The sequence below is a fragment of the Ascaphus truei genome, chromosome 8 (genome assembly GCF_040206685.1).
Source record: "Ascaphus truei isolate aAscTru1 chromosome 8, aAscTru1.hap1, whole genome shotgun sequence".
Classification (NCBI taxonomy): domain Eukaryota; kingdom Metazoa; phylum Chordata; class Amphibia; order Anura; family Ascaphidae; genus Ascaphus; species Ascaphus truei.
Genome location: NC_134490.1, coordinates 9,627,315 through 9,760,001, shown reverse-complemented (window position 1 = coordinate 9,760,001; position 132,687 = coordinate 9,627,315). Strand labels below are relative to the sequence as shown.

At 43.2% G+C, this 132,687-nt stretch overlaps 4 protein-coding genes across 5 annotated transcripts in view; all 4 read right to left on the bottom strand.

Annotated features, from left to right (window-relative positions):
• Window positions 1-2,548, bottom strand: part of C8H10orf53 (chromosome 8 C10orf53 homolog) — a 13,919-nt gene extending 11,371 nt beyond the window's left edge. Inside the window, exons 1-2 of one of the 2 annotated variants that reach the window (XM_075610477.1) lie at window positions 2,429-2,548; window positions 2,221-2,336 (exon numbers count right to left, since the gene is read on the bottom strand). In XM_075610477.1, coding sequence (XP_075466592.1) covers window positions 2,221-2,317 — 97 coding nt within the window. In that variant the 5' untranslated portion in view covers window positions 2,318-2,336; window positions 2,429-2,548. The other variant, XM_075610476.1, reaches the window with a different exon arrangement.
• An 8,577-nt stretch (window positions 2,549-11,125) lies between these two features.
• On the bottom strand, window positions 11,126-72,332 carry CHAT (choline O-acetyltransferase). Its single transcript, XM_075610474.1, has 15 exons — window positions 71,779-72,332; window positions 64,380-64,503; window positions 59,482-59,673; window positions 53,555-53,673; window positions 51,352-51,405; window positions 49,385-49,565; window positions 46,722-46,899; window positions 34,924-35,093; window positions 32,094-32,194; window positions 28,745-28,873; window positions 26,590-26,712; window positions 25,787-25,928; window positions 22,783-22,845; window positions 20,048-20,185; window positions 11,126-15,296 (listed from the first exon to the last, which is right to left on the bottom strand). The coding sequence occupies exons 2-15, from the start codon at window positions 64,440-64,442 to the stop codon at window positions 15,033-15,035; spliced, it is 1,917 nt and encodes a 638-aa protein (XP_075466589.1). The 5' UTR covers window positions 64,443-64,503; window positions 71,779-72,332; the 3' UTR covers window positions 11,126-15,032.
• Window positions 72,333-74,481: 2,149 nt separating this feature from the next.
• On the bottom strand, window positions 74,482-77,607 carry SLC18A3 (solute carrier family 18 member A3). Its single transcript, XM_075610158.1, has 2 exons — window positions 77,378-77,607; window positions 74,482-76,682 (listed from the first exon to the last, which is right to left on the bottom strand). Exon 2 carries the CDS (start codon window positions 76,517-76,519, stop codon window positions 74,939-74,941), a length of 1,581 nt encoding a protein of 526 aa, XP_075466273.1. The 5' UTR covers window positions 76,520-76,682; window positions 77,378-77,607; the 3' UTR covers window positions 74,482-74,938.
• A 41,973-nt stretch (window positions 77,608-119,580) lies between these two features.
• The window catches only part of RGR (retinal G protein coupled receptor), a 17,237-nt gene continuing 4,130 nt past the window's right edge, over window positions 119,581-132,687 (bottom strand). The window contains exons 3-7 of the mRNA XM_075610473.1: window positions 132,013-132,134; window positions 129,179-129,332; window positions 128,518-128,635; window positions 127,728-127,841; window positions 119,581-121,427 (exon numbers count right to left, since the gene is read on the bottom strand). Of these exons, the coding sequence (XP_075466588.1) occupies window positions 121,284-121,427; window positions 127,728-127,841; window positions 128,518-128,635; window positions 129,179-129,332; window positions 132,013-132,134 (652 nt within the window). The 3' untranslated portion in view covers window positions 119,581-121,283. The remainder of the gene's footprint in view (window positions 121,428-127,727; window positions 127,842-128,517; window positions 128,636-129,178; window positions 129,333-132,012; window positions 132,135-132,687) is intronic.

The window sequence follows — 132,687 nt, the reverse complement described above, 5'->3', positions numbered from 1 at the left end:
TCTCCCACCCTCTCTCTCTCTCTCCCACCCTCTCCCCCACCCTCTCTCTCTCCCCCACCCCCTCTCTCTCCCACCCCCCCCCCCTCTCTCTCCCACCCCCCTTCTCTCTCCCACCCTCTCTCTCTCCCACCCTCTCCCACCCTCTCTCTCTCTCTCTCTCTCTCTCCCACCCTCTCTCTCTCTCCCACCCTCTCTCTCTCCCTCTCTCTCTCACCCTCTCTCTCTCTCTCTCTCTCTCCCACCCTCTGTCTGTCACCCTCACCCACTCTCTCTGTTTTATCTTAACTGCACTATACCTACACCAAAATAACCTATTCTGCTTTCTTCAGATCTGACTCAATTTTCACACGGGAGACATCGGAAGACAGGTAGGGAACACCTCCCCTCCAGTATAGTACCTTGAGGACTGCGGATCAGGTAAGATCCCAGGCAGCATTGCTGCTTTGGAAATGGTTAAGAGGGGGCATCCTGACACTGGTTAATGGGTTAAGAAGTCATTCACGTCTGGCTTTTTTTTGGGTTCGGTTAGTGAGGTCAACACACACACACACACACACACACACACACACACACACACACACACACACACACACACACACACGCACACGCACACGCACACGCACACACACACAGACAGTACTTTTCGAAATAAACCTACGTTTCTATGAAAATTTAAGTGTGTTTTTTTTTGCGGCCCACCTAGTCTTAAACCTTGTTTATTTGGCCCTTGTTAGCATTTGAGTTTGACATGCTTGGTCTAGGACATCTTGTCGCGGCTGTTTCGCCATAATCAAATGGCCAGCAACGCTTCGCCGCAACTCACCCCGCTGCAAGACGCTGCTGCCGGCCACTTCGCTGCTAAGGTAAGTGCCTAAAACACCTACCCTAAGCCCTTACCCTAAACCCCCTTAAATTAACCCCCTACCCAAAGCCCTTACCCTAAACCCTGTTAAATAACCCCCTACCCTAAGCGCTAAAAGCTCTTAAATTAACCCCTAACCTAACAGCTAAAACCTCTTACCCTAAACCGTAATTAAACTTACCTTAGAAGCGGCCGGCAGCGGGTATTCCGCCGGCGGATCGTCTGCGGCGGCGGGGTGAGTCACGGCGAAGTGCCGGAGGCATTTGGCCACGGCGAAAAGGCCGTGACCAAATGTCCCTTTCTGCCCAACAGACGTGGTAGGACGGGCAATATAATAAGTGAATTAAAAATTATTGGGATCGATAAGGATATCCTAAATGTTAGAGAAAGGCATGGCTCTGGGGTGTCACAGCAGACAGGGAAATGGGCCCAAGTGGTTCTGTTGTCAAATTCTATGTTTCTCTTCAATTCATTTAAAAATTAGACAAAAAAACGTACAATTTGTAGGATTTTATGCAACTACAGGAAAAGCATTAGCCAAGTTCAAACAATGTGCAAAAACCCGCTTTTATTAGCAAAGTGAGAAACACTGGTAAAACCTTATATTACATATATTTTCTATGGCAGCAGGGCGCAAGATTTTTTAGGGGGGCACGTTTTATAACTAGTTTTTCTTCCATTTTTAGAAAGTGAATTGTTACGTCATTTTTCAACTAAACACACAGAATAATAAGGCAAAAGGGATTCATGTCACTGGAGGTGAAAATACAAAAAGGGCTTTCATTTTTTGATGAGACCACAGATACTGTAAGTAAAAACAATCACTGTTAATGGAATTAGGGCTGATTTGAATCTTTGTGTCTTGTTACTTTTTACTTTACACTGAGCCACCAGCAGAAAAACACTGATTTCTCATTTTATGTATTTCAATATTGTAATTATTTATGAATGAATCATGTAATGAATAATTACCTGAGCTCTGCGAGACCCTTGGCACTTAAAAAATATATATATTATTTTGTTTACACTGTATATTTAAATGTAAATCTTTAGTAAGAAAGCCAAACAACCCTTAACCCTTTGTTAGCTGCGCACAGGCCCCTGTGGCAGCAGACGACTCCCCTCCTTGTCTGGCCCTGATGGTGCGGCTGTCCCGGGAGCACAGTGCGGCTGTCCCGGGGGCACAGTGCGGCTGTCCCGGGGGCACAGTGCCGCTGCCACTGTGCTTGTGACCAGCTCGGAACCGCCTGGCCCTCACTCACCTCGCAGGCCTGTGACCGGGGCGGGAGTTGGGAGCAGGCCTGTGACCGGGGCCCCGGGGTGGGAGTTGGGAGCAGGCCGGTGGGGCCCTCACTCACCTTGCAGGCCCTGCAGCCGGAACGTGCGGTGCTTCACCGGGCCGGAGCAGCACGAGTACGGGCCGTACCTCACAGTGACCCGGGCCTGCCCCGGCATTCTGATCCCGGGCCTGTCACTGCGGGGGACACAGTGTTAGGGTGACGGTGTCATGGCAACCGGCCCGCGCTGTTACCTAGGCAGCCCTGCACAGTGCTGTGTGATACTCACTAATACTGTGTAATACTCAGCGCCGCCGCCAGCGGGGGAAGCCAGGGCAGCTGTCCCGGGGACGCCAGCTCCGTGGGCAGGGAGAGGGTGGGGGAGACGTGATGTGCAGGGGGGGGGGGGGGGGGGGGGACGTGATGTGCAGGGAGAGGGGGGGGAGGAGGACGTGATGTGCAGGAAGAGGGAGGGGGGGGGGAAGGACGTGATGTGCAGGGAGAGGGGGGACACACGTGATGTGCAGGGAGAGGGGGGGGAGGACGTGATGTGCAGGGAGAGGGGGGGGGGAGGACGTGATGTGCAGGGAGAGGGGGGGGGGAGGACGTGATGTGCAGGGAGAGGGGGGGGGAGGACGTGATGTGCAGGGAGAGGGGGGGCGGGATGTGCAGGGAGAGGGGGGGGGTGCCGGGATGTGCAGGGAGAGGATGGGGGGACGCAATGTGCAGGGAGTGGGTGGCGGGGACAGGATGTGCAGGGATAGGGTGGGGGGACGCAATGTGCAGGGAGAGGGTGGAGGGGACGCAATGTGCAGGGAGATGGTGGGGGGGACGCAATGTGCAGGGAGAGGGTGGGGGGGACGCAATGTACAGGGAGAGGGTGGGGGGATGCGATGTGCAGGGAAAGGGGGGAACGTTATGTGTAGGGAGAGGGTGGGGGGGACGTGATGTGCAGGGAGAGTGGGGGCGCGATGTGCAGGGAGAGGGTGGGGGGGCGCAATGTGCAGGGAGAGGGTGGGGGGACGAGATGTGCAGGGAGAGGGTGGGAGATGAGATGTGCAGGGAGAGGGTGGGGGGACAGGACGAGATGTGCAGGGAGAGGGTGGGGGGGGCGCGATGTGCAGGTAGAGGGTGTGTGTGTGGGGGGGTGCGATGTGCAGGTAGAGGGTGTGGGGGGGGGGGCGCGATGTGCAGGGAGAGGGTGTGGGGTGTGACACGGTGAGGGGGTAAGCAGGCTTTGTAATACATTTTAAGCCCACTTGGTTGCCCCTGAACTGTGGTTTGGGGTCCTAGAGAGTCAGCTCTTGGGCCCATGTATTGTGCAGGCATTACTGTGACTGAGTGCAAATTATGCGACATTGAAGATTTTTCTGTTTTTTGCCTTTCCTTGGGTGCTTGGACCAGGAGATTCCCCGGCTGTAAGTTTCAGAGTGGGTTTGCCGGAGAAAGTCTTTACAGAATGTGGCTATGTATCAGGGTTTCAAAATTACAGGACACCCCAAAAGATGTATCCGAGAATCAAGTAAGATTCTTAGATATATCAAAGCACATTGCTCCGGGCAAACTCCTACCCTGAAAACGTTCTTGCAACTCACCACAAGGATGTCCTGCTGCAGCACAAAGTGGAAAGGTAAATGGGGCATGAAGGGGTTAATATATCCCTGCAACATGCGGATGGGTACAGGGTCCCTAGTATAATGAGGGGATGCCCAGTGTTTGCCCAGACCCCCTAAACCTAGTATAAAGGTTTGGGTGTTACTCTAGCCAGAGAGAAAGCGGTGAGAGTTTTAAAAGTAAAGTTAAAATGTTTTAAAAGTCTAGTTTGCTGTGTGTAAGGGATAAAGGCTAGTGTAAAGAGGACAGTTTAGTTTTACACTCTATCTCATACACCAAAGAACTGTAACACAGTTTAGCAGCAGAATGTATACAAGTATATTTTATTAAGCAGCAGTGTTTTAAAATATGTTTTAATTTATATATTAAACCAGGCAGGGTCTTTCATCTTGGGACAGGGGCAGGTGGAAGGGGGGGCTCCTGGCAACCTGGGCTTTGGTACCAGTGAGTCTAATCCCAGGTCCTCAGATCAAAGTCCTCTAGCTGCCAGGGGTGTGAAAACCATCTAAACAAGATAGCTGAGTTAAGTGTTCAAGTCCTGGGAGTATTGCAGGCCATCTGGGCAAGTAGTCACCTCCCTAGACTGAGAGGCACCCGGGCTCTGTATGACAAGTAGGCAAGATGGCGTTGTTTGCACATGCTCCTTTGCCATGCTGAAGCTCAGGTGCCAGGCTTCACAAGACTGGCAAGCATGTCAATAGCTAGCAGTAAAGTTCCCACGCTTGTGGGTTGGCAGTAATGCTGTGGGACTGACTTTGCAAATGTTATAAAAAAGTTAGTTGCCAGCCCAGAGAGCAGTTTTACCCAGAGATTCAGATTCCAGATTCCTAAGAGATTCCAAAGAGATTCTTAAGAGAATATGTGATTCCAAGGTCCAAAGTGTGTAACCTTCACGGAGGGGTCGGACTGACCCAAAGAAGCCTTGCGGACAGCAATGAAACAGCTACAGGACTTTAAGCAGAAAAGTTTCTAAGTCCCACTTTCAGTACCATTTGGAGTGGAAAGTGCGGGAGCAGCTGGAGGCTCAAGCCGATTTGAGCTCCAGAACTTTTCGGGCTAAGACGCGGTCAACCAACGGACTATTTCAAGACTTTGTTTCAATCAGGAAAGTTAGTTTGTTCAACCCCAAACACCCAGTAAATGTATTTTCTTCTGTCTATTGTAATCCAATGTGTGTTTGCCTGTTTCTACGAAATAAATCACAATTTATTTTACTTATTGGCTGTGCTCAGTGATATGATCCCGGTATAACTGTGTAAGTACCTGGTCTCCCGTGACAGGGGCCGCCATGTAAAACGTTGAAAGTTGAAACGCGTTGAGTGTGGCAAAGAACCAGGACACTACATGTAGTATCTCCTGCCCAATTGAGGTGACTCCACTCTGGCAGAATATTCGGGTATCCAACCCCGAAAGCGCGGAGGGAGGGGACGTGAGCCAAGCAGAGTTGGAGCAGAGGAAACAGTTTCCAGGCTTCAGCCGCTGGCGTCAGTTTGTTGACCGAAATGCCTTTTCAGATCTGACACAATGGGAGTGTGTTTTATATATGATTATTTTTTTTATAAACCTTTCTGTACCAGTCTGCACTATCTCCGATTTCTTGTATTACCATACCAAGGTTTTACCCGGTGAATCGTGTTACCTGTCTACTACTCCCTGGGGAACATCTGTGGTTTTACTACATAAAGATACCTTTATGGGATTTGCTAAAGAGTGAAGTTTGTAAATCCAAATTTCACTGGAATTGGGATTAAGACTGTTTCCTTAAATTATCAGACATATTGCATATTTGTGGTGTGTTTGCTTTTTTCTATATGTATGCGCTCCCCTCCAACCTGGAAAACTGAGAAAGGGGGTTGCGATGTCTATGGAGAGGGGGGGGGTCGCGATGTGCAGGGAGAGGGTGGGGGTGGCAATGCGCAGGGAGAGGGTGAGGGGGGCGTGATGTTTCAGGGAGGGGAGGGGCGCAATGTGCAGGGAGAGGGACGGGGGGGGGTGCGATGTGCAGCGAGAGGATTGGGGGCACGATGTGCAGGAAGTGGGGGCCCGATGTGCATGGAGAGGGGGGGCGCGTTGTGCAGGGAGAGGGTGGGTGGGGGGGTGCGATGTACAGCAAGAGGATGGGGGGCACGATGTACACGAGTGTGGGGGGGTGCGATGTGCATGGAGAGGGTGGGGGTGCGATGTGCAGGGAGAGGGTGGGAGGGGGTGCGATGTGCAGGGAGAGGGTCGCGATGTTCAGGGAGGGTGGGAGGGCGCGATGTTCAGGGAGGATGGGAGGGCGCGATGTATAGCAAGAGGGTGGGGGGGCGCGATGTACAGCGAGAGGGTGGGGGGGCGCGATGTGCAGGGAGAGGGTGGGGGCGCGATGTGCGGAGTGCAATGTGCAGGGAGAGGGTCGCGATGTTCAGGGAGGGTGGGAGGGCGCGATGTTCAGGGAGGATGGGAGGGCGCGATGTATAGCAAGAGGGTGGGGGGGCGCGATGTACAGCGAGAGGGTGGGGGGGCGCGATGTGCAGGGAGAGGGTGGGGGCGCGATGTGCGGAGTGCAATGTGCAGGGAGAGGGTGGGGGGCGCAAATTGCAGGGGGGGGAGGCATGATGTGCAGGGTGAAGGTGGGGGGAGGGTGCAGGGAGAGGTTGGGGGCGAGATGTGCAGGTGGAGGGCACAATGCGCAGGGAGAGGGTGGGGGTTGCAAAGTACAGCGAGAGGGTGGAGGCACGATGTACTGCGAGAGGGTGGGGGGGCGTGATGTACAGCGAGAGTGTGGGGGGTACGATGTGTAGGGAGAGGGTGGGGGGGCACAATTTGCAGGGGGGGGGTGCGCGATGTGCAGGAAATGGGGGGCGCAATGTACATGGAAATTGGGGGCGCGATGTGCAGGGAAAGGGGGGGCGCGATGTGCAGGGAGAGTGGGGGGCGCGATGTGCAGGGAAAGGGGGGCGCGATGTGCAGGGAGAGTGGGGGGCGCGATGTGTAGGAAAAGGGGGGCGCGATGTGCAGGGAAAGGGGGGGAACGATGTGCAGGGAGAGGGGGTGCGATGTGCAGGGAAAGGGGGGGAACGATGTGCAGGGAGAGGGGCGCAATGTGCAGGGAAAGGTGGGGACGCGATGTGCAGGGAGAGTCGGGGCGCGATGTACAGGGAAAGGGGGGCGCGATTTGCAGGGAGAGGGAGGCGAGATGTGCAGGGAGAGGTGGGGGCGCGATGTTTAGGGAGAGTGGGGGCGCGATGTGCAGGGGAGGAGGTGCGCAATGTTCAGTGAGAGGACAGGCAATGTGCAGTGAGAGGGGGGAGATGTGCAGGCTTGAGAGGGGGATGTGCAGAGGGGGGAGATGTGATGTGCAGGGGAGTTTTATGTGTGTATGTGTGTGAGGTGCAGGGGGAGTGAGATGTGATGTGCAGAGGAGTATTGTGTGTGTGTGTGTGGGGGATGATGTGTGTGATGTGCAGGGGGAGGGAGATGTGATGTGCAGGGGAGTATTGTGTGTGTGTGTGTGTGTGTGCGGATGTTCGGGGGATGATGTGTGTGATGTGCAGGGGGAGGGAGATGTGATGTGCAGGGGAGTATTGTGTGTGTGTGTGTGTGTGTGTGTGGATGTTCGGGGGGTGATGTGTGTGATGTGCAGGGGGGACGTGAGGCGCTGGGGGAGGAGGATGTGATGTGCAGGGGAGTAATTGTGTGTGTGATGTGCAGGAGGGAATGTGAGGTTCAGGGGGGAGGGAGATGTGATGTGCAGGGAGATGGGGATGTGATGTGCAGGGGAGTGTTATGTGTGTGATGTGAAGGGGGGGTGTGATGTGTAGGGGGAGTGTGTGTGATGTGCAGGAGGGAATGTGAGGTTCAGGGGGGAGGGAGATGTGATGTGCAGGGGGGTATTATGTGTGTGATGTGGAGGGGGGTATTATGTGTATGGGAGAGGTGGGGGTGTGAGAGATAGTGGGGGAATCTCGCAAAGGATGCCGACACTGGAGGGAGAGGGGGTGGTAGTGGTTCACCTGGGCCCCAGGAAAGCTGTCTGCGACCCTTGTAATACGGTATAGCACGGGTGCGCATACTGGGGAGCACGCCATTTTTCTGGGGAGACGCTCGCAGTTGCAGAGGCACACTCTCCCTGCACATCGCACTCCCCACTCTCCCTGCACATCGCAACCCCCACTCTCCCTGCACATCGCGACCCCCACTCTCCCTGCACATCGCGACCCCCACTCTCCCTGCACATCGCGACCCCACTCTGCCTGCACATCGCGACCCCCACTCTCCCTGCACATCGCAACCCCCACTCTCCCTGCACATCGCGACCCCCACTCTCCCTGCACATCGCGACCCCCACTCTCCCTGCACATTGCGACCCCCACTCTCCCTAGAAATGAAATGCCGGGGATCGTGTGAGGCCTCTGCAACTGAACTTACCGAGTTTCAGATGACTGGTGTGACGCATCGCTATGGCAACACAGCATCAAATGACGCAGCGGGGTCTTGTGGTGTCAAGTGATACCGCTGCGTCATTTGACTGTCGCCGTGGCATTGCGGCCTCAAATGACGCATGGGGCCATGTGACCTCAAGTCACATGACCCCGCAAAGTCATTTGACGCCAACCTAAGAGGTAAGGGGGGCGCGAGCAGTGAAGGGAGCCGGCAGGGGGGTGGCGCAGCTTCAAAAGTTTGGGCACCCCTGCTGTATAGTAATTCTGCACAACACCCTGCTGTGTAACACAATGGTGCACAACACCCTGCTGTGTAACACAATGGTGCACAACACCCTGCTGTGTAACACAATGGTGCACAACACCCTGCTGTGTAACACAATGGTGCACAACACTGCTGTGTAACACGAATGCACAACACACTGCTGTGTAACACGAATGCATAACACACTGCTGTGTAACACGAAGGCACAATAAACATCTGTATAATATGCAGGACACATTGCTGTGTAACAAAACACAGTTGTGTAACACAAGGCAAAACAGGTGCTGTATGACAATGCTTATGTGTAACACAATGCTGTATTATATCATTGATGCACAAATGCTGTGTAATAATAACACAATGCTGCAGTGTAACTGAGGCACAACATTTTACTGTGTAACAATGTTACTATATAACAACACTACAGTGCAACACAATGATTCATAAGTCAGTGTTGTATAACACAATGCTGTTTTATATCACAGTGACACAATGCTGTATGTGTAACCGTTGTAATTGATTGATTGCTTTGACTTCTTTGTGGTGCCTTTGTATCGTGTCAGAAAGACCTTCCACTCCTTCATAGGAAACATTTCTGAAAAGGTCCCCAGATCCAGAAATCTCCCCTCCGAACCCACACTGGGAATCTCCCCTCCGAACCCACACTGGGAATCTCCCCTCCGAACCCACTCTGGGAATCTCCCCTCCGAACCCACACTGGGAATCTCCCCTCCGAAACCACGATGGAAATCCACTCACAGGCTACAGAACAAATCTAATGGAAGGACAATGTTCTTCTATGCTTCATTAAGCAACTAATGATTGGGTGTGGATTGTTGGCTAACATAAAATGCTTTATTGCTAATTTTTTTCAACGTTGATACTTCTTTTCTTAACACCCTCAGTGCTGAACTGGCAAGCAATGTGAGCCATTCTGCCAGTGAATACATTAGAAACCCATATTTACTAAATAGTGCTATGCCATAAACCGCCTTTGGCAGTGGAAGACGCCACACAACCCATTAACTTTAATGGACCACAAGGTTTCCAGAAGGTGTCTCGTGGCATAACACCATTTATTAAATATAACCTTGAATGTTTCTCCATGATACCGCAGAATTTGTCATGGAAAGGGAACAATATACGAAACATATATGTAATATTCCGGAGACTAAAAAAAATGACAATCATAACAAACCAAACTTTGTAGATGACACAAATCTTTATTATATATACAGTACATGTAAGGGTCACAATATATATGTATATATAAAATCTCTGAAATGGGGAACACATATACATTAGGCATGAAACTAAACTATTTTATAAAAATATGACCAAAAAATACTGTATTTTAAATGCAATCACTTACTTTTAAACAAACAATAGATGGGTGAATTGCCTTTTAAACAGCAAACATGTTAACAAGTATCACCAGGTTGTTGCAAAGCCTGTGAAGTGTTTTCTTGTTCAGGGTTTTAACTACTAAGTGGATATTTTCTTTAGATAAATCAGAAGCCATAATATCGTACTTGTTACTGTAACTCTTGTTTATCAAGCCCTATTGTTTTTTTAACATGCTAACACAGAATATGACTACGGTTAATCTTTATCTTTTACCAAGGCCATATTATCTTTTGAAATCATTATTTGAAGGATGTACTTTAAGATACAATTAATTGGGTAATTATACAGCCACACAAACCCCTTTTAAAAAACAAGGCATGTTACATTTGCATTCACAGTTCATGTTTAACATACCGTATGGATATGTTTGGGAGGGAAGTCATTTCCAGTATTATTTTTGTTCTACAGTCGTTCCTTTAAAAAAAAGTGTTTTAGATGTCTTCAAGAAACTCCATATACTGTAGTGATTATGTAGTAACAGAGGAGGGAGAGGGAGTAGGGTGTATGAACCTTTTATCGGACCAACAAGTGGTTGATTAGTTGGTATGTTACTAGCTTTCCAACCTCTCCGGGTCCTTCATCGGGTCTGGCTCTGTCATAAAGCTTGTAACATATCTACTACTTGTTGGTCCAATAAAATGTATCATACCCCCTACTCCCTCTCCCTCCTATGTTACTACATGGAAGAAAGGACCAGCACGGCTACTCACCCTTCTCTGCTGTATAGTGATTATGAAATGATTAAGGATGGGACTGGAATACTAATTGGGCCGCATTTCTTTATTTAAAATTGAATTTTCTTTTGTAATTGTGCAATAAATGGATTTTACTTTTGCTTCGGGGTTGGGTACCCTTTTCTCTACAAAAACGCCTCTATCTGCAAATGTAGCAGAATAAGGGCAGCTGTTAGGAGTCTGCCCAGTTTGAAATCTTATACAAGAATAACCTCATTATGATGGATCTTTTCTGCACACCTACTCAATGCCTAATTATTAAAAATGCTAAATGATTTTATGTGATTGAAACATGTTTATCTGTTTAAAATTAAAGAACCCCGTTATAAGTTCCATTAGATACCTTGACATGTCTTCTACCATCTGTGCATAGAGAAAATACATATATTAACTTTACTTGCACAATAAAACAGTTCTTTATCATACTTTTATACAAATATACATATATATATATATATATATATATATATATATATATATATATATATATATATATATATATATATATATACATACACACATTGGCTTGCAGAAATATCCACCCCCTACCAATAATCTCACAAATTGTTGAATTACAAATAATGTATGCATATTTTTTCAAACTAACTATTTTTATTCAAAGCTACAGAGCTGTAACAGTTCACTTTTCAGCAGGACAATGGCCCGAAGCAGAAAGCCAAAGCCACACTGGAATGGTTGAACAAGAAGAGAGTGGCCCGGTCAAAGTTCTGACTTGAAACCAATGGAACATTTCTGGCGAGACTGGAAGATTGCCGTCTATCGACGATCCCCCAACAAACATCAGAACTGGCTCAATGTTCCCGTGAAAATGGACAAAAATGTCTCCATCCTATTGTGCAAAGCTACTGTAGTAAAAGACCGATCCAAAAAGACTCATAGCAGTAATTGCTGCAAAAGGTGATTATACCAAGTACTGACTCAAGGGGCTGAATACTTATACAAACAGTATTTCTCAATCTTTTTGTTTTTCCTTTGCTGACATTTAACCTCCTCATATAACATTGTTCAGTTTCACCACTTCAGCTTTATTGCTTTGAATAAAAATAGTTATTTTGAAAAAAATCTGCATACGTTATTTGTAATTCAACAATTTGTGAGATTATTGTTAGGGGGTGACTACTTCTGGAAACCAATGTAGATACAGTATATATACACATCCAGACTTTCCCTAATGTATACCACAGTACTTGAAAACGAGAGGTAACTCTCAATGCATTACTTCCTGGTAAAACATTTTTTATAAATACAAATAAATAAAATACAAAATAAATAAAAACATATGGTATTTATCCAAGTGATTTAAATGCAGACAGAATGAATTAACAAAATATTGCAATACTGTTATGGCACTGAAATCTGGAATCTAATAGACCAGGGAAGCAGTTGCAGTAACCATTACTTTGAGGGTGGAAACCAAGGCTCCTCCGAGCCAAATGCCACTATTTTCAACCCCCCCTGGTTCTCGAAATGCTCACTGGTGAAGTTACCGGGTTCGGATCTCCCTATGGCCTGATTTAACAGAGTTTAGTGTGTCTAGGCCACTGTTAGCAAATCCACACACATTGAATAACATGAGAATATCATAGAGCCCTCAGGTAATCTTTGCAAAGTGAACTTGCTCTGTATTTATTCACCACATTGGCAGTGAAGGTACATATAAGGTTTGGGGGGGGGGGGACAGCTCTTCCTCGGATATGCTCATCAATTGTCACATATTCTTCCCCCTGCCAAAGAAAATCAGCTCAATGTCAATATGTTTGTGAGATTTCTGTAATGAGCCTTACAGGAAATAATTATACAATGGAAGTAGAGGGCAGCAGAAATGTAAACACAAGCAAAAGTTAAAAGTCCAGCTTTGGTCAAAAAAGCAGTAATCTGCCAAATATTTATTAAAACATTTTTTTTTTCATAACCTGAAGCAAGGAGCCCCCAGGACGGCGATATCAGGAATTCTAATTACTGGTGAAAAAATGATACCAATAATGTAGTCACTGGGGCCAACCAATAGAAGGTCACAAGGTAATGTCACAATGACATTGCAGAGATGCCATTGGTTCGCCAGAGTGAGGCTGCCCCCCCAGACAAGAATGAGGGGAAATTCAGTGAGGAAATATCTCCAACATCTCCAGAGCTGTGGGGTTACCTGGCTCACATTATGTTGACATGGATTGATGCTTTAAAGGATGCTCATAAAATAGAGAAAAAAAACTTATCAGACCTTCCAAAACGGAGATTTGGCTTCTGTGCATGTTTGCTGGCGCTGCTGTTTTAAAGGAAGCAATATTGCTTCTGGTGTTTAAACCAAGAATAATATATAATATGATTTTAGAGGAAAAAGCCTAAACTGTTTAAGAGGAAGGAAATTCGCCTACCCCAGATATGTTTGGCTTCTGTTGTAATATTCGATGTTTAATTTGTACTTACATAAGAAATTGACTAATTGAATTGCCTCTAATTTGATTTATTAGGGAGAAGATTTTTTTTTAGGTATTGCTTATTATAAAATAATTGCTGTATGGTTCAGTTAATGAGGACCTTAGTAACGTTAATCAAATACTACATATATTTACATAATAATTACACAAGTGGCTCATTCGCTATAATATTATTTTACTGAAAATAATTGACTTTAGGCTCAAGAATAATGGAAAAATAATGACAGAAGATATTTTTGATTTACAATATATGTATATACACATTCTTATTGCCATCTGTGGTTGTGGAGATGCAGGAACCCATTTATTGCTAACACAAGGGGAAAGCACGATGGGAGGAGAGGAAGAAATTTCTCGTCAACAGTGTATATCACTTATAAACCACAGCACTGTCAAATGTGGTTGCTGTGCTGAGACCATAGCTTATTGTCACTCCTTTCGCAGCAAAGACCTGCTTAGCACACTGTTTTTCAACCAGGGTTCAACTCAACCCTTGTGTTCCCTGTGCAACCCTAATGGGTTCCTTGTAATTTTCAGGTAAAATTAAAAATTGTACCAAATACAGAAGAATTTACAATGCATCTGATCTCAGATGCGCTATTAAAGAGGATTCGGGTTCCTTGCAATGAATCTTATCTCAGGCACGCTATTAGAGAGGGTTGGGGCTCCTTAAAATGCATCTGATCTCAGACGCGCTATTAGAGAGGGTTGGCGTTCCTTACAATGCATCTGATCTAAGACTCTTTATTAGAGCGAGTTCCTTACACTGCATTTGATCTCAGACGTGCTATTAGAGAGGGTTGGGGATCTGGGGTTCCATACAATGCACCTGATCTCAGACGCGCTATTAAAGAGGGTCGGGGTTCCTTACAATAGATCTGTTCTCAGATGCGCTATTAGAGAGGGTTGGGGTTCTGCATAATTTCACAGTGTAATTATAGGGTTCCTTAACCAAAAAAAGGTTGAAAACCACTGGCTTAGAATCTCGCTGTTAATTAATAAACAATCCATTTGGTTAATTTGCCATGAACAAATTGGACATACAATTCTATTTTCAGAAATCCCAATATGTGATTCCTCCCTCCCGTTCCATAACCTACTGCACCGACACACTTTATTCGAGCAAATACCCGGTATGTACCTGGCAGATACCTGGAATGCGCCGCTCCTAACCTCTGACAAGCCCCGTTGCATTTGCCTTCCCAGCCTGGGTTCATGCCTGGCTGATGGGCGGCTGATCTGTTAAATGATAATGATTAGGATTTAATAGGCTGCAATGCTTCGCGTGTCTACCAGATGGCATAAATTCATGAATTGTAATGCAGTTTATATATATATACTGTGCAGTATTGCAGCCAGCGGGAATAAAATGCTTCAATCCCTGCTTGGAAAATAACTCAATGCACTCGGGCAGAAAACAGTCACAAACCTCAATACACCCGGGTATACCCGAATTCGTGGGACTAGCCAAGCTCGAATAAAGTGTGTCGCCAGTGTATTCACTGCCAGAATGGGCAGCCCCCTTCTGGCATCAAATTGGTTAATAAATCGCATGCTACTCCTTGTTTCCACCATTAACTTCTTCATTATTGAAGAATTCCTCCTTTTTCCAAAATAGCAAAAGGTATTTTAGAAATACTGGTTCAAATCTTCTACAAGTTCAATACCAGTCACTTTAATGAAATGACAAACAAATACTTTAGAAAATGTTCTGCCAGAAATGACATTTTTAGTTGACATTTTAGTGTTATAAATCAGAGAGCTGGTTGAACTGGGCAAAACGTCATGTGGTTTTCACTTAAGGAAGTCTATCTTTTCTCTCTCTGAATGTCACTTTCCTAGCTGCTAGGATCCCCTATTTATGTTCTTTTATCCCACCCCTCACATATTTTTGTTCTAAAATATAAAGTACTAACATTCCAAAAAATATGAGCTATATGGAAAATAAATATGTTGACCAGTTATCTTATTTTAACGTCGCCTAAAGAGAGTGCTAGCGCTTGTGTCCATTGTGTGACCCTGGCTTCTTCTCCTTTGCTGGTGTTTGGGGCTTGGCGTTACATTTCATGCATAGATCCCCCATGGCAATGAAACTTTCTTCCACCGCTTTGGCAAACTTTGCGGAGGATGTCTCTTTGCAGTCGCGAAAGCTTGAGATGCAGAATAGGATGTGTTCAGGCTGTGGATTATAACATGAGCCATATCCATTTGGGACCACTGGACCATAACAGCAGAACATCTCCATTGTGGTAGGAACCTGAAAAATAACAACAAGGCCGATTTGCACTAACCAGTAGAAATGTCAAGTGCTTTTCTATTGCCACAGCACACATTCCAATAGTTATTCCCCTGTATTTTCTCATGGTAATAAGTGGATTAAATAACAGGACCTGGAATATTTTCTAAAGCAAAAATGAAGCAATGGCACAATATGTTCTGGCAAAATGTCGTATTGTGCTAAAATAACACATTACAACCTATGGTTCCCCAGTTTCAGATTTCGAATCCCCATGTCTTCTGATATGATACTTGGCTTCTTAATGGTGTAGAACAAGCAATTGGTTCTGCTCAGGGAGGCAGCAGGTTCTCATATCAATTTGGTGTGTAACAGCTGTAAGACATAACGGAATTCAAAAGCAATTTTTTTTGCTTATGGATAGTTATCTACAAAGATTTTGATGTCCCAGTGTTGAGGTTGTATTTATTTTTCAGAGATGTGGTTACATCTGACTCTATGGCAAGTTGAGCAGCAGAGCCAATAACAGATCATATACAATGAATGGCCACTGCACCCTAACTACAGTATATTGTAGCTGGGCTATTATTGGTGGCTTTCCAGAACTACACGGCATATTGGCTGCAGTCCTGGCCTGGCCTGTAAATAAGACACAAGGCATGACAGCCTTGGGTTGCAGGCTTGTTCTATCTTTAAGCTTGTTTTTAAATTCCTGATCTTGTTGTTCCCTTTTGCTTCTTTGACAATGACAGAGTTATTACTTAATTCTGTATCTAATTTATGTTACAGAATCATTGCATTGGGGTAGACACTTCCAATGTCTCCAGAGATGGCTACTTGTGTCACCATATTTGGTTACCATCATAAAAAAAGAAAAGCTGTCAGTGGTAATGGGTGTGACATTTGTATTCAATATGTTTGTGGTTTTTCTAGCACAATGATAGTTGTTTTTTTTCAAACAGCTTTGTGTGGAAATTAATTTAATACAGGAATGGTTCACTCTACATGATGTCTAATGGAATCCTTTGAGTGTCTTGATGAATCAGACTTGTGGCTTTTAACGGTTTTCTAGACAAACACAAACACTTACTAGTTTGTTGAAAGAATCTTTTAGCCCTTAACATACTGTATACATGTCTTTTGTAACCACGCACTTCAAATTGTTCACTGCTAATATAATATAAGGCATCATCAAAAATCATATTTTTAATCGTTTTGGTAAATATTTTGAAGGTGTAGGTTTTACATGATGATCCTTCCTACTTATATGTAATCTTGTTTTTTTTTTTACTTTAAATGTCTTCTGTATATCCAAACATTACGCTAGGAGTCTAGTTTCCCCCTGTAATATTTTTTACTAACTAACCTATTCAATTCCAGGACGTGTCAACCTAACGTATAACAAAGGGTGAAGTAGCACTTCACACGGGAATGTCTTACATTACACACAAATAAATCATTGGGGAGAGAATACATTGATCGGGGTAGCGCAGGGCTGAATGAATCACTCGAGTTAAGAACTGGAGAGAAAACCAAAGCCAATTAAAACCTTAGAATTTCAACAGCCAAGTTACAAAAGCTGGACCCATCAAGCCTATGAGATAGCCTGGTGGATGCTGTGTCCCTTATCTGAATGTAATGTAGACCAATATGTGGTGTATTATCCAACACCTGTAAAACATGACAATATTGAGATTAACTACACAATGGGTATATTATAGCTTCCGTTTCTTTAACTATTCTCCAACAAAGGGCAAAGGCCAGGCAGCTTCTTTATAGAAGAATCACTTAAAGACTGTACTTGCCTGTGAGACTCTAGAAAATAATTGCCATAATGTTCCAGTGGGAGTTGCTATTATACAGTTGTAACCATGCTGTAAAATGGTTGCAGTCATCTCTCCTGCTGACAATAAGGCCTGGTAAGTTATGGGTATGTCAGCAGTAATTATGGAGGTTTGCCCTCAAACCCTGGTGAGGTGCCCTATGTATGGATGGGAGTGGTCACGTGCTCTGCATCCATGATTGGTGATGTCAGAGTTGTGCCAGCCCCCAGAGGATACATAAGGCACAGCACTGTTCAAAAGTTAGTTGTTAGAGGAGTAGAGTTCAGTAGGTTGGTGGTAGAAGGAACAAGTCTGAGTGCAGACTTTGAAGAATACCGCTTATGACTCTGTGACCAGGGACCTGGCACAGGGACTGTCTCCCTACGAGGAGATAGGTGATCCCCAATTAAGGAGAGGCTACCTTTCAAACGGAAGTGCGGTGAACATGAGCGGCTGAGTACAACTACTGTGAAGGGCAGCTGGCCCGCCGCAAGCAATAAAGATGATCTTGTTAATTCATACCCTCGTGTGTAAGAGTGGAGTGATTACACAGAGGAGTGCACCACAGAGGAGTTCCTCACCAGGACCATCCACAAGCGGACGCAGGGATCCTGATGAGGTGGAGGCGCTGCACTGGATATAGGTAGGACTCAAGTACACTACCTCAGCTGCCTGTCTGGGTTGGCAATCCCCACACAACATCATGCGGGAGACTCAGGAATCCTGTTGCCAACAGGTGCACCACCAGACAATACACTGTAATGGGGACTGGTTAGACCACAGGGGCCAATGTGAGATTGGGTGGTTCAGGCTAGGCCAGAAAATCCGTTACACAGTGATACTGACTATTTGCTTATGCCAATGTGAATATGCGCTTTATGCAGTATGCAGAATTCACTGCAATGCAGTAATTGATTATATATTGGCTGTAATGTGATTAATGTAATTGTGAATGCCTAATGCATTCACAAATTCCAATGTATTTATAAAAAGGAAACTTATTTTTTCTTAAGTGCTAAAGCCTATATAAATCTTAGGCTGAGTCCATGCTCCCTGCTTGCTCGCTGAGGCGCGCTGAGGCTCAGGGAAAGCGGGTGCTTTCCCTGGACTTGCGGTTGCTTACCGCACGCGCCGTCAGCGGGCCGTCAGGGGGCGGGCCGGGGGTGGGCGCGTCACTGGCCTGGGGCGGGCCAGTGACGTCACGGAGCTGGTTCGCCCTCATTGGGCGAACCGCTCATGTGACCGGCCTGTCGCGCCGGCAAGCGGGGGAATTTTAAATTCCCCTAAGACCTGCGCTTCCGCAAGCGCGCGGAAGCGCAGGTGAGCCCCTACTAAAGCCGCTCTAATTGCGACTGTAGGGGCTCAGTGCTGAGTAGGAGCGCGCCTCAGCACGCTTCCGCCAGCAAGCGGTTAACATGGCCGAGGCCTTAGTATGGATTAAGACATTCATCAGAGTTTACTGTGCACTCTTGTCTCACATGTACAGTATGTATTAAGTCGTGTATATAGCTATATACATATTTATATAATCATCTTCATCCCTTGATGGTCCATTGCTGAATGATCTTCCAACATATCTCACTCTCTCCTTCTCTCTCTCTCAGTCTCTCTCTCTCTTCCTCTTTCTCTCTCTTCCTCTTTCTCTCTCTCTCTCTCTCTCTCTCTCTCTCTCTCTCTCTCTCTCTCTCTCTCTCTCTCTCCCTCTTTCTCCCTCTTTCTCTCTTGCTCTCTCCCCGACTCTCTCTCTCTCTCTCTCTCTCTCTCTCTCCCTCTTTCTCTCTTGCTCTCTCTCTTGCTCTCTCTCTTGCTCTCTCTCTTGCTCTCTCTCTCTCTCTCTCTCTCTCTCTCTCTCTCTCTCTCTCTCTCTCTCTCTCTCTCCCCCTCTTTCTCTCTCCCCCACTCTCTCTCTCCCCCCATTTTACAGATAATGACACAATATAAGGAATTATTTTCAATGCAGTGATAAGTGCATTACAGAAAAATGTAACCCTAAGGCCCAGATCTATACAAGCTGGCTAAGCTTTAGCACACTTTTGCACAAATTACATAGATTGCCCATCTCTTGTTTATTTTAGTCTGAGCATAGAAGGCACTGGATGGCCAACGTGTATACTGTATATTGCCAAGCTAATATTTCTAGGGAACCTTCAACAGAAAACCTGTACTGTACATTCCAGGGGACTGGTGCGGGATATAATATATTTAGATAAGATTACTCAAGTTAAATGCTGTTTGAGGGATCAGTAGTAGTTCTAAAAAAAAGAGGTCTACTGCCAACTGGGTAACACCTAAAACACGCACAAACAGCTGTTATCTCTACATTTTATCCATCTTGCGGTATTTGTACAGTATTGTTAAAACACAGATTATTTGTAAAGACTTGATGCTAAATTTAACTCATTGTGAAAGTCAAACCCTGTTTTTTGTTCAATCATGGAGAAAGATATTAACAGTCACTTACTATTAAAGAAGGAGCGAAAGTGGAGACAAAGCGAGTGACTTTCTTAATGCGCTCAGACGTACATGATAAGAAGCCTTTTACATTTGTAATCACTACCTTGATTTCTGCTTGTGTGTTCAGTAACTTTATATACACAGCAGTATTACTGCCAGTCACTCCTGTATTCAGGATCTGAAGAGGGATAATACTGTACTTATATGGCACTTTTTCATTTGAATCTAAAGCTTCACACAATGTCCCCTCCTGTTTCACTCACATAGATCTTTGAACATTGGCTACGTTGGCTTCTGCCCCACGTTTATTAAGATAATAGCCTTCTGCATTAAAAAAATACAGGTCCAACAGCTTTTCTGTTCAATGCACTTCTATGAACGTTAAAGATGAACAATGGAATGGAATCAGTCTCCGCTATAACAGAGGAACTTTGGTTGACACTCTCTGTGCTTATAGGTTCCTTTAGCAGTAGGAGTTAAAATCTACGCACTTACCTGACTGGTAGAGAGGATGAATCGATTGCTGGCCAAATACATCTCATCTGTAAAGAGCTCATGCAACTCCGTGCAATGTTCCCGGGCTAACTCCCTCAGTGCTAGTAAGTGGTTGTCTATTGCCATCCCAGTAAGGGCCTGAAGAAAATGCAATAGTGAATAAGAACTAATGTAACTACATTGTGTTTTACATTTAGTGCAGCTGCCTATCTTCATCTCCAACTCAGGGACATTTGCTATGATTCCTGACCTTCCCAAAATTAGGTTGTATGTTGTGAAAGCATCTTTTAAAGGACCAATCAATGCAATATCCTACATCAGCGGTGCGCAAACTGGGGGGCGCAAGATTATTCAGGGGGGGCACGGAGGTTGCAGGTTGCTCTCTTCCCCCAAGGCATTTAAATTAATGCCGGGGGATCGCGTGAGACCTCTGCAATTTGACTTACCTTCTCTTTGGCGACATGCCATGGCAACGCGGTTCCAACGTGCCATGCCAACGTGACATCACGTGACCCCGCAACGTCATTTGACGCCGGAGAGGAGGCAAGGGAGGGGGGGGGGGGGGTGTGCGAGCAGGGAGGGAAAAAGGAGGGGGGCGCGAGCAGGAAAGATTGCGCACCGCTGTTCCTACATGTGTTTTATAAAATAAATCAGTTCTGTATTATTACATAATACTTACTAAAAATGTTTTCTAATTCAACACTTATTACCATTTCTAATGAGTTCTAATATAATGAGCATCCTTTGAATTCTATTGCAGTTTCTAGCACACTTCCCCAGCAGTGCAACACTTTCCTGTTTGTGATAATCTGTTGCCAATATTCCCAGCAGTTTGAGCTGCAAACTGTAACAATAGATAATGTTACTTTAGTAATTTAAGAATACATTGTAGCTGCTGAGTTACACTGACTGAAGGATTGATTGAAACTGAAAGGCAGCTATTAAAGCTGCAGTTCAGTCTTTTTTTTTTTTTTAATTTATTTTTTTACTTCAATAGTTTCATGTGTGCAATCTCTAATTACCTAAAGAACTGTTTAGCTGCAGGTCAATTCGTTCTCCATGTATTGATAGGTGAAATTTGGTGACATAATTAGTGAAGGGATCTGTTTTTCTTCTGCTTCTGTGTCTCAGTGGAAGCTCATGAATATTCATGAGCACTCCTGCACTGACATGTGCTAGAGGGAGGGCAGGGCTGACAAAGGGGTGTGCCAGGGCTTGTGACAGGAATTGAAGGGGCAGTGCCTTAGCAAATGGCTGTTAAAATAGAATACAAGAAAATTGGTCTTTCAAAGTTGTTTTTTTAAAAACAGAAAATGCTAAAAGTATTTTTTCTTACTACAGAACTGATTTATTAAAAAAAACACATGCAGGATATTGACTGAATTGCAGCTTTAAGTGAACCTTGGGAAGCAGGATCTTCACTTATCGGTTACAGAAGAATTAATTTATTGGCTACATAGGTAATTAGTTTTTCAATAAAGGTAATCAAAGGCTGCATATATGTATATATATATATATATATATATATATATATTTTTTTTTTAAAGTACCGCTTGGATTGCCTCTTTAAGTTTAATTCAAACATATTTTGTTTTACAGCCTGGGGTCATGCCCTCAAATGTACTATCTCTGAGCATCATTTTATATCCTGCTAGGGTTTTCCTCATGAATTTTCCATCTGCACTCCGCAGCCCGCCTCTCCCATGCTGCAAAGGTTAATTGGTGCAGTGTTTCATTAATAATTACATTCACATTGGGCTAACAAAAAATAAAAAGCACAATTGCAATATAGCAATTAAAACCTCGGCTCCACTCAGACGCCACCTTTCTTAAAAGCTTCACAAAGGATGGCCTGAGCTAACATTTATTGAGACAGAATATGGGATAAGATCTGTAAGACAAGAGAATTGGGAGAAGCAACAAGTGTTTGTACTGGTAGTTACTCACTTTGCTTTTCATCCAAACTCATCAAGGGAAATTGGCTTGAAGATTAAATGAAATGTCACGCTGCCGTGTAACATTTACCATTGTCATAACATTGACATTTTGCAACATTTATCACTGTCATGTCTAATGGGAAACTGAGGCTGGCTAATATAATAAACTCTGAGCCAACGCGCTGGATGAAACTGTTGGGGATAGAATTTCAGGAGAGCCGGTTTTTTTGCAAGCTGGCATAACTCATACATCCTATCAGGCAACACAACACAAGAGAATGTGGTGGGAGACAACACAGTCTTCGCTGAGTCACTGATTGAGCCACCTGTGCTGAAGCAGGGATATGCTGAAAACTTGACCTGTTGACGGCTCTTGAGGGCTGGAGTTGGCCACCCCTGGTACATCACATCAAAGAAGTTATACAGTTAGCGTCTGTCCCAATGGGTCTTCATAGTGTGATATGTCATGATGTATTGTGATACTTGATGGAAAATGTACATTGAGGCATATGTAAAATCTGTGATGTTGCACATTTTTTTGCAATTCCACATTTGTGTACACGTTTGAATCTATTTAAAAGTTTCTAGATGGGCTATTCTGGTGATAAACTGACATTAAAAGTCACCATACGTTCACACCAGTGTATCAAGATTTTGAGTTGAAAATGGCCAGAATGGCAACTTGGGGGCTCACATAGGATGAGACCCTTTATATAACAGGGTGAAATACACGTAGGAGATAGAATCCAGCATCATTTAAATACAAATACAGCCTAACAGAATGGGATTACTACTCACCAGAATAGTGTAATTCGTCTGAGCCATAATGGCATCTCGGAGGTATTTCATCTTCTCAACATCCTGTCATTTAAGTGAAAGAGAAAAGAATATGACAAAGGAATATATCATTTGTGTGAACATTTTACAATAGTTGGAAATATATTACGGCATTTTCTTTAATGGATAATTAATTATCTACCCAGGAACAACAAGTACTGTACGTAAAGATACTTTAGGATGCATTTCCATAAACTACTATATTTATTTTCATTAGAATACATTAACCTCTACAATATTTAAACATTGCAGTATGATGGGATTTTGAATATATGTCCCCTGAAGTAAATGTATCAAGACAGTGTAGTGGTAGGAGAGGAATTATATGACACACATTATAATGGGGGTTATCTTGTCCTTTTATTTCCATCAAAACTGACAGAGCCGAGAGGATATAAACCTCCTGAAAACCATCTAGTTCAGCATGATTTTGTTGCCTTATAATGCAGATCCCACTTGTGTGTTGGACACTGAAGTCCATGAATTGGTCCTCTCAGTATCCAGGAGGATTTGGGAAGAATCCTAGACTGAATGGTACCTTAAAAGTAATAGATTATTGGGAATGGTATTTTATTGCTGATGTAGTGTGAATCTCGGTTATGATGCATTTCACTCATTCATTTTCCCTGCATATTTTTAATTCATTATTTCACATTTTTGGGGCAAATAAAACACAACAAAGGCGAACTGCATTATACTGTGTTTTACTTATTGTCTCAGCTCAAGTGTGTTCAATGCAAGTAAAATAACAGCATTGGATGCTGCTACATTGTTCATTTCGAATACTGAATGTGTATCATGTGATATTTGAAGATTAGACTTGTTATTGGAAAATAGTACCAATAAAGGTGTTACCAAAACACAAGGTTGGCATCATTGAAATGTGGGATGTGAGGTGGGGATGAACAAATCATTTTGCATTTTCGCAAAAGGTCACAGTGCTCAAAGATGTTTGCCAGAATTGTACAAAATGGACAGTGTATAAAGGGTCTTTGACCTGAATTTAGGGTCATGCGACCCACCAACTGACATTTTATTGAAAAATTCATTGGCGCACGTTTACATTTTTGTGTGGAAAAAAAGGACAAATTTCACCTGGTTTTAAAACTTGAGCAAAATTTTGCACATCTCTCAGATCAAGGTTAGTTTTTCACACATTAATATTCACGTCATATAACCACACAAAGTGTATGTATTATGTTGTCTCGTTATAATGCAATAATACAAATTCTTTTGTATAATTTTTCGACTCATTGCCCAAGTTTTTCAGGGGTCACTAGAAATGTTATGAAGAGAGTGATTGAAAATCCTCCTTTAAATGTTTAAATAATAATCTTTCATTTCCAAAGAGACAAAGCCTAATCTATCCTGGCACCTCAAACATGCCCTGGAAGAGTTGTGGTCAGAGTGATGACCTTGTACACATCTGGTGGCTGTGCCCCCAAGATTCAGAAGAATTGGAAGCTAATACAAAGAATGATAGAGGAGGTAACAGGAATTAAAATACATTGGGACCCATTAATTATAGTTTTAGCCAATAGAGGATATCGATCACAACAATAAAAAAATTGATATCCCATATTCTTACTGCGGCAAGATGCTTGATCTCAGTATACTGGAAGAATCAGAATACTCCCCCTCAAAGTATGATCATGAGGAGAATAAACGAGGTTATGAGGATGGACAGGCTTGCGGCCCTGCTGCGCCATAGAATGAGATCCCCTTATAAGATATGGGAGCCCTGAACACATGTTTGAGGTTCTAGGATATAGATACGTTTCCTAAATAATCCCAATTAAAGTAGCCATGTAGAGGTTGTAAAAATGGGGTTCTCTAAAACCATTTATAATCTACTGCATATGTGAAGTGATTAATCAGTGATGTTAACTGGCAGATGTAGATTTTATGTATGTTATTTTTGCTCTAAAAAAAGCCAGTATATTGTAATTGTTTTGATGGTTCCCTTTTATGTTCCACCCTCCCTTTTTTTCTTTCTGTACCCCCTCCCAATTGAAAATTCAATAAAATTATTTGTATGAAAACCCTTCTTTACTTTTCTTCCTAACTAAGGTGTTTTCTATGTTTTCCCTTTTTTTATTGTGACTTTGTGTAGTGACTGTTTCCGTATTTCACCTCTAAACATTTCCAGACACAGAGTCAATGGCCCATATTCACTTCAAATAAATGGCGTTAAGACGTGCTACAGTTTAACACCCTTTGGTGAATATGGGCCAAATAGTTAAAGTCTTTTCACCAGAGTTTATCCCAGAACAGTATGATGTTCATGAAGAATCTTTCTGGAGAGGAAGGAAGAGAAGCATACTGTAATGATGCTAGTGGGGACTTCTGAGGGAGTTTTTTTGAAAAGGTTTTGCTTCATATACAGTAAGACCAAATTAACTAATTGTAGTGATATGTTTAGTTTGATAAAATTAGGCGATTGATACTTTAAAAATAAAATCTGTTTTAAAATACATTTTTAAACGTTAATCGTGACAATGTGGCTAAACATTGTAATAAAGGTTAGAGTTAATTATTTGCCCTGTTTCTTCCTTATCACGGTCACCTTTTCTAATTGGTTTTCATAGCAGAAGTTTAGCATCGTTATTAAACCTATCACTGCCATGACATTATTTTCTTCCCACTGGGACTTGTGTAGTGGGAGACATTTGTGAAAAATGAGCTTGTAGATTGTATACTCGTCTGGGCACGGCCTATGCCTGTAATAATTCCTATGTGCTGCGTACTGTAATTGTGACGTGTTCTGAGTCCCATTGGGAGCAAGTGCTACATGAAATAAAAATGTTATTTAAGTAAATAGAAGAACATGCATGAAGTACAAGTGGTTATTAGGATTTCATCCAGGCTGACTCCAAAATGGCAGGAATTAATATTTTATAAAAAATAATGTTACTTTGTTGGATTTTCCTTGTAAATACACATACACAATATAAGGTAAATGTACCGGTGTCGTAGTGTTTCCATCAGTCATTGCCTTTACGAATGCTAGCGCCTCCAGAGTCGATGACCTTATATTGTCTACCCTTCCCATTTGAAAGCGCCGTATGGAGGCGCTCTCGTAAGTCGGAACAAGCTTTCTGTGGCATCTAAAAGAGATATTAGTATTAAAGTAAATGAATGAACATGTTTAATTCCCAGTATTATCCATAGGGATGCAGGTTAATCCAAAATGTAGTTTTGGCGAGATGTTTTTCCGGCACGTGTAATACAGACATATCGCGCTCTTACCACAATGTTACCAATGCTATTTTGTTTTGGTGATGCAGTAATTGCTGCTCAGATCTCAAGTGGGATTCTAGTAGCAACACATTGATTGGGAGAAGGAGCAGCTCAGTGAGTAAAGACACTGGCTGGCACTGAGTTTGAAGCAGGCGAAACCTGGTTCAAATCCTGGAGTCAGCTCCTTGTGACATTGGGCAAGTCACTTTATCTCCCTGTGCCTGAGGCACCAAAAAGACCTGTGCCTGCAAAATGTCTTTGTACAGTGCTAAGTAAAAGTAGCAGCGCTACACAAGAACATGCTATTATTATTATTATTATTATTATCATATGCATCCAGGAGCTTTATAGAGACTTTTCCTTTCAATGAAAATTAAGCAATGTCATGCCATTAAATTCTGAATTTTTTTGTATTTTATTTTCATTTTGGCACTTTATTTTAGTTACAAATGTTATGAAACATTGTGATATGGACGCTGTTTAATATTATAATTGTGTAAATTCACATTTTCTTTTTCATTCCTTTACCTGTAAAACGCAAGCTGCAGAGCAAGTTGTATATATGCATCAGGACTCATTCTTTGTTTCTTAATAAACTCTTTCCCATACTCCTTAAACTTATAAACAGTGAAATCAAGATTATTTACAATCCTAGGGGAAAAAAAGATAAATAGAGTATGAATGATTAAATATGGCAATTACAGTAACTAAGGAACAGCAAATACGTTTATGCTTTTCTCCTTCTCAAGAAAGAGAAATCAATTATTCTTTAAAAAATAAATCTACCCAAGACCTTTCTTGGGTTCTGAGACATAGGAGCCTATTCTCATAGCACGTGTGTGGCAACACATTTCTAAAGAGCCCTTTCTGATCGGACTGGCGTGGTTTGCTATTCTGTAAGCCCTTATCGCATGTCCAATCTGTGTGGATAAGGCTTTTTTAGAAGTGGTTTCATTCTGGCTCTGCCAACCTGGCTCTGCCAAGCCTCCGACACGCTTTACTTTTTACAAAAACGGTTATTCTCATAGCTCCTTTATGCAAACCTGAAGACCTCCCTTATGGACAATTGTTTGTCATTTTATATTTTATATTTTGTAATTTTATTAAATGCATTAACATTCTAGCCATTCTTTTTATGTGTCTGTAATTTTATGTTATATTTTAGGGTTACACTATGATCTTTTTTTTCTTGTTTTTCTTGTCGTTCTTGTATGTTTGTCTTATTTGTGAGACTTCTATCAAGACCTCCCTCAGGACTGTTTTGATTCCAATGATTGGACTCTGTACTTGGTCACATATTCACCAGGTTATATATAATTTATTTTTTAGAGGCGCCGGTAGTGTTCGTTTGTTAGTTTTTGTTGATTTGTGTTAGTCATTTGTACCTAGGCTGCCTAACTTTATAGTTAAAGTTTTAGTAATCACTGTTAGTAATAGAATTACTCACTATTTTATTGTAGCATTAGCGCTGTCAACACTTTCTTTTTCTTTTTCCTTTATGCAAACCGCTTCAAACACCCGCATTTGTTTCACGCCACCCCAAGGGGGGCGAGATTGGGATTATGAGTTACGGCCAAAGCCTGAAATATGGGTTTAAAGCTGCAGTTCAGTCAATATCCTGCATGTGTGTTTTTTTTTAATAAATCAGTTCTGTAGTAAAAAAAACAACTTTGAAAGACCAATTTTCTTGTATTCTATTTTAACAAGCATGCTTGTTGCTATAGCAACGATTTACATTCCCCATATTTAAAGATGTCGCCAAACTTTGCCGATCAATAGACGGAGAACGAATTGACCGGCAGCTCTGCAGTTCTTTAGGTAAGTAGAGATTGCCCACATGAAACTATTAAAGTAAAAAAAAAAAAAAGACTGAACTGCAGCTTTAAGAGAGCAAGAACCACAAATCAGACTGGGGGTGGGGTTAGCACCACCTCTGTTCATTCCGCTGCGAAAGCGCGTACAATCCAGGCATGTTGCCTGTTAAAACATGCGGTTTGTCACTTTTTTTTAGAAGCGGTTTAAATGTAGCGGTTTGCAATAGAGAATAGGGTTTTTTCCCCGCATTTCATGCCGCTCCATCAGAACATGCCAAGCCGTGCGGTTTGGCAACTACAACTTTGGATTTCCGAGAATACGCCCCTCCGTTAGAATAATTCTGCCACAATGTATTAGTCTGACTCTCCCATTTTAGTCCTGACCATTTACGAAAAAATACAGGAGAGCCCCAGTTTGGATACAGTAACTCTCTGAATGTTATTGCTTTCGCCCTACAACCTTATTGTACTGCGCCATGGAATATGTTGGTGCAATATATATATAAATAATAATGTTAATAATACTGTAAGCTATTTCATCGTCTGATAAAATGTACTGCACTACTAATGGCTTTTCTTTCACATAGGCCAAGAACATATTGAAAATGATATTAATCAATCTATTGTATGAAATGATCCTCCGATAGTACTCTGGCATTATCGCAGTTGAATGAAAAACTCTTATTATTAACGTTTATCCTACTTTTTCTTACAATAAATGTGTATTTTTTGTTGGTGTGTATATCAAAACGCATATATAGATTGTATGCCTGGTTCTTTACCCTTCAGTTCTATGTGTAATACAATTCAATAATTCAAATGTAAATATTCAGTACCCTCCAATCATTGAACACTGAAATCCTCCTTACCTTTGGAGTTTTTCTGCGGAGGAAGCCAAGTGCCCTTGAATTTCTGGGGAACATTTCCAACGAAGTCTCCTTGGAGCTGGTAGCTCACTAACAGAATCTGCTCTCACTAACTTCTTGGGGCTGCTTTTCCTGCAATGAAATAAAAGGTCATCTCCATCTGTGCACCCAAACAATGCTGGACCAATCAACCACGAATTGCAGAGCACGAATTGCAGAGCACCACCTTATACCCTATTGAGCAACAGATATGTTTGTCCACCGGGCAAGAATACCTGAACTGCGGACACAAAATTACAGTGGGGTGAGTGGTCGCTCATGTGGCCAGTAGAACGTTTTCTATTACTGACTCGACTGTCATATTTGTATTTTTTATGTGTTAAAGATGACTTTAACTAGTGTGGACATCTCCTTCCATCGGGCTGGTGAACATCTGCCCACACATATTAGTGAAGGAATAAATGCTCACGTTTTCACCCTCTTGTGTTAGTTTCACTGCCTTCATGGTACAAGAGTACAATTATTTTTCCAAATCTTCATTGTTTAATATCTTTTCGTATAAAGCTTCAGAAAGTATGAGGCAAAAAGGTAGGTCCTCCTGTTTATGCTCTGTGGCATTCATGGAATGAGCACCACTTTTTGACAATGTATTTTAACCAGCAAGAGCTGTCAGTCCACATACATCTCCTCAAAACATAAAGGTGATGCACACAGTCAACAATAGAACATTAGAAAGAGTTTTCCGGGAGCATCCAGAGAGACAAGCAGCCACCAGTCACACATTGATATACTGTAGTTGAAAAGATCTCCAAGGTGGTTTTTTTTCCCCAATACAAAATGGTATTAATTTTCCATAAGGAAAAAACAATGTTTTGGGCATACAAGCCTTCATCAGGCTTTGGGGGGTGCAGCGGGGGGGGGGGAGCGGGGGATAACCCTGATGAGGTCTTTTATGGCTGAAACGTTGGTCTTTCTTTATGTAAATAAATACCATTTTGTATTGAATAAACAGCCTGGAGATCTTTCTAGCGTGTCCCCACACCCCCAGATTACCTTTGAATAATTTGCCAGTAATTTATTCACGGTCGCTTTTTCTGTAAAAGCTTGATTCACATTGTTGGTGATAGTTCTCCTTTTCCAGCACTGAAAGGGATTTCTATTAAATAATGCTGACACGCTGTGCTGGCGACACTTTGTGAGCAAGCCTTACATCAAGGCTGTGACAATAAGGAGTTACCCAGTTACCCAGTTACATAGTTACATACAGTAGTAGACGAGGTTGAAAAATGACATGTCCATCAATCTCAAGCTATGTCAAATTTAGGTAACTGAGATACTTAATCTATATTTGTATTTATATTGATCCAGAGGAAGGGAAACACACAGAATAGTGAAACATTATCGAAATATGTCTCATAAGGGAAAAATTAATATATTCCTTCCAGTAATAGCAATCAGTTTTCTCTCTGGATCAACATCCTTCCTATGTTCACTTATTTGGTATATCCCTGTATTTGTATGTTAAAAAGATACATCTAACCTTTTTTAAAAGATATCTATTGTATCTGCCATTACAGTCTCCCCATCGGTAGTAAACTCCACATTTTATCTAGTTTTATCTATGTTTATAAAGTCAGTATCCTCTTTTCTGTGGTATTCTGACTCCAATAATGCATTGTTCAGCAGTTGTTCAAATAGTACCAATAATATCAACAAAATGGGTTGAACATGTCTGTTAAATAACATAGCAGCTGCTCTTGATCACCTGTAACATTTCCTGCAGAGAGATCATTTTGCTTTTGTCATTCTGTACACATAAAACAAATCCAGAGTTCCTCAAGCAAAGGGTACTTAATGCCAATCCTCAAGCCCCGCCCAACAGGTCAGGTTTTCAGGATATCCCTGCTTTACCACAGGTGGCTCAATCAGTCCCTGCTTCAGCACAGGTGGCTCAATCAGAGGCTCAATTTTGACTGAGCCTCTGATGTAGCCACCTGCGCTGAAGCACAGATATCCTGAAAACCTGACCTGTTTGGGTTTTTTTTTAGGGACTGGAGTTGAGCACCCCTGCCTTAAAGCAGCAGTTCATGCTGCCGTTTAAATAATCCTCCCCTGCCGCCCCCATTTAATATGAGCATTAATCTGCACACTAACAAGTGATTAGCTAAATTGTCGATCGAAAAATTCTCCTGTGATCGATTGGCAAAGTTTCGTCTCGGGGGTTTACTAAATCACTGTTAGGGCTGCAGAAGAGTACCCAAGATGCAAAGTTCTGTGTGGAAGATCATGTGACCAGGCAAGGCACTAGATACAATTGCTGCACTGCTAGAAAGATGGCAAAAGGGGTGTGCCATAGCCTGTTTGAGAAGAGGAAGGGGATGTGACATTGTAAATGGTTGCTATAGAAACAAAAATGCTTGTCACATTAGAAAACATTAAAAATGTCTTTAAAAATTGCTACAAGTATTTTCCTTATAGTACGGAACGGATTTATTAAAAAAAAAACCCACACATGTAGGATATTGCTTGAACTGCAGCTTTAAGACATGCAAACCAGCAGTGTAAACGTCTTTGTCACAGTAAGCATTGGTATTGAAAAAACTTTTATCCGTTGTAAGAAAGATCACAGCAATTTGAAACAACATTATTTCTGTACTTCCCCTAAAAAGATTAAAGACTGCAATGTGAGGATATTTTAATGCCAATAATTTTGTCATAAAACAAACAAACAGAGAGATAGAATAGAGCCACAAATTACAGCTAGGTGCAAATCAAGAATTCATTTATTCTTGGGATCCCTCCTGAATTAGTGCAATCTGCATTTCCTCTCCGTATCCATGCACGCCCTTTCTCAGTTACATTAAAGGTATTTGGCTTCCAATGTCAAATCTTTACTTCCATTAGTTCATGTAGTAGGTGAGAGAGTTAGCAGTGCCCGCTGTGGCGGACACTGCAGGGACAAGAGCCGCCCCTCAATGGGGCCGGGGCTGCTGCGAGGGGGGGTGGGGGGGTTGCTGCGTTGCGCGGTGAGTTTTTCCAGCCTGCAAGATTGGCACTATTGTAGTTTAATGAATAGCCTGTGTAATCCTCTACTCAGTCCAAGGAGGATTCCCCATCTAAAATAAGATTATATTTGTGGTACATTTTATACATTAATCTGTTTATTTATTATTCCTACCTATAGCCCAGTGTCTGACTTAATTATGTCAAGTGTTAAAGAACATAATTAAACTGCGATGACTGATACTTATCATCTTCTTGATACAAATTCCTGTAATCAGATTTAATATCACTCACTTGTTCAGCCCACATGGCTTGTACAAATATGTTTGTGCCTAAAGGGCAGACTTACATATACTTCAGCAGGTGTTCTGTGCATTGCACAAGGACGATTCCATCAAAGGGAGAGTGTTCACAAATAGTACCACATACTCCATCTCTTCCCACGACAAACTGAAAGGGGAAAAAGACATGCATTTAATGCCCGGCTTAGATATTCTTAGACAAAGTGACTGATCACTTAAAGAATGTGGCCCATATTTACTAATCGGTGCTATATCATAAGACACCTTCCTGCTCAGAAAGATAGCTTATGGCCCATGTAGGTGAATAGGTGGTAAGGTGTCTTGTGAGTGCTGGAAGGTTTCTTATGGCACACAGTAGGACTGCTTAGAAGAAATTACTCTGTGTGCTTCACAATTTAAAGAAATCATATTAATTTAGCCATTTAGTACAGTATTTGACTGCTGTTGCCCCACTTTGGGACTACTATATCATTTAATGGGTTAACTGTGTGGGCTCAGTCAGGTTTCTACCCTCCCCATCAGGTGATATAGGATGACTATGCAGAAGGGATTGCCACTCCTCAGTATGTCTTGTGACAAGTGATATCACTATAGGGAGATAGAAGGATATATATTTCTCCACCCAAAGTTTTAGAAAAAGGTACCTCAGAGTTCTACTGTGGTTATCACTGTTAGTCCTGTATACAGGTGTTTGTGTATTAAGAAGTGTTCCGTCACCGTTTGTTGTTTTCAGTTAGGGAACGTGCCCTTTGAGTAAGTGCTAGTAGTAATGGTCCCAGATTCTTCTCACAGTTGAACAGGAGGAAGCATGCGTAAAGTAAGGAGGTCTCAGTGTTAGGAACTCCGGAGTATGTTTGGATCGGCCCAACCAGAAGGTCCCTGGTGCCATCCTGATCAGATAGGCATGAAAGAAATATGTGGTACCCAGTAGCAGGATAAATACCAGAGGCCAGAGTGTATTCCATGGAGGTCCATTTAATATGGGGCAAGCCAAGTACCTCACTAGCGTAGCAGTGAGAGCTACAAAGGGGATGAAGTTCAGAGTATTATGTTTTGCAATGAGTTTCTGTCAAGCGTAATGTATGTCAATACCTGTGGAGCCTTATAGACGGATGTCTATTTATGTTTTACAAACGTACCTGGCGCCCATCCTATTTCTATCTGCTTATTCATGCCCAGCCTGCACCTACCAAGCACCCTGGGAAAGGTATGAGAGACTGAGCCCAGCCTGCGCCTACCCAGCACCCTGGGAAAGGTATGAGAGACTGAGCCCAGCCTGCACCTACCCAGCACCCTGGGAAAGGTATGAGAGACTGAGCCCAGCCTGCGCCTACCTAGCACCCTAGGGAAAGTATGAGAGACTGAGCCCAGCCTGCACCTACACAGCACCCTGGGAAAGGTATGAGACACTGAGACCAGCCTGCACCTACTCAGCACCCTGGGAAAGGTATGAGAGACTGAGCCCAGCCTGCGCCTACCCAGCACCCTGGGAAAGGTATGAGAGACTGAGTAACACAATGTATGTAGTCAATCTGATGTAACCTCCCTTGGAGCCAGGTAAAGAGGGTTACACTGAATTCCTATATTTTCCTATATTTTCTCTATCATCAAATGTACGTATGTTAAATGTATTAAACAAAAGTTGCAAGAAACGAAGCATATAATTTAACATAGTGAGCTGATGAATAAAATGTGTGGGTGTTCGCTTCTACCTAAGAGTGAAGATTGATGTTATACAGTAGGTACAATTCAGAGTATGCCTTTTATATAGTCTCATTGTCTGATGATGGAAAAATATACCCTAAATTAGTGATACTGTGTTTCACCTCTCAGCTTCTATGAAACATAATCATAACTATTTATACACAGAATCCCCCCTGATAACCTGGAATTTACCTTGTGTTTTTAACCCACTGATGTTCAGTGCCACCTTGATTTAGAATTGTTCAGATTTAAAAGATCACATTAGGAAATATAACAACTTACATGGAAGCACGAGGAACATTTTTAATTAACAAATGTTACCACCATGTTTTCATCAACCCCTCTTCCCCCCACTCGAAACTTGTCAGACGCATCAACATAAATGAATCATTGTTTGATATATATGCCAATGTTGGTTCAGTTTTGAGCTGATGTTTATTTTCGATTGGGAAGGAATGTTTGTATCTGTTTCATTGGATGTTGGACATGGTTTTCCATTGGTGCATCATACAGTACTCGGGTGAATTAAGAAGACAAACATGAAACATGAATATATTACTAACTTCCTCTGTCAGATTGGCCAAAATCCAAGCAAAAGAAAGGTCCAAAGAGATCCCAATTGTTGACTTTAGAGCTGAAGATGGTTGATGTAAACAGATGGATGGGATATTATATATCAAGGTCCCAAATACAACTGGGAAAGTTTGCTTCTATTGAGATGTTTTTCTGGTGCTACTTGTTTTCACTGTTTGCACCCATTTAGCAGTTGGGAGAGATGGACAACATTTAAGCTAAAATGGGCATACATTGCAAGTAGCAGTTAATCATTGAGATGATGTAAAGAGAATGTGTGTCGAATTCATTTGAAGCTCCCACTGTAAAATAGTGCAAAAAATGGTTTTATTGTCCCCTATTAAATAAATTGTTCAAAAGCAAAATATTTGCTTGGATTTGTAGGTGAACCAAGTGTCATACCGTCTTTATCAGCTCACCAGATATCAGTAATGATTCATGCTTATAAGTTACAGTCGATTGACAGGTGAACCCATTCTTACAGGAAGACAACTTATTTCTCTGCGTGACAACGAGACCTGTTTGCATTCTTCACATACACCATCATTGCTTGTTTCAGGCAAGTCACAATTGCACAATGAAAAAGGCGACTGATTTTACCTGCATGGGTTTGTCGTACCATCGATTTGCTCCATTTTTATCATAGCCGCCCCCATGTAGAAGCTGCTGGGCCCTGTTGGTATCATTGAGTTCCATTCCCGTTGGTGCATCCAAACAGACCAGGCACATGCATCGTTCAATCATATCTAAAGAGTCGCGGTTGGTGGAGTCTGTGGGTGTAAATGTGGTAGACCAGTCTGAGCAGAGAGTATGGAAGTAGCACAAGTTAAGAAACCTTGAAGTAAATCAATATGGGTGGTGTCTATAGGAGGCAATTTGTTGACATATGGATTTATGTATTTCAAACTTTTTCAAAATTTTCAAACGCGCTACTCACCAAGAAAACTCAGTACTAGAGCGGGTGTAGGAACTTAGGGAGAACACCCATCCCACACCTACAAATGGGACATACCAAAAGATATAGGGGAAACAACGAGGAAGACCAACAAAGGGCAGAAAACACGAACGGGAGCAGGAAAGATGGCCGCCATTGTATTAGGGTCTGTTTGCCATGCTTTATTTAAAGAGGAAGGTTTTAATTCCTTTCTTCATGGAAGTAATTCTTCCTGATGTCTTAAAGCTGCAGGGTGCTTATTCCACAGTCTTGGGGCGGTCTTTGCAAAAGCTCTCCCACCTGCTTTATTGACCTTAAACCGAGGCTCAATGAGCTGAGGGGCGATGTCAGACCTGAGGGCCCGATTGAGGGTGTTACTGATCAGGCAGTGGGGTGAGACCATGGATATGATCAAGATCTTAAAAAACAAACAAAGTTACAGTTCCTGTGTTATTACAGCCTTCTTATTTTTATTTTCTGATATTATCAAACGTCTTAACATCAAATGGGGTTTATGCCTCAAAATGTCTAAGTTGCAAAAATGGTACAAAAACAACGGAAAATGTATCAAAGAAAAAAAAGTTTTCTACTTTGATCAATCTTGTGCCTTCGTTTACACCAATTTACAGGTGTGGACTCTGATAAATAATCTTTATATCAATATATCAACATTGTTTATCTTTAAAAATGAATATAGGATGCTAGTGTCTGTCTCCCACATTCTGATATGAAGGAATTCAGCCGCTGAAAGCACAATGATGTTAGTTAAAGACACATGACACGTTAGGTATATATTTGACTCCAATGTATGATGTTTCATAGATTTTTTTTTGTTGCATTGGAAGCAACATATTTTATTATTAACTAGCTGAGAGACCCGGCGTTGCCCGGGATGTAATGTTCACGTTCCTCTCTCTCTCCTCCCCCCTCTCTCTGTTTGTCCCCCATTCACATCAATCCAGTCCCTCCCCCTCCCTCCCTCCTTTACAGCTTCATGTAGCGTGTGTGCGTCAGTCACTGTGTGTTTGCTCGCGCGTCAGTGAGTCTGAGGCAGAAACACAAACACACACAGACTGACTGACGCACACACAGTCAGTGTGTGCCTCAGTCAGTGTGTGCGTGTGTGTGTGCGTCAGTCAGGGTTTGTGTGCGCGTCAGTCAGTGTGTGCGTGCGTGCGGCAGTCAGTCAGTGTGTGTGCGCGGGGCGTCAAAGGCAGGGGGGGGCGTCAAAGGCAGGGGGGGGGCGTCAAAGGGAGGGGGGGCATCAAAGGCAGGGGGGGGCGTGTCAAAGGTAGGGGGGGGGCGTGTCAAAGGCAGGGGGGGTGTCAAAGGCAGGGGGGGCATCAAAGGCAGGGGGGGGGGCGACTCAAAGGCATGGATTCCTCCCCCTGCATTTCCTGCAGTGGACAGGAAGGGGGGGCAGTGGACAGGAGGGGGGGGCAGTGGACAGGAGGGGGGGGCAGTGGACAGGAGGGGGGGGGCAGTGGACAGGAGGGGGGGGGCAGTGGACAGGAGGGGGGGGGCAGTGGACAGGAGGGGGGGGGGCAGTGGACAGGAGGGGGGGGCAGTGGACAGGAGGGGGGGGCAGTGGACAGGAGGGGGGGGCAGTGGACAGGAGGGGGGGGCAGTGGACAGGAGGGGGGGGCAGTGGACAGGAGGGGGGGGCAGTGGACAGGAGGGGGGGGGCAGTGGACAGGAGGGGGGGCAGTGGACAGGAGGGGGGGGCAGTGGACAGGAGGGGGGGGCAGTGGACAGGAGGGGGGGGGCAGTGGACAGGAGGGGGGGGCAGTGGATAGGAGGGGGGGCAGTGGATAGGAGGGGGGGGGGCAGTGGACAGGAGGGGGGGGGCAGTGGACAGGAGGGGGGGCAGTGGACAGTGACACACACACACACACACACACCTCAGTTGATGCGCCCTTTCTCAGTTCCGTTTGGCGCCGGAGGTGGGGGAGCGACACCTACCTGTACTTCCGGCCGCCGCCATCGTCTGACTCGGCGCCGCGAGGAAGGGGGTCCGCCATCTTACGCGCCGCGTGGCAGCTGCGGGAAGCGAGGTGATTTGGAGCGGGGAGGGGGGAGAGGTGATTTGGAGCGGGGAGAGGTGATTTGGAGCGGTGAGGGGGGAGAGGTGATTTGGAGCGGTGAGGGGGGAGAGGTGATGCCGCTGGGGAGGGGGAGAGGTGATTTGGAGCGGGGAGGGGGAGAGGTGATGCCGCTGGGGAGGGGGAGAGGTGATGCCGCTGGGGAGGGGGAGAGGTGATGCCGCTGGGGAGGGGGAAGAGGTGATTTGGAGCGGGGAGAGGTGATTTGGAGCGGGGAGAGGTGATTTGGAGCGGGGAGAGGTGATTTGGAGCGGGGAGGGGGAGAGGTGATTTGGAGCGGTGAGGGGGGAGAGGTGATTTGGAGCGGGGAGGGGGAGAGGTTATTTGGAGCGGTGAGGGGGGAGAGGTGATTTGTAGCGGGGAGGGGGAGAGGTAATTTGGAGCGGGGAGGGGGAGAGGTGATTTGGAGCGGGGAGGGGGGAGAGGTGATTTGGAGCGGGGAGGGGGGAGAGGTGATTTGGAGCGGGGAGGGGGAGAGGTGATGCCGCTGGGGAGGGGGGAGAGGTGATTTGGGGAGGGGGGAGAGGTGATTTGGAGCGGGGAGGGGGAGAGGTGATGCCGCTGGGGAGGGGGGAGAGGTGATTTGGAGAGGGGAGAGAGGTGATTTGGAGGGGGGAGGGGGAGAGGTGTGTGTGTGTGTGAGTGTGTGTGTGAGTGTGTGTGTGTGTGTGTGTTTTTTTTTTTTTTTTGGACCTTTGGCCCGTCACTCCGCCTCAGGCCAATGAGAGGTGTGGGGGGCGGGCCAAGGGGGTGGTGTGAGTGTGTGAGGCCAATGAGAGGTGTGCGGGGGCGGGCGGGCCAAGGGACCAATGAGATTGCCGCTAGGGACACCGGACATCCAGGCAGGCAGGCAAACATACAGTGATTTCACTAATATAGTATAAGATATGGCAGGGAAGTAAATTAGAGCTGTCATGTCAAACATCTTAGAATAAAACATAAAGGTCCAGATTTGCTAAGCAGAGCTAAGTATTAAGGTCCGTCACTGAGAATTCAAATGAATGGCTTGGCACCACTTCCTAAATGTTGGTGAATGGGATCAAGGACATTTGGTCGCAGACGTTTTCCATCACTCACCTCGCCGCCGGCATTTAGCCGACACTAACCTGGCCGCAGGGACATCTTTCCACCGGCTGCTTTGCTGCAAAGGTTAGCCCCTTACCTTACCCTAACCCTGTAATCTTAACCCCTAATACTAACGCTAACCCCAACCCTAAAATCTTAACCCCTTACCCTAATACCCCTTACCCTTATCCCCTTACCCTAATACCCCTTATCCTAAGCCCCTTATCCTAAGCCCCTTATCCTTATCCCCTACCCTAAAAGCCTTAACCCCTTACCCTAATACCCCTTATCCTAAGCCCCTTAACCTTATCCCCTACCCTAAAATCCTTAACCCTTTACCCTAATACCCTTTATCCTAAGCCCCTTATCCTAATACCCTACCCTAAAAACCTAACCCTTACCTTAAAACCTCTATCATTAACCTCCTACCCTAACCGATAAAACCTCTTACATTCATTTACCTTATTGGCGAAACGGCCGGTTGCTGGGCCTCCAGTGGCAGAGCGTCCAGTGGCAGAGCGTCCAATGGCGGAGCGGCTGCGGCCAAAGTTCCATTAGAGATTAGTTAATGGTGAGATGGCCACGGCCAAATGTCTGATCCCGTGTAAATGGCGCCATAAATGACGAGGATGATGGTGGACGTACATAATTAAAACCTTTCTATCAAATGCTGTCTTATTTATGTCTTTTATCCTTACTTCACCCCCAGTTCCAACAGATAATTTGGGCATTTTGCTGCCAACTGCACCTCCTGCTGTGATACCCACTTTATTCGTCGTCCCGTTTGAATGACTGACTTTACACGTTAATCCAATCCCATTTATTATGAAATCAATTTTATGTACAGCCCAATAAATAATTAGGGTCTGTAATCATTAATGTTTTAATGAATTAACCCTTTTGCTTCCTGTGGGGCACCACACACCAGCTTATATCAGCTGTTTTTTATACAGTATATATGACTGTATCTGTTTGTATCTAAGACGAAGCCTATAGTTGGATATGCAAAATCACATTATAGTGAGTGTGTACCTGAGCCAAATGATTACTTTCCGTCTGAACTCAAAACCTAATTGCTGTTGCTACATATGTCAAAAACAATTAAGTTAAGGTCTGTGCTCTCTAAACCCTCTTCAGTAATACTTTGTAGCACTAACCGTAAGCTTTCATGACATTCATCTTACTGAACAATTCAGCCACTCTTTGCCATAAAGCAGTTCTGCTATACAGAATGTTTCCACATCCAAACCAGACAAAAACTTAAGACAGAATGTATATGCACAGACACTCTATACAACACCACAAAGAAGGAAGATACTGCTCACCTGTGGGACATCATTTCTCACAACCAGATCATTCCATAAATGATTTAAAAATCAAATTCCTCAATGGAATGTTTAAACGCACCCAAGAACGGAAAACATTTGAACTCAGAATGATAAGACTCTTTGACACCAAAACAAGAGGACTTAATATGGATATGGGGTTTCTCACACACTATCAGAATTGTTTGTAATTATTCTGCCTGCCTCTCTGCCAATGTTCTTATCCCCACCTCTCCTCCCCCAACCCACCCCCCAGCATCCCCTTTCCCCCATGTTGTGCCTTGTCACCGTTTTATTACCCTTCCAATATCTTCAGACATCCCCTTCTCACCCCACTTTATCTACATCTGTTCCCCTCCCCCCCCCCCCCCCCGCTTTCCTAACCTCAGTTTTAGCCATAGATTCCTTTGTAAACCAGTATTGCTGATCTGTGGAAGAGAGGAGAACTCTCGAAAGCTTGTCCTATGACATAAATTGTTAGTCCAAATAAAAAAGGTATCACCTAATACTGAAGAACTCATTTATTCTGCACTATCGCAACTGGACTAACACGGCTATTTCTGGTATATATATATATATATACCAAAGTGTATATATGCACACAAAATGCACACAAAGGGTTAATATATGCACTATTTATCGTATAATATATATATTTTTTAGACGTATATATATGTATACATGCATATATATAGTGTGTGTATATATTTAAATGTGAGTATGTGTATATATAGAAAAAATATATTAAATATAATATTAATTTAATAATCCAGATTAAAAAAATAGAGAAATGTATTTAATATCTATTAAATAAGGTATAACTAAAGTGGATTTTTATGTAATCAATTAACATTTCCTTAAATGGAAAGGGGCCTTCTAAATATTAATTGAATTATATTCCACTCGATTAAATATATATTTATCTATTTTTTATATATATAGAATGATTAAATTTGCATATTGTACCATACTCCAAAACCACGGCACTTTAGGCAAAACTGAAACCAAAAAACTGTTTTAGAGGCAGAACCAAAACATTGGGTCAAGAGAGCGTCTCTAATCCCTCCTCCTAAAGAAGTATATGAATAGCACTGTGGATATTCTGAACACGATACATAAAGCTTGGCCCCCTGCAGACGCACTTACCAGAACTCCCTCCTACTGTCTCTGTACGTTCTACCTACCAATTAGACTGTAAGCTCCTCGGGGCAGGGACTCCTCTTCCGAAATGTTACTTTTATGTCTAAAGCACTTATTCCCATGATCTGTTATTTATATTATCTGTTATTTATTTGATTACCACATGTATTACTACTGTGACGCGCTGTGTACATTAATGGCGCTATATAAATAAAGACATACAATACAATACTTTGCATATTAAATACATAAATAAAAGGAGGGGGAAAAAGTAACAAGCATACAGTATTATTTGCATACATGTAAAGTTCGAATTTACATTATCCCTGAGGAAGCCGGATATTGTTAAGCTTATCGAGAAAGAACATCTGCAAAATAGAAAATTGGAATGAGAGGCCAAACGAGCGTTAACGCTAGGAATAAACCATTAATGGTTATTTGAGATTAAAGTTTATATTCAAGTAGTGGGTCTTTCTTTGGAACACACAGTTGTGGTTGCAGATTGGGGAAGGAATTTAAAAGTCTTCTGAACATGAAAGCTGTGTTATGTTTGGGCAGAATAGAAACTTTCCAGTACAAGGTCCAATACCCAGGCCATATTTTTGTAATAGAATAAATCGTGGTTGCCTAACTAGATCAGCTCAATTTAGTAGGACGTGTTGAAATCCAGGAGCAATACAAGTATTAAAGTTGTTTTGCTTTGCGATTTTGTTTTTGCGTTTTTGCGAAAGTTCTGTTTGCTCGATAATGCACAGAAATGCAACAGAATATATTGACACATTTTTGCCCTGCTTTGCGCACTTCATCAGACATGTCTAAAAAATTCCCAAGGTGGGGCAGAAGATATTTGCGTGGAATTCTCATTACCCCTTTAGCTGCATTTTTGTACCGGATCAGAACATTTATCTTGTAAAAGCGTATTCCAGTGAAAAGAAAAAGTGTTTCAGCGCAAAGTTTATTTCAAGTGCAAGTGATAATAGTGACCTAAATTGGTGATAAAATTTAAAAGGGAAAAGTAAAATCCAACCCATAAATGTGAGGTGCTGCTCCAAAAAAACCTTTCCAGGGTCACAACTCATAGTTTTAAACTAAAAAGGAGCGCAGCTCTTGTGAGAATATGTGAAATCAGAAAAATAACACAAAATAGTGCAACACAGACCAGTAAACCAGCGTCAAATGCACTCACACACTCGAAATTCTTTTCAGCATTGGGAACCGACAATGGACTATATGGTGATGATCTGGGAATAGGCACGGAGAATACTCAGAGAGTAACTCCAGGGTGTTTCAGGTATGAAAAAAATAGAATGCCGACATAGAGTAATTCTATAAAAACACTTAGAGGCCTATGCTATAAGCGTTCATAAAACAAATCGCCGGGCCATTTAAATTTCCATTTTTTGAGTGTTGCTATCACGGTATTCAGAAAGCCTTGATTACCTGTGATAGCAAAATAACCAAAACGGGCGAGTAGTCTGCGACGTGATGATTGCCTCTCTGAAAAGGCCTCATCTGGGGATTTCTTTCAGCTGAAGAGAGAGCTGTCTCTCCCTAAATTAATGTTTAAAAAAAAAAAAAATCTTATTACTAGTGTATGTGAGCAAGGGGTCTTCGGAGCAGAACCACCATTGATTTCATGTCCGGGGACCCCCTGCTTCCCAAGAAACAGGCCCCGTTATGGGGTGCCGGTATCTCCTATGCATTTTATTCCTACGGTCACGAGACGCGGGACATTGAAATGCTTAGGAGATACCAGCACCCCATAATGGGGCCTGCATCTCGAGAAGCACGGGGTCCCCGAGCCTCAAATCAACAAACTTCTGCTCTGGAGACCCCTGCTCATGTACACTAGTAATAAAATTCATATTAAAACAGCTGCTACCCACAATAAACATTAAAAATACAACAACAATAATACCCACCTCCTCTACCACCACATGATTGATACCAGAGGCCGCAGGTGTCCGGGGGTCTTCAGGTGGTCCCCGCTGGTGTCTGTGGGCCCTTGGGTGGTCCCCGTGGGTGTCCGGGGTCCTCAGGTGGTCCCTGCAGGTGGTCCCTGCAGGTGGTCCCTGCAGGTGGTCCCTGCAGGTGTCTGTGGGCCCTCGGGTGGTCCATGTGGGTGTCTGGCGGTCCCCAAGTGGTCCCTGTGGGTGTCTGGGGGCCCTCTGGTGGTCCCCCCGTGTCTCCTCTGGCCTGCAGTACCAATCCTGTGGCAAAAATTATTTTTGCTAATATTTAAATAAATACACCCCGTCCTCCCCCCTCAACACATACAGTACAGTAATTGGCAAAATAACTATTATCCAGATATGGATAATAGCTTATTTGCCCATTATTAAATACAACATTAGCCAGCCAGCATAAATAAAGTAAATAAAACTTTTTACTTACCCCTGCTATTATGAAGGGTGTTCTCATCAGCATACTCCAGGTCCATGTCCTCCATTGCCAGAAAGAATACAAGAAAAAATACAATCTAATGGCTCCTAACCGCTTAATCACCTTAGCGGTTAATAGCCGCAATTGTAATTAAGGGGTTAACCCACTCTCCCCCGCTAACCACCCACTCTGGGACCACTATACCCAACCTCTACCCATTGATTGGCATAGTGGTACATCATACCCATATAAAATGGGCATGATAAGCCACTATAACAGTCAATGGTCACCCTAATCAAAGCGCATGAAGGCCCAAAATACACAATAATAAAAGATATAGACAAGCACCTAAACACCCCAATTCAAGAAATAAAAGCTCTAGCCAAACAATTAAATAAATAAAAGCACTAGCCAACCAATCAATTAAATAAATAACTCTAGCCAACCAATCAATTCAATAAATAAAAGCACTAACCAACAAAACAACGAATTCACTTTAAACTCTAGCCGACAAAACAATTCTTGAATTTAAAAAACTAGCCAACAAATCAATTAAGTAATAAAACCACTATGCAACACATCAATTAAAACCAGTAGCCAACAAAATATAATTAAATAAAAACGCTAAACAATCGGAAAATCAAATAAAAACAAGCCACCCAAATTAAAAACAATTTAAGCCAAACAATGAACAGAAAAAGAAAAAACAACAATCAATAGAAAAAAAGCATTTGCCAAAAAATGCATTGGCTGTTACTATATTTCTCTGTACCCTAAACAGGCACAGATTAATACATTATCAGTCAATGGGCAATGAAAAAAGAAAAAAAGAAAATACAATAAAAAAACCTGAAAAAAATAAAATTACATACATTCAATATTTTTCTTACCTTTAGAAGCGTTGACCCTCCGAATCCTGGCGTTTCTGCAAGTTCTTGTACCGCGACATCAAAGTCAATCCAACGCCATCCACCTTAAAGATCCGGTACAGGTAAAATTCTTCTTTCTTCTTTCTTTTATCTTCTATCACCTTCTTCTATCTTCTTCTGTCATTATTTCTTTATTTTCTTTAATGTTCTATCTTCTATCTTTATCTGTCAATCCAACCCCATGGAAAGTCCCAACGGATGTTGTCTCATTGTCTTCTTCCTGTTAAATGAGGCATCCAGGCCTTATATATGGCCTTTGATGTCACATTTTCAGGTCAGATGGTTCAGCTCCAATCTGATGTATCATGTGCCCGCCTCTTTTTTTTTTTTTTTTTTTTTTTTTTTAAGGCTGTGATGTCATCTCCAAGGGAGGTATGTCACATCCTTAAAACCACATGGCTATATTTATTTATAAAATATTTTACCAGGAAGTAATACATTGACAGTTACCTCTCGTTTTCAAGTATGTCAATCCCATTGTTTGCAGTACCATGTGATTGGTCACATTAGTTCAAAAGGATGTGGTGTCATCTCTTAAAGTGATGTACCACTATGTAAATCAATGGGTAGAGGGTGGGTATAGTGGTCCCATGGTGGTTGGTTAGGCCTTCCGGGTGGGTAGCGGGGGAGGGTGTGTTAACCTCTTAATTACTTAATTACTATTACTTATTAGCGGTTATTAACTAAAGAGGTTAGGGGCCATTAGATTGTATTTTTTGTATTCTTTCTGGTAATGGAAGACATGGACCTGGAGTATGCTGATGAGGATGCCCTTCATGATGGCAGGGGTAAGTAGAAAGTTTTATTTACTTTTTTTATGCTGGCTGGCTAATGTTTAATTTAATAATGGGCAAATGAGCTATTATCCATATCACCACCAAAAGGGCCCCCGGAAAACCGCTGGGACCACCTGAGGACACCCCGAAACCCACGGGGACCACCCGAGGGCCAACAGACACCCGCATGGACCATCTGAGGAACACCGGACACCCACAGGGACCACCCGAGGGCCCACAGACACCCGCGTGGACCATCTGAGGACCCCCGGACACCCACGGGGCCACCCGAGGGCCCACAAACACCCACAGACACCCCCTGAGGACCCCCGGACACCTGCAGGGACCACCTGAGGGGCCACAGACACCCATGGGGCCACCTGACGACCCCCTGACAACCGCGGCTTCTGGTATCAATCATGTGGGGGTAGAGGAGGTGGGAATTAGTGTTTACTGTGAGTAGCGGGGCTGGGTGAAGGGGGGATTTGGCCCTTGGTGTGTAGGGGAGGGATTAACCCTTTCATTGCCTTAGCGGTTAGCCGCTAAAGCAATGAAGTTGCCAGTAAATGCATTTTTATTGCATGTGATTCATGCCGGCGTTCTCTGGTGCTGATGTTAATGGGTATCAGCTCCGGAGACTCTCGGCATCAATCCGATGCAGAAAAAAAGCATTTTTTTCCCCTAAGTCCCGCCTCGCCTCTTCTCACCAGGTTCTCACCACCTTCACGCCAACTTTTCCTGGCTTGAGGATTTTGGGAGAAACTCGCCATTCTAGAGCCGCGATAGGCCTCGGTAACCTAATCGGGGTTACTAGAATTTCACGAGTTTCAGAATCTGCCGATAAGCGGCTTATCGCCGCTCACCCGGCAATTTTTTTTTTTGAAGGCTCAAAATTTTGGCGATTCAGTCTTTTATCGCCCACTTATCATCGCTTACAGAATCATAGTAGGCATTTTGGCCGATAAGTGCTCGATAAGTGGCTTGTGAATGCTTACAGCATAGGCTCCTTTATATAAATAAGAAAGATAAAATCAAGGTACTCACAAATTGTACATTGATAAAGAACGTTGTGAGCTCACACGTTGTGAGCTCACAAGTTCCAGCAGCAAGAACACAAACTCCCCACTCAGCCACCTCCACGTGGAGTCCGTCTAGTCCTTTCTTGGGCCATCCTCGGGGTACAAGCTGGGCAATGTCCTCTGAGGCTCAATTGAATAACGCAAATCGCCCTAAGCTTTTTACCGGGCACCCGGCTTCCCCAGGGGCTCATTTGTTGCCGAGTGGGGAGACTGTTTGTGTTCTTGATGCTGGAATCTGTGGGATCACAATGCTCTCTATCAACGTACAATTTGTGAGTACATGGATTTGATCTTTCTTACTTATATGAAGAGTTTTTATAGAATTACGCTATGTTGGCATTCTATCTTTCTCATACCCGAACCACCCTTGAGTTACTCTCTGATCCTTGCCTGTACCCAGAGCATCCCCATATAGTCCACTGTTGATTCCCAATGCTGAAAAGAATTTGGAGTGCGCGAGTGCATTTGACGCTGGTTTACTGGTCTTATACGATTTTTTTTATATACTGTGTTTCACTATTTTGTGTTATTTTTCTCTTCTCACATATTCTCACGAGAGCTGCGCACCTCGTCTGTTCTAAAAAGCGTGTCTCAACCTGGTTGTTTTGAATTATTCTATGGTGATTAAAAAAAAACAAAGCAAAAAACCCCACAGGTGCCTCTAACCTTTCATTAGAATCTCCCTCGCCTGCGCCCACTCGGACCTTCCATCGGATGTCAATAAACCAATTGGCGGAAGCCTCTTCTCTTCATTCCCTGCCATTCTAACGATCTTCCACAGTTGGGTGAACAGATCCCGCTCGCTGAGACGACGGAAGTTAATGACCACGTCCAGAACAAAGAACTGTAGCAGAAAAGATGAAACTGTTACATAAAGTACAAATGCATAGCCAATGTGTGCTGTTCAATGTACAGTAGAATATTTATCTGGAATCACATTCTTTACTTAAGTCTTCTAGCTGCAAACCTGGGGCAGAACCAATGCTAAAAAAACACCATCAAAGGAAATGAATCACATTGAAAACAATTGACCTTGTTTCTTTTGATTAATCTGGGGAAAATATTTTGTGCTGGCTTTGCTACAGATTTTCAGTTGGAAGACTTCAGTAAATAACCCTATACTGTATGTTGAAGTTGTAATACCTTTTAATTAGGGATTGGAAAAAATGGGTGTGTAAAATGAGAATCTCTCAGAACCTTGCATTCCAAAATCTAATACAAAAGCCTTAAGAGTTTTTAGAACCCAAACCCCAGTGTTATTTAGAACCAAAACCAGAACACCAGGCCAAATGCCCATCTGAAGTTACCACTGGAGTTGAAAACATGGGATGTTTGTTGCCATATTTTAAACATTATTTTAAGTTTCGTAGTTATATATTTTTTAGTTTCCTAATTGTTTTTATGATTTTATATTTATTTTAAGCATTTTTTATGTTTTGTGATGCTATTTTAACATTTTCCAGCTTATTATGATTTTTTCTCCATAGTTTGCTAAAGATTTAAAACCAAAACCAAACACATTTTGGCAAAGCCAGAATCAAAACCAAAACAGAATTATTTATTTAGAACCAAAAACAAAACACAAGTGGAAGTGCCCCCCCAAATAATAATTTCTTCTAGACATTGTTGTGCATGAACTTTTTTTTATATACTGTATGTAGAAGAAAGTTGTAATAGCGTAAAAGATTTTGGACACCTACCTATCTTTTACGACACTCAAATACCATTTCCCAGGACCTATTAAGCTATTAGATATTCAAATATATTGAAATATTTGCAATGACACACAAAGAAGAACTTGCAATCTAATTGTTTTGTATCTTAGATACAGTGATATAAGGGGACTTTCTGAGCAAGCACACTCAGCCACCAGTCAATCTCCCTACTTTGCATGTCTATCTCATATAATGCTGGCACATACCGGTGTCCTCAGATAAACCCGATATTCTCAGATAAACCTCGGATTCTCGGAGACCTGGCACCTTGGTTCCAATATGCTGGAATATCTCCATATTTAGGCTTATCGATATTTTGGATACTATGATATTGAAAATGTTGGATGTGACACTTTCTCCTAAATGTAGGTTCAAATGCTTTATCCCCCCTTCCCTCCCTTTATCCTTCCCCAAATGTATAGCTGTACCCCTCTTTTTCTTTTGCTGTACCCCCCAGTAAAGGCCCAAATGTTAATAAGATACAAGTAACAAAAAAAACCACAGAATCCGTCAGATCCCAGCACAAGATTGAGCGTCTGCTGATTTATTCTAATGAGTTTATAACACGAAATCAAACATTTTTACATGCTTTCCTATGTTCGAACATTCCAGGTAAGCCAAGAGATAAAGACGAGAATGGAGGTGTCCCTTAACGCAAAGCCTCGGGGTTACATTCAGTTGAGAAAATATACACATGAAAACAAAATAGTATACATATATAAAAAAAATTCTACTCTACAGATGAGCCCAGACTTACTGTTTTCGATGCCACGATCGAGTGCAGCCACGCTCACTCGTGGCCCAGAAAATGGAAAGCGGCCCTGGAGGATTAAATCAGCGGGGGTCTCTGCTTCTGAATGGGACCACCTCAGCATTAAATCTACCACGCCTGCCACGAGAATTTAACAGCTGCACAGAGGAGTCCAAGAGAGAAGCTGTCTCTCTCTGTGTCTGCCTGAGCAGCTCTTACAGCAATCCAATGTTTGTTATTTCATTTTTTTCATACTGAATTGAAGCAGGGGGTCTCCAGAGCTGAACCACATTCATTTCAGGTCCGGGGACCCCCTGATTCTGGAGATAGGGGTGCCGGTATCTCTCTACAAGTTTAAAGGTCTTGGTCACATGGGCCAATAGGAAGCTGTGAGATATAAACTTGCAGGATATTCCATCACTCCCATCGGAGACCTGTATCTCCGGAGGTAGGGGGTTCCCAGAGCTGATATTAAGGGGGTTCAGCTCTGGAGACCCCCTGCTTCATTACCCGTGTAAAAAATAATAATAAAAAGCTCATCAATTGTTTGTAAGAGCTGCGCGGGGAGACACGGAGAGAGTCTGCTGCGGGGCTCCTACTTTAATCCTCATGGGCCACAACCGGGCCGCAAAATGTACTGTATTCGGGGCCCCGTATTGTGGCATGTTGGTCCGTGGCACAGAAAACAGTAAGTCTGGACCCATCTGTATGTACATGTCTGTTTGTGGCATGTATGTCATGTAAAGACTGAATAATTCCTTACATTGCTTGTGTCTTTTATAATCGTTTTAGAATATTTTGTCTTGTTTTACAGTTTGATCATGTTACCGCCCCCAATCATCACAAGATAGTAACCTGCACACCTGGTTGTTACACGCAACAATGACATGCTCCGGTTCTGGCATAACACTGCTTTCCTGGGCCACCAGTGTATCTTTTGTGTGTCCCGGCAGCCGGTAGGTAGAAAATAAACCATAGTATTGCTTCATACACAGAGGGTGTCCAGACAGCTGACCACGGGCATAGTCTACAGGCAGCGCATGCCTACAGGAGATAACAAAAGCATTGGGTTAGAAATGTAAGTTGCAGGTAGGTGCATTGTCTAGAAATAACAGGGTCAGACGTTAGCTCAAAAATGTCTAGACAATGCACCCACCTGCAACCTACACCCAGTTGTAAAAAAAATTAGTTCCAAAGAACAATTCATCTTAATCCTATAGAACTGGCTTCTAGGTATGTTTCCCAGTTAAGGCAGTAACAGTAAATAGTTATTTACATGCCTTGACCAACCATGATCACAAGTGGTTTGGCAACATACCTAGAAGCCAGTTCTGTAGGATTAAGACTAATTGTTCTTCGGAAGTAGATTTTTTACAACAGGGTCAGACGTTAGTTGAACATTTTCTGGACAAGGGATTTGATAAGGAAGGGGTGTCCAGGACATTTGACCAAGCAAGGTTAGCAGATACGAAGTCTTTACTTGACAAGTCGAAATCCAAAAATTGTTCGACTAGAGCAAGATTATCACAGAGGCTGGAGAGGGTCATCGACTGAGCCACTGATTGAGCCACCTGTGCTGAAGCAGGGATATCCATAAAAGCTGGCCGGCTGGTGGCCCATGAGGACTATGAGACCCCTGTATTAAACAAACTCGCTTATCACCTTACATAAAAACATTCAGATTACATTTGTTTATCGGGGGGTAGCCTGCCTTTAACATTTTGTTTTTATAACATTGCTTTTCATTTAGTGTATTTTTAATAGGTTGTGTAAACATTCAAACTGTGCATATTTTTTTAAACTAACACGAAACCAAAAAAATAAGTTTGTGAATATTGTAAAATGAGATGTTTCTTAGTTAATATTGTGGATTTAGAAGCCAATACTTGCTACCTGTGTTATGAAATTGTTAACCATAAATAATACAGGACACAACATGTCCCTGTTGCTAAGGATGGCTGTTAAAATATCAGCATCAACATTTCAACTCTTTAATGGAAGAGACATGAAACGAATGACATGCTTCCAGCAAAGTGCTAGTCTCCACGTGGTTAATGACACCGGGCAGTTCAGGAAAACTGTCTCGCCTGTTCAGTGCTATTCTCTTTTTACATGTTAGAAATGCACATTTTCCCATGCTGTTTCCACATAAATTACACTTGCTCTTCGTCCATCAGTTGCTCATCTCCCCTTGGGTAAGTGTTCATCTGTGTCACATAAGCACACCAGGGGTATCACTGTCTAAAAGTCATGCAGGGGCAGCTCTAAGCTCTTAAGCCTACTTAACTTGAAGTATGTTTCTGCCAATATTAATATAGTGTAAAAGAATAATTACAAATCTAAAGCATTCTGCCACAAGAAACTGTACCAAATGCTTGTAGTTGTGCCAGTCCCTAAAGCATTCTAACTACTTCCAAAATCCAATAGGGATCCAACTAAATAGTATTCTATAGGACAGGAGTGGCCAACTCCAGTCCTCAAGGGCGACCAACATGTCAGGTTTTAAGGATATCCCTGCTTCAGGACAGGTGGCTCAGTCATTGACTGGGCCACTGTTTCATCCACCTGTGCTGAAGCAGGGATAAACCTGACCCTTTGGTGGACCTTGAGGACTGGAGTTGGCCACTCCTGCTACAGTATATATCCTGTGTCTCCTTTATGGGAAATAAAACATAGAAAGCTGGAAGTTAATAATGATACTCCGTATCATTATACATTGAAATGAAATTAGCTGCCAATTAGTACCCAATTCGTCAAGGCTATAATTTAATTACACCGAAAACTCATGGGTGCAACCCAAGTTCTTCTAAATTAGAGAGGAGTAACTTACAGATCCAACAATGTTTTGTAATCCAGCACCCCAGAGATAAGATTGGCAGTGAATCTGTAAGCAAAAGAGAGACACAATATCAATGATTCTACCTGTGTACGTTCGGAAGCTGGAAAACCTCACCAGGGAATGGGCAGTGAGCGCTGTGAGTAGGGCAGAAATAATAGCATAGACTGCTGCACATATACGCACCGTCAGCTCCACTTTATGATCTGAGATAACTCAGTTTGTGAGGAATTAGAGGAGTATGTTTGGCTGACCCAAACATACAGAATATTGTTATGTCTGTGAGCACAGACAGGTGTGTGTATATCATAATTATACAGTTGTAATTGTGGTGTGATGGTAGGTTCTGCTTAGTCTCAATAAAAACTCAATCCATTAGAAAACTCTAATTATGATAGCATCCTGCTTATTACCAAAGACTCAGTAAACAGTTTGATTTTAATATCAGGTTGTTTTTGTGTGTGTGTGTGTGTAATGCATCATGGTCACAGAGTAGGTAGTAGTTTGTAGTAGTGCTGTATGTATGTTTTGTTCATCAAGTTCAACCTATGCTATATTTATACGACAAATACTGATCCTATATTTGTATTTACAGTATTTTGATAAAGAGGAAGGTAAACAAAACCCCCAGGGAACAACATCCAATGATGTCTCATAAGGGGGAAAATATTTTAATTCCTGGCTCCAATACAGGTAATCAGATTTCTCCCCGGATCAACATCCTTCCCATGTTTACTTATTTGCTATATCCCTGTATACCTTTCCTATCTGAAAAAACAAGAACTTTTTTTAAACGTATTTATTGTTTAGTATCTGCCATCTCAGTCTCCATGGGTAAGGAATTCCACACTGTAACTGCCCTTACTGTAAAGAGCCCTTTCCTTTGTTGCTGGTGAAATCTCCTTTCCTCCAAATTTAAGGGATGACCCCGAGTCCTTTGTACTGCCCTTGGGATGAATAATTCTTTTGAAAGGTTGTTCTATTGAGCCTGAATATATTTGTATATAGTTATTATAGTGTCATCAGCAAAAATTGAGACTTTGCGCTCTATGCCAACCTCAAGGTCATTAATAAACAAGTTAAAAACAGGGGTCCCAGTACCGATACTTGAGGTACTCCATTCACAACTTTAACCTAACATGAAAAAGTTCCATTTATGACAATGCTCTGTTGTCTCTTCAACCAGTTTTTAATCCAGGTGCAACTTTTGTTTGCATATTATGCACAAGGAAGGGAACATTTTACCATACTTCTCAATATGAAACTCGGATGAATGCAAAAAAAGGTTTTCTGTACAATAATCAGCGTCACGGAAGAATGATGAAGAATTCACTGCTCTGTTTTGATCATAGCCGATGAAAAGCATCAGACTAGTAATGCTTCTCTGTAGGCAAAACATTTTCCTAATACTACTGTATTTCTGTATCAGCCCTATTTTGTTAGTAGGCAAAACTGCAAAACTGGAGCAAAGTGAGTGCACACACAGCACAACTGATCAAAGAAAAAGGATCCCATTGGAAGCAACTGTATTTTTTTTTGATAACTGGTGCAATTCTTTTGCAAGGGTTTTACCCCAGTGTTGCAGCCAGGAGAAGACTGAGTAAATACCCTTACAGGGGGAACGCTAAGATCTGTTGCAGTGTAATGCAACCAATCCGGCATAAACTGCTGTGAATGACAGATAATGGTGGATCAGGGGCATTGACCCACAATGGATCCCAGTGGATCACACCCATTGTGTTTTACTTATTGAATATTTGTGGTCTTCTATATTCAAGGTTATCTGCAGGCATGGGTAACATGCCGTCATTTGTTGGATTTCCCAACTTTAAACAAATGCGACCATTTAATTGAATGTAGCTGGTTAGAATGATTCCTGTATGTAAAGTGTAAGGCTACGCTTATAGTGCCGGCGACAGCGACGACGCTGTTGGTCGCTGGAAAAATCAAATTGAGATGACTTCCAGCGATCGCGACCAAGCCGTCACTCCGTCACGCAATCGCGTCACGCTTACTATAAGCGCACGCAACAGCGGCAATTAATTTATTTTGACGTGACGTAGCATCACTGTCCCTGTCGCCGTCGCTGGCACTATAAGTGCAGCCTAAGCTGTAGAATAGATTCTTGAGTATATGAATGTGTAATTAAACTTAAACATTAAATTAAACATACAGATACACAGGATCGGAGAGATACCTCAGTTGGTCATTGATATCCTGGAAATTATGACGGGCAAATATTACAGCTGGACTGGAGTTTACTGGGAGTGCCATGCGGTTATTGAGATACATGTCATCAAGCCAATACTGGTGTATCTAAGAAAGAGGGATGTAGAAAGATTGACAGGTAAGTAGATAGCGAGAATATATGGAGAGGGAGATAAAAGAAGTGTTAAACATTTGTGAAGCTTTCCTGTCCTAGAGTGCTGAGACCATAAAACAATCAGTCAGTCAATCAATAGAACACGGAAAATGTGCATTAACTGGAATCATGAAATGGACCATGTTCCTGCTGTATAAACCACAAAAAGGAATGTGCAACTTTAAAACAAGTGACTTGAGCAAGAAGCACACAAGAGAAACCCAAAGCAATTACTGCTTGAGTGTTCATTTTAATACAAAAACCTGTAGAACAGGTCAGACAGATATAATGTTTCAGGGAAACAGCAACTTCTACAAAGGCGGATGCCTGAAGGAGGTTCCCAAGAGCTGCTCCCCTCTGCCCAGAACCAGCATGCTAAGGGTTAACATCTGATTGTACAATGTGTGATGTCAACTGACCCACTGGAGTGTTAATGACCCAGGAGGAGAAAGGACTTTGAAACCACAGAATGCATTCAATCTGAACCCCTTCAGTCTACATCTGCATCGCCCCAAAGACGGACAGCCTTTGGTGCAGCCAAAGGGCAGCTAAAGGGTGTGAGCTATTTGCTGCCGTTCGCTAATGTTTGGTAATGTTAAAGCTGCTCTATTTCAATATGAAACCCACCAGCCCTTTTATCCCCTGTACCCAATTTTTCAACTCTAACTGTCCACGAAATGTCTGTGAATTGACAGTATAACTTCTGTTCATTTAATGTAACCGTGTATTGCTATCATAACTCTGTACCCAGGATATACTTGAAATCAAGAGGTAACTCTCAATGTACTACTTCCTGGTAAAACATTTTTATAAATAAATAAACTGCGGCAAAAAATCCCCCTGTTCTGGAGCTGTTGGTCCCCAAATCATTATATCTGTCGAGTAGGTTTTGTATTAAAATGGACATTTAAGCTGTAATTGGTTTTGGTTTGTGCTGTGCGCGCCATGCTCCAGTCACTTGTTTTATGAGTGTGGTAGTGATCTGGAAGCCCTAACCTGCATTACAGTCCCAGTAACTTCATCTTCATGCTAAATCCTCCCAAAGTGCAGTACATTTTTAGGTGTAGTGTCTAGCCCGTTGACTTGAAGTACTTGAACCTTCAACTTTTGCAATGTGGGGTTTCTTATTCTAACTTTGCATTCCTTTCGAAAAAACGAAAATGAGGTCAGCACAAAGTTTTACTTAATTGATAGGTAATATAAAACAATTGCTCATCCATCTATCAGAACAGTATGCTCCTCGCAGCTTCACAACCATTGTAGTAGCAGTGATGTGAGAAACTGCATGGAGAAAATTATAGAGGATGCTGAGCATAATGTGTTGTGAAAGTTTAAACACAAATGCAGAAGAGATAAAAGGCCATATTTACTAAATTCTCATTTACTTAGCACCATTTATTAAACACGGTCCAAAGTATCTCTGGTATGGAAATATTGTTACCCTCTGGTGCAACTGAAACACAAAAAGTGACATGCTCAGGTGTGGTTATAGCTCATTCTTTTCTGCCAGAAGTCCCTTCTGGCTGCTCCAACACCTGGCATCTTAATGACCTACATTACTTAGTAATATTCCATCAGTTTGCTACTACCAAATGCTTCACGGTGTCTAGCAAATACTAACAGCTCAATATTAATATGAGTAGATAACAGTATAGATAAGGAGTGGCCAACTCCAGTCCTCAAAGGACACCAACTGGTCACATTTTAAGAATATTCCTGCTTCAGTACAAGTGGCTTAGTCTTTGACTGAGCAACTGAATGAGCCACCAGTGCTGAAGCAGGGATATCCCTAATACCTGACCTGTTGGTGTCCCTTGAGGACTGGAGTTGGCTACCTCTGGTATCTTATACTATATTAGTGAAAGCACTGTATGTTTGCCTGCCTGCCTGGATGTCCGGTGTCCCTAGCGGCAATCTCATTGGTCGCTTGGGCCGCCCGCCCCCGCACACCTCTCATTGGGCTCACACACTCACACCACCCCCTTGGCCCGCCCCCCACACCTCTCATTGGCCTGAGGCGGAGTGACGGGCCAAAGGTCCAAAAAAAAAAAAAAAAAAAAAACACACACACACACACACACACACACACACACACACACACACACACACACACACACACACACACGGTGTTACAATTAGCGGGGCTCACAGTGTTAGCAGCACATCTCCCGCTCTCTTCCCCACCGGTCCCGGAGGCTCCGCCTCTTCCTCCGCCTCTCCCTGTTTCCCGCGCTTTCACTCCCCCCCCCCCTCCACGTGGGAGCTGCCGGACGGGTGAGGGAGCTGCCGGACGGGTGAGGGAGCTGCCGGACAGGTGAGGGAGCTGCCGGACGGGTGAGTGAGCTGCCGGACGGGTGAGGGAGCTGCCGGACGGGTGAGTGAGCGGCCTTCACGTCCCCTCACCCCCCTTCACCTCCCCCCACTCACTTCCCCTCCACCCCCCCGGCGCCGCTACAGTCAGCGGGGGAGCGGAGTGATCACCTCCCCTCACTCACTTCCCCTCCACCCCCCCCCCCGGCGCCGCTACACTCAGCGGGGGAGCGGAGTGATCACCTCCCCTCACTCACTTCCCCTCCACCCCCCCCCCCGGCGCTGCTACACTCAGCGGGGGAGCGGAGTGATCACCTCCCCTCACTCACTTCCCCTCCACCCCCCCCCCCGGCGCCGCTACACTCAGCGGGGGAGCGGAGTGATCACCTCCCCTCACTCACTTCCCCTCACTCACTTCCCCTCCACCCCCGGCGCCGCTACACTCAGCGGGGGAGCGGAGTGATCACCTCCCCTCACTCACTTCCCCTCCACCCCCCCCCCCTGGCGCCGCTATAGTCAGCGGGGGAGCAGCCACAACACGCTGCCTCCCGCCTCAGATCCACGTGGGAGCTGCCGGACGGGTGAGTGAGCGGCCTTCACCTCCCCTCACCCACCCCTCACTACACTTCCCCTCCCTTCCACATCCCCTCCACCCCCCTCCACCTCCCCTCCACCTCCCCTCACCCACCCCTCACTACACTTCCCCTCCCTTCCACATCCCCTCCACTTCACCTCCCCTCCACCCCCCCCTTAACCTCCCCTCCACCCCCCCTTAACCTCCCCTCCACCCCCCCTTAACCTCCCCTCCACCCCCCCCCTTCACCTCCACTCCACCCCCCCCCCCCTTCATCTCCCCTCCACCCCCCCCCCCCTTCACCTCCCCTTCACCTCCCCTCCACCCCCCCTTCACCTCCCCTCCACCCCCCCCTTCACCTCCCCTCCACCCTCCCCCCCCCCCCCTTCACCTCCCCTCCACCCCCCCCCCCTTCACCTCCCCTTCACCCCCCCTTCACCTCCCCTCCACCCCCCCCTTCACCTCCCCCCCTTCACCTCCCCTCCACCCCCCCCCCCCTTCACCTCCCCTCCACCCCCCCCCTTCACCTCCCCTCCACCCCCCCCCTTCACCTCCCCTCCACCCCCCCCTTCACCTCCCCTCCACCCCCCCCCCTTCACCTCCCCTCCACCCCCCCCCTTCACCTCCCCTCCACCCCCCTTCACCTTCCCTTCACTCCCCCTTACAACCTCCCACCACCTCCCCCCCTTCCCACCACCTCCCCCCTCTTCCCACCACCTCCCCCCCTTTCCACCGCCTCCCCCCCCTTTCCACCGCCCCCCCCCTTCCCACCACCTTCCCACCACCTCCCCCCCCCTTCCCACCTCCCCCCTTCCCACCACCTCTCCCCTCTTCCCCCCTTCCCACCACCTCCCCCCTCTTCCCACCACCTCCCCCCTCTTCCCACCACTTCCCCTCCTCCATCTCCCCCCTCCCCCTCCTCCATCTCCCCCTTCCCCTCCTCCATCTCCCCCCTTCCCCTCCTCCATCTCCCACCTTCCCCTCCTCCACCTCCCCCCCCTTCCCCTCCTCCACCTCCCCCCCCTTCCCCTCCTCCACCTCCCCCCTCTTCCCCTCCTCCACCTCCCCCCTTACCCTCCTCCACCTCCCCCCTTACCCTCCTCACCTCCCCCCTTACCCTCCTCACTTCCCCTTCTCCACCTCCCCTTTCCCCATCCCCCCTCTCCCCTCTTCCCCCCCTCCACCCTCCACCCCTCTCTCCCCCCTCTTTCCCCTCTTTCCCCCCTTTCCCTCCTCCCCCACATTTCCCCCCTTTTCCCCTCCCCCACCTTTACCCCCTTTCCCCCTTCACCCCTCCCCCCTTCCCACCACCTCCCCCCCTTACCACCACCTCCCCCCCTTACCACCACCTCCCCCCTTACCACCACCTCCCCCCTTACCACCACCTCCCCCCCTTACCACCACCTCCCCCCCTTCCCACCTCCCCCCTTCCCACCACCTCCCCCCTCTTCCCCCCTTCCCACCACCTCCCCCCTCTTCCCACCACTTCCCCTCCTCCATCTCCCCCCTTCCCCTCCTCCATCTCCCCCTTCCCCTCCTCCATCTCCCCCCTTCCCCTCCTCCACCTCCCCCCCTTCCCCTCCTCCACCTCCCCCCTCCTCCACCTCCCCCCTTCCCCTCCTCCACCTCCCCCCTTACCCTCCTCACCTCCCCCCTTACCCTCCTCACTTCCACTCCTCCACCTCCCCTTTCCCCATCCCCCCTCTTCCCCCCCTCCACCCCCTTCCCCCCTCCACCCCTCTTTCCCCCCTCCACCCCTCTTTCCCCCCTTCCCCCCTCTTTCCCCCCTTTCCCTCCTCCCCCACCTTTCCCCCCTTTTCCCCTCCCCCACCTTTACCCCCTTTCCCCCTTCACCCCTCCCCCCTTCACCCTTACCTCCCCCCCTTCACCCTTTCCCCCACCTCCCCCCCTCCCCCCTCCTCCCCCACCTCCCTCTTCCCCCTTCCTCTCCTCCACCTCCCCCTTCCCTTCCTCCCTTCACCTCCTGTCACCACCCCCCCCTTTGCCTCCTGTCACCCCCCCCCTCCCTTCACCTCCTGTCACCCCCCCCCTCCCTTCACCTCCCGGCAACCCCCTCCACCTCCCGTCACCCCCCCTTCACCTCTCCCCCTTCACCCCCCCTTCACCTCCCCTCCACCCCCACTTCACCTCCCCTCCGCCCCCCCTTCACCTCCCCTCACCATCCCCCACCACCCCCCCCTCACCACCCATCCTCACCTCCCCTCCGACCTCCCCTCCGCCCCCCTTCACCTCCTCTCACCACCCCCCACCACCCCTCCGACCTCACCTCCCCTCCTTCAACGCCTTTCTCCCACCCGCACTTCTGCCTTTCACCCGCCCACCGCTCACACCCCTGCGCCACACAGCCGCCGCACGCACTCAACAGACACCCGCCACACTCGACAAACACACGCCGCCTCTCACCCACCCCACACACTCGACACACACCTGCCGCATCCTGCCCCTACGCAACAATATCACTGACCAGCTGTCACCCGCACTCGCCACACACCCGCCGCCTCACACCCTAGCAGGACCCCGACCCACAGCCAGCACTCACTACCCACGTGCCACCCGTACTGAACACCCACCCGCCGCCTCACACACGCTCACACCCTAGCAGGACACACGCCTCACATTTTCACATCACTTATGTCACCAAAATATACATTGTACTGTGGTGTGTTTACAATAAACCATTTTTAAACAACATCGTATTACATTTTCTTCCATCTATCTTTTCAATATTATTATCCAAACTTTACAACAAACAGTCACCTATTGTTCCACCATTTAGAAATAATACTACCTATTACGCATTTACATCCCGGGCAACGCCGGGTCTCTCAGCTAGTAGATAATATAAGTGTAGAGATACCCAGCTCTCGTTTTTCTCCCTTCTCTCCAGTAGTTTTTCCTGCAGCATTTCTCCGACACCTCCGGGAGTCACAAACCTCTCCACAATGGCCTGGGTTTTTCTGTACTGTTCCTCTGTCACCAAGTGCTTCATGCATCGGAGATACATGTCCATGGTTTGTTGAAGAGGAGGCACAGGAAGCTTGGGCAAAGCCTAATCACAAACAAAGAAGGCGTACATGTTAGCAAAGTTTGAAAGTATGTATTTAATTGGGATGTTCAATTCTACAAACTTAAGCTACAATTCATTTTTCTGAACTGTTTTTACAACTTAATCAGTGCTTGTTTTTACCTAAGTATTAATACTTTATAATATTTAATGTTTTAAATACTGGGCCCACAATCCCTAATAGAGTCATCTCTATGACTATTAAAAAATGCTGAATACACATGAATTTACTGGACTACTAAGATTTACTGTATGTGCTTAAGAATAGGAAATGTTAAACATGGAGGTACTGAAAGCACCAAGCAATGGGCTTTTGTTTTTTTCTTGGAGTAGTTCATTTTTTTTAACAGGTTTGAAGCAGGGGGTCAGTGGAGCTGAACCCAGTTCATTTCAGCTCCGTGGATCTGTTGCTTATGGAGATACTTACCTCAGTATGGGGTGCTGGTAGCTGCTCTGGCTGAGCTAGCTGGGGTTTAAAGCTTCCATGTAACATAGGCATATAGGAAACCGTACTGGATGACATCAAGGCTTCCTATTGGCCCGCATTGCGAAGGAAAAAAAATGGACCCCAAGTTATGGATAGTGAGCCTGGGATGGACAGAGGTCCACAGGGCAAACTGGGGAAGCACTTTGGCCACCTGGTCTCGAGGATGTTGCATCTTTTTATTGGTGACCCCAGCAACTGTGTTTGCAGTCTGCCTCAACCAGCACATAAAAAAACCCTAGAAATATCTCTTGAACCAGGGGTCCCCTGGATGTGATGGGACCACCGGTCAGCTCCAGGGGACCTTGACAAAAACAAGCAGTCAATATTGCTGCTTTAAGACTTTTACAAACTTGGACAAACAAGAAAGTTGTTTATAGATGGGAGTTTGAGTGGGGAGGTCCTTCTTTCACCTCATTGGTTTCCTCTTCGGGTATACTGTCCGATATGACTACTAGAACTTTGCATTGCATCACTGTGGCCCATATTTACACAGTGGTTATATGCCTGATGAACCCGTAAGGACCATTCAAATTAATTGTCTGTAATGTGTCTTCCAGTGACGAATGATGTCTAAAGGCATAGTGCCACTTAGTAGACATTGATCTATATCTGTAACATGCATAACCATAATGGTAGATTATTCTGATAGTGTAACCATTATATATACAGTATATACATTTTGTCAAGCTTTCACTTCCTCGATACAATGTGGTGATGAATTACAGCAGTTATAAGAGAAAGACTTGCAAAATGCATTCTGAATATATATCTTCAAGGAAAAGGGAAAAGCATTCTTCAGGGGAAATACTTTACAAAACACTAATTTTGCATAAATATGACAATGTAATGGCAGAAAATCAACGTGCAAAGTCAAAACTGCATGGGCTACTGCCGAATTCTACTGCCTTGGTAATTAGTATCTCTGGAAAGGCCTTGATTAAGTGCTGACAGCCGGACATAAATCAGCTGGAGCAGCAAGAAAGACCTGAGTGCAGAAGAACATGTTGTGTAGTGTCTGGAACTTCTCTGCCAGAAGAAGTCTGCAACACCAATCTAGGCAGTGAGGTGCGGCTACTCTGGCAGTGAAAGAACACCACCTATGATAAGACAGGCTCATGTGCACTAAGCGGTCCAGGCTTTAGCATGTCTTAACTCGCAGTTATTTAAATGGGAGTTAGGGTGTGCTAAAGTGTAACACGCTGTAGTGCACATGGGCACAGTACGAGCCGACACTCCTGGGTATATTGCTTCATGCCTTTCAGAAAAGTCTAAAGTTCATTTCTTCTTTAAAGATAAATCAATGTTTCAACATTATCATTGTCTTTCTGATGGGTCATAAAAAAAAATCTTTAAAGACTCCATTCAAAATCCTTCTACAGCAATGAAACAAAAAGAAATAAGGGAATCTGATGAAAGGGGCTCCATTTCCCGCCAAAATCATAGTTTTGCACCTCTGCACTGACTTAATGTTGTATATTTGCTTTTTTATTTGCACTTACTGCGCCTTAGTTTGGAGGATCTTAGATGAATATATTGTTATAACTGTGATGGCAGGGGCAGAATGGCATGGTACTGTAGTGCCGACGATTATTCTAAAACAAACCTGGGGCAATCTCCAAAAAGACCCAGGTACATGCTGGGTACATGCTGGGTACATGCTGGGTACATGCTGCAACATTTCACACATTTCGCAGACAGACTAATGGCCCATCGGATTAACAGCGGGGGTCCCTGGCAGTCCCATTCAAATTGAATGGGACTGCCAGGAACCCCTGCTGTGTTAATCCGATGGGCCATTAATCTCTGCAGAAATGTCACTGAAATGTACCCAGCATGTACCCAGCATGTGCCTGGCTAGTTTAAGGCAAGTTTAAGGCAAGTTTTAGAATACTCGTTGGCTCGTCTGTATAATAAAGGTTAAGTCCACTTGCTGTCCCTACTAGTTAAAATAGTGACCAAGTCTATAGAGTTAACAGGCCATCTCAGGGCTGTAAAATGGCTACCATCCCATGTAATAGTTGTCAAGTTAAGGATCTGTGTGTTTCCTATGAATCCAGTACTATGTTATTGTGGGATGTTTATTGTGATACTCAACTGGATCTGTGTGACTCATTGTATGTCGGGGCCAGCATTCAATGAGTCAGAGGGCTGGGTTTTCCCTTGTAACGCCTGTATGCCCGCAGACCTGGCCAGTCCCCAGTACTGAGGTGGGTAGGGTTAAAAATCGCACCCACAGCAGTGAGGGCGTGCCCGGAATGTGGTAGTGCATTGCCGGGCCTGCAGAAAGATGGTTAAAGTATACTTGCAACGCCTTGGGATATAAAGTTCAGATAGTGATGTCCTTGTGCCAGAGTCTAGGGCAATAGAGAGCAGGATAGTGATGGCCGTAAACCAGAGTCCAGGGATAACAGAAGTCAGCAAGGTCGTGTCCGTAAGCAGGGTTCAAGGGCAGGAGAGAGTAGGGTAATACAGTACAAAGCAGAGGTCAAGCCAGGGAGATCCAAGGGTAAGCAGGAGCAGGAACAAACGCTGAAAGACACAGAGCAATGAGCTAGAGGACAGACAGGGGGTTATAAAGGAGGGAACACCAATGGGAGAGAGAGGAGGAGCAGAGGGTGAAGTGAGAGGCAGCAGGGATAGGTGAGAAGGAGAGAGGGAGGAGACAGATGAACCAGAGAGGGAGATAGCTTGTACAGCATGGGATGAGGAGCCAGAGGTCTGGGAAGGCTTAGAAGAGGAGCGTGTGCGCGTGCCCTCTGTAAGGTTAGAGTGCACGTGCACAGGCTGTGTCAAGAGGCGCGCGGAGCGCCGTGCCGCGCCGCGGGGGCACCCGCCGAGGGTGCACCCGCCGAGGGTGCACCCGCCGAGGGTGGGGAGAGAACCGGAGGTGAGTTTGCAGGAGGTAAGATGACCGGAGCGGGAGCAGAGGGAGGCCGTGAGCGGGGAGTACTGCAGAAGGGATCGGGAGTTTGAGAAGATGCGCGCGCCCTGCGGGGAACGCGCGCAGATGCTGTGAGAGCGTCAGGGGATGCCGCAGAGGGACTGATGCGGGAGGAAGAAGGGAGAACAGAACGGGGAAGCAAGGAAGGGATATCAGAGGCAGGGTGAAGTGCAGCGCCAGGGATACATGGAGGGGAAGGAATCTCCTGAACCGTCACATCCCTGGGGCCGGGTGCAGTGCTTATGGACAATGGTGATGTAGGGAAGGGCGAGCCCACCTGCTAGGAGACTCCACACTCCATTATTGGAGCATTGTTCTCTGGCAGTGAGTGGTCTCTCTTCAGGAGGTATGGCGCTGAAATCTGGAACCAGCACTTGGGTCCTACCCCCATTGGGTAGGTTCCCATTAGCCCGTTCCAATTTCCCAAGCTCCCATGTCCCGCCTGTAATTTGGCATTAGTTCCCTCCAGAGCCCTAATTAATTTACTGGCCATCTCAGGGTTGCAAAATGTCTGCCAGCCCTGGCAATAGTTAAGCCAAGTTAGAGTGCCTGTGTATTCAGTAACTATGTTATTATTGGATGTTTATTGTGTTTCCCAACTGTATCTGTGTGACACATTGTATGGCTAAGTTGTCAGCATACAAGGAATCAAAGGGCTAGCCTTTGAGTTGGGCCAGGTGCAATGCTTATGGACAGTGGTACGGTGGGGAAGGTTGAGCCTGCTCACTGGGAGGGTCCACACTCCAACAGCGGAGTTAGGAGTCGCTCATAGGCCCCGTTCTGGTGAGTTATTCTTCTGCTCATGCTAGTGTTGTTCCATGTTGGCTCGGGCCAGAATCAACCCTGTTTATTTAACTCTTGCGTTCGTCCTGGTGTGTTGGGATCCCATATACTCCGGTCAACTCCATACTGTGACAATCCTCTTCTTACTACTTTGGTGTACCTCGTCTTCCTTCCTATTACAGATGTAGTAAGCCTAACTGTCTTCGGTGCTCTCAAAAGTAATGGCACTGAAGGTTTAACGCTGCGGGGGTGACGATAGGAAGCATGGACCACCCTAGCTCCATCGCAGCAGACACTGTCCCGGTGCCGCAGACTTTTGCTTGTTCATCCGTGGTGCCCACAACAGTAAGTCTTCCTACGTCTGTATTTCTCCAACCAGGAAACCAGTCGCAAAATGCACGCTATTTTATCTTAAAGTTATCGATTCCCGTTCTAGAAATAGTCATGCAATGTGTGACGCGTCTGGAAATGTTACATTACCTCTGCATCATCACAGCTTTTGCCTCCTGCCTTTTCCAGTGTGGATTTCTTTAGCACTGGCATTTTTCAATTTCTTAACAGGCACAAACTTATGTCCTCTATTTGAGAAGATGAATCCTGTTCCCTGAGGACAGAAAATAAATACATTGATGTAAAGCTCATGAAACCACAATGTATCAGTCGAGACTTCAGTAGATAGATCAGGAATAGCCAACTGCAGTCCTCAAGAGCAACCAGCAGGTCAGGTTTTCAGGATAACCCTGCTTCAGCCCATGTGGCTCAATCAGTGGCTTAGTCGAAGTCTAGGCTGAAGCAGGAACATCCTGAGAACCTGAGCTGTTGGTAACATTTGAGGACTGGATTTGGCTGCTCCTGTGATAGTTCATCACCTCTGATATTAAAGAAGTGTTGCAAAGAACCCACACTGGACATCTAATGTATTCAGCCCATGTAACGAGAACAGCTTTGGTTTAACCCAACATCCAATTCTTTATCAATAGTGGGCTGGATGGTCAAATCATACGTATGGTTGAGAGAGGAAAAACAGAATGGGATTGAATTTGCTTATCAAAGCATTGTATTTAGTACAGGGCCATTAGGGGGTTAACAGCCCAAGTGAACTCTCGAAGAAGGTTTTGAAAGTTATGTAACTTGAAACAGATGTGAAAAGGTTTTACTGGCACAAATATGCCAAATTCACTATTAAATAAATCAAGTTTACACAAAAGAGTGAAAAAAATGTACACAGGAAGAACTTTGCTAATTTTTCTGACAGCAGATTATGCATAACCCCATGATATTGCTGAAGTTTCAATTCTTAGAACTAATAAAGTCAGTTGCTATAGGCTGTCTGAGTCCCCACACAATTCTCCTCCTCACTTTTAAGGCTATATATACATCTCAGCCATAACTTCACTGCCTCTACATACAACTCAGCCCTAACTTCTCACTACACACCATCCCGACTCTTGCATTCTGCTCAAGGATGTCTTCTCTCTACCCCTTTTGTATCTAAAGCCCCACACCTCTGGAATGCCCTTCCCCTAAATATCCGACTAGCACATTCTCTATCCACCTTTAAGACTTATCTTAAAACCCACCTACCTAACGCAGCATATGAGTAGCTCCGTTGCTGATACTATACACATCATACACCGACCTTGGCCTCTTGCAGATGCACTTACCAGAACACCTTCCTACTGTCTCTGTATGTTCTTCCTATTTACCAATTAGATTGTAACCTCTTTGGGACAGGGACTCCTCTTCCTAATAATAATTTTATATCTGAAGTGCTTCTTCCCATTATGTGTTATTTGTATTATTTGTTATTTATATGATTATGTTACGTTTATTACTGCTGTGAAGTGCTACATACATTAATGGTGCTATATAAATAAAGACATACATACAACGATAAATGTATACATAACAGCTTCACTGGAGGATTAGCCCAGAAGGCACATTATTGTCTGCCTTTGCAACAGTAGATGGACGAAGAAATGATGGACCATATGTACTAAGTGGTGCTATGCAATTACCTCCCAGCACAAGAAGACACCTTAAAGCCCATTCAAATAAATGGGCCATCAAGGGTTTTCGGGTACTGGATGGTAAAGTATCTCATGGCATAGCAGCACTTAGTACTGTATGTATGTATGTATATCTTTATTTATATAGCTGTACTCAGCGCTTTACAAGAGAGATAATACAGTACAGGGAATTATAGTACCATAAGTGCAACAAAAAATATCAAACAATACAGTAGGAATAGGAAATCCTTGCCCCGGAGAGCTTAAAATCTAAGTGGTATGTTGGGAGGTTTACACAGACAGCAGGTGAGGGAATAAGTGCAGTAGATGGCAGTGCTTGGTCACAATGGTTGGTGTTGTGTTTGCGCAGACCAGACGGATTTCTTGAGAGTTGCTGCAGCTGGAGAAGAACCAGACAACAGCATACTAACAGTAGTGTTCCAACTGCTAGCTGATCTCTTCTGGAGCCCTCCTGAGTGTCCCACATTCCAGATACCCACATTTGTTCATGAGTTGTTAACTGTAATACCCCTCTTTTTGTTAGTCCAATTGATTTGCACTATGCCCTTCTCCTCTTGTTTTTTAGATGAATTTGGAAGAATTTGCATCCATACAGAGCCACGGAGAAGGGTCATTCTCATAAAGCTGACAATACTGTGATACTTGTGAGTGTATCAACTATATATTGGTTCTAGATATACTGTTCTTAAACCTTATTGCACTATTTGTATTTTTTCTGTGTTTATTCCTACACATAACCCTGGGAGGATTTGCGCCCTATTCCATGTTCCTACTGTATATGCCCATAAAAAACTTTTTGTATATATATTGTTTACTGTTTAAGAGCATACAATCTTCCTAATGTGTAGTGAGTACATAAAATAAAATAATTAAAAAGTGCTTAGGACAAGAGAACCCACTAAATGGAACATTAAGGTCAGATAGAGACTAAAATCTCAAAGTAGGTGAGAAAAGTAGCAGACTTGGTGCCACATGGTCCTTATTTGAGGTCAATTGTTAAGTTCTTGTATTTGTAAAACAGGGAAGTTAATAGCATAACACAATGACTCAAATGCCTTAGCAGCATGGATCCCCAATTGAATCCATCATCTTTTTCAATTTGTTCATGGGTAGTATTTGCTATCGGGAGAAGTTGTCTTGGAGTGAAGTCGCTGACTTCTCAACTTGGACATTGCACTTTAAAGCCAAAAAATAGCCCTACATCACATTGGAGAAGCCACATGATGTATCTGTGCCTTATGAACTAAAACTGGGAATCAAAGTGGGAATTAAAAGGAAATAAAATTTTAGAGCAAACATGGTTGTTTTGTTGTCCTACAATAACATCCATGGACAGTGTCCCCACACATTTACAGCTGAATTATCACTAGCAGTGGCTCAGTGAGTAAAGACACTGACTTGCACTGAGTTTGACTCAGGGGAACCAGGTTCAATATCTGTTGTTGGCTCCTTGTGACCTTGGGCAAGTCACTTTATCTCCCTGTGTGTCAAGCACAAAAAAAACATAGACTGTAAGCTGCACGGCGAAGCGACTGTGTCTTCAAAATGTCTTTGTAAAGCGCTACGTAAAAATAACAGCTCTATACAAGAACAAACAATTATTATTATTTACTTTCAAATCATCATCCATGAGAAAGAAGATCCTTGTGTCTGACTGATTACATTTTCTAACGAATATGTATGTTTTATTTCTTTGTTCCCCGCCCCCCCCCCCCCAATTATCTAGGGTGGAGAATTCAATGGGCTGATGCCTTCTACTGAAATCGAAATACAACTCTACTTGCAAACACTCTTATTACTATTATTACTGGTCCGTACACTTTTTCTACATCTAGAGCCATTATAAAAAGAGACTAGTTACGCAAAACATATGTTTTTCATGTAGGAAATGGCACGCAGGGTTAATTGCAGACAGTTTATTGATGTATGTTATTGCTACTGTATGTTATTTATTAACAAAACCAGTAGTAATAGAAAAATCCAGAGAAAGAGAATTACAGGGACAGGCAATAATTTAGGGCCACAAATGTGCAGTACAGAAAAGGGAACATTTTGTCATTAGCATTACGTTTTTGCACTGGGAGGAGTCTCCATAAACAATGTGGGAATAGACACATGGAAGAGTCATTTTCAAAAGTGTCAGAGAACACAGTCTCTAGAATGGTACACATTGCTTCATTTGTAGCTATTGTATATTCATGATGCATGCTGACGGATATTAGTTTCTTTGCTGCTACCTGTAGCTTGACTAATGATCCTCATGTCATAGGGCATCATTACTAAGTAACTATACCTGACTCTTGCCGTTGTGTTACTTTAGCACATGGTAAATAATCATTGTTTAACATTGCCTCTGCATGATGCTGCTGGGCCCTCTGGCAGTGAAGGCGTTAGGCTGTAAGTTACCTTTTTTTGCATCTCTAAAACGTATATTAAACACATACATTTACATAATATAAACACACTGATTGGTACATGGTTAAATGTATTAATTGTATTATTAAATGGCAATGTACTTAAACCCAGGTAACTAACAATTGTGCAAATGACATGCTTGGCACAGAGTTACTAAGGTCAACGGGAAAAAATATTCTGTTCACTGTTTTATGGGATACTTCTCTTTATGAAGCAAATAAATACTAGCTACTCATTGCTCCGAAGAGTAATAAAATGGCGCCTGGATGCATTGGTTTACAGCAAATAAAACATCTTTGGTGATACAATCAACATAACAAACATAAAGGAGCTAAGGCATAAATAGACAACAAATAATGAGCAATATATATGTCTCGAATTCTAGGAAATGTATAGTTTCCTTTCATATTTATTATTGGAGATGGGGAAATACAGTAGCAGCAAGCTGGCAACACTTGTTAACAAGCCGATTATTTATGAGGTTCCTTCATAATTACAAAGTAGTTGAAACTGTCATTGTAGATGAGATATTATTCTTATGAGTAGGTAGAGCTCTTGTTGGCTTGAAACTTGACATCCTGACAAAGACAACAGAGAATGTGTCTCTACTGTATGTGACTAAACTGAAACTTTTTTTCCAGTCCTGTGTTCTAGTCTTCCCAGCTGTCTGATTTTAAGAATGTAATGATTTAGAATGTTATCCAGTTCATGAGCAGTCTGGATATTTTACAAGAGGGTAAACATACCAAACTCATCAAATATCCATTTTGAAGTTGGCTAGTGACAGTCATTTTAAACAAGAATCTCTTAGCACTGATGTATGAAAGTATTTGGCACCTATTTTGTGGTTTGATGGTGAATACTGTACATGTTGCAATAGGAAGCATTCGAGTACGCTGAACATGTATTTATTCTTTGTCTCATTGTTACATAGTAGATAAGGTTGAAAAAAAGACATATGCCCATCTAGTTCAACCCATGCTAAATGTAGACAACAGATACTTATCCTATATTTGTATTTGTCTCAGGTCACCACTTTTGATTTCTTTTTTGTGTGTCACAATCTGCAGTATCTGAGGTAGTGGAAACCACCCTCAATATTGTGTCTAGTATAGACAACTTTGTTTGCTTGCCCTTAATAAAATAGTAGGCAAGGTTTAATTCTATTGTTTGTAAGTATAAAAATGATAGAATTCACATTAACAATGTGTTTTTATCATACTCCTCTTTTTAATGTCAACTCTACAAATCTGCTAGATTTTTATGTGGTTCTTTATTTCAATTTAGAAATGAGAGTAATAGAAATTTTAAGTAATCTACAGATATGCCATATTGTGCTAGCTCATTTTACACTGCAATTTACAATATTTCAAGTCAAATTGCAACATTGGGGATGCATTTGAAAAACAAATCAGTGGGGTCTTGTATTTCTGGAAACGTTCTCAAACATTCTTAGTCATACTTATTCACAATGTATCTGTCAGTGATTTCATTGCACACCTCTAGTTAATTGCAATTGTTTTATTACATGACACTGACAGTATATCCAATTTATAGACACAATGCAATTCTCTACACAATGGAGCTTACAATGTATGTCTTGGTGCCCAAGTCAGATAAAGTGATTTGTCCAATGTTAATGACAGAGATCTAAAACCACAATTGCTATCCTCAAATAATCATTGCCACTAAGTCACTTCTTCTAGATAAATTTGGCTTCGTATATTAGTGTGTTTTGCTTGTGTGTGTGCAGCAGAAGGAGAAAAAACATTCACCACCACAGTGCTGGTGAGTGTATGTTTAATTAAATAATGACATCAATTACATTTATTTGTGCAATGGTTTTCCTGGGTTAATGAGTTGGTATACTGTTGTGCAGCTTTCTGATTGCAATGCCTATGTTGATTGGTCTACTTTAGTAGGCTGAAAGGAATATGGACTATGTGCAATGTGTCTCAACAATCAAGCTTTGCCACTGACATTCTTTATACAACAAATTACATATCAGATCATTGATCAACACAGAGCAGGTGGTATATGGTAAAAGTGATGTATCAACATTTAGGATGGTAATATCTTCTATTTGATCAATTAAAAATCATGTTATTCAAAGTTATTTGGGCTTCTTTATCCACCAGCTGAGTTTACTGAAAATCAACTTTAACAACTTTACAATGAATTTGAAATGACCCTTGAAATGCAGTTCCCTTTTCTATCAGACAGGCCTTCAATGCATTTTCTGCAACTAATTGCAGGTCTCTCTATCAATAAATACATTCCAAATTAGGGTAAATCACCTTATGTGTCCATTTTATATACCCAACAATTTCTTTGCTTGGTTGAGAATACGCTTGGATTATCGCATGTATACTCCTCTCCTTTTTATATCAATCAAACAGAACTCATGGCTTAATTGTATCAAAGAAGTGAAGAATTGGATGCAAAAAATAGGGAGTGAAAGTTAATTGGGAAATGCCTGAATGTAAAAACATTTGACAATGTATCTATCGATGTCATCTTTCAACTAAACTCTTTCCACTTCTCACCTTTTCTTTTAATGCAATTGTAAGAAGTATCAGCTATTTGAAATCTTGAATATTCTTCTATCCGTGAGCTAAAGCAATGCAAATTATATACACTAGGACTTGTTCTTCAGCAAGAACAGCATGCACAGTGTTATCTCCAGCAATTGTACACACAGCAGCACAGACAGGAAAACATGTACTGTACATCTGTGTATTGACAAACTCGGTTCAGTTTCCTTAAATAAATGTTCAGTTTAAACACACATGCAGACATATTTGAAAACGTAATATTAAATTCACTGTTCGTATTACTTCAAGACGATATATATGTCGACGATAACAAATGTAAGACGATAACATGTAAATCAAGGTAATATACCAAATAATAATGATTAGCAAATCAAGTTGCTGATGAAATCAGATTGGCTTCATTAATAATGAAAATACCACAGACTACATCAATTGGGCGCTGTATAGTGTTCAAACCTTGTGGTCTAGAGTCTAGGCAGCAAAGTGAACTTGCAGGCAACTGAGATATTAAAAGCTGCAGCAGAAAAGCTATTTGGCTCGTACTACAAAAGTTTGTATCTTTTACATCTATTGAATCTACCATTACCGTAGCATTTTCTTTCACACGATAATATTTCAATTAAACTAGAATGACCCAACTCCAAGCATTAAAAAAACATGCATATTATATTTGTGTTTCTAGAGCTTATCAAAGCGTCAATGCATCGGAATTGTACAGCAATGCTTTTATAACACTTCTATTCCCCCTAGATGTCAAATGTACTGTATATCTGGCACACGTTTCATATAAAATACAAGTAAAACTAGGATTGCAGGGCTGACAAAACCTTTTAAGCATTGTTCTATATAATGGCAAAATGAATTAATCAGAGTACTTACCTAGTTCACTCTATTGATCCCTGTCTAAGTCTCACAAGGTATTTTCGCAAGCACACAATAGCACTGGACGGTTGCAAATCTTAGAGACCACTCTGTATCAGCTCTGCTGCTGACGTCTTTGTAGCTGTCCATGGTACTAATTTCATCTCTGCCACTGTAAGAAAGTCTTCTGTAGTTCTTTAGACTCTGGGCAACGGCGCTAGTGTTACAAGAGATCTGCCCTCACAACCTCTTTCTCCCTACCTTCACTGGTGTTGGTAAATAACTCCTCCCTTACATTCCTATTCGTGCAGCTTCCAATTAATTTCACAACTTACTTAAGGTGTGGTTGTAACCTATCCCAGCTTCATTTTTCAATGCTAGTATAACCAGTCCCACACTGATAAGACCCCAAAAGTTCAAACATCTGTCTGTGAGTAGGTTTACTGACTATGCACATAACCCAGGCTTGCTGAAAATCTGTGTAACACAAGAGACATACGCTTATAGGGGTCCATGTCAAAATGGATATGAAGCAAAAGATGACACTGTGTGCTCATTTGCATGTCATTTACCAAAATCCCCAGCTGCAGTGGAAGCATTGTATGCTAGGATATAATGGTGAAATGCAGGGTTGCAGCCCTTTCTGAGACATGCAATTAGTGGCAACAATTTAAAGCCAATCTCAACAGCCTGCCTTCTACACTCTCCAACTTTCTCTGAAAGGCTCACATTGGTTTAGTCAATGTTTAGTAAGGTATGACATGTAATGCACGCCTAGAACCACTGACATCACTAAAGTATGTGGAATGGTCCTAAAAGCATCACCAGACAAACATATGTTTCCCACACCTTAGCCATGACTAATACAGTTATTATTTTGTTTTTTTTACACCACTTTGTAAGTCTCCCAACATACCACTTAGATTGTAAGTTCTTCGGGCAGGGATTTCCTTTCCTATTGTCTGATTTTGCTGCGCTTATTGTATTATTATAATTTCCTGTACTATTTTATTTGTGAAGCACTGAGTACACTTTTGGCGCTATATAAATAAAGCTATACATACATACTAAGGAATGAATCCCCTTGAGGGTCTACAATATATTCATTATTTGATGTTGAGCTTGAGATAGCTACATTCTATAGAAATAACTTTCTCTAAACCAGATGTCATATAAATATTCTATGAAACATATCTATGTATATTTAATTAAGTTGTAGCCTCTGTCTACTGCTAACAATCATGTAGCTATTTCTATCTATCTATCTATCTATCTATCTATCTATCTATCTATCTATCTATCTATCTATCTATCTATCATCTATATATCTAATTTATCTACCTATATCTGCTCATTTAAACCACAGGCTGTAATATTGTCTGTATTAGTATTAGCGATCCACAGTATAATATATGCACCCCATCAATCCTCTTGAGGCGTCCTAATATTCTTGAAACCAAAACATCCAGGTTGAATGATAGTTGCCCCTTTGAGTATTGATCAGTCGTTTCAAGCTTTAATTAAGGTTTTTATTTATCTGACTCCCATAGTATGATTAACTGTGTTTCTCTAAAAACAAGTTTTTATATTACCCACTGGAATGGGAATTTCAGTACACCCCAATTCAGCTTTCAGTGTATTGCATGTGGTATTTTGTGTTAGCTGTGAGAACTGCCATGATAACTCATTTAGACTATTATATGGCAGTATGATATGGGGATGCAAAGGTTTGTAAAGAAGTATATAGGGTCCTACTAGAAAATAATTCAAGTTGAATCTCTGTCGGGGTACTCATTTTCTGTTATGACACATTGATAGAGTAATGATATGTGTTTTAGGTACAGTACCTAACGAAATTCAGCACCCGCAGCCATCTATGCTGTATGAGTTCCACAACAAAAGTATTTTAGGATTTGAGTGACGGATCTGGATATCTGAAAATGTTTTGTAATCTATTGAGCAGTCACAGGACTATTCGAGAGAGTGACATTGATTAATGATTTGCCACTGTTCTCCTTGAAAGCAGTCATCTTCTTAGGAAGTTTGATGGACACTCTGTATTATATAATTATTGATAGGGAGCCTATATTTTCAAAAGTAATCAGAAATGGTGGATTTGGTCCATCATAAAGGGGAGAGATGATGTACCGTTATACATTTAAAGTGGGGTTTAAATAAGTGAGAAATGTATAGAATCGGTAATGTGGGAGATTATATTTTCCTCTATAGATAGTAGCTGTTTGTCAAAGGCGCCTGAACATAGTAATACGTTTCTATCATAAACAAATCCTAAATCTAATGCAATTATTCTCATTTACATCTAACGTTATACTATTGCTCTTACCCCTTGGTATTATACCTTGTGAATATACTCAAACCAGTTGGACAGCAGAGTTCACCAGTGACCGTAGTTAAAAGTTGCACAGACTGCAAAGGAACGAGGTTGTATCACAGTAAGGGCATCTGTGTCATATTTCGCTATAGTTTGCTGCCGCTTCATTTGCTTAACAAAAAAAGTTTTATGAGAATGAATGAATAATCCTTTAGTATCTTTGTAAATTAGTTTTCTCAATTATATCTTTATTTAACATACTTCTGTAATTTTAGTTCATTGTTTAGGTTGTACTTTCATGTAAAACACAGAAAAAAGCCATGCTCTCAAAAACTGTATTTATTTATTCCGTTTGGATTGTATGCGGAGACCTAACAGCTGTCATGAGATAGCTGAGAAACAAAAATAATTAAAACATTTACTGTGACCCGAAAGGAGACGTGACAGTGCATTTTCTTATTTATGAAATCAAATCACAAAATATACGTATTTACAATATTTATTAACTTTATTTCCCTGAATATGCAACTTTATTAATTACATATATATATATTTGCCTTTTGTACAGATATACACTATTTCACACAGAGCGTTTGGAGTTGAAAAAAAATAAATAAACAATTGCACAATACTCCACCTAGTTTCCGAAGGATTGTAACTTTCTCTGGAACGTAACTTTGGATTTTTGGACAAACTGGTCAGGAAACAGATATCATTAAAAGAAGTCTACAGAAAGCATCATGACAATGATTACATATATAAATTGCATGTTGGTGCATACAGTACACATACAGTATGGCTGATTCTTTCTTTTCAGCACAGTTACTCTTAACATGACCGCAATGTTTAGCTATACTCATAGTCAGAAGAGTCCTCCTCTGACCTGTGTTTACCTGCCTGCTCTCCCTGATAAGTGTCCATACTATTCGCTTGCATACCACCATCTTTTGGGTTGTTTTTGTGAGACTTGGCTTTGCGCTCTTCCATTTTGATAGTATCATATAGTCCTTTAGGTTCTTCGTCCAACAATATGTTCCTCTCTGAGTGAGAAGCTTTCATTTGGCAGACATTTCTGAGGAGCAGAAGAGCTGGGGCATAAAGTACATTGACAAGACCCATGCCAAGATTAAGTTGGGTGAAACCTGTAGTATGCACAATCTGACTGGCCACTATAGGCCCCATGGCATAAGCCAGAGAATAGGATATGTCAGCTATGGCATAAACACTTCCATACACTGATACATGGCGGAGATCTACGAGTAAGGCAAGGGTAGGCAGTAGGGCAGTGTCTACCAGGGCTATTCCAAAGCAGATACCACACAACGGGACAATAAGCTGGTAAAATGTTTTACATGCTGGCACTGTACAGGAACTTGCACCTATTACCACCATTCCTATGGCACCATAGAACCACTGGTATTGAGGGTAATTGGCAGCGAGTTTTACAGTTAGATAGACACCAAGGACATGGGGGATGAAGGCTGGAAGCCATATGAGGCCCATTTGCGATTCAGAGGCACCCATTGTTGTCTTCATCCAATTTGATATGGTGGGCTCAAGAAACGCCAAAGGAATGTTGCAGGTGACGAGAGCACCTGCCACTACAGCAATGTAAGGGTCAATCATCAGTCTGTGAATGGGTGTGCCAACTGGCATGTTCTCTCTAGTCCGATTAGCAAAGGGTTTAATGACCACTAACAGCAGTATGCCATCCATAAGGGAGATGCAGGCTAGCACTAGGAAGGGCATTTGCTTGCCCACAAACTCGTACAATATGCCCCCAAACGGGGGCGCCACCAGACTCCCGAAAGAGATGAATGCCAAAGCTATGCCCAGGGCTTTGCTCCGCTCAGCCTCTTCAGTGTACTTATCTGCGATCATAGCGATCCCAGAAGTGTCTGCAAAAGCAGATCCTAAACCTTGGAGGCTTCTTGCTACAAACAAGGTGGCATAGTTCTCTGCAAACGCAAATATGACCGTGGAGAAGAACATAACAATCAGTCCAATGAAAAGAGGAATGTCATAGCCAACCCTGTCTATGAAGGTGCCACTTAATGGGTTGACCAACAGCTGTAGGATAGCTTTGGAGGCAAAGAGGACACCGATCTTCATATCTTCATTATCTGTTGGGTACCGGGGTCTAATTATTGACTTGTTCATGTATGGATAGCTGGAGTTAGAGTCTTTGAAGACCTGTTCAGCTTGGCCAGATCTCAGAGTGGCAATGTAATCAGGGATGATGGGGACGATTACCATATAAAGCATGTTATCAAGGAAAAGTGCCACACAGACAATGAACAGGATGAGCCGTCTCTGGTGATGAACTTCCTTCATAGCTGTGCCAATCTGTTTAGTTCTTTCACCCATGGCATCAGAGAGTTTCTCCACTGCAGACTTGGTCACCCCCGCAGTGTTTTCTGAAGCCATTATCCCTTCTTTTTGATCTCACAGCAAGTCACAGACAAAGCAGGTCCTGGATAGTCCAACAGGTCCTGGATAGTCACCCCACACTTTTATTAAGCGTCAAATCTCAGGAAAGCAGTTGTGACTTTAGGAGGGACATATATAGGAGAAAGCTCTTTACAAGACTCTGTAAAAAAAAATACACAGCGATCAATAATATTTATTATGACATCATGTTTTATTATCCTATTTATAAGAACTGCCCTCCCTATACTTTCTAAATTGGGTTGATGTGCATCAGTGATACTCTAATGAATAATACTTTAATTAATATAAGCCCCGGAAAAACAGAATGCTGCTTGTTTATTTCTATTTTAAAAGTCTTTATGCCACAGAAAATCGAAATAATTAATTTAAAAACAGATTGTTTTGTATTTGACAAAGGCAAGACAAGGGGTAACATTAGAGGTTAATATGACCATTAGGAAAAAACAGATCATTTGACCAAGAAACACAAATAAGCCCTTTAATAGCTGATGTTCAAAATGCATGTTTGCCGGACCACACAAATCAATTAGGGATCTGAGTCGTTCCTGAATACATGCATTATATATTTCAATATTACTCACTCAAATGTGTTAAATGTATCATACTCTTCTTTGTGTAACTGTTAAACCGATGAGAAGATTTGCAATAAAAATGAACGGGGCTCAGCCACCATGCTATTTGATTCCCATTCTGAAAGCAAAAAGTAACACATCTCAGCCTTCCTTCCCACACACAGATCTGTAAGACCCAGCCCAATATTTCAAGTACTCATTTTCTATAGCAAGCTTCTGCACTGAGGAGTCAGCGCTGGATATATAAGAACAACATACTTACTTTGCTGGTTTGTTTTTGCTTATGAATCACTTCCAGTCCACAAGAAGCATCCTTACAACGGATCCCCAGCAGTTCAGAACCAGAAGAGGATCAGAGCCTTACACAAACAAGGACATATCTTAATTAGTGCTGGTAAGTTCGTTGCCTCTTGATTTGAGATTCATATCTTGATGTGATTGAAACATTGGAGAGGTCTCCCCTTCACCCAAGCATCCATCCTTCCCCTTGTGATGCCATTGGCACAAATTGAGTTGCATGCTTCTTGATTCTTCTACTTTTTTTTTTCTCCACCAAAGGCTGTGACGCACAGTTAGCTCTGGCCCCCAAGTGGCTACTTTGGGATCGGCGACTCCTTATGCTAATTTAACACATGGAAGAGCTTTAACCAATTTTCAAGAGCTGAACCTACCCAAACAGTATTTTTCTGTAGAATCACTGAGGAACTCCCTCACCTTGGATTCTCTTTCTTTTTACTTCCAAAGAAAATGCTGACACACACACACACATACCCCTTAGTCACAAAAGTTTAGAAATGCAAACTGTCATGATAATATCATGGGATATTAGGTAATTTAATCCCTCTGGTGCTTCAGGGGTTAATGAGCTACAGTCTGACGTTGAAAATACAATATTTGTGAGCTGTGATCTCTTGCAAGATTCACACAGGTCAGTCACTTTTTAGTGTTTCGTTTGTCCCGCTGGCACCAAAAAGCTCTGATATGAACAATCGTTAACAATTAACAATAGTTAACAATAGTTAATACGAGAGCTTTTTAGTGGTTTGCGTTTATGCCTGCGGGACAAACAAAACACTAAAAAGTGACTGACCTGTGTGAGTCTTGCAAGAGATCACAGCTCACAGATATTGTATTTTCAACTTCAAACTGTAGCTCATTAACCCCTGATGCACCAGAGGGATTAAAATACCTAATATCTCTTGATATTATCATGACACAAACCATAACCTCTTCTCCAGCCCCCCACCCCCTTGTTAGGTTTAATATTAAAGCACAAATCACACCTCAACTATGTTCTGGAATATAAATTTGTGCTACAGTATATCCACACAGTTGCTCATTTCAAGAGATATTCTCTTGTGAAATACATTCATGAGTGATAAGATTTGTGAGACTGAGGGAGATAGTTATTGGGTGAGACAGGGAACTCTAAAGCATTTATAGATTCGTGTAATGTTGCTTTAACATGTTTTAACAATAAATTTCTTTTATTTTTTTACTATATAATGGGAAATAAGGTTAGATAGTCATTATTTTCTTGCCATGTTTTTCCTCATGTCCTAATGCACTTTTGGGTGCAACAATTTCCTCATGCTACATCTACTGAGGAGTTAGGTTGAGTCCCCGCTGGTGCTGAGCGTGCTCATGCTTGGAGAGCGCTCAAAGCATGAGCGCCGGGTGTCCTGTCATTTACGCGCGCGTGCTGGTGAGGGGGGGCATTGAGCGCGCTGGAAAATTAGATTACATAAGCGCCGAGCGCCGGTGAGTGTGGGTGTCCGCGCACGAGCACCCGCGCACCGCGTGAGCGGGGACTTACATGTAAGTAACCGCGGCAAACGCCGCCTGCTCAGCATACTCAGCGCTAGCGGGGATGCATCCTTAGAGTAATAAGTTATTGTTTTCCAGAATGCTTCCAGTTTCACTACCCCCACAAAAATGTCAAAGTGTAAGAGGAGTAAAAATGCCAAATTTGGGACAAAGAGTCTAAGGGGGCTATGCACTAAGCAGTGATAAGTCGTTTTAAGAGCGCAAAGTGCTTTTAGAACGTGAAGTTCCGCCGAGCGCTATGCACTAAGCCGCGCAAACAGGCACTTTGCACTCTAAAACGGGCTTTTCCTTGAAATTTTTTCTAAGTCCAACTTTGATCGTATGATCAGCTATTTGCGCTGAATCCTGCCCTTCTGCGGGATTCACTAAGCAACGCAAACTGATCGTACGTTAAAGTTGCGCTGAATAAAGCTCACCAGCTAAAGGCTGGTGATAAAAAAGCTGGACTTAGAAAAAATTATTTGTTTACCTTTTTGCAGGCGCAAAACCAATACAACAGGCCGGCGGGTGTCCCCAGCTGACCCCGCAGGGGTCCCCGAGGGAGGCCGAGGGTCGCGCGGGTGTCCCCGGCTGACCCCATGGCCGTCCCGGGGTCCCCGCGGGAGTCCCGGGGTACCCGCGGCCTGCGGTACCAATGTTGTGCCAACAAAAATACTAAACAATATTTCTAACTAAATACACCCCCCTAACACATACAGTAAAATAATGTGCAAAATAACTATTATCCAGATATGGATAATAGATTATTTGCCCATTATTAAACACTGCATTAGCATACCTCAATAAAGTCAATAAATACAGTAGCCAGCTAATCCAATCAATACAAGCAGTAACAACATCAACAATTATTTAATTAAACCATTAACCAATGAAACCAATTACTTCCTAAACAAACTCAAAATGAATAGTAACACTAACCAATCAAACCAATTAATTACAACAACATTAATGAATATAAACATTAAAAGACAAAGAAATACATTCAAACAATCTCTGAAAGAACCATAAAACGCATTAGCCAACATAATACAACATTAACTACAAATGAACACCAATCGCAAACATTTTATTACATTAAGCAGGGAAAATACAAACAATTACATCCACCTAAGAAACTGACATTAAAAAAACCAACAGCAATACCAAGCCACAAATGCCCCCAAATATTGTAATAATAATGTATTAATCTGTACCCTAAAGTGGTACAGATTAATATATTATCAGTCAATGTGCCTCCCCCAAAAAATCAAAAATCATATCCAATGAAAAAACCTGTAAAAAGAGACATTTACAAACATTGAATATATTACATACTATTAGAAGCGGTGGCTCTCCGACTCCCGGGGAAACAGGAAGCTCACGTACCTTGAAGGCCTCCAACAGCATCCGATGCCATCCGCCATGAAGATCCAGCAAAGGTACCCAAATCTTCTTTTTTCTTTCTTTACTCACCGTCTTCTATCTTCATCTGTAACCATTTCTTGTTCTTTTTTACCTTCTTTCTTCATCTGTCAATCCAAAATACCCCATGTTAAATCCCAGCCGATGCTGTCTCGTCGGCTTCTTGGGCTCAAATGAGGCGTCACGGCCTTAAATAGGCTTGTGACATCACATTTAGCCTCAAAATGGTGAACAGCCACCTGATTGGCTGTTCAAACCATGTTCCGACTTTTAATTTTTTTTTTTACATGACGTCACTTAAAGGGAATGATGCCAGCCAATCAGAATGGCTGTGCTTCATTTGCCTTTAAGATGATGTCACGAAATCCAAGATGGCCGGCGTCACATGGTATTTCAGCCAATCAGAGTGTGGAATTGTTTCCCACGATCTGATTGGCTGAAATACCATGTGACGCCGGCTTCGTGACGTCATCTTAAAGGCAAATGAAGCACAGCCATTCTGATTGGCTGGCATCATTCCCTTTAAGTGACGTCACGGCAAAAAAAAAAAATTTAAGTCGGAAAATGGTTTTAACAGCCAATCAGATGGCTGTTAACCTTTTTGAGGGTAAATGTGACGTCACAAGCCATATTTAAGGCTGTGACGCCTCATTTGAGCCCAAGAAGCCGACGAGACAGCATCGGCTGGGATTTAACATGGGGTATTTTGGATTGACAGATGAAGAAAGAAGATAAAGAAGAACAAGAAATGGTTACAGATGAAGATAGAAGAAGGTGATTAAAGAAAGAAAAAGAAGATTGGGGTACCTGAGCCAGATCTTCATGGCGGATGGCATCGGATGCTGTTGGAGGCCTTCAAGGTACGTGAGCTTCCTGTTTCCCCGGGAGTCGGAGGGCCACCACTTCTAATGGTAAGTAATATATTCAATGTTTGTAAATGTCTCTTTTTACAGGTTTAATCATTGGATGTGTTTTGTGATTTTTTGGGGGAGGCACATTGACTGATAATATATTAATCGGTAACTCTTTAGGGTACAGATTAATACATTATTATGACAATATTTGGGGGGCATTTGTCGCTTGGTATTGGTGTTGCTTTTTTGCATTTCATGTATTATGTGGATGTCATTGTTTGTTTTTTCATGCTTAATGTAATTAAAGGTTTGCGATTGGTGTTCGCTTGTACTTAATGTTATATTATGTTAGCTAATGTGTTTTATGGTTGGTTCAGAGATTGTTTTAATTTATTTTTTTAAGTTTTAATGATTACATTCAGTAATGTTGGATTAATTCATTGTTTGGATTGGTTAGTGTTACTATTCATTTTGAGTTGTTTTAGGAATTAATTGGTTTGATTGGATAATGGTTGAATTAATTAATTGTTGATGTTGTAATTGCTTCTATTGATTTGATTACCTGGCTACTGTTTTTATGGACTTTATTTAGGTATGCTAATGCAGTGTTTAATAATGGGCAAATAATCTATTATCCATATCTGGATAATAGTTATTTTGCACATTATTGTACTGTATGTGTTAGGGGGGGGGGGGTCGTGTATTGATGTTTGATAATTCTTTTTTTAATATACATTTTAATTATAGTGTAGATGTGCAGGGGGTCTCCGGAGCTGACCCGCGTTGGTTTCAGGTCCGAGGACCCCCTACTTCAGGAGATACAGGCCCCGTTATGGGGTGCCGGTATCCCCTGCACTTTCAAGTGTCCGCATCACGTGACCGGGACATTGAAATTCTGTAGGGGATACCGGCACCCCATAACGGGGCCTGTATCTCCTGAAGTAGGGGGTCCTCTGACCTGAAACCAATGCAGTTCAGCTCGGGAGACCCCCTGCTCATGTACACTATAATTAAAATGTATTTATTTATTGTACGATCGCCTGTAACAGCCTTGCATGGAGATGGCAAATCTCCATGCAAATGTTACAAGCGGCTTTTTTTTCAATCAGCTAGCGTGCGTAAAGGTTACGAACGCTAGCAGGGGGAAATCCATTGCACGCACGATAAGCCAGTTTTGGGCACGTCCGATAAAAAATGGGCTGCGGGCCTTAGTGAATCGCGCCGCCGGCTTCATTTTTTATCGGACGTGCTAATTTTTTCAGCCCGGTGCGAAAGCTCGGAGCTTAGTGCATAGCCCCCTAAAATTGCAAAACTATAAAAAAAAACTAATTTAGCAACTTCTGTTTCACATTGTGAGACACAATTATCAAATGTTGCACTGTGGTTTTTCTTTGCTTTCCTCTGGATAAATATCAATACACTTATATATACTGGATGTCACCAAGTTAGAATTTAGCAAACGTTGATGCTGATGGACATCTGTCTTTTTTTGCAGCCTAAACTTCTATGTTACTGTGAAGCTAAGGTAGACATAAAGTGTTACTATTGATCTTCAGGCACTTTGTTTGTACATTTTGCAAACACAATTCAGACCCAGGCTCCCATCAGAACGTGTTACAGTTCAGTCCATTCTGTTTTCTTAGAGAAAGTTTTCCTCCTAGTTAGGGGAGCGTGAATAGGCACCCAAAAAACCCACCACATACACTAAAATAGTGGGATGGTGTTCTGGTGGCTGAAATATGACTCACATATTCCCCATTTCAAAATCCCATATCCAAAACTGGGGCGAATGCTGTTTAGACTCCTGAGGAAGCCGTTCAAGGTGAAACGCGTTGAGTCAGGGAACAGAAAGAGACATGTCCTGCTGCAGGAAACTCTCAGGGAAAACAGAAAATGTCTCTTTACAGATGCAGCGGCCATTATTCGAACAAATCACGGAGCCGTTTTCGTGTGCGCTGCTGTACTCCACGCAGCATTAATACAGCCAATCGCCCCAGGCACACGTGTTTATCGAGGTTGCTTTGTTTGAATTTCATGGATTGTGTACCATTAAATGCAATGAATTGAATGAATTGTAATGTGTACAGTATTGTGCTACTCTGCTACTGTGTCAATTTCAGGTGTTTAAAAACCAGAACACTAAAATGCCATTTTCTGCACTCGCGTCTTAAGGCGGTACGGTTGGAAGAAATCCCACGCCATGACATGGGTATTCCGAAGTATACAACGCGTGAAGTGCTCGAATAATGGCCACTGCATCTGTATATTTACATAAAAAGAACCCATAAAAATCCCCCCTCATATAGGGCAAATTCTTTAACACGTAACTCCCGAAATATCAGACAGTTATGATCTCACCACATCTGCAATAGCCGGCATCCCACGTGTTGTAGTCCGAAATTCTGGGCCAGTTTCCCTTATCTCAGGAGGCAGCAGGATGTGTCTCTCTCTGTTCCTGGACCCGACGCATATCACATTGACCAGCTTCCGCAGGAGTCAACACAGCACACGCCCCAGTTTTGGATATGCGATTTTGAAATGGCGAGTAGGTGAGTCACATTTCAGCTACCAGACCCCCAAGTCACAATTCTGAGAATGTATCACACTATTTTTGTATATGTGTTTTTATTTATTTTTTATATTTCCTGTGTTTATTCATACTCTCCTTACTTGGAGGAAAACAACAACTACTGAAAGAACTTCAGAAACTGCTTTTTAAGTGTTTGAGCTGCAAGATTTAATATATTCTTTTTGCACCACTTTCAATTTTTTTCTTAACAAAGATTACAAAAAAACAACAACTTTTGAATCACGATTTAAATGATACGTTTCCATGAAAGTCACATTATAAATAACTGCCATTTTATTAAAGCTAGAACAACTTGAGCATGTTACCACTGTTAAAGGAGCAATGCAAGCCATTTTTTTATTTTTAATACGAGCGAAGCAGGGGTTCTCCAGACCTGAACCCCATTAATTTCAGCTCCGGGGTGCTGGTATCTCCTGCAGTTTTCTGTGGTTCAATGCTCCATTCACATGAGCCAATAAGAAGCTGCACTGGGTGACATCACTTCTTCCTATTGGGCGACAGGGCACGGAACTTTAAAAACCAGACACTTTGGAAAAAAATACACATACCCTGTACTTATCCAAAGAATCTCAGATATCTCAATTCCCATGGATCCATGGTTATTCTTACTGAACAAACCTCTAAGAGACATAAATACAAGTACCCAAAAATTAATCTCACACATAACAACAGCAATGAAATGTGCTTTGGCATTAATATGGTTTAAACAAGACCTCCCCACAATTACGCAAATTTAGGAAAGAATATGGCATAATGTACGTTTTCCATGGACAAAATCTCGAGCTACTTAAATGACTCTTGCATAAAATTCCTAAACATATGGGAACCATGGATCTACTACATGAGCGTACCAGGACGAGACAGGGAATCAGCCCTCCTATAACTTCCCTCTAGGCACCCTATCTGGTATTGGACATCCGGGGTCACCTTGAGACGTGATCTCGAATGAATGAGAGCCCAATGTCACTTACTGATAAATGAGGCAATTTATTATGATAATGCGGATGTTTTAAGGTTGGGATGTTGTGTCACGATTATTAAATATTGATAAGAAAGGGAAACAAAGCCATAAATGAAAACAAATACTTGTCACATGCACTGTACAATATATTGTAACGACAGCTACCTACATGAATGTATTCCCCCGCCCCCTCCTTTTTCCTTTCTGTACCTCCCTCCCAATAAAAATGTTTAATAAAAATTAAGTATATATTAAAAAATAAAAATCAGCCATAATGTGAACCCTGTAGTGGCTACCAGCACCCACTATGGAGGTAAGTATCTCCGGAAGCAGGGCGTCCCCAGAGCTGAAATTAATGGGGTTCAGCTCCGCAGACCCCTGCTTCAATCCTGGGTAAATAAAATGAAGGAAAAAAACGTGCCTTTTATAACCCACACTTTATTTCTGAAGTGGGAAAAGACCTGCCACATTTAGATAAAAGATCTGCATGCATTTTCGGAATATTTAGTTCACTTTGATTTACAATTGTGTATAACTTTATAAGGGATTTCACAGTCACATGAGGAGTGCCGATTTGTTACCATTTGTTGTGGTTTCTTAGAGAAAGGTTTTAAGGACAGGAGTTTAATTGGAAACATCTACTTTACTCAATGCAATAATGCCTAAAATATACTGTACATATGGCAAATGATTGGCCAAACAGTGATTTGAGATAGATGGAAGTCTCAATTCCATGTATGTATGCAGGCTTTTAGCAGGTTAATCTTGCTTCTTTTTCAAGTAACTTTTTAATTCAGCATGCTATTCTTCCCTCTCCTGCAGTCCTATGAGATAAGGCAGAATTCATATGTATTTATATAAATCCTTACCAAGCGAGGGCTATAGTCACACTTATATATTGTACTATATGTTGTGTCATTTTGTATGTTGTGCTGGGCCTTTCTGCTTTTGTTTGATATAATCACACCAGTTTTACAATGATGAAAGGGATATTTATGTTCACAGTATACAGCTGTTACCACATAGGAATATGTGAGATTACAATTGTTCTCAAGTCATAACTGTCCGCCTCCTACCCCTGCTGCAGAAAGGCACTATCTCAGTTTGCAGGCTGAACAGCAATAGGTAACTCTAGGTCCTACAGGATAAGCAAACTACTACATTCTCAATTACTAAACCGCACAACTGATAAGAGAATATCATATACCACAGGCAGTCACTGACTAGTACCCAGTCGTGATTATCTGACTCATACAGCAGCTACTAATACAGAGCATTCACAAAGCACTAATACTGATTGTGGAGGTGCTGTTTCGTCCGTCCCATAGACTGTCCAAAAGGGTTGTTTTTCAAGTTTATACATATGTATCTATATCTGTCCAATAATGGTAACTAAATATTATTGGGCAATCACTTCCATTTTGTGAGCTACTTGCAATATTTATTTGATAGGATATTCAATAAAAGTTGTATATTAGATCACGCATCTTATCATTTTATCATGCAGTAACACTGATTTCCCTCACACTAATTTCATCTGATCACGCAGCATTTTTGCTTTCCCTGCTGGAAAACTCTCTTAAATGGTTTGCCATACACACCATTACCACTGTGTCCATTTCTGCGGTGCTTGTGCACGGAGAACGTGGCTTCGTTTTCTCCTTCCCCTCTCTGGGTTGATCTTATCTTTATTTTCCCCTTCGGGGCACTTAAAAGACCACCCTTGTCCTATACAGGCTGAGCGGCGGGCTCCCTTTACCTTTATGGTGAATTGTAGTCCTCCTTGTTTTTTGGAAAATAACGGGACTACTGCTTGTTCAGGGATGTGAGTTATATGCATACATGCAAATGAGCACTCACAGTGTGTCCCTTTTTGCTTCTGGTCCATTTTAACATGGAGCCCTGCCTGTCACATTACACATCTTTTTTTTCAGCACAGCTGGGGTTAAAGAAATGCATAGAAAAAGGGGTGTAATATGGCATGTATAAGTTTATAGGGGTCTTTGTAAAAATGGACACAACGAAAAAATGGACGCGCTGCGAGTGCTCATTTGCATGTCATTACCCAGAATCCTTTGCGGTAGTAGAAACACTGTATGCTAAGAGATAGTGGGGAAAGGCAGGGTTCCAGACCTGTCTGAGACGTGAATGTGTTCACACGTGGTGCTTGTATTTGCTATACACAGTAAGGTGGAGGGTTTTGTCACTTTTTTACTCGCCATAACTTATTTTGTGTCTGAGAAACATTGGCAATGTTTTTGGACTGCACTTTTTGAAGAGTTAATGTCTCTAGACAAGAGCTGATTTTATCTGAAATGAGTACAATGTCTTAACCAATATATGATATTTTAATGTGGGAAATTCAGTGCAACAGATACAAAATCAGTGAGAGTTGGCAGGTCTGGGACAATTAGCATCATGCAGTGTCTTCCGCTGAAAACAACTCCACAAAACACACTGCTATTTTCCTATTCCATTTTCAAATCAAATAAGCTTTATTGGCATGACGGAAAAACATTTCAGTATTGCCAAAGCGTGAAAAATAGGGGGGAAGGTACAATAATTACACAGTACCTGAATAATAGGGGGTAGGGTATAATGGTTACACAGTACAGTACATGAATTATAAGGGGTAGGGTATAATGATTACACAGTACCTGAATAATAGGGGGTAGGGTATAATGGTTACACAGTACATGAATAATAGGGGGTAGGTTCTAATGGTTACACAGTACATGAATAATAGGGGGTAGGGTACAATGATTACACAGTACATGAATTATAGGGGGTAGGGTACATTGATTACACAGTACATGAATTATAGGGGGTAGGGTATAATGGTTACACAGTACATGAATTATAAGGGGTAGGGTATAATGGTTGCACAGTACATGAATTATAGGGGGTAGGGTATAATGGTTGCATGGTACATGGGTAACAGTTACACACAGGGATGTGGGGGTTAGTGGGCGTCTCTCAGCCTGTGGCAGGTGCTGATATAGTGTGCAGCCAGTCTGCTATTTTCACTGAGCACGTAGCAACTAAGTGACTGAAAACAATTACTACTGGTCCCTCCAGTGGTTAAATTAAATGCTACATTACATTGAATTACATAAAGTGCTACATTTCCCTTCCATACACAGAGAGGACATGTTACTAACTGATTGGTTACCAGTCATTGATAAAACCAACACCTGCTTAATGCATGTGTAATTTAGCACCTGGTGAATGATCGCAGGAACAGAATGCAAGTGCTTTGCACTGCTAGTTTATAATATGTGAGCGACTAGAAGGGTAATGAAAACTAGTCATAAATTAAAGCCAATACAATCTGACAGATACACATTTAGGCAGATTTATTAGTATGAAGATTTGACACCTTAATTTGTCTACAATCTGGCATGTTGTGCCAGCAGTTTATTATAGCAGCTATAACTCTTTACTAATGCACAGTTTGTGAAAGGAAAATAAAAAGAGGTACAGTGCCTGAAATGATGAATATGAAGAGGAATATACAGCAGAAAGAGAATGCCCGTGTTTAACCCTTTCATTGCTATGCAAATCAGCCATTCGTCTGGTTAGGCAGTTAAAAGAAAGGTATTAGATTGTAAGCTCTTCGGGGCAGGGACTCATTTTCCGAAATGTCACTTTTATGTCTGAAGCACTTCTTCCCATTATGTGTTATTTGTATTATTTGTTATTTATATCAGGGGAGCACAATCTTTTCCCCCTGCGCCCCCCTGCCGGCTGACCCCCTCTCCTTGCCCACCCCTGCTTACCTTGACTCAAAGACGTCCTGGCGTCATGACCCCGCGTCATCATTTGACGCCGCGTTGCCATGGCGACGCGTCACCAGGAGCCGTCTGAATCAAGGTAAGGAGAAGTTTACAGAGGCCTTGCAGCTCCCCCGGCGTTCATTTAAATGCCTTCGGGAAGCGCGCGGGGCCTCTGTAACCCCCGAGCCCCCCGCAGCGAATCTCGCACCCCCCACATTGCACACCGCTGATTTCAATGATTGTCACATGTATTTCTGCTGTGAAGCGCTATGTACATTAATGGCGTTATATAAATAAAGACATACAGAACATTTACATTGTGAATAATTTGGTTAACCAATTGTATCCCCTAAGCAGGAATATTTAGGGACCAACACATTCAGCCCCATTTTAGCACCTTCAGTGGTAGAGAAACATAGTTGTGTTGAAAAAAACAAAGGCAGAATAAATATGAATGTTACATGGAACGCGGTAACAGGCGTTTTTACCTAAATAAATAATGCTGGGCTGAGATCACATTAACTACTGTGTTAATTAGTGCAATGGTTAAATAACTCACCACGTTAACGGCATGCACCGTGTTAACGGGAGCGGTAACAGCTGTTACATCTGTAGTGGTGGATCCTTGGACTACTAAAGGTTATAGGCATTTGCTTAGTATGCTTATGTGTGTGACCAGGTCCGACGACAGCTGGGTGTGTATTGGGAAGGGGGGTTATTGAGTGCAAGGAGAGGAGGGGGGTTATTCAGTGTGAGGATGGGAGGGGGGGCTATTGAGTGTGATGAGGTGGGAGGGAGATGATGAAAGGGAGGAGTGTGAGAAGGGGGAAAGAAAAAGAGGGGGGAGTGTGAGAAGGGGAAGTTAAATAGAGGGGGGAGTGTGAGAAGGGGTAGAGAAATAGAGGGGGAGTGTGAGAAGGGGAGAGAAATAGAGGGGGAGTGTGAGAAGGGGAGAGAAATAGAGGGGTGAGAGTGCAAGGTGGTGTGTGAGAAGGGGGGATGTAAGAGAAAGAGGGGGGTTTCGCAAGACTGCCGACACAGAGGGACCCCTGTGGAAACTCTAGTCCTGGGCCCCAGGAAAACTGTTCGCGTCCCTGTTTAAGACCATCACTTATTATACCAATATAATTAAGAAAGTGTCATGCTAAATAGTAAAACAGAAGAGTAGCAGATATACGAAAGCCCTGCAACGTATTCCTGGCCTCTGGATCAGCAGGGGGGTAAATCACCCTTCATTATTCTTTTGATTTGGGGAAAAAGTCTATGTTTTGCATGTTTTCCGCTTTCTCCAATAACAGAGAAATTGCTGTCTCCTAAACAAAGACAGTAATTTGTTTTTATCAAAACAGCTTCCTACGCTGAGTGAACATTTTTCCCCCCTCGGTGTAATTGGTAAATAATTTGAGAGATTATTTAAGTGTCTTGATGAGGGAACAGAGTAAGATATTTCATAGGTTGTGATATATTTTAACGAATCAATATATAAATGGTGCATTTTCTTGCGCATTGGATTGTGTATTTTTCTTGCTTTGAGACATGTAGAGACTTCTGCAGTCTGGAAAGTTTATGCACAAGAACACCTTCTACCATTTATATTTCGGTCCAAAGGAATCACAAACTATGAAATATCTTTCTGGAGCCAATACGGCTACTGATTAATGAGGTCGTCAGTGATGATGATACAAGCCCTTTAATACACTATGTTATTACCAACATTACACGACCAGCATCTTCCTTCCGTCCCATCTGAGCACCAAATAAAATCCCGAAATTTTTCTTTGTCTTTATGGGTATTTGGCTGTTGAGCTGAAGCATGTGCAGATCACAAAATGCAGTAAGTGGCATTTCTCCTGCTGCTAAGAATTATTGCTGTGCAGTATTATAGCTAAGCATATTGGAATCTTGGCTTTAACTTCATAAAGCACTTCATCTGATTAAAGTATCTCTTTTAATCAAAGATATGACCATTTCCTCTTTCTTAAATGGAACCTGGCTGGGTCATGTCTGGAAATTGCCAGGGTAGTTTTTCTTGTTCTTGTCTCTGGGGAGCCAGATGTCATTTATTACTGTTAAAGGCAAGCTGAATTATACTTGTAAAATATTGCGAAATTCATTTAGGTTGCTCAATAAATCAAATAATTGATTAGCTTATGCTGAGAGTCTGCGTCACATCTGGGAGAGGCTCACGGAATACTCAGAATGGGCACTGTTTGTTTTGTTCCTGGGATCAGGGACCTGGTTAGATCATTGTGGTTATTCTAGGCTGGTGCAATAACCTTTTTACCTGGAGCGATGGGGGGCACAAAGTATTTGACTCCTTAAATGCTGCACAATAATCTGTTGTAATTACCTGCTGAACTGATTGGAGTTAATGAGCATGATCTATTTCATAATGTAATTATGCACGATCGTGGCAGACGCTGTCCCCAGCGCTGTGGACTTTTGCTTTTTTATTAGCGCAGCACGGAGACAGCGCGTCGTGCTGCGCCTGTACACTTAAATTGACTAAATAGGAACATGTTAATGTGAATTATCTTCTCGGCTGCAATTTCTGATGATATGGAGTAATGCAGGGGTGGCCAACTACAGTCCTCAAGGGCTACTAACAGGTCAGACTTTCAGGATATCCCTGCTTCAGCACAGGTGGCTCAATCAGTGGCTCAGTCAAAGACTGCACCACCTGTACTGAAGCAGAGATATCTTGGAAGACTGACCTGCTGGTAGCCCTTGAGGGCTGGAGTTGGCCACCCCTGAAGTAATGTGTACACCACGTGACGTCTTATAGGGAATAAAATGTTCAATGTTGTTTCAAGTCGGCTCTGGGCAAGCTGAGCTTGATGAGTGGAGACTGTTGTGTTTTTAAATCTGATCCACACTTTAACACACTCCAGACTCTGATAGCTTGATGGACATTGTGGGGCCTATTCTTGTTTGGCATGTTCAGAAGTAGCGGAGTAAAACGTGGCAACAAAACGTATTGTATATTGCAAATCACATTTTCTAAACCGCTTCTATAAAAAGCGACAAACCGCCCAGTTTAACACCCAAACCGCCCGGATTGTACTTGCTTTAGAAGCAGAATGACATGAGGTGCGGCTAACTCCATCCCCAGTCTGATTTATGGGTTTTGCTCTCTCAGCCAAACCCATATTTCAGGCTCTGGATGTAACTCGCAAAATCTCATCATCCTTTAGCTGGTGTTAAAAAAATGCCAGTTTTTAGAAGTGGTTTGCATAACGGAGCGACGAGAATAGCAGTTTTTTTTTGTCACAAAAGTGCGAGTTGTGGGCTTTTCTGACAAACGGATTGGATTGACAGTCGGAGTGAAACCACTTCTACAAAAGATGTTGAGACACGGATTGGACATGACATAAGGGCTTACAGAATAGCAAAGCATGCCAATCCGCTTCTAACGGGCACTTTAGAAGCAGTTTGTTACCCCAATGCGTAGGTGAAAGTGCCCTGTAAAAAGGAATCATTGCTGGTCTCGCCTGCAGACGTTCACAATTGTAGAAGAAAAAGAAAGAATATGTTTTTATAACCACTTTTCAAATGGCTTGTTATAAAAGAAATACTGCTTGTCCTTTTAATCTGTTAAACAAGGGACTGTAGGTTGGGAAATAATGAAAAATTGGTGGAACGCCTTAACATCCTATAATATTGCATTTAAAACACTGGGGATATAAAGTCAGCTATATAAATCAACTCCTTATACCAGAAAGCTCTTCATCCACCATTGAAAGGGAAGCAGTGCTTATAAATCTAGGTAAAAAGGAACAGTCATAAGTTTCCGTAGCTTTAACTCTGTCTAAGTGCAGGCGACATTCTATTCTTCACATTAATCTTTGGGATTATTCTGCAAATAGAGTTCCTGTGTAATCTATGAGAATAACATGACAGCTATTTAAACGTGGACATTGAAGCAGATAGGATTACTCCTGTCTCCCCTCGATACTTATCATCCTTATATGTGGGAAATATCTTGCCAAGTCTAATACAGTACAAAAAAACTTCAGTTTATTAAAGATGTATTCAGTGTTATTTGTGGTAAATCATACTCTTTCAGAAAATATCTCTATCACTATGGCACTGGAAGTTGATCTTCACTGCAGCTGTTGAATTGATTCAATTTTATTAAAAGTTTTCAAACTTCCTGGACAAACATAATATTCAGTGTCTGTGGGTCATATTTAAGATGGCTGCATTTAAGTTGTACCTGTGTATTCGTCATACTCTCTATAAACAACAATGAAAGGCTAAGGACACATAATTGTATTTTGGCTCCATAAGGGAAGTGAAGTCCATGATCTTAACAATTGACAATCTTTACAGTATTGTACGTTGGGAGAACATGAAGATTCATTCATAAAGGCTATCCAAATCCTAACTATGACGAGAGAAACAAAAGTGTAAGAGATTAATACCTGTAAAAACACCTTACACCCCACGAGATGCCAAGGTAAGTGTAAAGGTAAGCTGACTGTATAAATCCTAGATCTGGGGTTTTCCCTATAAAGGTAACTAATATACTGTAACAATGACCCCAAATTCATGGCTACATGGGATACCTCTGATAAGAAGCTGTTTGCTTGTTTCAACACTACACGAACAGATGCTTCCAATATTGGTTTGGTGTCTACTGCACATATTCCAATAAGATGTAATACTTTTAGGACGAGTTGACCAGGAGATTGAATAGAATTCCTGGTCACAGACGAAGAAGAAAAAGAGAAAGGTTCATTTTGCTATGAAACTAGACCAGTAACAGTAAAAATGTAATAGTTAAAGCAATAGTATCAGTCTTTAAAAAAGAAAATCCGCAAAAAGCGAATCGCTATTTTTGAGACTGATCTGCTGAAATCCACAGATTAAAGGAACGGGCCAGATGCGCAGGGGATCCAAAACCAGCAAAAGAACTCACCCATCTCTAATCAAGAGATTCAATCTTGGTGCCAGAGGCACAGAGAGATAAAGTGACTTACCCGAGTTCACAAGGAGCTGACCCCGGGAATTGAAGGTCACTTCCAAAGTCAGTGTTGTTATCACTAATCTTCACCATCAAGCACCTAAGTTTGTGGTACAGATGTCACAGGTGTTAATACTCCCGATGGCGCATTACAGCAAGGCACACACAATGCACCGGCGGGAGCAGATACCATTGTGTCTACATTAGACGTGCGTGGAAAAGGGGCGGGGCTAATATATTATTGCGCCCGCTTGCGAGTGCAATAATGCCTGCTACATCTCTACATGCGGTCTAACCCTTTTGCTGCGGGAGGGGTTTGCAAGGAATTGCAAGCGATGCCCCTCTGACAGTGAAAGAGTAATGTGCTATACTATGCACCTTAGATCCTTGTTAAGAACAGGAAAGAAGTATTCACAAAGGGGTTAATTATTGTATTCGCAAAGGTCAAGGAAATGCAGGTAAGAAAGGTTCCCAAGGAGGTCCACATGGTGGGATTTTCAATCTCTTTATCTTCCAGCCTTTATGTTTCTGGTTTACATACAGTGTACTACAGTATGGGGCTTCTGTCGGGAAATGTACTAAGATTGCTTTTTGACACTGGGAGGTTGCAGGGTTGTGGCCTGGTTGCAGTGCAGAGTTTATCTTATGCGAAGGTCATCAATTAGATAGCGGCAGGCTGGTTTACATCTCTGGCATCATCAGAAATCAATGTATGTTCTCTTCCAAAGACTAATGAAATAGACACAGGGAGACAATTAAAAGAATTAACCGGGAAGTACATTCTGTCTTTTCATCTGATATTTACAAGGTGATCCAAGAGGGATCAAAAAAGATTCCCCATATCTGCACTCAGCCAAAAATTCCTAATACAATAAAGTAGACTGTCTTCAAATAATGTTGGTTTTAATTGGTGTTAATACACCTGGGCTATATATCAGAGATCTGTCTGATATGACTGAGAACAAAAAACTACGTGGACACAACAAAATGTCTAAAAAAAATCAAAATAATACAATTTTATTAACCAAATAAACTCACTAAGTGCAACATATATACACGCAGTGTCAATTGTTAAAAATCCCCGGTGTAGGGATACAAAGGTATATTGAAACAACGTCAGCATACAGGTAGATATAGGGAAATCATCTGTTTTGTAACAATATCCCCTGAGAGTAATTGTCACAACGTGCTTGGTTTGTAACAAGGTACGTAGATAAATAATCTTATGAATCCAAATGATGTCAGTATGGGGTTAATATATGTTTCACTATACCTTTGTATCCCACCACTGGGATTTGTAACAATTGACACTGGTGTATATATGTTGCACTTAGTGAGTTTATTTGGTTAATAAAATTGTATTTTTTTGATGTTTTTAGACATTTTGTTTTTGTCCTCAGACATATCAGACAGATCTCTGATATATAGCCCAGGTGTATTAACACCAATTAAAACCAAAATGATTTGAAGACTTTCTGTCTGCTTTATTGTATTAGGCATTTTGGGCTGAGTGCAGATATGGGGAATCTTTTTTGATCCCTCTTGGATCACTGTGTAAATATCAGTATTCTATTACCCGTGCACCCCATAGATCTAGATACTTCACTGTTACTTGTTTATTAAGGTTGAGCGGTTAGTATTTTTCTGTTTATATATGTCTTTTCATCTGACCAGCATTCATTCACAGTCCAGTCTTCACCTAGCACAATCTTTCGTATCAATGGTAGATTAATAAGGAACACCCCTATCCTGAACCGCAGTATGATGGATTGTTGTATAAAAAAGTGTTTGCTGTTGTTTGAATAATGAAAGGCGTGATATCAAAATACCGCGCTGATACACACATCTAGGGGTTGCTTATTTGGACAACGTTGTATGCATTGATACCTAAGGGAGCCAAAGTGCAGTGTCACATGAAGATAGAAATTAGTTTTAATTTGGCTGTCCCACTAAAAAGGCCAGCACCTTCACCAGATTTCTGTGCCCTCTTATTCCACACACTTCCTTAATTAAATCAACACGATCAGTTCTCTTTGCTGTAACCAGCAGCCCCTACGTTCGAATTGTAAATACTTTCTCACTATGCATAATGACTCGTGCTTTATTTGTGATGAGATTCATATATTGCACATGGGAGAGTTGCAGAAACTGCACCAGCTACTTTGATTGAGTATAATTTCCATTGGTTAAGAAGCCCCAGGCATTATACAGAGCGAGAAACGGCAAGATGTATGTACTCTATGTATGTATGTCTTTATTTATATAGCGCCATTAATGTAGCTAGCGCATCGCTGCAGTAATACATGTGACATAATCATACAAATAATACAAATAACACATAAAGGGAATAAGCGCTTCAGACATAAAATTAACATCAGGAAAATTAGTCCCTGCCCCAAAGAGCTTACAATCTAATTTGTAAATAGGAAGAACATACAGAGACAGTAGGAAGGTGTTCTGGGGTCAAGGTCGATGCACGAAGTGTGTAGTATCAGCCAAGGAGCTATCCATATGCTTTGTTAAGGAGGTGAGTTTTAAGATAGGTCTTAATGGTGGATAGCGTGGGTACAAGTCGGATATTGAGGGGAAGGGCAGTCCAGAGGTGTGGGGCAGTGAGTGAAAAAGGTTTAAAGTGGGAAAGGACTTTAGATACAAAGGAGAAGAGAGAAGACATCCTTGAGCAGAACGCAAGATTCGGGATGGTGCATAGCGAGAAATTAGGGCTGAGATGTAAGAATGGGCAGAAAAGTTTAAAGCCTTAAAAGGGAGGAGGAGAATTGTGTGTGTGATACGGGATCTGATAAGAAGCCAGGAGAGGGATTTCAGCAGCAGAGACGCGGAGATAGATTTAGGAGAGAGTAAAGTGACTCTGGCAGCATAGATTGTAGGGGAAACAGGTGAGAGACAGGAAAGCTGGACAACAGGAGGTTACAGTAGTCGAGGCAGGAGAGAATGAGGCCCATGTGAGATGTTTGAAAGGGTAAATCTTGGCAATATTGTGAGGAAAAAACGGTTTTAGCTGCATTTTGAATGTGAGAAGAGAATGTGAGGGAGAGTCAAATGTAACCCCAAGGCTGCGTTCTTGTGATACTGGGTGTATGATAGTGCTTCCAACAGTAATGTAGAAGGAGGTAGTAGTGCCAGATTTGGGAGGAAGTATGAGTAGCTCCGTCTTTGACATATTAAATTTGAGATGGCGACGGGCCATTCAGGATGATATAGACATAGAGACGATGATAGAGACATTCAGAGACTTTGGTTTGTACATCAGGTGTAAGGTTAGGGGTTGAAAAGTAAATTTGTTTCTCATCAGCATAGAGGTGATATTTGAACCCAAAAGATGTGATAAAGTCACATAGAGAGAGTGTGTAAAGAGAAAAGACAAGCTTTCCCAGGACAGACCCCTGGGTACCGCCACAGAGAAATCGATTAGAGGAGGGGGTGTTAGCAAACATGACACTGAAAGTACGATGGGAGAGGTAAGAGGAAATCCAGGATAGATCTTTGTTACGGATACCAAGAGTATGGAGAATGTGAAGAAGAAGAGGGTGGTCCACGGTATCAAAGGTTGCAGAGAGATTGAGAAGTATGAGCAGAGTGTAGTGACCTTTGTCTTTGGCAGCATGGAGGTCATTAGTTATTTGAGTGAGGACTGTTTCAGTGCAGTGAGAAGTGCAGAAGCCAGATTGTTGGGGGTCTTGGAGAGAATAGGAGGTGAGAAAATGGAGCAAGCGAGAGAAAACAAGGCGTTCAACGAGTTTAGAGGCAAAAGGCTGGAGGAGGGAGAGGTAGCACAGTAGACGGAGGAGTTAAAAATGTGTGTGAGCGTAGGGATTAGAGTAGGAGCAAGAGGTTTTAGGAGATGGAGTGAATGGGGTCAAGAGCACGTGGTAGACTGAGAAGAGGAGATCAGTAGCGATACATCCTCCTCTGTGACAGCGGAAAAAGAGTTGAGGAAGGCAGGAGGAGAGTTAGGACGAGCTGTAAGATGGGAGGAGGATACAAAAGGGATGTCTTGACATATGGATTCCACCTTTTTCTTGTAAAAGTCAGCAAAGTCCTGAGGTGAAATGGAGGGAAAAAAAAACAGGTAACAGACGGTGGTCTGAGTAGGGAGTCAAAGACAGAGAAGAGTCAGCATGGGTTAGACTTGTGCATGTTGATTAGTGAAGAAAAGTAGGTTTGTTTAGCCTGGGAGAGGGCAGAGTTGAAACAGGTGTAGCCCCCTACTCTGGCTACCATGTTTTCTTTGGCCCCGGCAGCGTACGTTCAGATAGGAACAAGCAGTGTTGGGGTTAAACTCCCTTTGGAGGCCTAGTATGTTGATTGCAGACTGGATACACTATTGCTGTATCCAGGGACAGGCCTAACAACAACCAGAGAGTGTCATCCCTGGGGAGGGTACTGACTGGGTCACATGCCATGGTGTGATGCCTGTAAGTACCGGACCTGCCCTGTTATGGGGCAGGGTTATAAGCCTTTCCCCCGGGGTACAAAAGCGGACAATCTCCTAAATTCTGCAGCTCCCTTCTCTCCCCCTGTTGGAGTGGAAGCACTTATCCTTTACCCTGTTAGGGGGTGAGGTAGCTGAGGAAGGGTGCTTAGGGCCTCAAGCCCTGGGTACTGCCTTCAGGGAAACGAAGACTGACACGCTTATGATGTACCTAAATAAAGATCCAGTTATATTATCAGTGGTGTGATCTTTGAAAAGAGTTGCCTGTGAGGACCATCCTGGCTATCCTAGGATCCTCATGGGATGGAGGCACTGCGCTGAATGAAGACCAACCAGCTGAAAGACCGACCTGATGTCTCCCCACAACATCGCAGAGCCCTCAGGCCTTCTGTTACACCAACAGGTATGCACCAGTACCAGAATACACCCTGTAGCTACATGATCTCCCTTAGGGGGAGGGATAAGGTACAGGATAGGATACATTTGTAGCGACAGAAGTCTATGAGAGTGTGAGATTTCCTCTTGAAGCATTCAGAGGAATGAGTGCAGGAATGCAGCATGTGCGTATAGCAATTTAGCCAGGGTCTGGGGTTAGAATGGCGAGAGCAGGGGAGAAAAAGAGGATCAAGATCAAGAGAAGAGGATAGGACAGAGTTGTAGTTCCTGACCAGGTTGTCAGAGTCTGTAGAGGAAATGGGGAAATCGAGATATCAGAGAGAAAACCAGGTTCAGGTAGTGGCCGTCCCTCTGGGTGCTGTCCTTTTGGTGAAGGCCAAAAGAAGAGGTTAGAGAGAGAAAGAGGGAAGCCCAAGGGCAAGAGGGGTCATTAATATGACAGTTGAAGTCCCCAAGGAGAACAGGGGAGTCTGAGGAGAGAAAGAAGAGAGCCAGGATTCAAAGTCAGAGAAAAAGACAGAAGGGGGATGAGCAGAGGTAGGTGAAATTTAGATGATCGCCACATGGACAGAGAGAGGAGAAAAAAGCTGGTCAATGTGAGCCTCAAAAGGAGGGAAAAGAAAGAGAGGGAGGAATAGGAGGGTTCGGTAACGGCATAGAGAGGAGAGCAGGAGCCCCACGCCTCCACCCCTGTCTTCATGGCGTGGAGTGTGGGAGAAAGAAAGGCCACCATAAGAGAGGGCAGCTTCCAGTGCAGAGTCAGGCTGAGTGAGCCAAGTCTCTGTAATAACAAAGAGGAGCAGAGAGTGAGAGAGAAAGAAGTCATTCACGGAGAGGAACTTGTTGGACAGAAAATGTCCTCCTTTCCAGCGCAGTTCAAAGCCAGAATTCAGGGCCAGTTTGGTGTTCTGTTGTTCACTTGTTCAACAGAAGTAGAACTCAGTGTTAAACTCCACACTGCATGGCACCTTAAAAAGGGCCTCTTTACAGATAGGCTTCTTTGCATGTTAACTTGTTAACATTTTCACTGCCAGGGGGACCAACAATGCTTTCCACCGCAAACAGGTTTTGTCATTTTAAGAATTTTGAATAAGGGCAGTGGGGTGATTTTTACACATAGTGCCTCTTATTTTTGCATTTATAATTCGTCCAGCCACCGATGAAAAAAAAAGAGAACGTCCCTTGATAAGATTAGTATTTTCAGACAAATTAAATGCTTTATATTAAGAGACAGACTTTAATTTGCTGCAAATTATAGAACATTGCTTGCATATTAGAGAACATTGCGCTCTGTGAACACTCTCTGCATTGTCAGAGATGAAAAGGGACCCTTCGTAAGTGGTGTTTTCACCATGGAAATGTCTTGATTGGTTTTAATGCAGCTCTTCACTAAATGCTCTTTATGGAGACCTCTGTTTTAGAAACGCAAGAGAGCCCTCCAAGGCTTTTAGGGCTCTTTGCACTTTAGGATGAGAGCACACAAGTGCACCTGAAAAGAAAAGTTAAATGAGAGGGAATTAAATGAAATGAATAACTAGATAGGCTCACCTTCAGATCTTAAAATAAGAGTGTTATATAAGAACCAAACATTTATAGATAAGTGGATTATTGGGTAGACACCTGGAACATCTGCCAATAGAAAAAGGTGTCTGTATTTTTCCCTTCTTGGTACGGACATATATTAACCCTTTCACTGCCGTACGGGCGTGCCATGCACGTAAAGGGTTAAGACGGTCATTTTCTTTAAGACTGCAGCAGCCACATTCAATTCTCAGATCGCTAATGGAATTTCTATAAATTCCGCTGTTTGTTATTTATTTTATTCATTTAGATTGTTGGGTCTAATTCGGCAAAGTAATTAAACATAAATTCAAATATTTATAGGTGCAATCCCACATAATCGGACAGTTGTATTTCTAAAGGGCCTCTGAATTGGAAAGGGTTTGTCAATCAATTGTTTTCTTTACCCGTATCCCACCCGGTCCTTATTTGAGAGCCAATAAAGTTATGGGGAGGTTATGAGTGGGGACTGTACTGATGACTCAGGGACATTACACAAATGGGAGCAGAGAGAAGAAATCAAACCCTTACCAAGTCTAACCTTAAAAAATAAATGAAAATTACTTATAGGTTTCAGCTTTGGGTAATAAAGTTATCAATCACCCAGATGACGCCCCTTAGACATGCCACTGGAATTAGTTCACTTTGGGCGTAGGAAGGATTAGCTCTTTAAAGGGGCCCTCACTCCTAGTACCAGAGAGGCCAATGGCAGAGATGTTTAATGGGTTAAGTATATGGTTATTTATTTATAACAACATTTATATAGCGCCCTTATACAGGGCGCGGTGCATTATTTAGTAAAACAATGGTGGGGTAACATATGGAACATTTCATGTGATGGGCGTAGAGTAATTAATAAGACGTCTTTGTGGTGGGCAGGGGCGGGAACATTATGGTCGGGCTATGGGTCAGGTGCATTGTGAGCGTGCTTGGCTGGTGTTCCTTGGTTGGTTCTTGAGACTAACAAAACTAAAACGATATGTGTGTATATATATATATATGTAAATAAAAAAAGATATATATATATATATATATATATTGTACACACACACACACACAGACACACACACACACACACACACACACACACACACACACACACACACACACACACACACACACACACACACACACACACACACACACACACACACACACACACACACACACACACACAGTATTCACCTCTGTTAACGACATAGCATCAACCATTTACTTGGGGGAATAACATACAGTGTGTTCGTTTTATAACTAATTGTGGCTTTGCCTTTAATATGCCAATCTTTTATTTCATTGTGAATGATTACAGTGGGTTTTACACCTGTCCCAGAGATTGATGCATGTTGGGAAGCTGGAGACAGGAGTCAGACAACCCCCCCCCCCCTCCCCTGGCTGTGAGGAAGCTGATTTGTGGGGGATGACTGCCACCATCTGTCTTCTTAGTTTAAAGCACCAAACCAACCAGTTTTCGTGTTTGCTTATCGCATTTTATCATACTCCTTGTATATATGTATATATGTATATATATATATATATATATATATATATATATATATATATATATATGTATGTATATATATATATGTATGTATATCTGTCTTTATTTACTTAAAAGTCCTTGCTTAAAAGCTGTGTTTAAAGCAGCATGCATTGACTAAGGGTTGCTCATGTAATGTGAGCATGAGATAAACAGTGGCACTGTGTGCTCATTTGCATGTCATTTCCCAGAATCCCTTGCTGCAGTGGAAGTGCTGTTTGCTGGGTGATAATGGTGAAAGACAGGGTTGCAGACCTGTCTAAGACATGCAAATGAATATACAGGAATATTTACAGTTGCTTTATGCTTTACTGTGGAGGGTTTTAGTCACTTTTTTTACCCACCATAACCTTAATAGTCGTATATATATATATATATATATATATATATATATATATATATATATATATATATATATATAATGTGTATGTATGTATGTATGTATGTATGTATGTATGTATGTATGTATGTATGTATGTATGTATGTATGTATGTATATCTGTCTTTATTTATGTAGCGCTGCCATTAATGTACAGCGCTTTACAGTAGTAATAAACGTGACAATCATATAAATAACAAATAATACAAATAACACATAATGGGAATAAGTGCTTCAGACATAAAAGTAACATTTCAGCAGAAGAGCCCCTGCTCCGAGGAGCTTACAATCTAATTGGTAGGTAGGAAGGACGTAAGAGACAGTAGGAGGGCATTCTGGTAAGTGCGTCTGCAAGGGGTCAAGCTCTATGTATCATGTGTATAGTACAGAGCTACTCATATGCTCCTTTAAGCAAGCTTGTTTTGGGTGAGGTGGGTCTTAAAGATGGATAGAGAGGATGCTAGTTGGGTGTTGAGGGGAATGGCATTCCAGATGTGTGGGGCAGTCAGTGAGAAAGGTTTAAGGCGGGAGAGGGCTTTAGATACAAAGGGGGTAGAGAGAAGACATCCTTGAGCAGAACGCAAGAGTCGGGATGGTGCATAGCGAGAAATTAGGGCTGAGATGTAGGAAGGGGCAGAAGAGTGTAAAGCTTTAAAAGTGGGGAGAACACCAGAGGTACTAAATCATTAAGCCGCAGGAACGGGAGACACTCACAAGGTTATGTGGAGTAACAAAATGGCAAGAAAAACGCTTCCTACATGTTTCGTAGTAACCTACAATCACAGTAGTGTCTCCCGTTTCTGTGGCTTAATTATTTAGTCTGCGACCTTAGACAGGAACGCCGCTCATAGAGCGACGCGGTCTTGTGATGTCACAGACTGCCGCACTGTATATCTGTGGTGTACCTCTGGCATTCATCGCCACCAGTGTTGGGAGTTCCCTGCAATATTGTGCAAGTTCCATTTTGCATGCCCCTTACCAACGGACTATTACCGGAGGCTATCTACATTGGACACAGGATCCACACAGACGTCTCGTGAGGATTCCTCTTCGGCGATTCAGCACAGAACCACAACGGACGCTTGGAGTTGCTGATTTCCTGAGACGCATTGTCCAAAGGGGTAACATGTACCTGACATGTAATGCCTGAATGATAGTAATTTCTTGTACGTGATATACTTACTTGCTCGCAATATAGCACTTTAAATTTGTTTAATACACTATGAGTCGGGCTCAGTCAAAGACTTTAGTAAGGATCAGTGCTTCACTACACTTGGGAATTCTATTCTCAGCTCTTCGACTGAGCCAATAATTGAGCCACCTGCGCTGAAGCAGGGATATCCTGAAAACCTGACGGGTTGGTAGCCGTTTGAGGACTGGTGTATGAATGGCCTTTTCTGCTACTATCCAAAATTGGGAAAATTATATATATAAAATCCAGCCCTTCACAGAAACACGGTTCAAGAGATGGATTATTGAGGGGTTAGCAAACATCGTGACTGTTCATCTGGAGCCAAGCATCTGAGGCTCATCTTTTTCTGTCCTGTTCTTATACTTTAATTAGTTGCATACAGGATCACTAAGGCTGCTCCTGGAGAAATTGGCAAGCCTTTTGCTCTGGAAAATGACTTTAGTTAACGAGTTGCAAAAATTCAGTTTATAAAAATGCATTCACATATAATGCTAGAGCTTCTTGCAATGCACTGCAGACCAATGTGGAATTGCCGTGGCTTACACTACCAAGCAATCTTAAGTTATTCTCATTTCCAATCATGGGGTGAGGAGAATGGAAACCCAGGTATTCACTTTGTGATAGATGCAGTCACAGATTCAAACTTCTGCCCTTGAGGTGACCTCATTACTTGGAATACCACCACACTGACAAATGGTGCAAACCATTTGGGAACTCATTTTGCCAGGATGTGCATGTAATCAACTAACACTCTCACCAAGTCATTTTATGGGATTTTTTATCCTGTTCTCTGTCCGTTGATGAGATTAGGGTTGCCGCTGAAGTCTTCAGGTTTGGGTAGGAATCTCCTGGCTTCGGGGTACAAAGACTTGTTCGTTGTATATTACAGAGCGGTGGCAAGGTCAGCTTTTAAAGAATGAGGGGTGCAGATGCAGAATGCATTGCATGCTTCCAACTCATGCCCCCTTAAACTTCTTCCCTGGGTACACCTCCCTTGTTACATACTTCCCCCAATCACGTGCCCCCTAGTCTAGATCTGCTAGATGTCCCCAGCTGGAAATTTCTCACGGTGGCAAGTGACAACACTAGATGTGATAGATGAATGCCATCTTTAATTCAGAGGTACTTTTCACACATTTTCCCTAACAGTGATAATGATAGATATTTTATATAAAGTATTATATATAATGTTAACTGTACTATTAATAACAATTGTTTGTTTTTTAACATCAAATATGTAGCATGAATGTTTCAGTCAAACAGGTTAACTTCAGCTTTATGAACACATGAAGTATGGAAAAAAACTCATGGGAAAGGATTTGGAAATGACTTAATCCTATTATAATGCGTACATCAAAAAAATGCCTTCCTAACTCTTCTGATAACGTCACAGTCTCTGACACTTACCAAGTCCAGTCCTCAAGGGCCACCAACAGGTCAGGTTTTCAGGATATCCCAGCTTCAGCACTGGTGGCTCAATCAGTCAATGACTGAGCCACTGATTGAGCCACCTGAGCTGAAACAGGCTCTGCGACTGAGCCACTGATTGAGCCACCTGTGCTGAAGCAGCAATATTCTGAAAACATGACCTGTTGGTGGCCCTTGAGGACTGGAGTTGGCCGCCCCTGGGCCCTGGAGGCTAAAAAATGCAGTATAACACCAAAACAGCCTTTGCAGCTTGATTCATATCTAAATGTACTTAGTCTGTATTATAATTTTTTTGGTGTTAACACATTACATCCCCAGTATGTAGAGAGACACTGGAGGTACATTGCGTTTCTGGTCATATCCTGAATAAGACACAACTCTGCCAATAGTCACAGTCAGATGGTGTACTAAACCCTGACCTCTCTATCACAACGGATTGTCAGTCCTTTTCAAATCCTGTTACACACTTTTGTTCCCAAACAACCAATGTATTTCAGAGGTCTTAATGCTGGCCTTTTGTTTGTCAGCTTACTCTGCAAATACAGACATGTGATGAGGATTTATAATACTACAGGCCGTCCTTTGTGAGAAGTCTGTAAAGGTTTGTTACAATATCAATGTAATGTACGACCAAGGGTGATATTTCCTCAGACTATCAGTTTGGGTCTCTTTAGTTTATCTTTAATCCGCTGGGCACAAACAACCACAAAGGTACAAGGAGGTGTATGCTTCAGGCATACCATATTAATGGGAACTCGGTACAGTACAGGCTGAGTTAATAAAAATAATTCTTTGGTTTGTTGCAATCGAGTCTGTTTCATAAGGTTTCATACTTCTGCCTTGTTACAAATTCATACATTTTAATGGACGAACATGATAGTTTCTCTATGTAGCTGTTCCTAGTCTATTATACATCTGAAAGACAGACTTGCGAGGTCTCAAACTGCACATGCACAGGTACATCCTTGAAGATGTATCATAATAGATTATTATGTTGTGTGTCCCTCCGCAGGTCCAGCAATCAATCAAAAGCACCAGGAAACAGGCAAGGCACTTTCACCATAATTCACAAGGAGCAGCAGGAGGAACACTTACCCACTACGTAGCACCCTCACCTTTTGAGGGACAACATTCCAAGGTTGCCAGGGCAACCCCTGACAGGACCATCATCTCACACACATACCCAGCTATTTTATATATATATATATATATATATATATATATATATATATATATATATATATATATATATATATATATATATATATATATACTTACCAGTTCTAAAGTTCTAAAAACTTAATATAACCTTAGCATTAACATTTTATTTTCCTAACTAAACACAATTTTAAACAGAAGACAAAATACTAAAATGCTTGAATATTAGCGTAATGCACAGTAAATAACTGTGTACTTTATATAAATGGGATTTAAAAAAAATCAGCTATAAGTCAAAATAACAGAAGGGTCTCTGCAGTTCTCAGTTGGTAGTGAGGGGCAGGATGCCGTCCCCGATACAGGCAATGTTTTGTTTGTGTGGATGCACTTTCAGTTCCTCTTCTATAGGGTCTTCTTTGATAGTCATTTTGTTGGGAGCTATCTGCAAAACTTTTATTTTGTAGAATAGCGTTTGTGTAATTTATGATCTGCTGCTCCCTTAATGCCTCTAAGTTGACCTCTGTCTGGGTGGTAACATATACACAGAAAGGTTGGAAGGCGAAAGCATATTAGTGCCTCCGTCCACCACCTAGAAGCTCATTTGTCAAACGCACTCCTGGGCATTTAAAACTTAACGTTTAATAATTGTACTATTAAAATAAATTCTACATACAGAATATTAATAATAAACACACAATGTACTAATACAGGGAGGGGGATAGGGAGGTGGTTTTAATTTATTTTAACACCACCACCCTATCCCCCTCCCTATATTAGTACATCGTGTGTTTATTATTAATATTCTGTATGTAGAATTTATTTTAATAGGACAATTATTAAACGTTAAGTTTTAAACGCCCAGGAGTGCGTTTGACAAATGAGCTTCTAGGTGGTGGACGGAGGCACTAATATGCTTTCGCCTTCCAACCTTTCTGTGTATTCATTAGAAATCAGCTCATCAATTGCACCCAACGTCACACTAGACGTTTTGGGCACACCCATCTTACACAATTTCATCAATTTAGAGAGCTGTATACCCTGTCTGTATTTGGGTGGTAACATATATGTACCATCTGCACCCTTCTGTGCAGTTTGTACATATAAGTGCTGAACTATCTGTAAAAAAGTCATTTATTGTGGTCACCTTCTCCATGGCGGAAGTTTCCAAGGTTGCTTTGCTCTCCAGAGCTGTGCTGTCTTTTGCAGTTGTACAGTTGTAAGTTAGTTGTAAGTGTGGCATTGCTATTGTCAGCCTTTTATTTGCTGTACCATTTAACATCTCATTGGTTTTTGCAATTTGATCCACAGTAACTGCTGTAGAACTGCACTCTTGCTCGTGAGAAATTTGAGTTGGAACAGACGGCAGTGATGTTTCTTCATGTGGGGTAGACCATTTTTCATTAGGTGCTTGTTCGGAGTCTGATATAGTTTATTTGATGCAGTCTGTTTCCTTTTGAATTTCTAATCCCATACAGAATGCTGGAAGTGGGGAATCAGATGTAGTAGATGTGGGTACCTGTTGCTGATGCGCTCCTGAGTTGTTTTTCGAAAGCCAACTCTATCCAACTGTCCAAGCAGTTGTGTTTCTGTCACATGATACTGCACAGATGAAAGCTTTTCATTTTTTCTTATGCCATCCAACCTGTGAACTTTGGCAGCCAAGGTGCTCTATAGGAATATGGCAAAATGTTAGGGTCATGATATAGTCCATACATACTTATTATATGTCCAAATGTCATAGTGCACCTGAGTCACATTCTGCTATGGACCTCTTAAATCCTGGCCTTGAAACCAAATGCAAGATCCCCCTCCAGAGTGCTAAAAATCAATCCAATTTGCCAGGTAACAGGCAGGGCATCTTCAGCATACCTCACAAGGATAAGCAGGAGGAAGACTTTGCACTACTTGGCACTTTAAACAATTTATTTATAACTCCTCACATTTATGTCAATTTATTCATGTCTGTCTGTGTGAGACCTCTGTTTCTAACTGAGCCCTCAGCATCCTCACTATTCAAGGAACAACATTCCAAGGTTGCCAGGGCAACCCTGCCTGGACCAGTATCTCACACACATACCCAGCCTCCTTCTTTGGGTCACTACATTTATAGTATATTATAATTCCTTGTTTTTGTATGATATCACATTCATTATCATTATTTTGGTTATGAGACCCAGTAAACTATTTGATATCCAAGAAATAACTAAGAGATTCAAGACAGAGCTCATTAGAACAGCACTGCAGATTTAAAAGGAAACATTTTGAACCCATCTGAAAATGAAAATGGCACATTGCTTAATTATGCTGACTGCCACTACACATAGCCTCCAAAACGGATCTGTCTTACAAAGGAATTAAATGGAAGGTACTCAAAACACGCACATCATCCCTATAACTGAAATGTTGATTTTGTTTGTTGCTGCTGCTCACAGTCACTCTAAAGAGATGCCCTCTTCTAAGCAGTAGGTGTGTGTCACACTTTCATCAATGTTCCATTTATGCTTCACTGTTGTTATTTTAAGGGCTTTAGATTAGGAGCTATTCAATAAATACGTGTGGTCAGTAGGTGCAGTAGGTGGGGCTGTATCAGTTCTTTTGCTTTTCCACCATTCTTACCATTCGCTAGTTACGTCGTGTGTGTTCTCGCTTCAATGAACTCTTCCTAAGGAAGGCACACTTGTGGTGATACTGGCCAATCCAATAGAAACAATTTATTATAAGCCTATTCCTGTTTATTTATAGCCTGCACCCCCTGGATGAAATCCTCCTGTACTGAATGAATCTGAAACACAATGCATTGTGGACTCATCCAGCACTGTAGAGGTTACGCCACCCTGTCTGATCTGGTGACGCATTTCCTTCAGCAGTCTCTTTTGTTTGTTCTCACATTTAATCATATTAAGTCCAGTGGCTTTTCGTCCCTCCTGCTTTGGCTAATGGAAGAGTAACATCTAAATTAGGCCTACTTACTAAATTGAGCAAATCCTATTGATGCATGGCTAACCAGCCTTCTATATCAACACTGTGCTCTTATTGCCACTGGTTGTACTGATAGTTTAATAAATAAACCTCAAAGACTTCATACTTTTTTATTCCCATTCTATATTTTGCAAAAATGTAAATGAGTTTGGACTCCGTCCCAGTAATACATTGTGTTTGTGCTTTCTAAGAAGCTACAGAGTTTATTTGAATTTTTTAAACACTTGTTTAATAATTTTTTTATTTTTTTTGTTCTGTTTTGGTTCTGGGTATGCTAAAACCTCATTTGTTTTGTGTTGGGATTTTTATCAAATGAAAATAAATAAAATAGCATAATAAAGTATGAAAAATGCTTGAAATAAATGTAAAATCATTACAATTATTGGAAAACTAAAATACTATAACGGCAAAACATAAAAAACAGTTATTAAAATAGATATGTTGGGAGAGAAGGACATGAAGGGAGTGAGAGAGGAGGGTGTGGGGTGGGATTAGGGGCACGAGGTATGAGAGGGGATATTGCTTGAGAGAGGAGGAAGAGGGGTGAGAGTGTAGGGCCGGGAGGTATGAGAGGGGCGTGGGATTAGAGGGGTGTATGGAATAAGAGACGGATGTGTGAAATAAAAGAGGGTGTGTGTTAAGAGAGCGGTGTGTGGGATATGGGAGGGGTGTATGGGCTAAGGGGGGGGGGTAAGAGAGGGGTGTATGGGATAAGAGAGGAGTGTGTGGGTTAAGAGAGGGGTGTGTGGGATAAGAGGGGTGTGTGGGATAAGAGAGGGGTGTGTGGGATAAGAGAGGGGTGTGGGATAAGAGAGGGGTGTGTGGGATAAGAGAGGGGTGTGGGATAAGAGAGGGGTGTGTGGGATAAGAGAGGTGTGTGTGGGATAAGAGAGGGGTGTGTGGGATACGAGAGGGTGTGTGGGATAAGAGAGGTGTGTAGGATAAGAGAGGGGTGTGTGGGATAAGAGAGGTGTGTGTGGGATAAGAGAGGTGTGTGTGGGATAAGAGAGGGGTGTGTGGGATAAGAGAGGGGTGTGTGGGATAAGAGAGGGGTGTGTGGGATAAGAGAGGGGTGTGTGGGATAAGGGAGGGGTGTGTGGGATAAGAGAGGGGCGTGTGGGATAAGAGAGGGGTGTATGGGATAAGGGAGGGGTGTGTGGGATAAGAGAGGGGTGTGGGATAAGAGAGGGGCGTGTGGGATAAGAGAGGGGTGTGTGGGATAAGAGAGGGGTGTGTGGGATAAGAGAGGGGTGTGTGGGATAAGAGAGGGGTGTGTGGGATAAAAGAGGGGTGTGGGATAAGAGAGGGGTGTGTGGGATAAGAGAGGGGTGTGTGGGATAAGGGAGGGGTGTGTGGGATAAGAGAGGGGTGTGTGGGATAAGAGAGGGGTGTGTGGGATAAGAGAGGGGTGTGTGGGATAAGAGAGGGGTGTGTGGGATAAGAGAGGGGTGTGGGATAAGAGAGGGGTGTGTGGGATAAGAGAGGGGTGTGTGGGATAAGAGAGGGGTGTGTGGGATAAGAGAGGGGTGTGGGATAAGAGAGGGGTGTGTGGGATAAGAGAGAGGGGTGTGTGGGATAAAAGAGGTGTGTGTGGGATAAGAGAGGGGTGTGTGGGATAAGAGAGGGGTGTGTGGGATAAGAGAGGTGTGTGTGTGGGATAAGTGAGGGGTGTGTGGGATAAGAGAGGGGTGTGTGGGATAAGAGAGAGGTGTGTTGGATAAAATTGTTAAAAATATAATAATAGAATCCTTTTTATTGTAGACTTTAATAAATAGAAGCCTTTTCTTGTTATTTCACCTTAAGACCCAGATCCACAGAAGGGTGCTAAGTTTTAGCCTTTACTCCCGTCCATATTAATTGGATCTCTGCCTGAGTGCTGTGGGGTGCAGAACCACATTACAGTCCAGTGAGTTTTAGTCCCCTCTTGAGCTGATGGCCCAGATGTAGCCAGACTAAAGTTTCATGTGACAGAGATTTCCGGGGAAACCCACCTGCAGCAATTCCCTGCCGCAGGGAAAAATCAGTGATCAGAGACTTACTTACCATGGAACAGCTGCCAGCGGATATCACCTTAACCCCCGATCCAGGGAAGGTGGAAGTGCATATAAGCAGGGTGCGCCTATTGCTCACCATTCACATAATTGTACTGAAATGATCACAGTGCATAGGGAAATAATTGCATGTAGGTACAGAAAAGGTCAGTAGAGAGATACTGGCCGGAAAGAAATCCCTGTTGTTGCACTCAATGATTGCATAGGTAGCTAGGAAGATGTATAATCCGGGATGTTAAATTCCCTATATATGCCAAAAGATGAATACTAAAATATTTTATTAACATATATCATATATACACTCACAAGACATAGGGTATAGATTAAAGTGACGGTGGTAAGGGATGTTAGCCACGCGCTCAGAGTAGGTTTCAAATAAACCAAGTAGAACAAAGGTGAGAGTGACCACATTTTAATTATTTTTCACGTTCAATTGTTTGATTTTTATGTGTTTATTATTTTGTGATTCTTGAAGTGAAAGCATTTTTTAAAAATGATTTTAAATGGTCTGGTTAAATGTCTGGCTAGGGCAATTGAACTTTTATATTTCACTAGCTTTTATGCTCGGCTTCGCCCGGGGAATGTAATATTGAATACATCTCCCCGCCCTCCTCTCCCCCCCACTGCAGGAACATCTCCCCGGCCCCCCAGCCCCCCTCCCCCCTGCTGCTGGATGTAGTGCGGTGTGAGATTTGTCTCTGTCTGTGTGTGTCTGTCTGTGTGTCTCCCCCCACTGCCGGAACATGTCCCCGCCCCCGCCTCCCCGCTGGCGGAACATCTCCCCGCACTGCTGTGGCATGTCCCCTCCCCCCGTTGGTACATCTCCCCTTGTTGGCGAAAATTTTTCCCGGCCCCCCTCCATTGGTACATCTTCCCCTGCTAACTGGCACATGTCCCCCGCCCCACTGGTACATCTCCCCCCGCTAGCTGGCACATCTCCCCCCCCACTGGTACATCTCCCGCCATCTCCCTCTGCTAGCTGGCAATTCTCCCCCCCTCCCCCCTGCTGGCACATCTCCCCTGCACATCTAACATCACACACACAGCCCCGATCCAGTCAAGGACACGCCTCCTCCCTTAGTAGCCACGTCCCCCCGCCCCCCGCTCCTGCTCTAACATTTTTGCTGTACAGCCAAGGGAAACTTAGAATGTCCATAATTTGGGAGGTGAGTCACATTGGAAGCTCAAAATAGTTGCGTTGACCTACAAATCCGCAGCAGAATGTCCAGTGAAAGTTTAGTTTAGCAACGTGGTGCCGTTTCTGAGATTTTGATACTTCAGACATACAAAGAAACAAACAAATGGAATCCAATTTAGAATTATAGTATAGATGTCTCTCTGTTTTACACTAAAATACCACTAGAGGCATCTAACATTCACACCAGCATATAGAAAGTCCTATAGACCCCAACCTACTACTAGACATTTCCAGACCCTTCACTATGTCAGTACTTCGACCTCTGCCAGACTTACTCTAAGTCGCCTGTGGTGGCTGCCGCATGCGCACCTGGCATCCTGGCAGCGCGTGCACAGCTTAAAACCGCGACCTGTGGAGGGGCGGGGGGTCACAGCCCAGCAGCTCAAAGGACTATGCTCCCAGCACACCACGTGACCGCGTTGCCGCATGGGAATGTAATCGTGTTGTCTCCCCTGTGCCGCTGTCACCACCGGGGACCTAGCCTAACTTTTCTTTCCCATGAACACCGCACAAACCCGACCACGGCATTTCCAGGCAGTTGGTAGATAGGCAGAGGGCAGTCTTTATAAATAGACCACCCACAGCTGTCCACTGAGCCACGGCAAAATACTGTGTGACATATATGACAAATCTCAAATGTCTTGACAACCTGTATCCAGTCCCGAGCCTCTTGAACCATCTTCAACCTTTTCACATCATGGATCTTCAGATGACCTCTGTGTGGACCACACGAGGATACATGGAAAGCATAACTGTACTCAAACAGTTCATGGTACATCCAACATACTACATACATCTTTCTACATGCACATGTACTATTGACAGAAGATGACAACATGTACTGTAGACTATTAAATTATATACGATTATTATGTATTGTTTGCATTACCGTAGGCCTGTTTATATATGCTGCCTAAAATTTAAAAAATATACCTTTTAATATATACTATAATATAGTTTGCCCAGCAAGTGTAGACACTATACCTCACAGGGCCAGTGGTCCAATCCAACATTCTTCTCATCCTCTGTATGCTGGCCTCTGATACACATTGTAAATTGATATCATATCCAGTATTTTTATGACATACATTTTTTGGAGTATAGTAGGAACTTTGGAACATATAATGTTCACTGTAATAAATGAACATGTCATGCCTACATACAATATAATTATATATCCCTATATAAATGTGTATTTGAAATCATGTTGTGCTATCTATCTATCTATCTATCTATCTATCTATCTATCTATCTATCTATCTATCTATCTATCTATCTATCTATCTATCTATCTATCTCTCTTCTCTCTCTCTCTCTCTCTCTCTCTCTCTCTCTCTCTCTCTCTCTCTCTCTCTCTCTCTCTCTCTCTATCTCTCTCTCTCTCTCTCTCTCTCTCTCTCTCTCTCTCTCTCTCTCTCTCTCTCTCTCTCTCTCTATCTCTCTAAATATATATATATATGTATATCACAGCACAACATGATTTCAAAACAGAAAGAAACATTTCTAAATAAAAATGATAAAGAAGTCACTGCAAAGGCAGAATGATGATATTGCCCCGCTCTGTACCAGCATGTACTGTATGCAGAGCATTCGCAAGCAGGTACGGTACTGTTGTCTGACTATCTGCCACGCATCGAGTCACCTTGGAAAAGAACAGGCACGTGCGCAGACAACTGTTCTCAATGCTCCATCTGCTGGCTCACATTGTCATGTCCTCTAATGATATTGTAAGGACCCGCGCTGCGGGGACTCCCGCTACCAGCGCCTCCTTACCTCTTCTCCCCGCTGCCTCTGGTCCCCGGCGGCGTGCCCCGGCCCTCGGCGTCTCCCCCGCGGCTGCTCCCGCACTTCCAGGTCGCTTCCAGGCTGCTCCCGCACTTCCAGGTCCACACCCTTACAGGCGCGCGTGGACCCCCAGGCTTCCCTTTACTGGCGCCGGGAACCTGACCCCGCCTTCTCAGGTGCGACACGCGCATCGGTGCGTTTCCCTGCCCCTGCTCCACCAGGTCCGCCACACAGACTATTCACCCCTATCGGGGCTTCCCTTGGGCCGCACCTCTACTCCTCCCTTTCCTCTGAGAGGTCCCAGCCCACTATTTAGTCTCCCCTTGCCATTACCACATTGCTCTGCATAGCTTCTGTACCTTGGTGATGTCTGCTTCTGCCTGGCTCTCTTGTGTTTCAGTCCCTGTTCCTGTCCCTGGATTCTCTGCTGACCTCCCTGGATTTTGACCCTTGGCTTTGGACTTTGATTATGCTGCTCTCTGGTACCCTTGGATTTGGCTTTGGACTATATCCCTTGCAGTCTTCTACATCCCTTGGACACGGCTTACGGACCTCTACTACGCTGCTCTCTACGCTCCACGACCCAGGCTTAAGGACACTCTACCACGCTGCTCTCCCTACACCTTGACCATTGGCTTACAGTCTTTACCCTTCTACGCTGGAGTTGGCAAGTACGGTACTCTTTCTATTTTTGTTCCCTGGACCAACTACGCTACTTCCACACTCCGGCCGTGCCCCCGTTTACTGTTAGGTGTGTGGTATTTCTCCTTTCCACCTCAGTCCCGGGGTCTCGTCTGGCTTGTGGGCAGGCCGAGCGTTACAGATAGGGAATAACATTTTCCAATTCCTTAACAAGACAACATTTTGCGTGGAAACGAGCCACGTTTTTCTTGTTATGGTGCATTAATGAGAACAGTAATCATGCCTACATCTGTATAACATGGTCTACAGATGCAGCCACCAGTATCGGATCACTTGCCTTGGAAAATCTGGGCAATCTCCCAGTAAACTGCAACATTTCTGTGAGATTCTGCAGCCAGACTAATGGCCCATCGGATTAACACAGTGGGGGTCTCTGCAGTCCCATTCAAACTTAATGGGACTGCAGGGACCCCCGCTGTGTAAATCCGATGTGTCATTAGTCTGGCTGCAGCATCTCACAGAAATGTTGCAGCATTTACTGTGAGATTTCCCCAGTCAAGTGGTCGGATACTGGTGGCTGCATCTGCAGTTAGCACAGTTAACATGGGAGTCAAAATGAAAGTGCTATTTACCTACAAAATAATACTAGCACAGAAATGTAGCAGAGCTTTCTTCTGCTCATACCAATACAACGATCACGAAAGAAATGGAGTCATATAACAAGCACGGCTCAACAGTAAAAAAAAACATTCTTTGTGCCTCCAGGTATGCAAATCATGTTGAATTGGATTAGAAATGTGGATAAAACATTTCTAAGACAAAGCCATGCTGTTTATCTGGCATTGTATAGTGCTGTGTAATCCCATCACATGCCTATAATGAGGATCAGGCTGCGCTCACCATTTATGGGGTTGCATGTGGAACCTATTCAGTGACACATGGTCTGAACTGAACAATGCTGGCTTGTTGTTTTCGTGGAGACATGTGCCAGGGCAGCTGATTCCTGGCAATATGTGCAGCTTCCATATCATCGCTCCCTTCTTTCACTCTCCGTTTCAATCCAGTCATTGGTTCATTTACATGGTTTTATTAAACACCCATGTGGTGGTTAAGTGCTCATTTGAATTCATTCATTCATTCAAATTTGTTTAACCCTTTGAGTGCCCAAGGACATAGCTACTACGTCATGGCGTGTCCCCCTGGGTGCCCTATGAGTTGAAGCCACGATACAGAAGGTAATGAGGGCCCTGCTCCTGAGAGCTTACCGATACCTGATATATTGACAATTATGGAGATTTTATTGGCTTACTGCAAGGTCGAAAGTTCATTGGAGACAGATTTTCTCTGGCTAATTCTGGGAGGATGAAAGGCAAAATCTCAGCTTTGTCAGTGACTGTTTACAGTATACACATTGTACTAATTCTTATGCAACAGCTACATTCTTAGCTCTAGCACACTCACTGTCTGCTTAGTATTGTCTATTTCTATCCCAAGCTTTCCTCTAGAGGTAATACATGTTTCTCTGTCATTGCAAATTGTATGTACTAGTACCTAATTTAACCCCTATACTGCCAGAGGCACCTGCAACCCATTGCTTTGCACAATGGTTCACTAATATCACCATACTCAAATCCAAAGATAATCAGCAGGGTTGCACAGAATATAAACTCATTTATTTTGTACAGTCTGTGCAGACCTGTCATGGGAGTGTGCTCACAGTCACAAGTGATGTTTTTATTTGCTGTACATTGTACGGTGGAGGGTTTTTGTCCCTTTTTTACCCACCAAAACTTATATAACGTGTGGTTGAAACCTATTCCATCTTCACATTGCACAGCCAGTGTAACCAGCCCCACACTGAAGAGACCCAATTGGTTGTAACAACTTTCTGTGAGTGGGGTTACTGGCTCTGCCCTTCTTTAACCCAGGCTCTGCTGGAAAGCTTTTTATTACGGCAGGCAAATGCTTATTATAGGGTTCCATGTTCAAATAAACATTACGTAAAAAGGTGACACTGTGTGCTATTTTGTATGCAATTTCCCAGAATCCCTGGCTGTAGTGGAAGCATTGTAGGCTAAGAGATAATGGAGAGAAGCAGCGTCTGAAACGTGAATGTGCTCACCAGTGATATTTGTATTTACTGTATATTCTGTGATATGTCTTTTTACGCTTAAAAAACAATTCAGCCTATCAAATAATGTCTGGGGTAATAGTCTGGGGCTATTTTACCATCATTGTTGGCAAAACGCTCTATCTTCCCAATGTTGGGAATTAACCTTTCTTTAGGAAGCATTTCAGTAGTATGGAAACACTAACCACATCATACAAACACATTATTCGACATGCGAAGGGATGACTAAGAAAATGTTCTATTTATTAAAGGAGATAAGGGGTTATTTATAAAGAATTGCAGCTTCCTTATCAAAGGAAAAACTCTGGTTACTTTAATTTTGATTCCTTTTCTTTGAGAAATTCTGTGCTGTTTTTTTGCACTGTTTTCTTGCACTGTTTTTTTTGCACTGGTTTTGCCCCAGTTTAGTAAATAAAACCCTGTCTGAAAGAGCTCACCGTGTAATTTTATTCCAGTGGGATTAGGGGGTCCTTTGATTTTGTTGGGGTTTATCAAGGCAAAACATTGTGTCATTCTGGGGCAAAAAACTGTGTTGCATGTATCAAAGAACGAAATCCCATTAAAAGCAAAAGGATTTGTTCCTTTCATACAGTAAATCCGGAGCAAGCTTTTTGCCCGAGAGTTGACCCACTTTTGCTTTGATACATACAGATGCAGCCACCAGTATCTGACGACTTGCCTGGGAAAATACTGGGGCAATCTCACAGTAATGCTGCAACATTTCTGTGAGATTCTGCAGCCAGACTAATGGCCCATTGGATTAACACATCCGGGGTCCCTGCAGTCCCATTCAGTTTGAATGGGACCTTCAGGGACCCCCACTGTGTTAATCCGATGGGCCATTAGTCTGGCTGCAGAAATCTCACAGAAATGTTGTAGTTTACTGGGAGATTGCCCAGATTTTCCAAGGCAAGTGGTCGGATACTGGTGGCTACAGCTGTAAGTAGTGTTAACATCACCCCACTGCTTACTATATTAGTGAATAGGGGGCCTTCATCTTACTAATAGGTTAACTTACAAATTCCTCGTGCTGTACTTATCAGAGATTTAGACACTTGCATCATGTACCCAAATGACCAGGAACAGACACGGTCAGCCTTAGTTTTTGCAGCTTTCATCTCCTGTAGAGCTCATTGCTGATAAGTGATAACACTGAGAATAGTCGATTGGGATGATGGATATTAAGTCAGGACTAGCTGAGCATGTTGTCACCTATTTTTCTATCTTTTTAGTGGTTCATCTTTAAATCTCTGTCTGCATTATATAGGAGACAACTATTGAGGCAGATCAGTTCCTGCACCACATGGGTTATTGTGTAATGTTTAGACATACGCAGTCTTAGCAAGCCCAAAACCCAAACCCACTGCATTATATATATTTACTTGTGCCGATTGGCGTGCTGCTGGGAAAGTGACTTTTAGTACCCAACGATACACAAAGAGGCCCAGATGCTACATCCAATATGACAAATTATTTATTCAATACTCTCTCTTTTTTCTTCTCATTTAGTAAAATCCTTTGGCCAAAACATTTCAAGCCTGCAACCTGGCCAACGGATTGAACTAAATGACTCGTTCTTATTAGAAGAAAATACAGATTGTATAGAATAAATAATACAGATTGTATAGAATAAATAATTGTATTTATTTATTTAAAAATCATATTGGACGTAGCATTGGGACCTCTGTGTATTATTCTGGAATGTTGTACATTCCAGAAATAAAAGCCCAGACATACTAAACGGTGCTAAACCTTACTTATTTCTGTTTGTATCTTTCCAGCCGGGACTCTACCACACTTCTCAGGCAAATGGCAAAGGCAAGAAAGGGGTGAGGCAGAAAGCATCTTCTAACATGATGAATAGAATACATCATTGTAAGGTCTCATTAATTAAATAGAGTAAGCTGAACCATGCACAATGAGCACACTGAAGGGATTGGGTTCACTAGACACAATACAGCTGCTGTTATTAGTCACAAATCCTAAGTACCAGGATGTTACCAAGGTTGAGTAATTATTATTTGTTGTACTGTATTTATAGACATGTATTTCCCATGAAACACTGGTGAAGGTTGCACTGTTTCACCCTACAGACACCTTTTCACCATTGGATGCCACGGCTGAACAACGGCTCATAATACAGTATCGTTTACTTAGGCGCCATTCTTAGGAAGAGGGGCCAGAGTGAAATATCTTATACTCCTTCCCTGCCGGTGGGGTCTGTGTGTCCTTACTTCCCATTGTACTGTAAGCTGCTCCAACAGCAGTGAAGTTGAGATCTTTTCATTGCCCTTTGTCTTTTTTGGGCCTATCCCATAAGAAAGAGGGGTGCTGTTCTGAACAAAAGCTACACACGTCCCAGAGAAAGCGGCTGACATGCTAATCCAATGGTGGCATTTCCACTAGCGTAATATTTCCCATAAGGTTTTAAGCATAAACCACATAACTAATAAGTGTTCGCTTCCTTTGGGTACCTTGTTTATGGCTAACATTATAAATGGGCTTTGTTAATACACTAAAACATGTGAAACAATACTGTAGATATCACATAGCATCATAATATTAAACGTCTGAGATTTTGTATACAACTTCTATCATCATAACTTGTATAATGTCACCAGTTCCAAATAGTAATAATCTAGGCATATAGTAATCCTGAGTAGTATTGACGAAATATGTTCAACAATACAGAAAGTCAAGGTTTATTCACCAGAACTTCACTGCGACTTTGATGATTAAGAGAATTATAAAAAAAAACAACAAATTGGTTTGATGATTAACACGATTCCATATAAATTCAATACGCGATTCTGTAAGTGGTGGCATTTTACATGGTGCTACCTTATTGTCATGCTTATTTGATTAAACATTCGAAAAAGAGCTGAGATTAAGCTCATTTAATAGGTCGTGTCCTAGTATCTGCTGCCAGCTCCAGATGCTTTCTGCTGACCTCGTTTCCCACAGCAAAGACAGTTCTCATTGGCAAACATCTGCGAGGGACAAACTGTCTGCTGCGTATAGACTGACCCACTGAGAAGACTGAGGCTTACATTCATTTTTTGGGGTGTACAGTATGAAAGGTGTGTTCAGAGAACATTATATGATTTTTAAGAAACTGTAAAATATTGTAATCAAAGGACTGCATAAGTTATAAAAACACAAGCACTGATATGCTTTGAACACATTTAAAATGGGCGCATGGAAACAGGAGCAAACCACACAGCTGGTCGATTTTTATTAGAATTTCAAATGAACGCAGACATCATGTATGCAAACAAGTCTAGGAAAAGGAAGCATGTGACAGTGGTGAAGTTTAGTCAGAATAGCAATACTGGAAAGGAATAGACAAAAATGTAAGGAACATTACCCGATCATGGATGGACACATGTTTCATTAGAAATATGGTGGCTTAGAAAAGCTTTTCTATTTGATAACCGTCACGGACAATGATTCCAGTCCTTCTACTGTACATAGGGGGGAATTCACAAAGCTCCAATAAGGCAATGGCAGATAATGTGGATTCGAGCTCCAGCACCCCTTGTTTAGTGAATCCCATCCGTACTCTGTCAGGCTTTATTCGCACATGCAATTTGCTTTGTTCTGGCAGTTACATAGTTATATAGTAGACGAGGTTGAAAGAAGACATACTGTATCTCCATCAATGTTCAACCTATACTACATGTAATGCAGATACTTATCCTATATCCTGTTAAATAATAGGAAACATGTTGACCAGGTTTGCAGATGCTTATGGGAAAATGAGGTCACATTAATTTATTTCAAATTGTTCCTCCATATTTTTAACTTCAAAAATATTATTTAACTGAAAGAGTTTATAAAGCAGCAATATCCCCGACTTGTTTTATGCTATGTCTTCTTTTCAAATAATCAAAACCCCCAGATTTTTTCCTCCCTTTTGGGAACTCGCTATTGTCATTGGGCCAACCTCACTCCTGTAAGCCAATAGAAAGCAGGCCATCGTTGTGACTTCAGTGACTGCTTTTAGTTACTGTACAGTATGTGCCATGTCGGGGGTAACATTGCAGTGCTCAGACATCAGCAGAATTGTATTGAAGGCCCCCCCCCGGTGTGGAAGGCATTAGATTAGTACAGTAAAACAATATTCAAAAGGAATGGGGGCATTTCTCCACATTATCTCACCCAGTGTTCTTTTTCCATGTTAATTTTACTAATAAAATATTGTTTTTATCTGCATATTGATTTTTTTGTGTGTTTCCAAATTTCAAGTTACTGTATAATCTTGAACCCACAAATTGTGCTGTAGAAGTCCTCTTATGAAGGACATGTTCCCCCCAATCATGTAACCCCATGCACTTGGATTGAATGGAACTACAGTAGCAAGCAACATAAAAGTGGAACCAGGGAAGCAAAAAGCAACATAACCAGTGAATATTAGCATGGGAATAACGTGATCTTTCATATTGTCCTTGCTGTAATGCATTCACTTCTCTAATGTGCAACCAAACGCTAGAGATGGGCGAATTTTTTTGGCAAACTTGGATCTGCAGCGGATCGACCGGTTCATTTGAATCACGGATTTCAGCGGATCAATCTCAAAAAGGGCGATTCGCGTTTTACGGATTTCGGATTATTATTACCAATACAAGTCTGCAACCCCTTATTGGATTCAACAAATCCGTCCACAGGTCGTATCCAGCGGATTGAATCTGCGCGGATTGAAACCGCCCAAATCCGTTTGCGGATTTTACAAAGCAAAATGGATTTTGGAGGTAACATCAGCGAAAATTCGGGAAACGGATTTGGGCGGATTCGCCCATCTCTACCAAACGCCTGTGTACGTTACATAACACTTCTCTCTACTACCTGTTTCTGGGCGCTAATCATACGTATACGAGAAGTACAGTTTTGCCCTGTACAGCAGGTTACTTTGTTTTGTTCTCAGTTTCTGCTTTTTCAACCTTTTGTCCGGTAAGAAACTGCCAGATCCCACCTCTGTAATGCTCATTTCCAAGTCCATACACAAAGGCGTTCACTGCGGGCGAAATCTTGGCCAAGATGGCTGGCATCTGCAAGAAGACACAAAAGTACTGTGTTGGACACAAAGTACTGGGCACTCACTGTATTAAGCATGTCAAGGGAATAACGCTACAGACATTTACTCACTTAACCATTGTCCTGCTTACCTAATTTTTATAAAACATGTTGTACTATTTTAACAAGCCGTCCCCTTTCTATATTTTCCTGCTGTCGTATCCCAGACATTTTTTAGCCCATTTTAAACATTACTGTTATTTTCCTTTGCAGTTACAGACTATGCTTTATCATGGGTATTATATAATACACAAAGGAAGAGGTGGAAGCAGCACGGATTTCCAAATACAGTTATTTATTATGCTATAAATAACCAACGTTTTTGCTGCACGCACCGCCATTCTTAACAAATTTGACACCCACTACAATTCAATATGCTGTTTTGTTCTCCAATGCAACTACAACACACACCACTGCGAAATGTTCAAAGAACTAGATTGGTCATCACTTGAGTCTAGGCGCAAAGTTAATCTTTCCTGTCTTGCCTTCAAATACTTTCTGGGCAAGCTACCCAGCTCTCTGAACAAGCTCCTCACCCCTACCACATGCAGCACTTATCACCTGAGATCAGACTCCAAAAGGCTGTTCATGGTCCCAAGGCTCAACAAAGTATCCGGCCGCTCCTCCTTCTCTTACTGTGCACCCCAAAACTGGAACAGTCTACCGGAGATTCTCACATCCACTACCAGTTTAAGTTCATTCAAAACCAAAGCTGTCTCACATTTTAATCTGGTCTGTAACTGTTATATATAACCATAATATATATTATCTTTAATTATGTGTAGCCCCGGTAAGAAATGGGGGTTATATATCTTTCTCCTACTGGTGTAAATCCTGTTAAGGGCAGGCCGCCAGTAGTTATCATGGGTTTTTCCCCCACATCAAGGCCTGCCTTGAGTGATAGAGGCAGGCCCCTGACTCTGCCTGCAGGCCTGAGACAGAGGGGAGGTCCTGTTGACATCATGAGGGGTGGGGCTGTCTAAAGTTAGTCTGCCTGTTCCTGTAAGTGACAAGTAGTTATGTCCTGGGAGCTGAGGAGTTGAGTTCTGTCTTGGGAGCAGAGAGTGCTGGAGCAGAGAGAGAGAGAGAGAGAGAGAGATGGTCTGGGAGTTTGAAGGAGAGGAGACGCTCAGCACCTTGAGTAGAGCTGATAGCACGGTAGTGCTGTGGACCAATGCCCCTCACCCTGCTGAGGGGGTGAGGGGGGGAAGATCTACCCTCACACAGAGAGTACATCCTGGAGGTGGGGGTTGGGGTATTGAAGCCCCAAACAGCCCATCCTGCTAGGGTACAGCCTGGAGGAGAGGAGTGGAGGAATAGACCTGTTACAATTGGAAGCACTGATGTATATGAACTGCTGCGGTGCATATGAACTGCTGCTTGAGTGCTGTGTTAAGGACAATAAAGAGACATTGCTGCTTTTATATAAAGACTGTGTGAGATCTGGATCATTTGCCCTGGGACCAGGGTTTCTCTGTAAGGGTCCCACCCCATATCCCTGGGGCGTATAGAGATGGAGGCTCTGCACCACAAGGACTGCTAAGAAGATGGAGGCATATACCCCAGAAGCCTGTCCCTGTTATCCCCACTACCAACGCGGGAGACTCAGGCCCTCCTGTTCCTCACAGGTATGCACCACCAACATACACGTAACCAGCCCTCACTACACCCTAGAGGTCCAATCTGCGACCGGGGAAGGGGGGGGGGGAAACATGGGTTACATTTGGAGGCGAGCTGCTGAGATCCAGAACAGGACAGGCTTTCAGTGAAGCAGAGCGGGAAGAGTGAAGTGCACCTTCCGTGCAAGTACTGGAGAGAGTAGGGCATGTAATACCAGGGGTAGTCAGGGGAGCGTGGATTCCCCCACAGTACGCCCTGGGTGCCCTAAGAGGGTGATGTAAGATGGGTGTGGAGCTATAGCTGTCCTAGTCCCCTGAGGCAGATAGTGTGAGGCAACTGGGGGGGTTAGCCTGTTAACTTGTCCAGGGACCATGGCCCAGGGCCCGCACTATGAGTGGCCAAAAGTAGGAGACACCCGTACCTTAGGGAGATGCCCGGGTACACTAGCCAGCACCCACATAAAACACACCACAGAGTACTTGTAGGAACTGTCAGCGAGTGCGGTGCACAGAGAAGGAGTTCTGCCTAGCCTGGGGTATGCCACATCATATCAGTGGGTAAAAGCATCAGTGAAAGCATGCAGAGAGCGTTTAGTGAACAGTGTGAGAACAGTCAGTGTCTAGGAACAAGCTATACACTAGACACTGAGAATAGTACAATTATACATTTGGAGGGCTCATCAAAGATGGCGGCCGTCACTACATGTGCTCCGCGGAGCAAGAAAGAGTTAAAAATGGCGACCGCAGCGCCATCCACGGCCCAGCAGTTAGCAGCCGAACTAAAATGGCGACTCCCGCCAATCCTGGATCGCACACGTGAACCGTGCAAAGAGACTGTCAGAGAAATGTGGAGGGAGATATGCAGAGGTTTGGCGCCAAACCCAGATCCCCTGCAAAAGGAGCGAAGTGGCGCGAAAGCCGAAAGCCCACCCACCTGTGCTGTGACTGGCCAACAGACAAGGCCACGTCACACTGAGAGAAGGAGTGCCCCTCATCATGTTTCCACCAGAGGGAGGGGGCACAAGGAGAACCAATCAGGAGCGTCCTCCCCGGGAGGGACAGGAAGTGAGAGCGAGGAGCTTCACTTTTGTCTGACATTCACAGAGAGCGGAGCTGAAACATTGAACTGTTCCACCCCTTAGCTAACTATGTCAGAACTGAGCACGACAGTTTTCCAACTCCCAGGAGGCTACCTGGTGGTGGAGATCGAGGGCCGAGAGTACCTCCGGTGTCTGTGCGTCCACTGCAGGACACCCGGAACGGCCGCAAGCACCAAAGCACGATGCCCTCAATGTGGCACGTAATTCTTATGGCCTAACAAACCATGGCCCATGCTAAAGACCCCTTGTGGTGCCTCTCCAGGAACACTAACGGAGGTGGGATAGACAGCGGACGAGGCTGCCCTAGTTCGCTGCACCACTACTGAGGTGGGAACCAAGGCCCAGCCGACTACAGAGTCGAGCGGAGATCCGGCGGAGAAGAGCGCGACCGCAGTGGAGGTACCGGAGCGGGCCCGTTTCATACCACTACCCACTGGCGGGGCCGCAATAGACCCAGGTGACTCCCTAGCGGAGGATCCGATCAAGTCGTCTTCGGAGGAAGAAGATGCCGTTTCATCTGTGGGGATGTGCCTACCAGCGAACCTCCCCAGCTGTAAGAAAGATGGCGGTCCACTTACCGGAGAGAGGGAGCATATGAGTCCGGACACCCACCGACGGCGAGCGCTGGTGCGGCCTGAGGCACGTAGAAGTCCCACGGCCGTGGTGACTCCCAGTGCAGCGGAGACGGGATCCGAGACGGCTCTGGAGAAAGCAGATGTCATCCGCCGGCAGCGGAGCGGTAAGGAGACTCCACCACCCCTTACTCCCGCCTGGCGAAGAAGGATCCTGCAGAGGGCAAGAAGGAGAGGCTTGCGCCCTACTTACCCATCCGCGGACTGGATGATCCACCACCGCCCCTTCCGGTCTTCGACGCACTTCCGGTGCGTGACCACGGAGCGGCTGGAGATTCCGCGGGTGGCAACGATGATGACACTTCCGGTTTCGGCTGGCACGGAGGCCCGGCGGCCATCTTTGCAGATGAGGAGCCGCCATGGTGGCTGCACTTGCCAACCTTGACCGGCGTTCACAGAGGAGCACGAAGCACGCCGGAGAGGGCAGGCAAGAAAGTGCCCAGTGGTTGCGGTATCACCCGCTTGCTGGACATTGAAACGGACATTGCCCCAGACCCAGCCCCTAGCGTCCTTGCCCCGGCCACTGCCCCTGCCCCGTCACGAGTCATGACACCGGGACCTAGCGGGGATAAGTTAAGTAAGAACCCCAAGTATTCCAAAGATTTGCGGGATTGGGAACTAAGTGACGAGGGATCTGATGGGGAAGTACCATATGATACTGTGATACGTATGCCTAACCATGTACCTTTTTCTCCTGTGCCTAGAGGGAGGGCCTGAGGGTCCCATACTACTGCTGAGGCCGGGCCTGTAAGTAAAGTGGTCCACAAAATGAATCCTACCATCTACATTAACGCTAAGGGTAGACGCAGCTGCTCGCGCTCTACAGAGGTGATCACGTCCAGTGTCTCATCACAAGCCGAGTCCGAGACAGGTACTTCTAGCCCCATGTCAGAGTACGAGCACAGTGACAAGTGGTGGGCACCCCTGTTCACTGGTTACCACAAAGGGATGGACCGCACCAGGTTCCTGTTGATCAGGAACAACATAGTTGATCTTTGGTGGGCGGTAGGTGCCTATACTCCCCAGGAGGTGGTGGATGAGTTAGAGCACAGATACCAGGAGATAGAGCAAAAACTCCTCATGCCTAAGGGGCCTAGTATATTGTATGATGACATTGCTCCTGCAGAACCAGAGTTTTGGGTACTGCCAAGCAGGGCAGGTCCTAAGAAACTGCCTAAGTTGAGCAGAGCAGACAGAGCCATAGTATTCAGGTATAGGCAGTTCCACAGGTACGAGTACCCTTATGTACCTGAATCCATAATGAGGGAAATAGAGGAGAACAGAGATAGTTGGCTCAGGGAGGCCGTACAAGAGTATTTGAGAACGAAGTTTGGTAAGGCGGGTTACTACAATGAGGACCGAATCAGTGAGGTGGTCCGGGCCTGGAGTATAGGGCGATGCATATACATGCACAGTGTGATATACCGTCCGGAGTCTGGGTCGGTGCAACCCTACTACATTACCATAACTGACCACAATGGGAGGAAGGTACGGAAGCCTGACCCGAAACATTATCATTAATGGTTCTCCCCGTTGGGAGTAACCGTGCTGTTGTATACCACCTGGTGAATGTTTCAAGTAATGTCATAATCTGCAATGCTTTGTTTCCCAGGTTTGTTCACCGCAGGATGGTGCTGCTAAAGTTAGGTCCAAGTGGGGACCATTGGATTCCACCTGAGGGAGAGTGTAACCCCGGTAAGAAATGGGGGTTATATATCTTTCTCCTACTGGTGTAAATCCTGTTAAGGGCAGGCCGCCAGTAGTTATCATGGGTTTTTCCCCCACATCAAGCCCTGCCTTGAGTGATAGAGGCAGGCCCCTGACTCTGTCTGCAGGCCTGAGACAGAGGGGAGGTCCTCGTGACATCATGAGGGGTGGGGCTGTCTAAAGTTAGTCTGCCTGTTCCTGTAAGTGACAAGTAGTTATGTCCTGGGAACTGAGGAGTTGAGTTCTGTCTTGGGGGCAGAGAGTGCTGGAGCAGAGAGAGAGAGAGAGAGATGGTCTGGGAGTTTGAAGGAGACAGGAGAGGAGACACTCAGCACCTTGAGTAGAGCTGATAGCACGGTAGTGCTGTGGAACAATGCCCCTCACCCTGCTGAGGGGGTGAGGGGGGGAAGATCTACCCTCACACAGAGAGTACATCCTGGAGGTGGGGGTTGGGGTATTGAAGCCCCAAACAGCCCATCCTGCTAGGGTACAGCCTGGAGGAGAGGAGTGGAGGAATAGACCTGTTACAATTGAAAGCACTGATGTATATGAACTGCTGCGGTGCATATGAACTGCTGCTTGAGTGCTGTGTTAAGGACAATAAAGAGACATTGCTGCTTTTATATAAAGACTGTGTGAGATCTGGATCATTTGCCTTGGGACCAGGGTTTCTCTGTAAGGGTCTCACCCCATATCCCTGGGGCGTATAGAGATGGAGGCGCTGCACCACAAGGACTGCTAAGAAGATGGAGGCATATACCCCAGAAGCCTGTCCCTGTTATCCCCACTGCCAACGCGGGAGACTCAGGCCCTCCTGTTCCTCACAGGTATGCACCACCAACATGCATGTTGCCAGCCCTCACTACACCCTAGTGGTCCAATCTGCGACCGGGGGGGAGTGGAGGGGGGGGGACATGGGTTACATATGCATGCAATTTCTTGTATATAATATATATACCCTGTTCACTTATGTAACTGTATTTCTAACCATGTATTATTTGTCATCTTAACCCTATGCCCAGGACATACTTCAAAACGAGCGGTAACTCTCAATGTATTACTTCCTGGTAACACATTTTATAAATAAATTCTCAAGGCGATGGCCATTCTCTTGCTAGTTCTGTTGACATGGACTTTTTGTAAGTTTCAGGGCAACATCTCACTGGTCCCACCCACACTACACAGCATTTAATGACTGGAACGCAGGCTTTTCTTACCATGCGGAGTTTCGGAGAAAGGATGGTCGCATCCTGAACGATGGCGTAAAAGCACAGAAGAGAATACGGCCCCCAACAAATCGCCAATGCCTTTACTGGTAAACCTGTGCTGAACTAAGGAGAAAGATTGGATAAGACACACTTAAAAGTGTTACCATAGCATAAACAAAAAACAAAATCCCTCGTTACAGTCATACACAATATAAAGAATGTCTGTGTTGATCACATAACAAAGGTGTAGGAATAAATGTAACAATATTTGTTGATCTGTGTAGCCTTCAACTTGAAATATCTAGCTGCTGAAATGTGAAATACTGCTTTATCTCTTTGACACATCGTCTGTTAGTATCGATCTGTCGCCTGCCACGGTTATGAAAGTCATGCATTAAGTAATTAGTATTTATTAGAACTTTGCGTTATTTGCCTGCCCCATCATTTTCACTGGATATCTGCAGCCACTGTTTGGATCATCCTCCTTCCTACGTCTCTTTTCCTTTCACGTGAATGGATACAACATCTCAAAGGGCTGCAAGGCAAGTCCGTTTGCGTGGACCTCAAAATCAATTCATTTTGAAGAGCCAAAGAGATTTATACAACATTGAAGCCATTGTTGTGGCATTACATCAGCATAAACCAAATGCTTAAAACTTTCACAGTAGAAACAATTCAATCAATTCACTAAACACAGAAAGGGGATTACCACGATTCCCCAGCAATCTTCTTCTGAGTAGCCCTAAGAATGTAGACGCTAAAATAAAAAGTGTTAGATGGTGTGGTGTACAGTATGTACCTTGAACTGCCCACTTTTCTTCAACTTCTGGTGTATTGACTGGTAAGCCGTCATCATGATGAACAGGGGGATTAGAAACTCAAAGAAGGCCAGAGGAAGAAGGAATGAGATGAAATTTCTGTCAAAGCAAAGGAGAAGGAGAAAGAACATTTGCTGTTAAAACCACAATATCATGTTGACTACTGGTCCACATTTAATTTTCAGACAACTATTCACTAGTGTAGGGATGGCAACCTCCAGTCCTCAATGGCCTGTTTTAAGGAAGTTCCTGCTTCAGCACAGGTGCTCAATCAGTCCCTGCCTCAGCTGAGGTGGCTCAATCAGTTCCTGCATCAGCAGAGGTGGCTCAACCAGTCCCGGCTTCAGCACAGGTGCTCAATCAGTCCCTGCTTCAGCACAGGTGTCTCAATCAATCCCTGCTTCCACAAAGGTTGCTCAATCAGTCCCTGCTTCAGCACAGGTGGCTCAATCAGAGGCTCAGTCTTTCACTGAGCCTCTGATTGAGTCACCTGTGCTGAAGCAGAGATATTCTTAAAACCTGACCTGTTGGTGGCCCTTGACGACTGGGGTTGGCCACCCCTGTTTTACAGTATTACAGCAGCCTCATATTCTATCTCTAATATATTGTTGACTCATTTAAACAGTTTCGGTTGAACCTTACCTGTCTCCCTTGGTGTAATCTAATGTACAGCAGGTCCTTAAAGGTTCATAGTCATATTCACCCCACCCAAAAAGGGGCATCACAGACCAGAAGGCAGAGAAGGCCCAGACAAACATTACCACTGATACTGCTGTGCTCCAGTGTAGCTTACTACCTGCAAAGATACACGAGGGGTTGTAATGTATAAACAAGCCTCTGATATTCTCTACACACAGCAAGCCATGATTGTGTGGGCTGTTAGGTGTTGTGGACAGAGTGTGCTTGGTCAGAAAGCAGGCAGTGGAAACGAATTAATCTCACTAACAACAACCAACACCTTTATGTAGACAGAAACAAATAAGGCAGAGCTTGGGAGCTTCTGAAAAGATACGTATTCTTCACTCTACATGTTACAGTGCCCACAATGCATCCCCAACACCCCTCTCCCATTAGCCGATGTCATCATCAATTAACCTGGGGCGCATTTAACTGTGCTGTAGTCGCTATAAATCAGTATTTTTCAAACCTCTCCCCGTTCCCCACATCACCATTCTATTAATATGAAAAAAAAAAAAAGTGCATTCACCTGGATGCAAGCACAGGGGTTATTCCCAAAACCTCGTGTGGCTGTGGGTCACGAGGAGAGGTTTGAAAACACTGCTCTAAAGCACTTGGTGGGCAAGAAATTGCAGAAAAAATTAGGGGAATCCCGGATGCCAGGAAAATGTGGGCAAATTGGAGCATATACAGCTGGCTCCAGGGAAAGTTCACCCTGAGGGCCTTCTAAAGTGGTGCCACTTGTGGAACAGAATCTTCGTAAATGGTCAACATGGCAATTCCAGTCTTGTCCATCTGCGATTTGCATGTAGGTCCTCTGACTTACTGTAGGACTTTGGTCCAGCTCCAAAGCATCACATGAATATGAATCTTATGGACTGAAAGAACACTAGGATGATGATGAGAAGAAAGAGCCTGGTTCTGCTTTTGTTGTAAGTCTTGAAACTGTAGTTCTGGGTTGAGACGGGCAAGGCAGGTCTTGAGACAACATCCCATGAGCAGCTTGACTGGGCTGACTCCAGTACTCAGCATGGAGTGACATGTTAAGAAAAGAGGAAATAAGCAAGCATTGTCAGCCAATCACCCTCACATCTTTGGTTGTCAGTACCATCAGTTCAGCTTGTCTAATTGCTTGTGGACAGCGAGAAGCAATAGTGAAAGCTCAAATTAGGTTATTTTTGACCCAAACTCTTGAATTCATCAGAGGTAAAAGCAGTTCCATTATCAGACACAAGGGCTTCTGGTGCCCCATGAGTTGCAAACAGCTGTCAAAGGGCAGTGATTGTAGCAGGAGACATTTATGATGAGACCAAAATCCCTTTGAAATATTTTGTGTAGGAATGACTATCAGGAAGTTCTTCCCTTGGAATATCCTAGCAAAGTCAATGGGAAGTAAGGACCAAAGCATCTTAGTAATTTCCCATACAAACATTGGGGCTTTTTGGTGGGGTCTGTCAAGTTGCTTGCCATGCCCTGAGCTCATACACAGTATAAATCTTTCCATGTCTGATTCAATCAATTCTGGGCCACCAGATATACCTTCTGGCTATAGTGCTTTTATTCCCACAATTCCTGGATGAGCTGCATGTAACATACCCAGGATGACTCAATGTCCTTTTTCAGGAGTGGCAACTCTTTTTTCCCCAAAGCAGACAGCCTTTAAGAGCTGACAGTTCATGTTGATGGTTTGCGTATGGCCGGAAGTCGTTTGCTGCTTTCCAGTCTCTCCTCCACACTCATTTTAGAACACGAGCCATCGTAGGGTACTTTATAGTCATTTTTTAAGATGCAAACTCAGTCTTCAGCCTCCAAGATAGCGTTCTTTCCCGGAATGCTTAATTCCCCAATCTTGCAGTTGCCACAAAAGTGTTGGGTATTGAGGAGAGAATTTGCTTGGGCAAGAAGCAGACAGTGGTAACTCGCAACACTTTATTCTGCTGCAGCAACGTACAGCACAGCGGAAAAAAACCCTGACGACTAACATTACAGGGACCAAGAACTATCTGACACATAAACAGAAACAAGGCAGAACCAGAGCGCTTCTAAGAAGATACATATTCTTCATATACTGTATGATACAGTGCCCTCTCTGCAGACACAACATGGGTTCATGCATTTATCCCAACAAATAAGGATAACAAATGTATTAAAACCTCCTTTGCTGCAGCTATTGGTAATATTCATATCATTATAAATCCAGTATTGTCGATGTACAGTAATATGGTTGTGTGTGGTTACTCATACATGGCTTTTGGGGGTATATATCTGTATTCAGTGTGTTAATGTTCAATATCCTTTCATATTTTCCTTTTGGTTTATTAAATAAGGATTTAAGTCATACTTCATCTTAAAATCAATGTAATACAAAATAAGGATTGATAGATTGATTATTCATTGGGGATGAATTTCCACATATTTATTTAATTTATTAAATGTTATGACAATCCAAAGACTCTTTAACACCAGGATTTTCTAATGATTTTTATTACAATCCCAATACTGTATGTTTTAACATCTTCAAATGTTCACCGTTCTTGAAACAGTTGGGGTATTAAAACAAATAGTAATTTTGAGGTTTTGTGAACTACAGTACGAATTAACCGCTATGTTATTTTGTGACCAGTAATGATAGAAGAGAAACTGAAGGCAGAACCCCCAAAAACATACTGTACAAAATACCACACGTAAATAAAAACGTATGATGTATCCATACTTTGTACCTGCCCTCGCTTAACCTACAGAGTGTTCCCAATGATCTGTGAAGTACAGTAGGTGTGTCTCAATGTATCTGCACTTACGAGTACAATACTGGTGGTAACGATCCCAGGCTATTGCAGCACAAGAGCTGATACTGGACAGAGCAGCCACAAAACCCTGGAATCCATGAATCTGGCAACCATCAGAGCCATATGGCCAGTACCTGTAAACAAGTTATAATCAATCAGTGAGGCCCCCAGCCCCTATACAATGAAATCAACCAAACTTAACTCTCAGGTATTTTTTGGTGGTAATTCATATTTTATTTTAGGGGCACTTATTTCCAGAATAAAATGTATTGACATGCTTATGGTAATATTTATTTCCAGTATACTATAGTCAATCGAATCTGCGTCATAATTGGTTCTTATAGGATGTTAAGAAAAATTGGGCCAGTTTTAATGTTCCAGTGGGCTTCTGATGAAGATGTGGATCATCGGCCCAAACATCTGTGCTTCCACAGTGCATTAAAGTATTACACTCTTTAGTCATCATTTATCAAAGTCTCCGTGCAGCAAAATTAGGGCAGAAAAAAACGCACCAGATTGATAAAAAAAATGTAACTCCATTGAAAGAAACAGGACTTTTTCCTTTGATAAATGTGCTGGTTCTGAGCCAGTGTTGGAGCCTGGAGATTTTATTAAATAACCCCATTTAGTGATGTGTAATCTATGACAGCCACACATGGGTCTCTTTACTAAAATGAGTGTAAAACT

Coding starts and splice junctions, on each gene's coding strand:
- CHAT (XM_075610474.1), bottom strand. CDS start 64,442: ATGCCAGTGCTAAAGAAATCCACACTGGAAAAGGCAGGAGGCAAAAGC. Junction 49,566..51,351: donor TACAAAACATTGTTGGATCT/GTAAGTTACTCC, acceptor TATCTCCTGTAG/GCATGCGCTGCCTGTAGACT. Junction 28,874..32,093: donor GAACACCTGCTGAAGTATAT/GTAAGTCTGCCC, acceptor ATTTCATTGCAG/GAAAAGCAGCCCCAAGAAGT.
- SLC18A3 (XM_075610158.1), bottom strand. CDS start 76,519: ATGGCTTCAGAAAACACTGCGGGGGTGACCAAGTCTGCAGTGGAGAAA.